The sequence below is a fragment of the Salvelinus sp. IW2-2015 genome, linkage group LG30 (genome assembly GCF_002910315.2).
Source record: "Salvelinus sp. IW2-2015 linkage group LG30, ASM291031v2, whole genome shotgun sequence".
NCBI classification, from domain to species: Eukaryota; Metazoa; Chordata; class Actinopteri; order Salmoniformes; family Salmonidae; genus Salvelinus; species Salvelinus sp. IW2-2015.
Window position 1 is genome coordinate 24,297,585 of NC_036869.1, and position 121,582 is coordinate 24,419,166.

Here is a 121,582-nt window from a genome sequence, read left to right on the forward strand (position 1 = left end):
ATCCCTCTATCCTTAAGAGTCTGGAGGCCCTGTGTCACCGGCTGATGTCGCGGTTGCCCTCCCAGCTCTTCCCCCCCACCGCATCGCCTGCTGTCCCCGATTCGAAGAAAGGGTGTCTGAGGGAGTTGGCCAAAACCAGGCGCTTAGTGGGCTCGTACTCCAGCATGCTCTCAATCAGGTCAAACAGCTGATGGTGCTCCTCAGCCTCCGACAACAGGTATCTCTGAGAGAGAGAGAAAAAAGAGAGAGGGTATACAGAGATGTGATGAGCATAACAATGAAAACCAGGAACCGTTGATACTAGATTCGGGGTTAGGGTTGATTTAACATGTCTAAAGAGAGGATGATTTTAGAAATTCCTGGTTAATCCGATATGAGAGGGTGAATGAGAGGTAGAGGGCAAGGAAGATAAAGTAGTGGGGTGCTACACAAGGAGGGAAAAGGAGCTGCTCTCTTACTCGTAAGGGTTTGCAGTTCTCCCTCACGTATCTYCCAGCCGATGAGCTTTCGTCCCAGTCCAGACGGCCGCGGTAAAAATATTTCTGCTTCCTGAGTTGAGAAATTGCCGCAAAGATTGAGGCGTGGCATACAGAGATAAAAAACACTTAGAAGAACAGTTTGTGTGTGAACGTGCATGCAGGGGCAGCACACTGGAAGAGTTGCCATGGAGGTTCGACACAAGACACAATGACAAACATCACTAACAAAAAAGGCCCTTTAAAATGTGGCATGGACCAACCTTTACTTTGATGCCCTGCGTCAACAACTAGACGCTACGGGGGTGTGTGTTGGATTGCTTTTTGACCTGCAACTAAATACACAAGATGCACCTGGTCGTGTGTATGTGTGTGAGCTCTGACCTTGTCTTGCGTATCATCCTGGAGGGCACTGGCCCCAGTATTCTCTCCATCATAGCCAGATGCTCCCTGTTATCATGAGTCTGAGGGCGGGACGAACAAACAAGATAGCCACGGTGAATCTTAATTTCATCACCATTTCTCATTGAATGTATAAAATAGCCATAAAAGTAGATAGTGGATATCAGCGATGCAAACAGACATTTATCAGAGTGCTCACCTATCTTGAAACAATTTTAATAACGCTGAGTAAAATGTGGCTGAAGGTGAGAGCTTTGAATAGAATGTGTGAGCTGGCATCTATGGTGTTAGAAGCACAGCCAAGCAAAACTCAGAATAYGGAGGACAACCTCAACCAAGGGTTGATCCTCAATAGGATTAGCAGCTGTGTCTCCCTGCTGCTCTCTCCGGCTCAACATGTGCGTGTTTTCTTGCACGTGTGCAAATGTATTTGTGGGTACACATGTTGGTGTGAAACTGGTCCGACTCCGGGCTGACCAATCCGAGTGACCAGGCAGCAAGCTATTCTGGGCTTTGTTCAGTCCTTCCTGACAACCTGAATCGACCAATCTAGGAAGGCAGCTGTCGCCACAGACAGAATTGGGTTGGGAAGTGAAGTGGGGTTTTACCTGGAACAAGGTGAAGCCTAGATAGTACTCGAACAGGATGCAACCGATGCTCCACACGTCACATGGCTGGCTCCAGCCCAGCTCTGCAGGACAAAACACATAATGGGTGGAAAATAACATTTCTCAGGTGGTTTCCCGGAGACAGATTAAGCCTAATGCTGGATTAAAAAGTATTTCGATTGAGATTCTCCATTTAGCTTGTCTTTTAGTCTAGGACTAGGCTTAATCTGTGTCCAGGAAATGGCCCCTTATTATTCAACGCATATTGAATTGGTGTAGGCTGGTGGAACCTAACAAAACAGCAGGAAAAACTCAATTTAAGACACTAGCCTCACTCTTTCTCCAGTGCTTCGATTTATCAAAAGCAACAACCCAAGTCTCAACACAGCAGCTTTCTGCCTAAACATTGTTTATCACTTCAGATCAAGAGGGTGAGTGTGCAGCTTTTGAGTTTCTTTAAATAGAACAAGGGAGGCCTTACCCAAGCCACATWACATGGCCAAGGGTAAGCGTACACCTTGAGCTTTTAAAATGACGTGAAAAGACAAATCAACCCTGCTCAAAGCACACTCAACTAATTATCTCATGCACTACTAAGCGAGGTTAAGCCGATCAACTGCRCTTAGTGTCTGACTGAGTTGTTCAGTGTCTACCTGACTGGAACAGAACTGGCAGGCTATGGCAGTTCAACGCGACTGCCAAGGAACCCCCCCCCTCTGTTTTAGAATAGACCTCCTCGCCCAACTGAAGCAACCAGACAGACTACAGCAGTTCATTGCCAACGTAGCGGCTACACCACCCTTAGTTTAGAATAGTCCTCATTTGGGCTGTGGCGGTCATGAAATTGTCAAGCAAATAACTGCCAGTCACGGTAATTTGACCATTAATTAACAAACACATTTCGCATCTCCTGGCTTCCAAACATTGCCTACAAGCCACTGATGCAGACCTTTAGAACATCTACATTAAACAGTCTAATAAACCCATGTAATATAGCCTACACCTTCCAAATAAATCAATTMTTTTAGACATGTCTAAAGAAGCATGATATRAAGAAAATGTAGTCTTTCAGAAGAACAGAATAGCATACTCTTAGCTGTCCATGTTAAGCCCTGATCTGGCTATGCCATATGGCTGTGGGCTACACTAGTTCATTTAGCAGACAAGATTTGGTTAAAATTCCATGGCATTATTTTATAATRTGAAGAATACAWATTGAACATAACGGAATTAAATAGGATATTTTCTCCAAACAATTTGAGTGCACACATGCGAGTATTCTATGTTGAGCGGTTAACAAAGAAATAGGTACTCCTATATGCTTAATTTAGAGTTATTCATGTAACTTTAGTTGTGATACAAAATGTTGGGCTATATGTTTAGATTTTTAATACACCAAGGCTGCATGAGACTAATGATTTGAAAAAAGTCGCACGAAAAGGCACTAGCTCGGGTTTGTTTATTTGCGCAGGCTGTACACACTTCAGTCTCTCATTCACAATGTGACAAGCACTTGATAATACCTTTAAAACATTACAATACATTCACAGATTTCACAACACACTGTGTGCTCTCAGGCCCCTACTCCACCACATATCTTCAGTACTAAATCCATGTGTATTTATAGTGCGTATGTAATCGTGTGTGTGTGTGTAAATATATATGCATGTGTCTGTGCCAATGTTTGTGTTGCTTCACAGTCCCCGCTGTTCCATAAGGTGTTTTTTACTGCTTGTGTCAGTTACTTGATGTGGAATAGAGTTCCATGTAGTCATGGCTCTATGTAGTACTGTGTGCCTCCATAGTCTGTTCTGGACTTGGGGACTGAAGAGACCTCTTGTGGCATGTCTTGCAGGGTATGCATGGGTGTCCGAGCTGTGTGCCAGTAGTTTAGACAGACAGCTCAGTGCATTCAACATGTCAATACCTCTCATAAATAAAAGTAGTGATGAAGTCAATCTCTCCTCCACTTTGACCCAGGAGAGATTGACATGCATATTATTAATATTMGGTCTCTGTGTACAMCCAAGGGCCAGCCGTACTGCCCTGTTCTGAGCCAACTGCAAAGTCCTTTTTTGTGGCACCTGACCACATGACTGAACAGTAGTCAAGGTGTGACAAAACTAGGGCCTGTAGGACCTGCCTTGTTGATAGTGTTAAGAAGGCAGAGCGTCGCATTACTACAGACAGACTTCTCCCCATCTTAGCTACTACTGCATCAATATGCTTTGACCATGACAGTTAATCATCATCATGTGATGGGTGAATATTAGCCTATTCTTGATTTAATCTTTTCTTTACATACACTAAACCAACAGTGCATTCAGAAATATCAGAACCCTTCACTTTCCACATTTGTGGAAAAAGTGAAGGGCCGGAATACTTTCTGAATGCACTTGTAGTGTGACATTTGTTACGTTTAGAATGACCATTATCATGAATCGGTCTCAAAAAAAAAAAACAAACAAAATCGTCGTCTCTCTGTCCACTTAAAACAATGACCAGGGCGAGCGCTTTTTTCCCGTGGTTTTCATTTTATCATGCACCAGCCAGATAGCTATAACTCCCTGTTGCTCTCTTTTACCAGATCTGCTAAAAATATCTGTATGAGGGGCGCTGTTGTCAACTTTGGAAAAAAAATCGGTGCCCAAAATTACGACTGTCCTCGTACTCTTTCTAGGATCATACAATATGCATAGTATATCTAATTACTATGGATAGAAAACACTCTGACAAGTTTCTAAAACTGTCATTGAATTATATTCTCTGCTTGACGTACAACGAAACTCAATCCTCTCTATCACCTCAACGCCACTCATACGCCTAAAATCCAATCTGGCCAGCAAAAAGCTTACCATACGTACTTCTCCATCTCTTCCTCTGACGTCTTCTCTCTCTCTCTCTCTATTTCTCTCATTCGCCCTCTCTTCTCTCTCTCTCTTCTCTCTCTCTCTTGGTCTCTTTCTTCTCCTTCTTCCTCTTGCATTCTCTCGCTTCTCTCTTTCTTTCTCTGTCTATCGTGCTTTCTTTTTCTTTTCAGTAAATTCTCCTACCAGGAACACTGATGCGCGGAAAATTATGTCCAAGACCCAACCGCAATGCTCCGTTGTTTATGTCCATAAGTTAGCTATCCGTCTCTTTTTTTTTATGTTCAAAAAAACGATCTACTGAGTACAACATAAAACAAACTGGTTTTCCATCCTCTCATGTCTAGTGCCCAGATGTAAACACAAGACCTCGAGCAAGCTGTCTCCTGAGAACATACCATACCATGCATCTCACCGTTGCTGCTTCACTTTGTAAAGTAGGTAGCTGTTTGAAGCCTTATCTGCGTCGTCACTGTTTCATGTTCCAGAGATGAAGGCTTTTAAAGTGAGAGCAAAGGTATTGGTGTCATAAATTTCTGGGGCGGCCCAGTGCCTTCAAATCGACGGCTGCAAAGTAACAGATTGCGTCCCACAATCATCGCTCAATCCGAGCTGAACGCCACTGGGTGTGTGGAGAACACTCCTCTGGGATTTTTCGTTCCCTTTATTTATCGTCCCCTCACCAAGATACATTTCAGGATAGATATTTGGGTGATACTCAATGGGTGTAGACTGTCTGATTATCTTTCATAACTGCCAATCTAGTTATCCACGTACGTTGGTGTTTTTTGGGATCCTCGTCGTAAGTGTATTTGTGGATGGGATGTTTGTTGGTGACTGGGATATTCGTAAGTGTATTTGTGGATGAGAGTTTTGGATACGATTCTGTGTTTTTGTGCGAAAGGGCTTGTGTGTGATTCTGTGTCCCGCGAGTTTTGTGGTTTGGAGGGTTGGTGGTGTGTGTGTTATGTATGTGTTGCAGTGCGCGCATGTGTGTGTGGGGGGGGGGTTTGGGTACATCTGGCGTAAGTGGTCAGGGGGTAATATAGGGGGCAGGGGGCATGGCAGGTGGGGTCTCTGGGTGTCTGGTGTGTTTTTGTTTATGAGTAATGAACATCCCAATTTCAAGAGGAACGGGATCCACACCCCACCGGCAGCAGCCGCACGCCACGCACGCTTTGCAGCACGCCACCCAACACACACACACACCACCACACACACACACACCACACACACACAACACACAGGCACACACCCACAGCCACAGCAAGACCCACACACAGTTCCAGGAGGAGACGGAGTAACTGGTTGTCTTATTTATTTCATTCCGCTTTAAGACACGCACAACAATGTAACTAAGATCGTGTGTGTTCTGGTCTGTGTTGTGTAGTTGCGTTTGGGTGTCGCGGGTGCGCTGCTGTGTGTAGTGTGGAGTGACGTTCGTGTGCGTGTGCGTGTGTTGCTGTGCACTAGAGTCTCGGCTGATGCCAAGGACAGCTGCCGCTGGGAGTGGTTAGCATTAATAATGCTTTCATACTGATATTGACATACCTAAGTAAGACACCTCACTCCACTTCAGAGGCACTGCCGCAAACGGTTGCCGCTTCTTCTTCCCGCGTGTCGACTCTTTATCTTCTCTTGCTTTTCTCATCTACTTCTTTTCCTCTTCCTCTCTCGCTGCTGTTCGGTTCTGTGTCTGTCGGTGCCAAAATGTTACGGTATGAGTTGACAGGCGTCTTTAGAGTGGGACACTATCATGCTTCTCTCTTTATGGGATCAATGCGTGTCAAAGGATTGGCTCTGTTTGCACGTCAATCAGTGCGCCAACACACGTTTCTGCCAAGCTGACTGGAGCATCGAATCTCTTTACGTTTAAATGACACTCCTATGCACTTCCTTCGTACTCAGTGTTTCTGTCTGTGCCTGTTGTCCGAGAGAGCAGTCAGGGGAGTTAACGTCACTCTTGATACTTTGCCATCCGGGCATGTACAGGGTGCTTTGATCTGTGTTTTTAGCAACATACAACGAGCTAAGTTTTTATATTCATGTACTTGGGGAGAAATGGCGACTGTCAACCAACATTCTGGCTTTTACAGTTTGGTTCTCTTCCTCTCTCTCTCTCTCTCTTCATACGTAAACATCTTCGATACACGCAGCTCTGGCTGGTCATCTGTCTGCCTTCTTCTATTTATCTCCAATCTCAGCCTATTTATTCCTCTATCCATTCTTTATCTCTTCACTCTCTCTCTCTCTCTCTACCTTTCCATCTCAACTCTCTCTCTCTCTCTCTCCTCTCTCACTCTCTTCCACATCATCGTTCCTCTCTCTCCTACTCACTCACTCCATGTCTTAGATCTCTATCTCGATGTTACTATGAACTGGTTTTTGGTCCGAAAATTCTGTGACCGGCACAATGCCAGCAATCAGCTACCTAGGGAGAGGCAAGTGGCTTACGTGTGTGATCTGCGTGACTCTAGTGATGGTATAACGTGTTGATGGCTGTGAGCATTGTCATGTGGTCAGCCATCATGGGTAAACTCTTCAGTTAGTTTCCCACGTCATTCGCACGGCTCAATCTCACATAAAAACGGTTGAGGAGGCAACGTGGAAAGCAGGGCTCTTGAATTGACGTCTGTCGCCAATGGCACATAACACACACACAGGATTTACTCACAAATAACCTTGAAAGCTAAGTTCAACATACAACATAGCTCCAACAGCCAGAGTGTTCATAGTAGGTCTATTAACTCGAGAAATATAAGAGCCGACAATTTACGTCAATGTATATTTTCCCAATGTAGCAAGATACACAAGCGATAGCTATTCCATTTCAATCAAACCAAAATGAAACTGGATGAATTCGCTCAGCCAAGCGATATTGCACCATCACAGCACTAGAATAATCAACATTGACACTATAATTTTGCAAGCAAGTCTTAGCACTTTCACAATGGAATTTTACAATTTTCCAATGGGGGTGTGCGCGAAAACCAAAACACACACAACACACATATATTTATGAACGTAATATAATATCTTTATTCACAACACACATATGAGGTGGGCTATCGTTTCTAGCTAGTTTCCGATAATCACCTATGGTGAAGGAGTGAAGAAACTGCATTCATAGCGTCAAAGAAGTGTCCGCGACAAACTCAATTCTAGCTTGATTTAATAAATGCGTTAAAAAGGGATTGACTATCGTCATGACTCTCATGCGTCTGGGACGCGCAACACTTTGAGAAGGAAATGCAAGTATGGTCCGACTTTACAATAAATTAATGTCCAATTATGTCTGGTGAGCCTCTTCTGGTAACTACATAATCCCACTGTCCTATTTTATTATTGACGGCATAACCAGCACAAGCGACCACGGTCATCCCCAAGGCACTTATGTCACAAATAAAGCACGTAAAATGTTAAAGAATGTGTAACGACGGAAGATTTCTGGGTAAAAAGTTTAATTATTGGTTAGTACAGACGTTTCAGACACACGTGGGACAGTTCCAGTACTAATCATCTGCTAGTTCGCCTGCCGACCACTAGAGTGAGAGTAGATGTTGTCATGGTGGTTGCCTCTCATTGTCAGCTCTTGGTGTCGTAGTGCTGTGTGGCTTGCCTCTATCTGGTCTTAATTATGCATTATAGTTAACGCTCCATCTTCTCATCTGACATGCCAAACGGGTGTTCCTTATTCCAACTAGGCAATTGTTTTTGAGGTGCAATGGTGTCATTTTGTCGGTTTTGTTTTTTCATTCGCTTAGTCTAGATAGCTATTGTTTCAGAACTCCAAGGTATGCGAGCGCAAATTCAAATGTATGTTCGACTATAGCTTCTCCAACTTGCATCCACGCTTACGAGGCAAAACACACAATGTTTGGGCAAACATTCACAACACTCTCACAAGCAGCCAATCTAACGACAGAAAAACATTCTTAAACCAAACACAATCTCAGGACCTCTCACACAGCATGAAGAACAGCAAAACAATAATGTACGTATTTCGTGAAATACCAACCGCGCAGAAAGGGACCTCTCACACAACGCATGCTTGTATGTGTCTAAAGTTTTTTTTAAAAATTCCACCCTCGCAGAGCGGTTGCATTAAGAACCAGTTGTAATCTTCTTTGCCATACCACAGTCAACAAGTATTGTTATGTCAACGTTTACTGATGAGAGCCTCTATGGACATCAGAACATTTACCGGGAGCGCGTCCAACCGCAAAATATCTCCGGACATTCTGGTGAATTGTTGCTACGTTATCACAATGATAACCACGATTTGCAGCTCTAAATATGCACAATAAATCAGACAAAACATAAATGTATTGTAAACATGATGTATAAGACTGTCATCTGAGAGTTGTTCAAGGTTAGTGATTATTTTCTCTCTATTTTGTCGGTTTTGTGAAAGCTATTTGCGGGGGAGAAATGGCGTTGTGTGTTTGGCTATTGTAGTGAGCTAATAGAAATATATATGTGTTTCGCTGTAAACACTTTTTATTTTATTTTTATCGGAAATATTGGCTGGATTCCAACAGATGTTTATTTCTCTTGCTGTACACATCTGTATCATAAATGTTTATGATGAGTATTTATGTTTTTCACGTTGCTTCTGCTGTATATCTGGCTGCTTTGGCTATTTGTGATGGTGGCTGCAATGTAAACTATGATTTATACCTCAATATGCACATTTCGAACAAAACATAAATTATGTATAACAATGATGTTAAAAGACTGTCACTGATGAAGTTGTTCAAGGTTAGTGCATTTCTCCTCTATTTCGGGGTTGTGAAAGCTACCTATGCGGTGGAAACATGGTGAAAACATGCCGTTGTGTGTTTGGCTATTGTGGTTAGCTAATATAAATACATATTGTGTTTTCGTTGTAAAACATTTTAAAAATCGGAAATGATGGCTGGATTCAAAAGATGTTTATCTTTCATTTGCTGTATTGGACTTGTGATTTCATGAAATTATATGATATCCCTGTCCCGTTAGGCTAGGCTATGCTAGTCAGCTTTTTTGATGAGGATGCTCCCGAATCAGGGATGGGTATCACTGAAAGGTTAATATTAGGAAAGTTGAATAAGAAAGATAGTAAGCCTAGCCTATAGAAAACTGATGGGACCCTCTTCTTAAGAGGCCATCACTCTTTTCTCCAGCAATTGCATAGCCTATTAAAATGTTGCGCAACATGTGCTCTCATGAAGTGTTTGATTAGATTTTTGATTACATTTGCATTGATGTCAGAGTGATTAGAGGGACAATAGAGTGCTGAATACCAGGCAGTTAGCAARTTTGGTCATTAGTAGCCTACCATCGGCAGCATCAGAGCTTGGAGAAGCCTAATTATTGTGACTAAATGGTCATGTGGAATTTGACTGCCGYCGTGAATCGTGAYCACCGGTGYGGCCGTAATACGGTCACTGTTACAGCCCTAGTCCTCATCCAATTGATCAGCCAACTGGCCTGAAGGAATGGAGTCTGAAGTGGGAGGTCACTCACCTAGTATGACTTCTGGGGCGCGGTAGTGCCGTGTGGAGACKATGGTGCTGTGGTGCTCGTGGTCAAACGTGGCACTGCCAAAGTCCACCACCCGTACATCCGTGCTCTTCACGGTCCGCTCTTCGCGCTTCTGTAGGGAGGAAGGTGAAAAAGGACATGGTTTAAAAACAGAAAACATCCTAAATATATATATATTAAAAAATTAAGTTTCCACTATCAATTAACTAATTTCAAACCTCATGAAACAAGTAAAAGGTAAACTTTTAGAAAGGGGCCAGTGAGTGAAGCCTTGATTACTCAATTTCTGATATCTAGTAACCTTGACATTAACCATACCTGTACCCAAAAAGAAAATGCTTCATTTGTTCTGCTCTGGAACATTTAGGCCAATTCATCATCTGCACTTAAGGCCTGCCTAAGCAGTTGCTATGACACTCAGGTTGCATCCCAAATGGTACCCTTTAACCTATAAAGTAGACTACWTTTGACCAGGCACTGGTTAAAAGTAGTGCACTATTAGGGAATAGGGTGCCATTTGGGATGCAGACTTGGTGAAMACAAAACAGGCTCTGAAGAAAGCCCATTATCCTGAGGCCTGACTCCTCGTCTCACCTTCTCTACGTTATAGGTCATGGTGAAGTCGGAATTGACAAACAGGATGTTTTCTGGCTTCATGTCTGTGTGTGTCAGCTTGGTATCATGAAGAACTGTCAGGAGAAAAATCACAGTTAAAATCCCAACAAACGAGACATCCACATTCGATGGTGGTGAATGAAAAGAGCACTCCTCTTCTGACAGGTGTTTGAACCAACGATGCCCTCATGTGGCTAAAGGCTTCTTATTGTAAACAACGGTGGCCTTTTATTCCAACCTCTGTCTCAAGGGGAGATCTATATAGGGGTTGTTGGAGTGAGACTTACAGTGCATTTGGAAAGTATACAGGCCTCTTCCATTATCCACATTGTTACGTTACAGCCGTATTCTAAAATGTATTAAATAAAACATTTCAAAGTGAACACAGGTTACACATTTTAGCAAATGCATTAAAAATAAAAACAAATACCGTATACAGTACCAGTGAAAAGTTGACACCCACTCATTCCATGGCTTTCCTTTAAATGTACTATTTTCGACATTGTAGAAAAATAGTGTAGACATCAAAACTATGAACMCGTTATGTCTTAACCAAAATATATTTTTTAATCAAAATCGATTTTATATTTGAGATTCCTCAAAGTAGCCACCCTTTGCCTTGATGACAGCTTTGCACACTCTTGGCATTCTCTCAACCAGCCTCACCTGGAATGCCTTTTCCAACAGTCTTGAAGGAGTTCCCACATATGCTGAGCACTTGTTGGCACTTGTTGTTTCCTTCACTCTGCAGTTCAACTCATCCCAAACCATTTCAATTGGGTTGAGGTCAGGTGATTGTGGAGGCCAGGTAATCTGGTGCAGCACTCCATCACTCTCCTCAAATAGCCCTTACACTAACTGGAGGCGTGTTGGGTCATTGTCCTGTTGAAAAACAAATGATAGTCCCACTAAGCCCAAACCAGATGGGATGGCGCATGGCTGCAGAATGCTGTGGTAGCCATCCTGGTTAAGTGTGCCTTGAATTCTAAATAAATCACAGACAGTGTCASCAGCAAAGGACCCCATACACCATCTCCATGCTTCACGGTGGGAACCACACATGCAGAGATCATCCATTCACCTACTCTGAGTCACGGCGATTGGAACCAAAAAATCTCAAATTTGGATTAGTCAGACCAAGGGACAGATTTCCACCGGTCTAATGTCCATTGCTTGCGTTTCTTGGTCCAAGCATCTCTCTTCTTATTGATGTCCTTTAATTAGTGGTTTATTTGCAGCAATCCGACAATGAAGCCATTCTTGCCATAATATGGACTTGGTGTTTTACCAAATAGGGCTACCTTCTGTATACCATGTCACAACACAACTGATTGGCTCAAAACGCATTAAGGAAAGAAATACCACACATTAACAAGGCACGCCTGTGAATTGRAATGCATTTCAGGTGACTAGCTCATGAAGCTGGTTGAGAGAATGCCAAGAGTGTGCAACGCTGTCATCAAGGCGGCTACTTTGAAGAATCTCAAATAAAACATTTGGATTTGTTTAACACTTTTTTGGTTACTACATGATTCCATGTGTCATTTCATAGCTGACGTCACTATTATTCTACAATGTAGAAAAAAGTCAAAATAAAGAAAAATCCTTGAATGAGTATGTGTCCAAACTTTTGAGTGGTACTGTAACTATTCCACTCCTTTGCTATGAGACTTGTAATTGAGCTCAAGTGCATCCTGTTTCCATTGATCATCCTTGAGACGTTTCTACAACTTCATTGGAGTCCACACACCTGTCTAGATAAGGTCCCACAGTTGACAGAGCAAAAACCAAGCCATGAGGTTGAAGGAATTGTCCACAGAGCTACGAGATCGGATTGTGTCGAGGCACAAATCTGGAGTTGCCAACAAAAAAAATGGGTGGCAAAAAATGTCTACAGCATTGAAGGATGCCAAGAACACAGTGGCCTCAATCATTCTTAAATGGAAAAAGTTTGGACCCACCAAGACACTTCCTAGAGCTGGCTGCCCAGCCAAACAGAGGAATCGGGGGAGAAGGGCCTTGGTCAGGGAGGTGACCAAGAATCCGATGGTCACTGAAGGAGCTACAGCGTTCCTCTGTGGAGATGTTCAAACCTTCCAGAAGGTCAACCATCTGTGCAGCACTCCACCAATCAGGCMTTTATGGTAGAGCGGCCAGACGGAAGCCACTCCTCAGTAAAAGGCAMGAGAGCCAACAAGTTTCTCTGGTCTGATGAAACCAAGATTTAACTCTTTGGCCTGAATGCCAAGCATCACRTCTGGATGAAACCTGGCACCATCCCTACGGTGAAGCGTGGTGGGGCAGCATCATGCTGTGGGGATGTTTTTCAGTGGTAGGGACTGGKAGACTAGTCAGGTTCAWGGGAAAAATGAACAGAGCAAAGTACAGCGAGATCCTTGATGAAAACCTGCTCYAGAGTGCTCAGGACCTCAGACTGGGGTGAAGGTTCACCTTCCAACAGGACAACAACCCTAAGCACACAGCCAAGACAATGAAGGCATGGCTTCAGGACAAGTCTCTGAATGTCCTTGAGTGGCCCAGCCAGAGCCCGGACTTGAACCCGATCAAACATCTCTGGTGCAACCTGAAAATAGCTGTGCAGTGACGCTCCCCACCCAACCTGACAGAGCCTGAGAGGATCTGCAGAGAAAAGTGGGAGAAACTCCCCAAATACAGGTGTGTCAAGCTTGTAGCGTCATACCCAAGAAGACGAGACTGAAATCGCAGCCAAAGGGTCTGAATACTTATGCAAATKTAATTGTTTACTAAAAAGTGTAATACATTTGCAAACATTTCTAAATACCTCTTATGCTTTGTCAGTATGTGGGATTGTGTGTAGATTGAGGGGGGAAAAAAACTTTAGAATAAGGCTGTAATGTAACAAAATGTGGAAAAGTAGAGGGGTCTGAATACTTTGCAAATCCACTGTATGACCAGTTGACGGTAGGTCATGTTGAAATTGTTGAAGTGAATGTTTTCTTGATAAGTCATCTGGTTAAATAAAGGCAATACAAACAAGATAGTAGCGTAATATCGGAGTGCAYGTACACTTGACAGCCAGGCTGTGGAGTAAGAATTATGACTAGATGACTGGTAGTATCATAGCATCTGAGTGTACTTATGTCAGGTCATTAATGTGAAAGAGAACATGCCCTCAAYGACTTAGCGGGTTAAATAAAAGTCAATTTAAAATATATATATTATATATATAACTTACACTTGACAGACAGGCATAGCTGGTAGGCCATGTGTCGGACCTGGGCGATGGAGTAAGGCAGGTAGTTGTTCTCCTTGAGGAAGTCAAAGGTGCTGAGGGCCAGCAACTCAAAGGAGATACACATGTGTCCGTGGTAGTCGAACCAGTCATACATCTGCACACACAGGCTGGGAGTAAAGAGGAGTTTCATATTAAATAACACTAAAACGCTAACATAATTCAACAACAACGAAATGATACAGGATCGAGTCAGGCCATTTTTTCTGATCAAAAAGGGGCTTAGATGGTGGGCGTGGAAATGGGCATGTTCAGCACTGYTTGATTTGAGAACATTTTAGAGGCCCCCCATTGTGCATTGTTAAGCTAATTTCCTGCAATTTTACAAACTTCTCCACGGAGTCGAGACACAAGAAAATGTTGTCGTTTTAAAGCAAATTTCCTGCAATTCAAAGCATTTTGCCAYGGCTAATGCTTTGTTMTTTTGCTCACACCTGCTAAATTCATTGATTTGGGAATTTAATTCTCCCCAACTAGCTAGCTTTTATTTTGGTGATCAAAAATTATATTACTTAAAGATAACGGACCTATATATTTTTGACATACTTTATATGTCAAAGAGGGCCCTATGGTGTTTAGGTATTTTTCTTAAAACAGCATTGTTGGTTAAGGGCTTGTAAGTAAGTGTTTCACTGTAAGGCTACACCTGTTATTATTTGGCACATGTGACTATATTTGATTTGAGTCAGTTAAGTTTACAGCCAAAGTGTCTCCATTCCGAAACTGTATTTCTAATACATACACACRAAAAATATAAACTCAACATGTAAAAGGTGTTGGCTGAATGTTTCATGAGCTGAAATGAAAGATTCCAGAAATGTTCCAAGCACAAAAACCTTTAAACAAATTAGTGCACAAAATTTGAGTACATCCCTGTCAGGAAGCATTTTCCCTTTGCCAAGATAATCCATCCACCTGACAGGTGAGGCATATTAACAAGCTGTTAACAGCACGATCATTACACAGGTGCACCTTGTGCTGGGGACAATAAACAACCAATCTAAAAATGTGCAGTTTGGTCACAACACAATGCCACAGATGTCTCAAGTTGAGATGCCATTGGCATGCTGACTGCAGGACTRTCCACCAGAGTTGTTGCCAGAGAATTTAATGTTAATTCCGCTACCATAAGCCACGAACACCGGTTTAGAGAATTTGGCAGTACGTCCAACCGGCCTCACAATCGCAGACCACATGTATGGTCGAGCGGTTTGCGGATGTCAACRTTGTGAACGGAGTGCAGGCATAAGCTACAAACAACGAACACAGTTGCATTTTATCTACGGCAACTTGAATGCACAGATATACCGTGACAAGATCTTGAAGCCCCTTGTTGTGCCATTCATTCGCTGCCATCACCTGTTTGGCAATGACAATGCACAGCCCCATGTTGCAAGGATCTGTACACAATTCCCAGAAGCTGATAATGTCCCAGTTCTTCCATGGCCTGCACTTACCAGACATGTCACCCATTGAGCATGTTTGGGATGCTCTGGATCGATAGCGTGTTCCAGTTCCTGCCAATATCCAACAAGTTCGCGTAGCCATTGAAGGGGAGTGGGACAACATTCCACAGGCCACAATCAACAGCCAGATCAACTCTATGTGAAGGAGATGTGYCGCGCTGCATAAGGCAAATGGTGGTCACACCAGACACTGACTGGKTTTCTGATCCACACTTCTACTTTTTTCCCCTACCAGATGCATATCTGTTTTCCTAGTAATGTGAAATCGATAGTTTAGGGCCTAATGAAATTTAAGTGTACTGATTTCCTTATATGAACTGTATCTCAGTAAAATCTTAAATTGTTGAATTGTATATATATATATATATATATTATTATTATTTATTTTTTCTTCCCTTCACTGGTAATGAACAATACACCAGTGGTCTAAGTAGTAGGTGTACTCACTGTTTGTTTTCCGGGTCTTTCTCATTGATTCTCTCCAGCACATTGATCTCCAGACGAGCTGCTTCCTTGTATTTCTCCACATTTTTTATGATCTTCAGAGCAACAGTGGCTCCTCCCCTGTAAAACACAGAATGAATGAGAAAGATAAACGGTTAAGGTAAGGCTAAGGGGTATGGACGTCCCAAGGATCCCTCATAGCACTAACCKTAGGTATATTCAGACAAAGATTTTTGAATATTCTTCAGGCTTTTCCTCTGATATACACTCCACCACTGGTACCACCCTATATTAGAGCAAAAGTCTGAAGATATACCCTACCTCAGTGGATTTAGCTAGCGATTAGTATTAAAGGCTAGCCTAACAAATGTTTTAGGCACATTGGCAGCTTGCGAAGACCAACTAACTAGCGTGTTGCACAGAGCAAGTTACACAAGCGAATAAAATATCGAAAACTTGGACTTATATTAAGAAGCAAAGTGGAAAGCTGCGTTCTTGTTTGGAAAAATCTGTTGACTGCATGCTGTTCTTTGGTCAATGCATGCAGAGTGAATCTCTAGCACTAGGAACTGCCTGCTTGAGTGACAGGGGGCGGGACTATGTGTGTGTGGGGGATTGAGAAGCGGCAAAAAGGAGAGAGAGAGAACACCGTCAACTGAGCAATAAATCAAAAGTATTGCGCATGTCAATGTCACAATTTAGGTGCAGTCCTAACACACAATACATTAGGGAATACCTTATGGCGTAAAGCTCTTATTACCTAAAGTGAGTCTTGTTAGAGGTTTATCTACATTAACCAAGAGTGCTGTTGCTTGGAAACTTGGTGTCACAGGTTTGGTAGCTAAAATAAGACTGACGGATACACTAAGATTGAAAAAGCAGGTTTCAAAAGCAATCTCTAAACATGATTTGTCCAATTCTATAACTATGAAAGTCCACCTGATTTCATAGAAGAAAACAATTGTGATGAGTAAATTCTTGTCTTTTCATGTTGATTATGCAACATCTTATGTTCCCATAATGACGTTTGGTTAATTATCACATTTAAGTTCAAACTCATATTGTGCTTCAGGGAGCCCAGGCAGGGACATTAGCATGGCACACATTTGCATGGGGTATAATCGCCCAGSCAGCTAAACTCACGGAGCCACGCCACTCTTCCATAATTACATGGGAGGGKGATATAGGCAGAGGCGGTGTCCCAAATGGCACCTAATTTCCTTTATAGTGCACTACTTTTGACCAGGGCCCACAGGGCTATGATCAAAGGTAGTGCACTATATTAGCTAATAGGCTGCCATTTGGGACACACTCRGAGTTTACACAGAGGTCTGTATGTCTAGGACTAAAACCTGTAAATAGTAAACACCTAGTGCAGGGAGAGGGAACACGTCACAGAAAACAAATAGGAATCTGGAGGCTTTAAAAAAGGCCACCAGCTAATGGTCGGAGAGCAGTTGTTTTTAATGCAGATACATACTGGCGATGGTCAATACATTGCATCACCCTCCCAAAGGTGCCTTCCCCCAGAGTGCTGACAATCTCATCTGGAAGACAGAGAGAGAGGGAGAAAGCGGGAAAGAAGGGAAGAGAAGAATTAGACATGTGGACAGGAGCAGGGAAACCAAGGCAAAAAAAGTTAGGCGTTTCAATGCTAGCGCCCATTCCCCTTTTCAGGTTGTGGACAAATGGGATGCTTATAAAAAAAATATGTACTTTTCCACAGTCCTAGATAACCTATGATTATTGGGGTCCACATACTAACAGGGGGAAGAAAAAAAAAAGATGAGGGAGTAAATTTGAGTGCCCCCCAGCAGCTTATAGGAAGGAAAACAAAAGTATATTCCCTACAGATGTGGTGGTCTGCCTATTTTAGGGCAAGGGAGTGTGAGGAATGCGTTTGGTTTTACTGGTTAACCTATGTAATTAAAGAAGACCCACTCAAGCTAAACTTTTCCTGAAATAAGTGTGAATGTGTAGGGGGGGGTTCCAAACATGAATTACTGAAGATAACATACAAGTTATGCCAGGGATATGAGCTAGAAAGTGGTAAAACTATGTTAATTGTGTGGGTGTTATGAGCWCATGATAACTGGTTTTTATCATGCTCTTAATTTACTATGAAGTGTAGCATTAAAAAGATGCAACACTGTCAAAGGAAAAAATTGCAACACTGCAGACAACTTAAGTTGTAGAGGCCCAATGAATGTTTACTAGATACACCTCATGTTAGTTGAGGGAAAGCGCTAGATATGAGGGATTGGAAAAATATTTAAAACTTTCATAATTGCTTTGCCTAATTAAATGCACTACAAAAAAAATATTTGTATATCTGGACTTGAGTTTAAACTAAAGCGCAAGAGACGATTAAGAAGTTAAGGAAATGCGGTGGTAGGGGAAGATATTTTTATGTTGGTTGAATATCTCCGATATAAAAACATACCACAGCTAGATATCTTCAACACAACGAGCAATATTTATCTAAAACCGCTATCCTCAACATTGTGTGCAATCCACCCCGCCTTTTGAGCTAGAGCGAACAACATTCTACCATGGCATCATCATCAGGCACTCCCCTGTCAGTGAATGCTCTATGGTATTAAATACTCATATGGAGAAGGGTTACGATAGAGTAGTGGCAGTGAGTACATCTCTCTTGCAGGACGTCCCCACTCCGACAGATCAGGTGCCCTTCCTCGTCGTCCCTCACACTCAGTGCCCGCGTCCGGCTGTCGCTCCGCTGTTTGCAGCCCCCACGGCATCAGCAGGTCACGACACGACCGACAGGGGGACAGGGGGTTTTCAGGGGCAGCCGTAGCCACGGCGATGGAAGGCGGCACAGGTAGAGGAGGGAGGAGGGTGTTGTAGTTGACGTAGTGGTTGTGGTGGTCATTGGGCGATTCGTATGACACCACGTGAGGAAATATATAACGATAGGGATATAGTGCAAGGGAACAAGTCAAAGATCACATTTCGTCCTCTGCTTCTCTCCCCCTCTACCTTTTAACTCGTGCTGCTTACAAATAAGGAAGCAACCTGCATATCCATTCATGAATAAAAAGCCAATTCATAAAAGAGCAAAAATATCTACAAATTATAATATTGCTCACTTAAAATTAAGCAGAGTACTTCCCAGAAAACAAATAAACTGAGAATGATAAGGAAATKAAGCAGAAATAGTTTGAGATTAAAATCAGTGATACATCCCAACCTATGGTTACCTCTCATTCATGTCTACTTAATGCAGAAGGATAAAATGTGGCTGAAGCTTTATCCACAATGTGTCAAAAAAAACAATCAATGTCTCACTACACAACTCATTTTATGAAAAGACTGTATAAAGTACATTTGGATTTAATTACTAAGACCAAAAAAAAAACTAAAATCCTGCTGACAAAAACAAAACAAAAAAGATTGTACTACTTACCAAGTCCAGGAGCTGTGGACAAGAGAAGGTTAAAGAGAAGTAGAGAGAAAGACATGAGGGAGAGAGAGAAAGACATGAGGGAGAGAGAGAGAAGAGAAAGATAGAAAGGAGTGGGAGGGTTAGAGGACAAGCTCGGGCTGGGCTGTACTCACCGACGAGGATGGGCTATAGGACCTGGTTCTACGCCGCCTTCGTTTGTGCTTACGCCTGCTGCCCTTCCTTCGGTATGACTCCTCCCGTTCCCTCTCACGACCCCGCCGGTAGTCGCACATGCTCGGTGATAAGTCAGGTGCGTAGTAACCGTCGGCTGCTGCTCCTCCATGTTCCCTATCCCTGTTTCCGCGATCTCTGTCTCGTTCGCGGCTCTGGTCCAGGCGCCGATAGCCCTCACAGAAGCGTCTGTCGTACGGCCTRCGGTCTGCCGAGCGATTATTGTAGCTGCAAAAGAGGGCAACACAATGGGTTAGAGCAATGCTGTCTGACCATTTAAGAAGACACATTGCTTAAACTCAGGTTACACATTATTAAATGAATGCCATCGGGCACTGATACAGGTACATACATCTATTGAGATTTCAAGACTATGAAAACATTTCTACCAGATAAACAGTCACACAGTACAAAAGCTACCATACCAATTCATTCAGTACGCAAGTGAACAAATATAATACAACCATACAAACACACCTCCTAGAGCGAGCATAGCTTCCATCCTGTCTGTTTCCCCGTCCCCTTCGGTCTTTGTCCCTTTCCCGGTCACTGCTAGAGGAAAAAGAGGGCGATCTGCGTTGCCTCTGCTTGCGTCCTCTGTCTCGGTCTTGATAGCTGCTCCGGCTGGCCAGTTCTGAGGACGGGTACCGTCTTGAGTGTGGCATCTGTGACAAGACAAGAGTTGTTACTTGGTATTCTCATTGCAGTTGGTGAGTGGTTGGATTGCACTCAGTATGGGAGGGTGGGATACATAACAGCTGCATTGTGGGGGAAAAGGAAGAAAAGTAGCCAAAGCAAACCTGGCGGGGAGGTATACAATTAAACATGACTTACATTTGAAGGCTTTGAAACACAAACTCTATAGTGTGGCGGCGGGTAGCGTTTGGCCAGTAACCGAAAGGTTTCTAGATCAAATCCCCGAGCTGACAAGGTATAAATCTGTCATTCTGCCCCTGAACAAGGCAGTTAACCCACTGTTCCTAGACCGTCATTGTAAATAAGAATTTGTTTTTAACTGGCTTGCCTAGTTAAACAAAGGTTAAATAAATAAATAAATACTGGTGGTTTGGCAGTATTCACGATCACAAGTGTTAAGCCAGTCAAATGTCAAGAGTACAGTAACGTTAGCCTACTGCACTCAATAACAAACTTAGCTAGGTTGGGATGGCCTTATAATAACAACAGTAGCTAAGAAGAACGTTAGCTGACGTACCTAGTTGATGTTACCTGGCTTAATGCAAATGTTAGTTAAGTAACTTAATGACGTGGGTTAATCACTGTGACAGTTTAACTAAATGTGATAACTAAAAAAAGACATGGGACGACCAAAATGTGCAGTTAGACAACTAAGTCAGTTCGCTAGCCATCATGACAACAAATGGCAATTTGTTGACTCAGACTAGTTGGCTAACTACGACGTCAGAATTCAGTCGAGTTGGCTGCATAACGAACGCTATGCTAAATTCGCTACTAAACGATGACCTGATATTTCGCAGAAATGCACCAATGTCACACGAACTGCTTTCGTTAAGAATGGCATAAATTGTCATTTTTTCGAAATAAATAACTGTTTGGCTATTTCTGAAAATATGTCGCTAACGTTAGCAAATAGCTATTTAGATCGGCTACCTAGCTCCCTAATGCTAGCTAATTTTGACCGCCATCTTACCTAGCGTTAGCTAGCTACTTGTTAGCTTTGATTCTAACTGACTGTACTTTGACTCGCATGGATTACCTTGTCATTGAAACCCGAATACAATTACGTGTATTTCCACTTTATTGTTTACCGTTTTAGCAGCCAGGCCTGTGTGTTTATCCCACAGGAAATCCGTGTTGGCAATTGCTCGTTTTCGCTTTTCTTTTCACTGTTGGAATCCTATCTATATCTGTTCCTAGCGATGTAGCCTCATTCCAACCATCACGGTCTCGCGAGCTTACGTCTGTTTTGCGACAGAACGTAAGCTCGCGAGATCRTGATGGTTAGTAAAACGCTACTAGCGCTCATCTTCTGTGCTTGCAACTTTTAAAAACATGTACATGTAAAAATAATGTTTCTTTACAGGACAAGAATWGTTTCAGATCAGATCTACAGGACCGCAAATTGCGAAATTTGCCTCTAAATGGGTAAGGGAAACATATATTTTTTTAATTAAACAGTGATTGTGATTGTTGTGACTTTGCCATTGTGGTTGTTTGTAGGCTTGTGTGGTCTTAAGTGAGTCTATGATCGTATGCTATCCATTTGTATTTATTGTATGCTGCTCTTTCTATGCCATTTTAATATTTGAGAAATTAACCAATGATATTAGGCCACTCTTGGCCATGATTACAGACACCTGTGTGTCTTGACACTATATATAAACGAGTCATCCCGCAGTGTCTGTTATTGTACCCTGATGAAGACAGCTTGCCTGTCGAAACGTTGGTAAATTAAATATTTTTGCATCTGAGCTCCTAGAATGTGCGGCTCTCCTTTATTTTTAATTAAACAGTAACATACAAAACACAAAAAGACAGAACAGCCAGGCGGATTACATAGACATTACAAAGAGGAAAATGAAATAAAAACATCCACATTATATAAAATCAAATACAGACATTTAGCTTAAAATCCTGAGGACAATAAAATATTAAATTGTGATTTACAGTATCGAAAGCTTTCTGAAAATCACCAAATAAGATAACAGGGTAGTCATCCAATACTCAACCAAATCTAACACCAGCCTCAAATTATTATACAGTGCATTCGGAAAGTAATCAGACGTCTTCACTTATTCCAAATTTTGTTACGTTACAGCATTATTCTAAAATGTATTAAATATTTTTTTCCCATCATCTACACACAATACCCCATAATGATAAAGCAAAAACAAGTTCTAACATTATGCACATTTATTACAAATAAAAAAACATTTACATAAGTATTCAGACCCCTTACTCAGTACTTTGTTGAAGCACCTTTGGCAGCGATTACAGCCTCGAGTCTTCTGGGGTATGACGCTACAAGCTTGACACACCTGTATTTGGGGAGTTTCTCCCATTCTTCTCTGTAGATCCTCTCAAGTTCTGTCAGGTTGGATGCRGAGCGTTGCTGCACAGCTATTTTCAGGTCTCTCCAGAGATGTTCGATCGGGTTCAAGTMCGGGCTCTGGCTGGGCCATTCAAGGACATTCAGAGACTTGTCCCGAAGCAACTCCTGCATTGTCTTGACTGTGTGCTTAGGGTYGTTGTCCTGTTGGAAGGTGAACCTTCACCCCAGTCTGAGGTTGTGAGCGATCCGGAGCAGGTTTACRTCAAGGATCTCTCTGTACTTTGCTCCGTTCATCTTTCCCTCGATCCTGACTAGTCTCCCAGTCCCTGCTGCTGAAAAACATCCCCACAGCATGATGCTGCCACCACCATGCTTTACGTAGGGATGGTGCCAGGTTTCATCCAGACGTGATGCTTGGCATTCAGACCAAAAAGTTCAGACCAAAGAATCTTGTTTCTCATGTTCTGAGAGTCCTTCAGGTGCCTTTAGGCAAACTCCAAGTGGGCTGTCATGTGCCTTTTTCTGAGGAGTGGCTTCTGTCTGGTATGCACCATCAACTGTGGGACCTTTATATAGACAGGTGTTTGCCTTTCCAAATCATGTCCAATCAATTGAATTTACCACAGGTGTATTCCAAGTTGTAGAAACATCTCAAGGATGATCAATGGAAACAGGATGCACTTGAGCTCAATTTCGAGTTTCATAGCAAAGGGTCTGAATACTGTTTTTAATTTTTAATACATTTGCAAAAAATGTTTTACCTGTTTTCGCTTTGTCCTTATGGGTTATTGTGTGTAGATTAATGTGGATTTTTTTWAATCCATTTTAGAATAAGGCTGTAATGTAAAGTGAAGGGGTCTGAATAATTTCTGAATGCACTGTATATATGACACTCTTTCATAAACCCTGAATGACATTCATCAATCAGATCATTCAAGCCTGACTTTAACCTTTTCACAAAGATTGAGGCTATACTTTTGTAGTGCGCTTGGACGCCAATTAACAATAATTAAGAAATCCTTGTGTTATTTAGGTATGAGAGTAATAACCCCTTGCTTCAGAGGCAGGTATGACTTAGGTATGAGAGTAATAACCCCATGCTTCAGAGGCAGGTAATTCTCCCTTTTCTAGAGCATCAAAGGTTACAAGTACAAATTGTGCTATTTCTTCAGAGAAGTTTTCGTAAAAATCAGGAGGTTAATCCATCACATGCTGGAGACATGTTATATTTTAATTGAGCAATCCCATATTGGATATTCATAATAGACAAATCTTGACAACAAGTCCGATTGAATTCTTCACTAACCGAGTTAACGTTCTCTATAGAATCAAGGAGTTCCTTAGAGTCACTCAAACTTATCTAAGGAATAAAGATTATCATAAAACGTAGTGGTAAAGTCTGATAACTCTCTATCCTAATCTTACATTTCCGATGTGTGTGTCGAGTTTCTCTCTTCTCTTTTCCAAATAAAATTTTTATTTACTGTTCTTTTCGCCTTTTTCAAGTCATTGTTTTCTGGACTTTATGAAGGCTCCTCTAACCTTTTCCTCAAATTATCTAGTTGGTTCTGTAAATCAGGTATTCCCAAACTGGAGTCTCAATGTCGTCGGGGGTACGCCAAATACAAATGTGATTCACATTTTAAAAAACGGAGAAAAAAAAATGCAATTTTTTTTCACATTTTCAAACAGTACATTTATATTTTCCAACGGGGCTATACAATTGGGTGAGGTTTTTGTCTCGCCTGAGTAGCCTCGTTTCACTACCAAAAATAAAATGAAACCATCTAGTGTTCAGCGAAATAACAACACGATGTCAAATACAGGTAGTCTAGTCAAATAATTAACATCCAATCACATTAACCGTTACTCTCTTGCAGGAAACCTTCACTCTTGCGCAGACATTTAGAAACGAAACATGACAATTTGAAAAATAAGCCACGGGACTTTTTTGAGTAAGAATAAATAAAAATGTCGAGTAGTAAGACATGTATAAAAGCAACAGATACCATTAATAAGAAGGGGCAAGAAGCGTCTTATATGGTGAGCTACCGAGTGGCTAGGACAGGCAAGCCCCATACTATTGTGGATGACTTACTCCTGCTGCCGTGGATATGGCTGGGACAATGCTGGGGGAAAAGGCCCCCCAAAACTAAATCAGGTTAATCCATCACATGCTGGAGACATGTTATTTTTTAATCAAACAACACTGTGTCACGACGCATCAGTGACATGGCAGGGAAAGTTTTGAAACAATTCCTGCTTCGCATACAAGCCAGTGAATTCTATGCGTTACAGCTGGATGAGTCAACAGACGTGGCGGGCCTGGCACAGCTACTGGTATACAGTTGAAGTCAGAAGTTTACATACAGAAGTTTACAGAAGTTTACAGTTTACAGAAGTTTACAATTTGTGGAAATTTGTGGAGTGGTTGAAAAACTAGTTTTAATGACTCCAACCTAAGTGTATGTAAACTTCCGACTTCAACTGTATGTCCGTTACGTTTATGGGGGGTCAATTAAGGAAGACATCCTCTTCTGCAAACCACTGGAAACCAGGACAACATGAGAGGATATTTTTAAAGTACTGGACAGCTTTGTGACATCAAACAGACTTTGGTGGTCAAGATGTGTTGGTATCTGTACTGATGGCGCAAAGCTATGACAGGGAGACATAGTGGAGTGGTAACTCACGTGCAAGCAGTTGCTCCCGACGCCACTTGGGTACACTGCTGCATCCACGAGAGGCTCTTGCTGCCAAGGGAATGCCTGATAGCTTGAAAGACGTTTTGGACACTACAGTGAAAATGGTTAACTTTGTTAAAGCAAGGTCCCTGAACTCTCGTGTATTTTCTGCATTATGCAATGGTATGGGCAGCGACCATGTAACACTTTTACAACATACAGAAGTGCGCTGGTTATCAAAGGGCAAGTATTGACACATTTTTTGGAATTGAGAGACGAGCTTAAAGTTCTCTTTACTGGCCATAATTCTCACTTCTCTGACCGCTTGCATGATGACGAGTTTCTCACACGACTGACCTATCTGGGTGATGTTTTTTCTCGCCTGAATGATCTGAATCTAGGATTGCAGGGACTCTCCGCAACTATATTCGATGTGCAGGACAAAAATTAGGCTATGATTTAAGAAGTTGGAGCTCTTTTCTGTCTGCATTAACAAGGACAGCACACAGGTCTTTCCATCATTGTATGATTTGTTGTGTGCAAATGAACTCAAGCTTACGGACAAAGTCAAATGTTATATAGCGAAGCACCTGAGTGAGCTGGGTGCACAATTACRCAGGTTCTTTCCCAAAACAGACGACACAAACAACTGGATTCGTTATCCCTTTCATGCCCTGCCTCCAGTCCACTTAATCAGAAGCCACTGCCAGATTTCTGGATAGGGCTGTGCCCAGAGTTTCTTGCCTTGGCAAATCGCGCTGTTAAGACACTGATGCCCTTTGCAACCACGTACCTATGTGAGAGTGGATTCTCAGTCCTCACTAGCATGACAACTAAATACAGGCAGCCTGTGTGTGGAAAATGATTTAAGACAGACTCTCTCCAATACAACCCAACATTGCAGAGTTATGTGCATCCTTGCAAGCACACCCTTCTCATTAACCTGTGGTGAGTTATTCACAATTTTTGATGAACAAATAAGGTTTTATATGTAAGATGATTAAATAAAGAGAAAAATGATTGATTATAATCATCTGTGCCCTGGTCCTATAAGAGCTCTTTGTCACTTCCCATGAGCCAGGTTGTGACAAAAGCTCACACTTATGTTTAATAAATGTATTGTATAGTGTGTGTGGCAGGCTTACAATAATGTCAAAAAACAACATTTGAGAGTGTGCTGATCCTGGTGCTACATGGGGTACGCAGCTGGAGGTTGAATGTTTGAAGAGGTACAGGACTATAAAGTTTGGGAACCACTGCTGTATATCATTCAATTTAGCCTTCTCATTGAGATCAAGATGCTCAATCTCCGTGATATCAGAGAGCTCAGTTACCTCACATCTTCTTAAAGGAAGCTGCTCCCCATAAGTAATACAGGCTGAGCAGATTTAAAATGTCAGTTCCCAATATTTCCCATATTCTGCATTAGAGGTATCTAAATTCCAATTAACAGAAATTATATTCTTAAAACATTTTAAATCATGCAATAACAATTATTCAATTTCTAATAACCATCAATGGGAACTTCTCATCACTGCACATTTTTACAGTCAGCGCTATTACTTTATGATCTGTCAGGACTGCAGTACTTTTTACCTCTACCGTGTTGGAAACACATCCTACCAGGCAGTTGTCACATCTATTTTCTATGCAAACTTTCTAAAYGTCGACGACAAAATAACTGGACAAGTTAATGGAAACATAGCTACTGAAACAACCCCACTCTTCCAGCCGCAGCCAGACCAAAGACTTACTGTACTGTGTCGTGGAAATTAATTTATACAGAGACACATTGTCATTTCTTCAAACAATCATCTTTATTTAATATCTATTAATTATTGCAATAATGAAGCAGTCGACCGCACACTCTAAGGTGTGTTGCCGAGAGCTTAACCTTTACAGACAATGCAGAGTTCTTATATAGCTGACACTAAAATTGCTTAGTCATGGCTGGTTCCATCCCTCCCATGCTGATCGGGTGGGGGGCACCACAAGTCACCTTGGGTTCATCTCCTGGTTATCTGCACAGGATGTTGTTTTACTCCCAACCYGGCTTAGTTTCCCAGATGCAAGGATGAAGATGAGACAATGAGGGATGGTTCTAAACACTTCCAGCCTATCTCCATCTCGGGTCACACACACCACATCTTGTCTATGGAATGCCAGCTGTAGGTTTTTATCACCAAGTCACTGTCAGCTCAAGCGATCTCTCGCAAAACCCATTTCTTGACAATACGCCCAGACTAACTGGAGGAACCTAGAGTGGAAACCATCCCTTTACAGAAAGACAGCATTAACAGAACAGAAATGTCTTACTATTTGTTAAGTATATAAATCATTAACTATTAATATCAAACAAAATCAGGTAAATATGTAATTTCTCTCTCACAACTGTCTTTGGCCAGACCCTTCTGCACAACTGCTTGATGGTTTAATACATTTACAAAACATTTTCTTTGGAAACATTTAAGGAAAATGTGAGAATATAGTTTAACTAAATATTATTTGGAGCAGAATAACTTTGCAGAACAAATTTGGAATGCTGAAAAGGACATTTCAATATTTTTTATTTAACTAGGAGACAATACTTCCGAATGAACTTATTCGAGCACAATTTAAGAATCGTAATATGAACAAAAACCTCAGGCACTGCATGGTTTAAAATACAAAAACTAGACCACCTACTACAATATATTCATAAATGTACTTCAGGGGTGAAGCTGGAAGAAGACGTAAGGGCATTCATAACTTTTCCCTACACTCTGGATCACAGCGACAATTTAGGATTCTTGACGACCTTTTCACACCGAGCTCACATTTAKAATCCCACGCCAGTTCTGTACCAGCTCTGATGCGCCTGAAAAACACAGAGACAATATTATGATCAATATCCAGAAGTGCATATTAGAATGCACATGCTTTAGTCCCCCTAGGCATTTGCTATAGAGCCAAAAACATGAGCAGAACCCGTATTAATCCTGGCTTCGCCTCTCAAAAGACCAACCATTAGCACAAGCAATAGATAATATCCCATGAGTCATAACAGAAGGTCACTAACTTGCTGGTGAAGAAAGCCACCCAGGGGAATCGAAGGTCATGTGTGTCCACAAAAACATTCTGCGCAAACAGGTTTGGGTGGCAGCTATGCTGTAGGGAGAGAGACACAGCGGATGTGAGCTTTATGACAATTTCTATCCCCATTCATGACGAGTAGGAGGATGACATTCGTTGTTTACTCCTGCCCTTTATTGTAGCCTGGGTAAGATGCTGAGTTGACGGATCTCTGAGAAGTATGGATATAGGTCAAATCATACAGTCGGCATACTATCCGACACATGATACCCTCTGATTTTCCCTCCTCATGACTCACATTGAGGTAGCGACCCACATTCCCCTCCAGCTTTGCATCGATGATGTAGCATGACTCCTCGCCGTCAAAGTAAACGCCTTGTGGCGTTTGAGGCCTGCTTGTCATTTCCCTCTGCTGTACCGTCCTGCTGGTCAGAAGACTTGGCGTCAGAGCCCGATTTCTTCGCTGGGTCTATGAGAGAGTCATTTTGTGAGTCATTTGATGAGTCTGGGAACCAAAGTCCTATAACTTCTTTTAAAATTCATGAACACGTTTCCGTCTATATTTGTGTCTGTGCTTTATTTTTCCTTTACCTTCCTACAGTATTTTGAGAAACCAACATTTATCAAACCAAAAATAATGAATACTCTACTAAACCTCAGTAACCTTTTTCATTTCCTTACCCTCCTGTAGTATTTTGGCATGCCTGCGTGTGACAATGTCTCCTCTCCATAGAGGAGACATTGTGCCTGAAGTCAGAGTCGCCATCATCTTCACTGACATCGTAGTCCTTGTCCTCATAATTTTCATCATCATCGGGTTGTTCTTCATCTTCGTCATCCGAGTTCTTCTTCATCATACGTCGCTGCTCTCTCTCGTGGTTTCCCTCTTCCTCATCCTTGCCCTCGTCATCACCTCCATCACAGTCATCATGCTCACTGTTGACTCACTGTCTTCTATGGGCTCTTCTTCTGAACCTGATGGGGAACAGAGGCCGCAACATTAGAGATGGTCAGTTCTGTTGCTTCTCTTCGCACTCCCTGTGTGTTCATCTTTTTTTTGCATTYGAATAAAGATAATACACAGATAACATCAAATCTATCCTATAGTTGCCGGTGAGTCCAGGCTCTCTGCGCGTCTGTACCGGACTCATTGTCGGAGCAGCGTGTCTCACTCTCATAACCCTCCTTGCTCTCAGCTCCCTCTTATGTGGTTCAGGTTGACCACGTACATGTTGCCCTCTGTCCCCAAACTCTTCTTGTTCATGATTATCCCTAAGGGGAGAAACGGCAAATGGGAAAGTTGTGAGCATTGTGTGCAGTACAACCGGAAAAAAGACATTGCAACAGTAGAAGGAGTGAATGGAAGAGAGTAACACTAGGAGAGATCTTGGGGATTGAGCACTAAAAGGATGCCCAAAAGATAAAGACTAGTAGTGTATGTAATCAACAGAAGTCATACTTAACAGCAGTCTGTCTGTCGGGTTAGGTTAGATTGGGTTCCTAGCTCAGTTTCACCAGTTTAAGTGCAGATGAAGGTGCCCTTGGCAACGTCATCCAGGCAGCGGATTCCCCAGCTCTTCCCCGCGGTCATGAAGAGCTGTAGCCGCAGCTGAAGGCCATGCTGAACCACCCGGTTAGAGCACACCCGTGGGTCACAGCGGCACAGTGCGTTACACTCATATATACTGCAGACAGAGGGAGGTGGAGAGGGTTGATATAATAATAATAATATTATCTATAAGAGCTTTTCAGACATTGCTCTCAAAGCATGTCACAGATGACACAAATGCATAGAAAGAGCTGAGAGCTAGAGGAGAACGATGACCAGTAAAAAGCCAAAGACTAACCAGAAAAAATACCAAAGACCAAGAGTCAAAGCGATGTTGCGACTGATGGATAATTGAAAGATGTTCATGAAGCCACATTGACAGCCTCACCCTGCGGAGAGCCGTTTCTCCAGCCTCTTGTGTTCGTAGCCAACGTTGAYGTCCTCGGGGCCGCCCGGTGACAGGGCTGGGGCCTGGATGGTCAGCTGGTGACAGGAGCATGACGACCTACCGCAACACAATACACATGTCCATAAATACACGTCAATACAACCTCCACATACCATGTAAAAAAAGTCATGACCGTTTATGCTTTTAGGGAAAAAGGATCATTTGCTAAATGTATTAAACTGTACGTCCTTTAAATACATTTAAGGAAATACGTTGCAGTAACAGAACTTTAACCCCTGTGACACACACACGCACACACCTGTTCCTGCAGCCGTCGGTGCAGTTGCAGCCCACCAGAAAGTCTGAGCTGGTGTTGAGGGAGACAGCGCTGGCCGCCACGCGCTGCTTGTTGTAGATCACTGAGATTGGCCGGATGTTGCTGAGTTCATTGATGCAGGACATCGGCTGGTTCTCCCTGCCAAGCGTCAGGTCTAGGATGTTGATCTTGTATGGCCCGGGGTTGGTGGGTTGTAGTCACAGACACACGTTAGAGAGGAAACTGCTAAACTGACCTCAGATCAACATCTAGGGGAAACTTCACCCCACCCCGACCTTGTTATTGACCCGGCGGGGGCACTCTGCGGCGGAACTCGCAGGGCTCGCAGAGCAGCGGGTTGAGTCCACGGTGCTTGGCCTCGACCTTTGACCGGATGCATTCCAGGCAGGCAGGGGCAGCAACGGTGGAGTGTGAAGGTGACCGAACCTTTAGCTGTGATAACAGATGACTCGCCGGTTGAACGGTTCTGGCCATAGGGCCTCCTGACGTGATCAGGGAGAAGATGACATGGGTTCGAGGGAGAATGAACGAACTAGGAAATGTTGCCATTCTGAAACAAGGATCCAAAGGAGTAACGGTCAAATAGGGGGTGCTTATATTTGTCCTGTTTCACACATGTACAAGTGTGTAACCTATACAAGCATGTGGTGTGAAACGGAAATATTGTTTTCTGCATTGTGGATAGTATTAGCAGTCTAAACTGGTTCCACTGGGTGGTGGACAAAGAGAGAGTGCGCTCGCGAAATAAACACGTTGTCCACTACATGAATCCAAATACAGGAATGATTCAAAGTACTGTGCACACCATGTAAGGAAACAGACGGCTGACTTCGATGCTCATTCAGTCAGACAGACAAGGCGGTAGATGTGTTCATATTTATCTACAGGACACAGTAACACAGAGACAGAGGGATAAGGAGAGACAGACATTTACCAGCGTTGGGCCGTGTCACTGTTGGTTTATCCTTTGACTCCTCAACACGTTTCTTCATGTTGGCCATATGCTCCAGGCGCAAAGAGCCTCGATACAACCATCCCTTATGTTCGTCATCCTGAGAACACACACACACACAACAGGAAAAAAGGATTGGCATTATGTGCGTCAGTGAAGAACTAGACTTTAGTTAGGTAAGCATAACCAGAACACCAAGCACAATATACTGCAAGTCAATCACTATCACTTCAATAAATGGTTACAGCGTAAGCAGTTGTAGATTCTCACCTTGTAGACGACACAGCTGCAGTCGATCTGCTCTACTTCTGTCCTCCTCTGGACGCCCTCAAACTCCACGTTGATGGGCTGGCCTGGTCTGTACTGGACCATGGGCGGGTTGGGGGTACACCTTGATGAACTCCCTGTTGGCCTCATCCTGTATGTCCTCCCACACCTCCGGCACTTAAGACGATAGAGCGAGACAGTAGGCTTAGTTTGTGTGGGTATGTATGTGTGTTTCCCTGCATCTCACCAACACCTACATTTGCAGATTAAACTTGTTGTATGACAACAGCCACAGTATGATTTTTGTTGCTCCATACAAGCCAATGAATTGAAAAATGTATAGCTCAAAAGAGTATTACAATGGAATATATACATGTATTGTCACACAGGTGGATCTGAATTAGACATCTTTCATTTGGTAGGAGGATCAAACAGAATTGAGCCAAGAAGTATTGAGTAAATGTTAAAGATAGAAAATAATTGGTGGTCTGCAAACAATGTGAAGATCCGGCAAGCCTACATAGGAAGATGAGCCGTCATCAAAAAAAGATCAGGAACCTGAAACACAAGGGGAAGCGCAACAGAGCTTTACTAAGGCATTGATGAATCATATTTAGCATTATGTTTCCATATATAATCATCCAACCACACCCACAATAGCTATCACACACACAAACATAGGGCCRGTCCTTGCCGTTCTGCCGGTCTAGGCAAGACCAAAAAAAATTACGTTAAAAAGACAACTAAAATACTTATTTTTCCAGACTTTGAAATCATTTTYGGTTCTGAATGAAAGTTGAAAMGACGTAATTTAGAGACATCTATGTATGGTCCAAATCAAGGCTGTTCCAGACCGGACAAAATTCATTGTCGGTGAACATCAAAAAAAGACACACAGAGGGGGTCAGCGTCGGTCCATCCTTACTGAGGTATATCCTACAGTGTCGGGGGCCCCTATCCTAGCCTGGTAGGGGCCCCTAAATCTTTAGAAAATTATTTAGCATTTAAAAAATGTTAGACAAAAATAATTTAAAAAACAATTCTTAATTATTTTTTTAAATAAATTAAAACGTATAACCATATATAACGTATAACGGACCTCGGAGGTGAGGAAGTTGTTTTGTAGCAGCAGCAGCATAACTAGACCATTTATTTTATTGTAAAGTTAGGCACATGATGACTTAGACGCACTTAAATACATATTCTATTTGATATGTATACTATTATTAAAACATTTTTTCTTTCAGTAGTAGATTTTTTGTATTGTAACCTTTGTAGGAGCGAACATTAAACCTAACATTCCCTATGTTTACTCACTTCCTAGTSCCTAGAGAGCCCCAGGTTGGCAGAATCTCAGCAGAAAGCTGTCAGACAGACTGATGCACAGGAGAGCAGGGAGGAGGAAGAGTTAAAGAGTAGCAGCAGTGCCAGTGAAGGACTGACAGAAGAGATTGAACAAGCATTTCCCAATAAGGGAAATGAAGAGTATGGACTGATTTGAAGTGAGGAAGATGAGGTTTTAGATGATCCAGCACTGTGGTAAGAGAAAGTACGGGACCATGAAAGAGAAGCTATTGTTCGCAGACTAGCCAACAGGTGTGGTGAGAAGACAGAACTATATAAAATCCTGCCCCTAGACTCAGAAGGCAAGTCATTCCCCAACTATTTACAGTACAGTAAGTCAGCAAACGGAAGAGAAAAGATGCAGAGAGACTAGCTTATTTATAGTAAGAGTGTAAAGGAATTATATTGCATTCCATGTGTTATTTTTTCTCACGAGCAAAGTAAACCATCACCCAGTTCTCTGAATAGTAAGGATTGCTATAAGATATCATCAGTGAAATGGCGGAGACTGTATGACAAACTACCAGAGCATGAGGATGCTGTGTATCACAAGAACTGTTACTGGAAATTGAAAAATCTGCAGCGTACCGTAACAGCTACAGGTATAGACAGTCAGCTGCAGAAACAAATCCAGACAGAAATGTATAAAAACAGAGCACTTCTTGAAAGGATTTTGGATGGGACACTGTACTAAGCATCTAGGAATCTGCCATTCTGGGGGAAATCACTCAATCTTGATGATGCGCATAATGGACATTACCTAGGTTTACGTGAACTGTTGTCAAATTATGACCAGCTATTACGCGAGCACTTACAGAAAGTCAGGGACAAAAAGAAAGGAGCACGACTGACTCATAACCTCAGTACTGAGAGCCAAAACGAGTTTATAGGAATATGTGGTCAAATGGTTTTGAAAACAATACTTTATGAAAGAGAAGATGCAATCTATTACTCGCTTATATGTGACGCAACTCCAGACATTTCCCGTACTGAGCTAAATGTATTATTGGTGAGATATGTACACAAAGATAAAGTTCAGGGAACAGATGAATGGGAAATAATTGAACGTTTTCTTGAATTTAAAGACTTTGCTAGAAAGACAGGCTGTGACATTTCTAAAATGATTGAGTGCAAGCACACATACTAAATAATCCACTGGCCACATACCTTGTGTTTACCATACTCCTAATCTTGTGGGTGTACATGCAGCTCAGTCGTGCCCAGAAGTATCAACCTTTTTTGGCTGTGTGAAACGTCTTTACAATCTGTTCAGTGTCAGCCCAGAGCGATGGGCCATTCAAGGAAAAGACTGGCTGCTGTCTTAACCCCCTTTCAGACATGTGATGGAGAGCRCTGCGGTCCAGCTGCAACTCATTTACCGGTCTATCATTAAGGCCCTAGACATGCTTCCTGCTACCTGCAGCCTGCAGCCTGACAAACRAAGCCAAATCAGAGGCAAAAGGTCTGAAAAGCTACTTCGTGTCTTTCAAGGCAATCTTCCTGCTCACTTTCTGGGTAAAAGTTTTGCAGTGTATTGACAATAAAAGCCTAATWCTTCAGTCAGGAAATATTTATCTGGACACTGAAGCAGCTCACATCAGGGCACTACAGGAAGAAATTCAGGCTCTGCGTAATCAATGGGACGCTCTTCTGGCAGAAGCCTCCACGGTGTCAAATGAAATGGATGTAAATAGTTTCACAGTGAACAGAGGAGCTGCCAGGAAAAAAAAGAAAACTGTTTCCCTGATGAGACCGAAGATGACATACCAAAGGAACAGAAGTCAGACAATGGATTTCGCAACACAGTGTTTTATATGGCTCTGGATAGTATAATCAGTCGTTTAACCGTTGCTGAAGGTGAACGTGCCWTCAGTAAGCTGAAACTTAAAGAACTATCTAAGATCTTTTTTTATTTTACCTTTATTTAACCAGGTAGGCTAGTTGAGAACAAGTTCACATTTACAACTGCGACCTGGCCAAGATCTACATTGTAGATCTAAGATCTACCATTTGCCATAACAGGTTGAACAGCCTTGCCAAACAGCCGCAAAATCCTGGCAATGACCCTGGGCCCACCGTTTGACAAAAACAGGCTTTATTGGCTTTATTAGTCCTGAATCCTGTGATGAATCCATTTGGCTATTTTAGCTCTGAATATCAGCTACCCAACTTTGTCAGGAGTTATCCTGAGACTATTTGCAATGTGTTTACACAGCGGGAAATGCAGAAGTATTTAATTTTTCGCTATGACCAGCTCATACATTTTTTTTATGGCTACAAACTTGAACCCACTGATCATGACAATTTAACCTTATTGTCCATTTTACTTTCACCTGTCCTGTTTTTAAGGCTACGTTTGTTAACATGTCAGCACATGTTTTATTCGCTTTGGTGTCATTTAGGTTAGGCTATTTGATCGGAGAAACATGCATGATGTAAAAAGTTTCTGTCTCATTACATTGCCGTACATTTGATCTCCAGCCTGTGGGCTACAGAAAAAGGTCAAATACTCTATCACATGCTATATATCACATGCTATAAACGGATACACAATATGTTTTTTCACAGAATGTTGGTGGAGCACTGTAGCGATGCGTTTCTCCAACAGCACCCTGGAGAGGCGCACTGCGAACAGACAAGATAACTATTGTGTGTCCCTGCCATCTACAATAAATGCAGCCTCAGGATATGTGGTTTCCAGTTTACATAGAGTCAAATGAAGTTCTTTCAGGGCCGTCGATGTGTCTGATTGGGGCGGGATATACACGACTGTGATTATGATCGAAGAGAATTCTCTTGGTAGATAATGCGGTCGGCATTTGATTGTAAGGAATTCTAGGTCAGGTGAACTAAAGGACTTGAGTTCCTGTATGTTGTTATGATCACACCACAACTCGTTAATCAGAAGGCATATGAACGCTGTCACGTTCCTGACCTTATTTTCGTTGTTCAGTCTTTGTTTAGTTGGTCAGGACGTGAGCTGGGTGGGCATTCTATGTTATGTGTTTCTATGTTGGGTTTATTGTTTGGCCTAATATGGTTCTCAATCAGAGGCAGGTGTTTGTCATTGTCTCTGATTGGGAACCATATTAAGGTTGCCTGTTTTCACTGTTTGTTTGTGGGTGATTGTTGCCGTGTCTGTGTTTGTTCGCCACACGGTACTGTTTTCGTTCGTTTGTTCACGTYGTTTATTGTTTTGTATTTTGTCAGTGTTCTGTTTGTTGGATCATCATTAAAATTCATCATCATGAACATTTACCACGCTGCGCCTTGGTCCTCCTCTCTTCCACCTAACGACGAGCGTGACAGAATCACCCACCACAAAAGGACCAAGCAGCGTGGTAACGGGCAGCAGCAGCAGCAGCGGCCAAAATCTCAGGACTCCTGGACATGGGAGGAGATTTTAAACGGAGAGGGACCCTGGGCACAAGCTGGGGAATATCGTCGCCCCAAAGCTGAGCTGGAGGGAGCGAAAGCTGAGCGGCGGCAATATGAGGAGGCAGCATGGCAGCGCAACAGGTACGAGAGGCAGCCCCAGAATTTTTTTTGGGGGGGGGGGAGCACACGGGGAGTGTGGCACACGGGGAGTGTGGCTAAGCCAGGTAGCAGACCTGAGCTCACTCCTCGTGCTTATTATAAGCAGCTCGTTACTGGTCAGGCACCGTGTTATGCGGTTAAGCGCACGGTGTCGCCAGTGCGTGCCCATAGCCCGGTGCGCTATAGCGCAGCCCCCCGAAAGTGTCATGTGAGTGTGGGCATCCAGCCAGGGCGTAGGGTGCCTGCTCAGCGTGTCTGGTCTCCAGTACGCCGTTTCGGTCCAGGATATCCTGCGCCGGCTCTGCGTGCTGGGTCTCCGGGGCGCTGGGAGGGTGCAGTGCGTCCTATGCCTGCGCTCCGCTCGTGCCGGGCAAATGTGGGAGTGGAGTCTAAGGGAGAGGTGCATGGAGTAGGCACTAGATCTCCAGTGCTCACCCACAGCCCGGTTCAACCTGTGCCTGCACTCTGGAGGGTCCGGGCTAGAGTAGTATTCCAGCCTGGAGGAGTGGTGCCAAGGCTGCGCACCAGAGCTCCAGTGCTCCCCCACAGCCCGGTCCTTCAGGTGCCCACACACCAGGCTGTCTCTCCGTCTCCTCCCTACAGGTGTGCCCGTCTGCCCAGCGCCGCCTGCGCTGCCCGTCTGCCCAGCGCCGTCTGAGCTGCCCGTCTGCCCAGCGCCGTCTGAGCTGCCCGTCTGCCCAGCGCCATCTGAGCTGCCCGTCTGTCCTGAGCCTTCAAAGCCGCCCGTCTGTCCTGAGCCTTCAGAGCCGTCCGTCAGTCAGGAGCCGCTAGAGCCGTCCGTCAGTCGGGAGCCGCTAGAGCCGTCAGTCGGGAGCCGCCAGAGCCCGCAGACAGGAGCTGCCAGAGCCGCCTGACAGCCAGGGGCTGCCAGAGCGCCCGCCAGCCAGGAGCTGCAGACCGCCCGCCAGCCAGGAGCTGCCAGAGCGCCCCCAGCCATGATGCCAGAGCCGTCAGTCAGCCATGACCTTGCCAGAGCCGCCAGTCAGCCATGACCTGCCAGAGCCGTCAGTCAGCCATGACCTGCCAGAGCCGCCAGCGCAGCATGACCTGCAGAGGCCGTCAGTCAGCCATGACCTGCCAGAGCACCAGCCAGCCCGGAGCTGCCAAGAGCCGCCAGTCAGCCATGACCTGCCAGAGCCGTCAGTCAGCCATGACCTGCCAGAGCCGTCAGTCAGCCATGACCTGCCAGAGCCGTCAGTCAGTCCGGAGCTGCTCCTCAGTCCGGAGCTGCCCCTCAGTCCGGAGCTGCCCCTCAGTCCGGTGCTGCCCCTTAGTCCAGTGGGGTTAATATGGAGGGTCGCCATTAAGAGGAGGCCACGGAAGCGGGGATTAACTATGGTGGGGTACTGTCACGTTCCTGACCTTATTTCCTTTGTTCAGTCTTTGTTTAGTTGGTCAGGACGTGAGCTGGGTGGGCATTCTATGTTATGTGTTTCTATGTTGGGTTTATTGTTTGGCCTAATATGGTTCTCAATCAGAGGCAGGTGTTTGTCATTGTCTCTGATTGGGAACCATATTAAGGTTGCCTGTTTTCACTGTTTGTGAAACATCGTTTATTGTTTTGTATTTTGTCAGTGTTCTGTTTGTTGGATCATCATTGAAATTCATCATCATGAACATTTACCACGCTGCGCCTTGGTCCTCCTCTCTTCCACCTAACGACGAGCGTGACACCCGCCCTTCTTCTTACCAGAGAGATGTTTGTTTCTGTTGGCGCGATGCGTGAAGAAGCCGGGTGGCTGTACCGACTCGGATGACGTATCCCGAGTGAGCCGTGTTTCCGTGAAACAAAGAACGTTACAATCTCTGATGTCTCTCTGGAAGGCAACCCTTGCCCGGATTTCGTCTACCTTGTTGTCAAGAGACTGGACATTGGCGAGTAGTATACTCGGGAGCGGTGCGTGATGTGCCCGTCTACGTAGCCTGACCAGAAGACCGCTCCGTCTGCCCCTTCTGTGGCGCCGTTGTTTTGGGTCGCCGGCTGGGATCCGATCCATTGTCCTGGGTGGTGGACCAAACAGAGGATCCGCTTCGGGAAAGTCGTATTCCTGGTCGTAATGTTGGTGAGTTGACATTGCTCTTATATCCAATAGTTCCTCCTGACTGTATAAAACCTCATATTTCCTGGGGTAACAATGTAAGAAATAACACAAAAAAACAAAATACTGCAGTTTCCTAGGAATGCAAAGCGAGGCGGCCATCTCTGTCGGCGCCGGAACAGTAGGCAGTGTTCCTAGGCCATCATTGAAAATAAGAATTTGTTCTTAACTGACTTGCCTAGTTAAATAAAAGGTAATTTTATTTTTATTTTTATAAATAAAATAAAAACTCATCCCAAACCATCTCAATTGGGTTGAGATCGGGTGATTGTGGGGGTCAGGTCATCTGATGGATCACTCCATCCCTCTCCTTCTTGGTCAAATAGCCCTTACACAGCCTGGAGGTGTGCGCAAACCAGATGGGATGGCGTATCGCTGCATAAATGCTGTGGTAGCCATGCTGGTTAAGATTGCCTTGAATTCAAATTAAATCACAGACACTGTCACCAGCAAACACCCCCACAACTCCTCCTCCATGCTTCACGGTGATAACCACACATGCAGAGATCATCCGTTCACTTACGTCTGCGTCTCACAGACATGGCGGTTGGAACCAAAAATCTCACATTTGCACTCATCAGACCAAAGTACAGATTTCCACCGGTCTAATATCCATTGCTTGTGTTTCTTTGCCTAAGCAAGTCTCTTCTTATTGGTGTCCTTTAGTAGTGGTTTCTTTGCAGAAATTCGACCATGAATGCCTGATTCACGCTTTCTCCTCTGATCAGTTGATGTTGAGATGTGTCTGTTACTTGAACTCTGTGAAGCATTTATGTGGGCTGCAATCTAAGGTGCAGTTAACTCTAATGAACGTATCCTCTGCAGCAGAGGTAACTCTTCCTTTCCTGTGGCGGTCCTCATGAGAGCCCGTTTCATCATAGTGCCTGATGGTTCTTGCCACGATGTTTACATGTTGCGTTTATGTTTTTGTTCAGTGTATTTAGTAAACAAGTTGTTAGCCAATCCAAATGTATTAGGTAGCTATGTAAACTAGTATAGTTAGCTAGGTACATGTATAACTAGCTAGTTAGTTTTTTCTAGGCTGAATACTACGTTTCTTCGGTTAACCAAATTTATTTGCAAAAAAAAAGATTCTCGCCTGAAGCTTCACCCAAAAGCATTTACTGTCCACTTCCACTAACGACGTTAACTCAGTCAGCTAGCTAAGCTAACGTTAGCACCCAAGGCAAAGGGAAGGGTATGTCGTTGACTTCTGTTTCGGCTCTTTTTTCAACATGCTGCGGTTCGTTTTAAACGCAGGTAACTTATCGGTTTGTCCAATTTCCCATGCATAATCTTTAGTCAACTTAAAAGCGTGCAGGCTAGTTTACTATTGATACCCTCAGCGCTGGGACTCTTCCAACCAGGGCAGTGGGCAGTAACGTTAAGGCAACATATCAATTGAATAACTCTTGCATCCTCTCTCATAGTTTCCTCAAAACTCATTGGATGGAAAAACCCCGCCCCTATAACCCTCTCTAATTGGTTTTGAGAAGGAGGCGATGAGAGAGGATGCAAGGAGAACGCAATCGAGGTTCTGCCTATGTAAATTGAAGTTTCAAAGCTAATGGCTTTATTCTTGAGTCAGCACACACTTTTTGTTACGTGTTTCAGGGTTAATTGATAGCTATGTTGACAGTTATCTGACATGACCCTTTCAATACGTTTCTACGCTGAGTGTACAAAACATTAGGGACACCTTCCTAATATTGAGTTGCACCCCATTTAACCCGCAGAACCTCCTCAATTCGTCAGGGTATTGACTCTACAAGGTGTCAGAAAGCATTCCACAGGGCTGTTGACTCTGATGCTTCCCACAGTTGTGTCAAGTTGGCTGGATGTCCTTTGGGTGGTGGACCATTCTTGATACACACGGGAAACTGTTGTGTGAAAAACCCAGCAGCGTTGCAGTTCTCGACACACTCAAACCGGTACGCCTGGCACCTACTACCACACCCTGTCCAAAGGCACTTCAATCTTTTGTCTTGCCCGTTCGCCCTCTGAATGGCACGTATACCCAATCCATGTCTAAAGGCTTCAGAAATTCTTCTTGAACCTGTCTCCTCCCCTTCATTTACACTGATTTGAAGTGGATTTAACAAGTGACATGAATAAGGGATCATAGCTTTCACCTAAATTCACCTGGTCAGTCTATGTCATGGAAATGTTTTGTACACTCAATGTATATAGGACAGTGTAGAGGGGTCTCTGCCTACATTGTGACAATTCCACATGTTCTGATTCCCAAATGTTTGGTAAACCAAAATAAGAGTATCAACCCACTCTAAATACAGTAAACATTGATCTGATAAGGTTGTCTGGTATTAAACCCTATACAGTCAATGCATTAAACATTCATCACTTATCAAGGAATGTACAGACGAGAGAAATAGATACAGTACAAGTCATGCAAAAACTTTATTTACAAAAGGATAGAAAGGAACAGTGCAACTCTGCTGCCATTGTGGAAATTATCCCCAGTGATAATCTTGGATTATACACTGGCCTGCGTAGGTTTAGCCTACAGGATTAGCTATTTCTGCTGCATCTCCCAAATAAAGGTTGTTGCTAAGTCAAATGACATCCCTCATTTAGGCTATCTTTTCTGAAAGCTTAGGGATGCCTGCTGTATATCTTCAGCATGGTGAGTAGCAGAATGTCAACTCTCTCCAGCACATGACTTGTAAGTGCCTCTTTTTTGGTGTGGTACTCTCGTCTTAATTGGTGATCTGTTCCTCTTGATAGGTGGAGGTTGAGATGGCACCATAAGGGTCCACCACTGTCTGAGCGCAGCGCACCACCGTCAGCAGCAGGAAGAAGCAGAGGAGGGCGTCAAAAAAGAGAGCAAAGCCCAGGTCCACGTCCACCTCCAGCTTGGACAGAGAAGGAGCTGGCTGGTGCTGGTCCATGTGGCTGATCAAGGTATGGGTCAGTAGTAGCTTGAGAGATGCTTGTAAGCTTGTGTTGCAGATCCTGGATGAACAGGATAAATGAARACAACAGAGACTTAGCTGCTTTTCCAATGGCTTGTCTTCCAATGTATGAGATCGGTTGCCAGGTAAGTTAAAGTCTTCTCAGGTAGGTAATGTCTTGTCATGAAATTGCAATGTAAATCATATGATTATACGATATCTCATTAAAGATCCAAGTTAAGTCTTGTACGGTGGGTCACTTGCAGCATAAGTGAACGCCACATTGGGGGCCCCAGCCCAGCGTGTGTCCTCCTGTGAGAGAGGAAATATCATCATCAGCCTAAACTTAATCAAACACACTCATTGGCTCTGAGGTGTACATGTACCCTTGCTAATGTATTGCTCAGAGAAAAAACAAAGAAGACATACATACACTCATACAAAAATGTTGCTCTGACAGAGAAGAAATAGACAAAAAAATAAAACTGGCCAATGTATTGTATTGTGGAGCACCCCTTGGTATTTCCAAAATCCCAATAATGCTTAAATGTGTTTCTCTTTTCAATATTTTGCATACACGTGTCAGAAAAGTATTGTTTATTTTAGCATATTGGGGCTGCAGGTTAGTGGTTAGAGCGTTGGCCCAGTAACCGAAAGTTTGCTAGATCGAATCCCCGAGCTGACAAGGTACAAATCTGTCGTTCTGCCCCTGAACAAGGCAGTTAACCCACTGTTCCTAGGCTGTCATTGTAAATAAGAATTTGTTCTTAACTGACTTGCCTAGTTAAATAAAGGTTAAATAATCAAATAAAAATAAATATTTGTGGGTTATACATCACACAATTTGAATACAGTTCATATGAAAGTTCATAGCTGTTAATACGTTTAGTTTGTGTTTTCACCAGTGCTTGACATGGACTGAAATAGGTGCCGGTACTGTTTATATTTAGGTGCAGGAGCTCCACAATACTTTTGAGCTAATATTCTTTAACAGGGGTTCCCAAACTTTTTCACTTGGGACCTCCCTTCCAGCATTGGGGAACATCCTGTATTTTGCCGTTTTAAAGCACATTTTCTTGCAACTCTATAAATTTTTTAATGTCTAATGTATTCATGTGATATTTGAGTGACAAAAAAATTACAACTATCTACGGGCTAAAAAAACGAAATAAATAAACATTAACTGACATGGGCTATATGATCTGGACATTTCTGACAAGTTATAAATAACTCTCTGAGGTATGCAATGACTATCATGACAAGAGGAACTGATGTTGCACTACCCAATTCCGAAATTGCACCTTGTGCATTCTACTATTACAACATTCAGGAGTAAGTTTAAAGCCGGACTAAGTTCTTTCATTTTTTTTAATACAAAATAAAATAAATGGTGGGGGGGGGTGCACCCCACAGTTTGGGAACTACTGTTCTATAAGAGGAACAGGAGCTCAAGCAGTAGAACATTTGAGGTGACGGTACTCAGCTCCAGTGAGCTTTAACCCATGTCAAGCACTGATTTACACAAAACAGTAAAAGTACTTAGCAGTAGTCTTAGAACAAAAATGCACACATATGAAAAGCTATAACTGTGGCAAAAGAGTACTCGAATGGACTCAATTAAACAACAAACTAAGCTTCGCACATACACCATATATACAAAAGTATGTGGACACCCCTACAAATGAGTGGATGCGGCTATTTCAGCCACACCCGTTGCTGAGAGGTTTATAAAATCGAGTACAGTCATGCAATCTCTATAGACAAACATTGGCAGTAGAATGGCCTCACTGAAGAGCTCAGTGACTTTCCATGTGGCACCGTCATAGGATGCCACCTTTCCAACAGTTCGTCAGTTCGTCAAATTTCAGCCCTGCTTGAACTGGCCGGTCAACCTTAAGTGCTATTATTGTGAAGTAGAAACGTCTAGGAGCAACAACGGCTCAGCCGCGAAGTGGTAGGCCACACAAGCTCACAGAACGGAACCACCAAGTGTTGAAGCGCTTAGCAAGTAAAAATCGTCTGTCCTCGGTTGCAACACTCACTATCGAGTTCCAAACTGCCTCTGGAAGCAACGTCAGCACCAGAACTGCAATAACTGTTTGTCGGGAGCTTCATGAAATGGGTTTCCATCGCCGAGCAGCCGCACACAAGCCCAAGATCACCATGTGCAATGCCAAGCGTCAGCTGGAGTGGTGTAAACTTGCCGCCATTGGACTCTGGAGCAGTGGAAACACATTCTCTGGAATTATGAATCCTGCTTCACCATCGGACGAATCTGTGTTTGGCGGATGCCAGGAGAACGCTACCTGCCCCAATGCATAGTGCCMACTGTAAAGTTTGGTGGAGGAGGAGTAATGGTCTGGGGGCTGTTTTTCATGGTTCAGGCTAAACCCCTTAGTTCCAGTTGATTAGCGTTAATGGAAATCTTAACGCTACAGCATACAATGACATTCTAGACGATTTTGTCCTTCCAACTTTGTGGCAATAGTTTAGGGAAGGCACTTTCCTGTTTCAGCATGACAATGCCCCCGTGCACAAAGCGAGTGAATTGGAATGCCGACTGCGACCCAGGCCTAATCGCTCGTATCAGTGCCCGACCTCACTAGTGCTCTTGTGGCTGAATGAAAGCAAGTCCCCGCAGCAGTGTTCATCTAGTGGAAAGCCTTCCCAGAAGAGTGGAGGCTGTTATAGCAGCAAAGTGGGGACCAACTCCATATTAATGCCCATGATTTTGGAATGTGTCCACATACTTTTGACAAAACAATAAATACAATCTCCCAATTAAATGAAAATGAAAGAGCATAACTCCCTATGAATCTGAATAACATAAAACATTGATTATTACGTACATATTGTTCACTACTGTATGAGTATTTCAAACAGCTAATGATTTAAAACTCACCGTCCTTGCTTGTCTTTCACATGTAGGAAGAAATTACAGTTTTATTGATCTCTCTGTTGTTTCACAGAACTTTTCCCTACCTGCCTGCACCCCTTTTAACACGAACCCCTCATGTATCGCTCCCCTCTTAAGTTCTCTTATTGCTTTTTCTTACATAACGCAGTCCTGAGTCCTCTATTACAGATCTCTTCATCCCACCCATCCTGTCACGATCAGAGGAAAAATGAGCACCCCACAAAATACTTCTCTACACATACACATGCAGACACACACACACATCCGTGGGCACATGCGACCTCCCCTTGGCGCTAAAGTCTTCATAAATAGTTTAAGAGGAGTTGAATAACAGTCGCTGCAGTTCACATGTGAATCAAACACCCCCGTCCTTTGTTCACCTGTCAGAAAGACCTTAAGCCTGGTTACCTGCTAGACTCGACACCTCAATAACTCCAGCCACATCAAGAGTCAATGCATGTGCCTTCATCGTGGAAGACTGAAGGGTTACTAATGAGGCAGGGAAAGCTTGACTTGGATGAAGGCAAAGGTTGAGGAGGAGCAAGAGACAGAGGCCTGACGTTGGGAATGCGCTAGAGAGAAAGACGATACACATGAGCAATTAAATTCTGTAGCCGGGGGCATGACCAGGATGAAATTGAGATTGCTTCAGGGGAAGCAATGGAGATTGTTTCAGTTAGGCTGCCAGTCAAGAGGAACGATATAAAGTAGAGGCTGAGGGTGCAGGCGTAAAGTGATCCCGATCATATGCAATTAACTGAGGAGGCCTTTAGGCTGCAGCCAAACAGAGGGAGAGAGAGGAAAGAGACAGAGTATGGTATCTACATTGAACAAAGATATAAACGCAACTTGTAAAGGGTTGGTCCCATGTTTTGGGGCGGCTGGCAGCCTAATAGTTAGAGCGTTGGGCCAGTAACCGAAAGGTTGCTGGATCGAATCCTCCAGGTGACAAGGTAAAAATCAGTCCTTCTGCCCCTGAACAAGGCAGTTAACCCACTGTTCCCCAGTAGGCTGTCATTGTAAATAAGAATTTGTTCTTAACTGAATTGCCTAGTTAAATAAAAGTTCAATAAATAAAACATGTTTTAAAAAAAATCCATGAGCTGAAATAAAAGATCCCAGAATGTTTCCATATGCACAAAAAGCTTATTTCTCTCAAATTTTTGGCACAAATGTGTTTATATCCCTGTTGGTCAGGTGTGGCATATCAAGAAGCTGATTAAACAGCATGATTATTACACAGGTGCAGCTTGTGCTGGGGACAATAAAAGGCCACTCTAAAATGTGCCGTTTTGTCACACAACACAATGCCACAGATGTCTCAAGTTTTGGGGGAGCGTGCAATTGGCATGCTGACTGCAGGATGTTCACCAGATCTGTTGCCAGAGAATTTAATTTTTATTTCTCTACCATAAGCAGCCTTTCAACGTCATTTTAGAGAATTGTCAGTATGTCCAACCTGACTCACAACCGCAGATCACGTGTATGGCGTCGTGTGGGCAAGCGGTTTGCTGATGTCAATGTTGTTAACAGAGTGCCCCATGGTGTCACGCCCTGGCCATAGAGAGGGTTTTTATTCTCTATTTTGGTTAGGCCAGGGTGTGACTAGGGTGAGCATTCTAGTTTCTTGTGGTTCCCAATCAGAGGCAGCTGTCTATCGTTGTCTCTGATTGGGAATCATACTTAGGCAGTCCTTTTTCCCTCTTTCATTTGTGGGTAGTTATTTTCTGTTTAGTATCTGTTTACCTGACAGAACTGTTCACTTTCGTTTTTGTTACTTTGTTCGAGTGTTTTCGATATGAAATAAAATCATGAACACTTACCACGCTGCGCTTTGGTCCACTATTCCTTACGACGACGAGCGTTACAGAACTACCCACCAAAAAAGGACCAAGCAGTGTGTTCAGGAGGAGCAGGGATCCTGGGCCCGGGAGAAAAAAGAGTGGAGGACATCCTGGACCTGGGAGGAGGTAATGGCAAGACCCTGCCATGGAAACAGGTGGAGACAGCGAAAGAGGAACGGCGACGATACGAAACCCGAGAGGCAGCTCCAAAAATATTTGGGGGGGGGCACACGAGGAGAGTGGCAGAGTCAGGGTTCAGACCTGAGCCAACTCCTCGTGCTTACCGTGGGGAACAAGTGACCGGTCAAGCACCAGGCTATCCAGTTCTGTGCACCATGCCTTCAGTGCGCATCCACAGCCCGGTGCGCTCTGTGCAAGCTCCCCGCAGTGGCCRTGCTAGAGTGGGCACTCAGCCAGGACGGATTGTAACGGCTCAGTGTTCCTGGTCTCTGGTGCGTCTCTTCGGCCCAGGTTATCCTGCGCCAGCTCTACGCACGGTGTACCCGGTTCGCCAGCAAAGCCCAGTCCGGCCTGTTCCAGCTCCCCGCACTTGCCGAGCTAAGGGGGGTATCCAGCCAGGACGAGTGGTGCCAGCTCTGCGCTCTAGACCTCCAGTACGCCTCCACAGTCCAGTACGTCCTGTGCCTCCTCTCCGCACTCGCCCTGAAGTGCATGTCATCAGCCCGGTGCCACCTGTACCGGTCCCACGCATCAGGCCTCCAGTGCGCATCCACAGTCCAGTACGTCCTGTGCCTCTTCCCCGCAGTCACCCTGAGGTGTGTGTCATCAGCCCGGTGCCACCGGTACCGGTCCCACGCATCAAGCCTCCAGTGCGCCTCCACAGTCCAGAGCTTCCGGGGACAGTTCCCAGTCCAGAGCTTCCGGCGACAGTTCCCAGTCCGGAGCTTCCGGCGACAGTTCCCAGTCCGGAGCTTCCGGCGACAGTTCCCAGTCCGGAGCTTCCGCGGACGGTCCCCAGTCGCGAGCGGTCCCCAGTCCGGGGCCTGCGGCGACGGTCCCCAGTCCGGGCTCGCGGCGACGGTCCCCAGTCCGGGGCCTGCGGCACGGTCCCCAGTCCGGAGTCCGCACCTTTGGGGGCGTACGGTTCACGCCCTGGCCATAGAGAGGTTTTTATTCTCTATTTTGGTTAGGCCAGGGTGTGACTAGGGTGGGCATTCTAGTTTCTTTATTTCTATGTTTTCTATTTCTTTGTTTTTGGCCGAGTGTGGTTCCCAATCAGAGGCAGCTGTCTATCGTTGTCTCTGATTGGGAATAATACTTAGGCAGTCCTTTTTCCCTCCACTTACCACGCTGCGCTTTGGTCCACTATTCCTTACGACGACGAGCGTTACACATGGTGGCGGTGGGGCTATGGTATGGGTAGGTATAAGCTACGGACAACAAACGCAATTGCATTTTATCGATGGCAATTTGAATGCACAAAAATACCGTGACGAGATCCTGAGGCCCATCTTTGACCAACAGCTGCATATACAGTACCAGTTAAAAATTTGGACACACCTGTTCATTCCAGAGTTTCTTTATTTTGACTATTTTCAACATTGTAGAATAATAGTGAAGACATCAAAACTATGAAATAGTCAGGCAATCCGGAACATTTCAAGAACTTTGAAAGTTTCTTCAAGAGCAGTCGCAAAAATCATCAAGCGCTATGATGAAACTGGCTCTCACGAGGACCACCACAGTAAAGGAAGACCCAGAGTTAACTCTGCTGCAGAGGAGAAGTTCATTAGAGTTAACTGCACCTCAGATTTCAGCCCAAATAAATGTTTCAGAGAGTTCAAGTAACACACATCTCAACATCAAACTGTTGAGAGGAGACAGTGTGAATCAGGCCTTAATGTTCGAATTGCTGCAACGAAACCACTACAAAAGGACACCAATAATAAGAAGAGACTTGCTTGGGCCAATAAACAAGAGCAATGGACATTAGACCAGTGGAAGTCTGTCCTTTGGTCTGATAAGTCCAAATTTGAGATTTTTGGTTCCAACCGCTGTGTCTTTGTGAGACGCAGAGTAGTGGGTCTGACTCTGTACCGGCACCCCCCTGTATATATTGCTATTTTTTTACTGCTGCTCTTTAWTTACTTGTTACTTTTATCTCTTATTCATATTTTTTGGAAACTGCACTGTTGGTTAGGKRCTCGTAAGTAAGCATTTCACTGTAAGGTTGTATTCTAAGTAAGCATGTCCCGATTTTCAGGAAAAAGTTTGACATTTCACCTAGATAACCCTAATATGATGACTGAGGTGTACAACATAGAAGCTTATCGGGTTTTGATCATCTTACTATGCTTCTTCACCTGAGATAGGCCCCAGATTGCTAATCAATAAGTTCTTTATTCTCCAGGCTCCGGCTTTGTCATCAACATGGGCAACCTTGCAATGAGTAACATTTATCCATTGTGATTTTCCCTAGACTTTTACTGCTGACCTCGTTATGAGCAAAATTGATAAGGACCTTCCCATTTTGGCCCTAACGTGTCTGTTACATATTTTTGTTACCATCATGGGTAACACCGAAAGCATACCTTGAGTCTGTGTAGATATTAGCTGTTTTTCCTTCATTCTTCTGTCAAAGCCACCAATTCCTCCACCTGTGCTGATGTTCCTGCAGGTTATGGTAGAAATTACAAGATTATGTACCACCCTGCATACCACTGCTGGCTTGCTTCTGAAGCTAAGCAGGGTTGGTCCTGGTCAGTCCCTGGATGGGAGACCAGATGCTGCTGGAAGTGGTGTTGGAGGGCCAGTAGGAGGCACTCTTTCCTCTGGTCTAAACAAAGATCCCAATGCCCCAGGGCAGTGATTGGGGACACTGCTCTGTGTAGGGTGCTGTCTTTCGGATGGGATGTTAAACGGGTGTCCTAACTCTCTGAGGTCATTAAAGATCCCATGGCACTTGTCGTAAGAGTAGGGGTGTTAACCCCGGTGTCCTGGCTAAATTCCCATCTGGCCCTCAACCATCACGGTCACCTAATAATCCCCAGTTTACAATTGGCTCATTCATCCCCCTCCTCTCCCCTGTAACTATTCCCCAGGTCGTTGCTGCAAATGAGAACATGTTCTCAGTCAACTTACCTGGTAAAATAATGGATAAATAMAAATGTTGAAATACTATTATTGCATCAAATGGTTGTTTTATGCAACAGAATAAGGGGTTGTTAGAACGCTCATCTGTGTGCGTTCTACTGTGTGCGTTCTACTGCCTCTGGGAGATAACACAGACAGGAGATTTACGATTTATTTTGGGTGATAAAACCTAAAGAGACCGCATTCCAGAGCATGATTTAATGTTTCTGTTCTATATGGTACCAGGGAGAGATGACCCCAGGGCCACACCTTGGTCTCTACACAAAGAGTACTGTTTTTACAGCACATACTGTCATTTCATACAAATCTTAACCTATTTTTCATACAAATCTTAACCTTGTGACCCATTCTATACATCCGTTGTTCGTCATGTAGGTTGAAAGGGGTGTATCTTGGCGATAAAAGACCTATGTACTTTTGTCTCGGGGCTSTCAACGAATCATCTGTGGGTGATTCGTCGACCAGCCATCGTTATCGTAGAGCACTCAATCGATTCCCTTTATATGTGTGCGTTGTCTTGACCTGCTCCCTTATTATTAAGTGAATAAAGATTTAGTTTAAGTATAACTCTGACTTGTGTGATAAGTTTGTCTCTCTTCATTTGATAGTAAAGAAATTACCAGAAATTGACCAGAAATCCTGCAATAATGACATACACCAGGTTTCTCTTCTGCTGAACGAATCATGTTGTTGGTTTCACTCGGAACCTGCACAACTCTGATGACAGCCAGTTTATTATGWTGATTGATGTCTCTGTCCAGTCCTGACAGCCTGTCGATGATGTCACCGTAGTTGTGTCTCTCCCAATCAGTAGTTGCGGAAACAAATCGTCGTGTATGGATTGTATCAACTGATGGGTGATTGCCCCATTTTGGGAGGAATTGAGTGCATCTTTATCTTCCATGTCGAGTAACCCACTGTGTCTAACCACGTCTGCTCTAAACCTTTCTTCAAATTCAACAAACAGTTATTTTGGTTATTGGACACATTTGGTTATCTCTCCCCAATTGGTGGTTGCATTGGTCAGACCCTTAAGGAAAACAGGTATGGCTCTCCATCCATCGGCCACATCTTGCTCTTCACCACCCCACAGCTCTATAAACCTTTTCTTCAAGTACGCCATGTTCACGGTTGTTCAAAACAAAGGCTAATACCTGTAACCCATCATAAGGATGTAGATTGTAGAGTTTCTTATATCGCTTCAAATGGTCCTGTGTCTTTATACCCACGTCTCRTGGATACTTCAAAGTCTTTGACCGTTCATCCAACTGTTTTGGAGATGCTGATTTGTGTGTGATTACTGTCACTGGAGGTTTGTCTTTACTTCCTTTAACAACCTGTGTTCTGGTTGGCCTAAGACATCGTTCGTCACCGCTGTCAGAATCTGTTGACTCAAAGCCAGGCAGTGCTGACCAGATGCTTGAAACCTGATCTGCCTTGCACAATTCAGTGTGAGGATAGATGGAAGGAACAGAGAGCCAACAGGTGGGGGTCAAGTCTGACTTTTTCACCTGTCTCCTGCAATAGTTGAATTTCTTATTTTAAGGATTTTATCTGTTCACTAAGAGCTCTCGAGCTCTCTTTATCTCTCTGCAATGTCAATGAGTTAGACATTCTTTGTATTTTCCCCCAAGCTTTTTGTATATCAGACAGATTCCAAATTTGTCAACAATGACAGAATATTTMTTTATTATCTCTTGCCTACACTCCTCTACTTTGTAATGGTTCTTCACATCACKAGACAGTGAATTTAAAATATWTTTTATTTTCACATACGGAGCAGCCGTTATGCCCTTTTCCAGTTTGGTTTTCTCACTTAAAAATGGCATTAYATTAACTTCAAAAGTTGTATAATACAGTATATATCTATATGTTTATTTAACCCCAATATATRTATATATGTATAACCCCTTGAGGTCTCTAACCTCTTCTTCTAGAACACAAATTGTTTCTGTAAGGCCTGGTTACCCATAAAACTTGTGTTCACTTCAAAAGCTTGTACAATGCTCACAAGGCTTACATTTCCCACACATGTAAAAATCACTACTCAACTAGCAACTCACTTCTATGCAACAGTAAGGTTTCACACCCTTAATCAATTATAGCTTATTGAACTGATAGGGCTTTAACAAAAAGGACTCAAACCTTTAATAGAGGACTCAAACCTTTAATAGAGGACTCAAACCCCTATACATCACAGATACAGTTGAAGTCGGAAGTTTACATACACCTTAGCCAAATACATTTAAACTCAGTTTTTCGCAATTCCTGACATTTAATCCTAGTAAGAATTCCCTGTCTTAGGTCAGTTAGGATCACCACTTTATTTTAAGAATGTGAAATGTCAGAATAATAGTTGAGAAATAAATAAAAGCTGAAATAAATCAATCATCACATTCCCAATGGGTCAGAAGTTTACATACACTCAAATAGTATTTGGAAGTATTGCCTTAAATTGTTTAACTTGGGTCAAACGTTTCRGGTAGCCTTCCACAAGCTTCCCACARTAAGTTGGGTGAATTTTGGCCCATTCCTCCTGACAGAGCTGGTGTTACTGAGTCAGGTTTGTAGGCCTCCTTGCTCGCACACGCTTTTTCAGTTCTGCCCACAAATTTTCTATAGGGTTGAGGTCAGGGCTTTGTGATGGCCACTCCAATACCTTGACTTTGTTGTCCTTAAGCCATTTTGCCACAACTTTGGAGTATGCTTGGGGTCATTGTCATTTGGAAGACTCATTTGCGCCAAGCTTTAACTTCCTGACGGATGTCTTGAGATGTTGCTTCAATATATCCACATCATTTTCCCGCCCATGATGCCATCTATTTTGTGAAGTGCACCTGTCCCTCCTGACGCAAAGCACCCCCAAACATGTTGCTGCACCCCCGTGCTTCACGATTGGGATGGCGTTCTTTGGCTTGCAAGCCTCCCCCTTTTTCCTCCAAACATAACAATGGTCATTATGGCCAAACAGTTCTATTTTTGTTTCATCAGACCAGAAGACATTTCTCCAAAAAATGTACGATCTTTGTCCCCATGTGCAGTTGCAAACCGTAGTCTGGCTTTTTTATGGTGGTTTTGGAGCAGTGGCTTCTTCCTTGCTGAGCAGCCTTCAGGTTATGTCGATATAGGACTCATTTTCCTGTGGATATAGATACTTTTGTACCTGTTTCCTCCAGCATCTTCACAAGGTCCTTTTGTTCTGGGATTGATTTGCACTTTTCGCACCAAAGTACGTTCATCTCTAGGAGACAGAACGCGTCTCCCTTCCTAAGCGTATGACAGTTGCGTGTCCCATGGTGTTTATACTTGCGTACTATTGTTTGTACAGATGAATGTGGTACCTTCAGGCATTTGGAAATTGCTCAAGGATGAACCAGACTTGTGGAGGTCTACAATTCTTTTTTCGAGGTCTTGGCTGATTTCTTTTGATTTTCCCATGATGTCAAGCAAAGAGGCGCTGAGTTTGAAGGTAGGCCATGAAATACATCCACAGGTACACCTCCAATTGACTCAAAATTGTCAATTAGCCTATCAGAAGCTTCTAAGGGCATGGACATCCTTTTTCTGGAATTTTACAAGCTGTTTAAAGGCACAGTCAACTTAGTGTATGTAAACTTCTGACCCAATGGAATTGTGATATAGTGAATGATWAGCGAAATAATCTGTAATCAATTGTTGGGAAAATGACTTGTGTCATGCACAAAGTAGATGTCCTAACCGACAAAACTATAGTTTGTTAACAATAAATTTGTGGAGTGGTTGAAAAAGAGAGTTTTAATGACTTCAACCTAAGTGTATGTAAACTTCCGACTTCAACTATACGTATCACTCATTGCATGSACTAATTTTAACTTGATTTGGTTCTTTTAAATGACATAGGTCTAGACTCGCCCAGGAATATGATATGCCATCAATCATGAGATTAAGAGTTGACTCCCGGTGGTGGGTTGCGCTCAGCCCTCTCTCTTTCCCCTGGATCAACACACAGTTGATGAGTTTTTCCCCAAAGGGACAGGATTTAATTTATAACCCCCAACTCTAGCCTGTGGTTGACTAATTAGAATTCCTTGCAGTAAAATTGGGCAAAAGGCCAAATAACAAGTATACTGTTTCAGGCCCAATGTAGACCATTCGAACCAATGAAAACTTGCCACATGTAGCTATGAGTCCAGGACTGAAACTCCTACACATATTCTAAACAGATGTTGAACTGAAAAACAACTATTTCCATTGATCGTCAATTCCCTATTGACCTCTAGTCCTCTGCGTTGTGTATTATCTTCAAATATTCTTACACTACTTTGAAGAATCTGAAATATAATACATTTTGATTTGTTTAACACTTTTTTGGTTTCTACATGATTCCATATTTGTTATTTCTTAGTTGTGATGTCTTCACTATTATTATACAATGTAGAAAATAGTACAAATAAWGAAAAACCCTAAAATGAGTTTGTGTGTCAACTTTTGACTGGTACTGTACGTATTCCCAGTCATGAGTCCATAGATTAGTGCTTAATGAATTTATTTAAATTGACAGATTTCTGGATATGAACTGCTACTCAGTAAAATCAATGAAGTTATTGCATATTGTGTTTTTTTTTTGTTCAGTATAGTTTCATTGACGCATGGATAAGAAAATAATTGAAAAACGATATTCTTCAATAGTTCAACCACTATCTCTTGGCGGGATCGGCATCTACTCAATCTGCCACTCAAATGCTGACAAGCTTTTCAAACTTGACTGTATCATTGTTAGGCAAGCCTAAGGATCCAAAACGTATCTTATCTGCCCAACAGCTTATCTTTACACCATTTATGTGCATACTTAAACCAAAGACTGCTGGAGCCACCACCATCAGAGACCCATTACTCTTATCCTCCTTAAAGGAAAAGTAACATTTGGTCATGTAAACAAACCATGAATAACATGGCCAAAGGCATATTCATTCATTTTCATTAAAATGCCTGAAATATCAAAAGTACAAATATAGTAGGTAGGAAAGGGACAAGCCCCAAAAGTGGCAGCAATGTTGGAGAATAAGTGACCTCGTCCCCAGGCTCAATTGCTACCGCACGCAAGTTCGACAGAAAAAGAGAGCTGGCTGGAGGACGAAATTAGTGAAAAAGATACTTTCATCCACAAAGCTGTATGGAGGATGAGTAAAAGAAGATGGGGATGCTAGATGCAGCAGTAATCGTTCACTAAGAGCCAATTTATGCTTGATCCGAAAATGTGGTCGGAAGTGCCGTATGGATGGTGTGATGCAAGTGCGGCGCCTCCAGAAGTGCGCAAAGGCCAAATTGAGCTCCGTACAGCACCGCTTGGAGGACGACGTTAGGTCCGCATTAACATGATTGGTTGACGGTGAGGGCAGAAGGTCCTGTATAAACACAAACTCACTTCCTTGACAACTTCCTTTCACAACAGCTCTGCTCCACGAAGCGCAAGAAGTATGAATGCCCTACCACTGTAAATTCTTCTTGCGCTTCGCCGAGCAGCGCAAAGCTGTTGTGAAGGAAATGGTCAAGGCAGTGTGTGTTTATACAGGACCTCCCGCCCTCACCTACTGTCAACAAATCATGTCAATGCGGAGCTATATGGCGCCCTCCACATTGTTACAACATTTGAGGCACACAGCAATGCGTGCCTCCTGAGGCGCCACAATTGCGTCACACCATCCATACGGCGCCTCAGACAACATTTTTGGATGAAGCATAAATTAGCTCTTAAAGATCATTGTGTCTTTTACTGCCAACAGACTCTGGGGAATATCAATTGCATACTCTTCACATACCCTCTCTTTCTCAAAACCCATTGGATGAGAAAGCCAGAGGTCCCGCTCCTCTGATCTTTCCTCCAATGGGTTTTGGGGAGGCGAGGAGAGAGGACCCGAGTAGTATGCTATTGAGATTCTCCCATTGAGACTGCCACGGTATAATTAGCATTAGGAATGGAACACGGATGGGCGCATTCAGTCATCTGCCATTTAAAAAAATACTTTTCATGGTTTGTACTTTGAACCAGGCAGCACACAAAGCATATTCATCAATAAATAATCACAGGAGACAACCATTTAAATCAACAATAACCTTTATCTTATATCTTTGCAACATGACAAAATAAAAACACTACAGTAGGAGAAAAGCAGGTTTTGGGGAAGGGGGACCATATGCAACACACAAGATCATTATAGGGAGTGGTGGTCTTTAAGTTGAGACATGAAGAAGTGAAGGGGAACAAAGGCCATGTTACAGCACTGTAGGTAGGTCAAGTTGCATGCCAAATGGCACACCATTTCCTATATAGTGCACCACCTTAGACCAGGGTCAAGTAGTTGGAGAGTTTGACAAAAGAGAGCTGAAGAAATTTTAAAAAGTGCAAGATGGTAGACAGAAAATGAAAAAGACATGGATTATTATTWTWTATTTTTTTTCAAGTAACAGATAACTAAGGCACTTGCGAAACTAAAACATGCAAAACATACTTTGGTGTCCCATTTTATTAAAGCTTCAATAAACTTAAATAAATTGAATTAGAAGCGTTACAAAGAAATTGAAAAGGACTCCTTTGCGCTTGTGGACATAATGAAATAAATAGGAAATTAACTGTAGTGTAATTGTAAACCCCAATCATAACCCAATTCACTCAAATAAACACAGTATGACCTGGACGTTCATCTTTCTTTATATCTTTCTTTATATAAAGTGCATCTTTGGACGAACGGGCAGAAAAATACTGATTTGAATGAATGAATTCTCCTCCAGTCCGGTTGAATTAAGGGTTGGACTGGTTTGGGTAGGTTTCTGCCTGTCTGGATTAGTGTCTGGACTTAAAAAAATGTAACAAAATAAAATCCGATAACTAAAAAGTAATTTTGAAAACATTTTTAAAAAGTATTAATTAAAGCCATGTGATTTCTGCTCCCCAAAATCCATTGCATTTGGAGACCGGCATAAACGAAAACAAAATATTTCACACAATGCAAACCGAACTCTCCAGCTTTTCTTTAGACAGTTAAAACTTAATTAACCACCATATATGGTTAGTTTTGCACTACAAAATATCTCAAAAGTTACATGTAAACTTTACCAAAACATTTCAAACTACTTTTATAATACAACGTTAGGTATTTTTAAACGTTAATAATCGATCAAATTGAAGACGGGATGATCTGTGTTCAATACAAAAACAAACTGACGCAACTTTTCTCGTAATGTGCCTCTCTCAAACAATTCACTTCAAGTGACTGTCATTCAAGATGGCCGTACTTCTTCATTACACAAAGGAAAAACCTCAACCAATTTCTAAGGACTGGTGACATCCAGTGGAAGCGGTAGGAACTGCAAACAAGTCCCTTAGAAATCTGGTTTCCCAATGAAACCTCATTGAAAAGACAGTGACCTCAAAAAAAAAAATCTGAATGGTTTGTTCTCAGGGTTTTGCCTGCTACATAAGTTCTGTTATACTCACAGACATGATTCACTACTACTAATAATAATATGCATATCTTATATTCTGGGGATGAGTAGCAGGCAGTTGAATTTGGGNCAACATTTAAACCAAGGACATTAACAACACTAGCACATTCCAGGTTGAATAGGAATGCCATGGCAATAATTGTAGCGACTGCTCCACTCCAATAACAAAATGGCAGGTGCAAAAAAAAACGATAMATTTTCCGTTATCACTACTGTATGCTTTAGTGGTCTGACATGGTGATTTGAACACTTACACAGACCTGCACCAAGCTGTGGTCATTAAGAGAACCTCATCTCTCTTGGCAGTGTTAAGTGGTGGCGCGCTTATTATTTGGGACGGGAGTCAGCGTACTGAGACGGCAACGTTTGAACGTTTGAACAGTCTAGCAATACTCCGAGCGTTAACCAAAGCATGCAGGAAAGGAATGCCCCGTGAACAACAATTAGTAATTGCGCTATCCATAACGCAGGATGGGAAGCCGCGAGTAGGGCTAGGCACCTTATTTGAATGATTAGCAATATAAGGACTAGAGGGATGGATAGAAATAAAAATGGGGAATAACAGTTTGTTGCTAAGGCACAGTTTTACCAAGCGTTTGGCTCTATTGCCGTCTTTCCTGTACTCCCCATCCTCTCCCTCCAACTAGTGTGATCTACAGAGCAGTGAAACCCATCCGGCCCATGTAAGGAGTGTGTCCGTGTGATCTTTAGCATTATTTGTGTATATATTATTCAGCGGTGTGTGTGTGTGTGTTTGTGGCCTTTCCACCAGCAATTCTGCCTTACTGTGGCCTCTTGGACTAGGCCACCATTGCAGACATATCCTCCTTGGTGTCTCYGTAACAAATCAATTCGTTTTGCTGTGGTGGTGGTTGTTGTTAAGCGCTGTGTGGCCATTGCCATTCTGTACAAAGCCATTTTTCGTTTTCTCATGGTCTTCTTCCGCCTCGTCTGAATCAGTCTCCTCCCTGTCGCTCCTCTCATCTTCAACGATATCCTGATGGGAGAGAGTACATTTAAATGTATAATTTAGCAGACRCTCTCATCCAGAGCAAATCAGTGAATTTAAGTTGAGGTCGAGGATCAGACTTTTCTGGACCCCGCTTCCCGGACATGGAGGTCCCGGGGGTTCTGCGCATGTGTGGGATTCTTTACTTCGCGCACACTCCGCTCTATTCGTTTGGGTCAAATTGGAGGGTCTGTTGTCCGGACTCTTTTCTCTGTATATATCAATGATGTCACTCTTGCTGCTGGTGATTCTCTGATCCACCTCTACGCAGACGACACCATTCTGTACACTTCTGGCCCTTCTTTGGAAACTGTGCTAACAAACCTCCAAACGAGCTTCAACGCCATACAACACTCCTTCCGTGGCCTGCAACTGCTTATAAAATGGTAGTAAAACTAAGTGTATGCTCTTCAACCGATTGCTGCCCGCACCCTCCCGCCCGACTAGCATCACTACTCTGGACGGTTCTGACCTAGAATATGTGGACAACTACAAATACCTAGGTGTCTGGTTAGACTGTAAACTCTTCTTCCAGACTCACATTAAGCATCTCCAATCCAAAATTAAATCTAGAATTGGCTTCCTAATTCGCAACAAAGCCTCCTTTACTCATGGCACCAAACATACCCTCGTAAAACTGACTATCCTACCGATCCTTGACTTCAGCAATGTCATTTACAAAATAGCCCCCAACACTCTACTCAGCAAACTGGATGTAGTCTATCACAATGCCATCCATTTTATCACCAAAGCCCCATATACTACCCTCCACTGCGACCTGTATGCTCTYGTTGGCTGGCCCTCACTACATATCCGTCGCCAAACCCTCCGGCTCTAGGTCATCTATAAAAGTCTTTGCTAGGTAAAGCCCCGCCATATCTCAGCTCACTGGTCACAATAGCAACACCCACCCGTAGCACGCGCTCCAGCAGGTATATTTCACTGGTCATACCCAAAGCCAACACTTCCTTTGGCCGCCTTTCCTTCCAGTTCTCTGCTGCCAATGACTGGAACAAACTGCAAAAATCACTGAAGCTGGAGACTCATATCTCCCTCACTAGCTTTAAGCACCAGCTGTCAGAGCAGCTCACAGATCACTGCACCTGTAAATAGCCCATCCAACTACCTCATCCCCATACTGTTATTTATTTTGCTCCTTTGCACCCCAGTATCTCTACTTGCACCCTCATCTTCTGCACATCATTCACTCCAGTGTTAATTGGTATATTGTAATTATTTTGCCACTATGGCCTATTTATTGCCTTACGTCCCTTATCCTACCTCATTTGCACACATTGTATATATACTTTTTATATTGTATTATTGACTGTATGTTTGTTTATTCCATGTGTGTTGTTTGTGTTGCACTGCTATGCTTTATCTTGCCCAGGTCGCAGTTGTAAATGAGAACTTGTTCTCAACTAGCCTACCTGGTTAAATAAAGGTGAAAAAAATTAAAATGCTGTTCATTGACTACAGCTCAGCGTTCAACTCCATAGTGCCCACAAAGCTCATCACTAAGCTAAGGACCCCGGGACTAAACACCACCCTCTGCAACTAGATCCTGGACTTCCTGACGGGCCGCCCCAGGTGGTAAAGGAAGGCAACAACACGTCTGCCACGCTGATCCTCAACACTGGGGACCCTCAGGGGTGCGTGCTTAGTCCCCTCCTGTACTCACTGTTCACCCACGACTGCGTGGCCAAGCACGACTCCAACACCAGTGGTAGACCAGATCACCGACAAAGATGAGACAGCCATTGAGGAGGTCAGAGATCTGGCAGTGTGGTGCCAGGACAACAACCTCTCCCTCAATGTGAGCAAAACAAAGGAGCTGATCGTGGACTATAGGAAAAGGAGGGCCGAACAGGCCCCCATTAACATTGACGGGGTTGAATTGGAGCGGGTCGAGAGGTTCAAGTTCCTTGGTGTTCACATCACCAATAAACTATCACGGTCCAAACACACCAAGACAGTTGTGAAGAGGGCATGACAACACTTTTCCCCCCCTCAGGAGACTGAAAAGATTTGGCATGGGTCCCCAGATCATCAAAAAGTTCTACAGCTGCACCATCGAGAGCATCCTGACCGGTTGCATCACCGCCTGGTATGGCAAGTGCTCGACATCTGATCGTAATGCGCTACAGAGGGTAGTACGTACGGCCCAGTACATCACTGGGGCCAAGCTTCCTGCCATCCAGAACCTCTATACCAGGCGGCGTCAGAGGAAGGCCCCAAAAAAATAGTCAAAGACTCCAGTCACCCAAGCCATAGACTGTTCTCTCTGCTACCGCACGGCAAGCGGTACCAGAGTGCCAAGTCTAGAACCAAAAGGCTCCTTAACAGCTTCTACCCCCCAAGCCATAAGACCGCTGAACAATTCATCAAAATGGCCACCCAGACAATTTACATTAACCCCCTTTGTTTTTGACACTGGTGCTACTCGCTGTTATTATCTATGCATAGTCACTTTACAAATGACCTCGACTAACCTGTACCCCCCCCACATTTACTCTGTACCCTCTGTGTATAGCATCGTTATTGTTGCCATTTTCTTGTGTTACCTTTTGATTGTATACTTACATTTTTTTTAAACTTGAGTTTATTTAGTAAATATTTTCTTAACTCTATTTCTTGAACTGCATTGTTGGTTAACGGCTTGTAAGTAAGCATTTCATGGTAAGGTCTACACCTGTTGTATTTGGCGCATGTGACAAATGAAATTGGATGGCAAGGAATAAGTTTGTCCTAAATATTTAAAAAACAAAAAGCACTGTATTTGGGACAAGTCATTCACTAAACCCTAAACCTCAACTGAATCTTGTAATGAAAAATGTGGAAATTGAGCAAGTTGAGGTGACTAAACTGCTTGGAGTAACCCTGGATTGTAAACTGTCAGGGTCAAAACATGTTGATACAACAGTAGCTAAGATGGGGAGAAGTCTGTCCATAATAAAAGTTCTGCCTTCTTAACACTATCAACAAGGCAGGTCCTACGGCCCTAGTTCTGTCGCACCTGGACTACTGTTCAGTCGTGTGTTCAGGTACCACAAAGATGGATTTAGGAAAATTGCAATTGGCTCAGAACAGGGCAGCACGACTGGTACTTAGACAGCACGGAGAGCTAACATTAATAATATGCATGTCAATCTCTCATGGTTCAAAGTGGAGGAGTGATTGACTTCATCACTACTTGTTTTTGTAAGAAGTGTTGACAAGCTGAATGTACCCGAGATGTTTGTTTAAACTACTAGCACACAGCTCGGACACCCATGCATACCCCACAAGACATGCCACCAGAGATCTCTTCACAACCCTCCAATTCCAGAACAGACTATAGGAAGCATACAGTACTACATGGAATTCTATTCCACATCAGGTAACTGATGTAAGCAGTAGAATCAGATTTAAAAAACATTAAAAAAGAAATATTGTGGCACAGCAGGGACTGTGAAGAGAGACACAGGTACAGACACACACGTACATTGTAATATTGTTGCATCGTGGTATTATACATTGTAGTAATAAACGTTATATGATGTACTGTTTTATCTTTTGTTTCGTGTGTGATATAAGTGTCTTAATGTGCTTGGACCCCAGGAAGAGTAACTGCTGCCTTGGTGATCCCAAATAAATACACAACCGTGTGCTTACTCCATATGAATTATATTGTATTTTATAGAAAGGATTAGGGAGGGGTCCAAAACAGACAGAGAATGCAACATAATTGGAAAATTAAAAAAAACTCACAGGGCTGAGCTTGCTTTATGCAGATGTGCATAGTGTAGTCCTAATTAAATATGTACTCAGTCTGTCAGCTATTGTGTTTATTGAATAATTCCAGTTAATCATTTTGTATTGAAAAAGTGTAGGTAGCCTATATAAATACATAAACTAAATTTCATCCCATTCACACAAACAAATGGCCTATAAATACACAACGTTAATGCTTCGTTTAACCTGCCCAGAGSGACAGGGYGCATAGTAGKCTAGACTATGCAGATGCTGTTGTTAGTAGCCTACAGTTGATCAGACAGAATCATTTTCTTGTTGTTTCCATGCAATACAGCATGTCAGATTGCTGATGTTTAGGTGTGTAGGCTGCTACCAGGGCTCTAAATTAAACATTTTCATTGGTAACACTGGTTCTCCCGACATGAAATAGTTGGAAGCACCAGAAAAAGTTTTTTTTAAAGAGCGACTGCCGCTAAAAAACAACTAATCCCTTTGAAAACGGCCCATGGCTTCGATATGAGTCAAACATTTAATCTGGTGTCAAAATGTACTACAACAAAGTGTAAATACRATAATTTTGGTCATAAAGTGGAACCACAACGAGTAAATTAAGGTTGGGTTTGGATTACAATGTCAACAAATCATGCCACCTTATGCCAAGCTCTACGTGCAAATCGCCCCAAAGCCCACTTTGCTTCCCTTCATTGAATGGGACTCCGTGGTTTCAACGCCCCCCAACGCATTCAAAGGAGCAAGGCCATGAAACTGAAAAGACCTTTACAGAATGACCATGCAATGTATACTTCCAGCAGGTTGCACAGCCAACAACTATGGTTTGCATGCCCTGCCGAAGGACCCGATCATGCGGAATAGGTGGTTAGAGTTTGTTGGTCCCCAATGGTGGTGAGTATACCAGTAGCTAGACCATAGACTGCTGGTTATGCATATTTCTTATAATCATTATCTCGATCGCTAGCATAGCTGACTTTAGCTAGCTAGCTACCAACTAGTTAGCTAGCCAGGCTACCTCAATACAACTTGGATTTGGCTTGGAAACACGATAACATTTCAAAAGGTGGCAAATAATGAGTAGAACAACCTTTTGTCATGATTGTGATGTCGCCAGGTTGACTTTAGACRCAGTAACTCTTTCGCTAACATGAACTAGTAACAGTAACGGCAACAATGGCATCGCTAAAGTAAAATTGATGACATCATAAGGCAAAGATGTTTCCTACTAATTATTTGCAAACTTTAGCAATGTCATCATATTTCCATGCCACTATAAAATGTGTAATTTAGACAAAACATTCACATTAGCCTCCGAGGTGAGGTGCAACCCATGTCTAGGGCATAAATAAATGTTGGATGCAGCTATGATGTTACTAGCTAACATTTCTGACTACAACAGTCCACTAACTATCAGCAACAAACTCAAACCAACCCAGRACCATAGCAAAACATGTCACAGTTGGTTGCATAGTCGGCGTCACCGGCCTGAATATTCCAAACAAGATTACGCTATTTCTCAAGCTATGTTTATAGTTKAGGGATGATGACAAWCGTTGACCCTGATTTTCTGTTCAGTAAAGTGCACAGTTTGGTGCTAGACTGATCCCCTTGGTCATGAACGGATGCCAGGACCTACCAGAAAGGCGCAAAGGTGGGTATCATAACATGTCCAGCAATGTGATTSCAATGGTTTAACAACCTCGAAAAATCATTCCATTCACTGTTCACTTGCTATTTTCAGAGCTTGGCAGGCAAGATCTCAGAWTTTAAGTGTAATGCGACAAAGTACACTTGTGACACCTCCTCTGTTGTTGACAGTCTCCCTTGACTCTAATGAAAAGGACACGCCATCATGAGGCCTCTGATAGTGACCCGAGTTACTGCCCTGATGACACAGACGGCTTCATCAAGAACGACAGGTAATGTGTGTTCTGAAAAGTTGTATTAAAAAAATACCTGGCTGACAAACTAGTAGGCTAATTCCCTAGCCAAGCAGATATATCAAGTAGAGTCATTTTTGTTGTTTAGTGCATTAGCAAAAAGCGTTGTCCTTTCTTTAGAACAAAACACAATTTACCACTTGTGTGGTAAAGGCCCTCCTAGTAAACACCACCTCATAGAATTGCGTGATGCAGTCGTTCTAGAAATATCCAGTTTGTAGCCGAACACGCAGCATACAGAAGACCAGCAAGTGGGCACTCATTAGAAMCCTCAGTAGTCAATGTTGCGCTGGTAATATGGGTCAGATCCTTTGACCTAGCTGGGCTAGAAACAATCAGTTTTCGCTGTAGTAATGGTGCAGSCATGACTATTGAATCTGCACACTCTTGTTTCTCTAGGGCWCTCAGAAACAACAGTACTAAGTGAAGCCTTATCACAATAATTATTATCTGGGAGATTTTTTTCCTAGTCGCACAGTGGTTCCAAAATAAAACTTGTGGTCGAATTTACCAAAGTTACCAAGCTAACTCCTCAAACCACGTACATAGTATAGGGCTCTGGACTAGGCTCAATCTGTGTCCAGGAAACCACCCTATTTGTATTTATTATGAATCCCCATTGCTACTCTTCCTGGGATCCAGCTAAATTAAGGCAGTTTATACAATTTTAAAAACATTACAATATATTCACAACACACTGTGTGCCCTCAGGGCCCTACTCCACCACTACCACATATCTACAGTACTAAATCCATGTGTATGTAAAGTGTGTATCGTGTGTGTGTGTGTGTGTCTGTGCCAATGTTTGTGTTGCTTCACAGTCCCCGCTGTTCCATAAGGTGTTTTTTAAATCTAATTTTACTGCTTGCCTCAGTTACTTGAATTGGAATAGAGTTCCATGTAGTCATGGCTCTATGTAGTACTGTGTGCCTCCCATAGGACTTGGCGACTGTGAAGAGACCTCTTGTGGCATGTCTTGCGGGGTATGCATGGGTGTCCGAGCTGTGTGCCAGTAGTTTAAACAGACAGCTCAGTGCATTCAACATGTCAATACCTCTCATAAATAAAAGTAGTGATGAAGTCAATCTCTCCTCCACTTTGAGGCAGGAGAGAWTGACATGCATATTATTAATATTAGCTTTCTGTGTACATCCAAGGGCCAGCCGTGCTGCGCTGTTCTGAGCCAATTGCAATTTTCTAAAGTCCTTTTTTGTGGCACCTGACCACACGACTGAACAGTAGTCAAGGTGTGACAAAACCAGGGCCTGTAGGACCTGCCTTGTTGATAGTGTTGTTAAGAAGGTAGAGCATCGCTTTATTATAGACAGACTTCTCCCCATCTTAGCTACTACTGCATCAATATGTTTTGACCAGGACAGTTTACAATCTAGGGTTACTCCAAGCAGTTTAGTCATCTCAACTTGCTCAATTTCCACATTATTTATTACAAGATTTAGTTGAGGTTTAGGGCTTCGTGAGTGTTTAGGTTTGTGAATACGTACGTTTCCAGGCAGGAACTTGATGGCCATGCGCAGGATGAGGACAGCCCAGAAGACATGCAGACACTGCAGCACAAACAACAACCCGTTGAAGAAGTAGAACCCAAAGAAAGGGGGATAGATGGTCAATGGGTACACCCACGTAGTATGTATGATCCTGGGGGAAGAAACAGACAGATCCAGTCAATACCGATCTGCATGGGCAGTCAAAAGCATTTTGGCAAAGRCTTAAGTAAATCCCTAGAATGCATTGCATCCTGTACAATTGATCATTGAAAAATGCCAGAAAATAACACTTTACACTAAGTTATGGGCGCTTCAGACATATGGAGGCAGTTCCCCCAGACACAGATTCAGCCTACTACTGGACTAAAAAGCAAGCTCAATGGAAAAGCTCAGTTGAAAATGTTTTTTAGTCCAGGATTCGGCTTAATGTGTGTCCGGGAAACCCTCCCCTGGGATGCAGAGAAGTGTCATCCAAGATCCCGAGCATCTTACCAGAAAGGGAGTATGACGAGGCGTGTAAGGATGAACACAGCTGCAAACAGAATGAAGATGTAGTTGCAGGTCTTTCTCCATCCTGCATAGTTGAACATCTTTGCTGACTAAAAGGAACAACAGAAAGGGAGAAAGAAAATTAAGTATTCGGTTGCCGTTTCCTATATTCTCCTCTGGATGGCAGGCTCAACACTATGACCAGTTCTGTGCGAGTAGAAATGATGTAAGCACCATTTCTGACTAGAATACAAATGTAATGGCCTTGACTGTCCATATAGTAATAAGATTCCTCTATACTTATTATGGAATGGATATCGTTTCTTTAGGTTTGTAATGGTGACATTGTATTGTAGGAGTAATACGTTGGGGTATGGGGGGGGGGCTGTACCTCCAGTAGGTAGTCTGAGGCATCGTGCACCAGCATGATCAAAGTCCCGGCACGGATGTAGTTGACCAACCACGAGAAACTGATCAGCAGAATAGTGGCCACATGGTGAACAATCTGCTCCTTAAAATCCTGGAAGAGAGGAAGGGGGAGTTTGTCAGTTATGCAAATGTTGTGTTTACTTTGTGCACTGAACATCAGCTTCAGTCATAACAGAGGGGGTAGTTGTTGACTTTAAAATCTTGATGAAATGTGTTCTAGTTCTGATGGATATGGCATCAGGGTCATGACATTCCTCACTCGCAACTTGATTATCAAGTTTATTTTGGATGCGTTGTTCTGAACTACAGTTATATTAAATTAGAGTTTTAACACCGCTGAATATCAGAAAAACTTTCATAGCTTCAAATGTCTGTAGGGACACCTCTAAGCCTGTCTCTTATACACATCTAGATGTGTATAAGAGACAGTATCTATAAAGCTCCACTCCACATTTAATTCTAAATGCCTATTTTTATCATAAATAAATAAATAAATTCCAACGACAAAACTCAGTCAGGACAAGGATTGTCGTGACTTCCAAGAACTCCTGTATTGCTTCGCCTTGCTTTTCTAGTTGGCTGGAAGCAAGTTTCACCAGCCAATTATTYCAGATCTAAAAAGGAGTGCGAGTTTCATCATGGCATGGACCGTGTTGGTACGTTTGCACATGAGAATTATTTGAATATAGCAAAATTGCATTCTAGCAATGCTGGCTTTTGCGGGCTACCTGAAACATGAAACGGATAGGTGGGAAGGCATACAGGCTGTGGCCAATTTATTAATGTGCAATTTGCCTAAATTGATAATGGAAACACTTCAACAACTTAATTTTGATTCAACAAATATTTTTTTTTTGGGGGGGGGTGACGACATTACATCCAGCTGTTTTTATTGACACAAGAGACGGTTCAATGAAAACGAACCGTAGCAGGCAATTGTAGAATGTATTTTCTACGAAACCTTTTTAAATGTCGACAACAACAAAAATCCCTGGACAACTTAATGGAAACATAGCTAATGCGTGCATGTATCCATGTGTACACTCCCACTTACAACTGAACTAAAGCGTCACCCTAGCCATAAGCTTGARGCGAGCAAAAAAACTAACAAGCCCAATTTGGAGTTCCACAGCAATTACAGCTAACGTAACGACACAAAAGTTCTGCCAACCAAGTCTCTAAAACCATTGTTTTGGATCAGCCCTATTCATCCCTTGTGTCGGTCAAATCAACCGACAAAACAGGWCTGGATTTCAGTCTTGTCTGCTGACTGTTTGAAGAGTTGCCACTTTCCATTTGGGCTCACCARCTGGAAAATAAATAAGTCCGGAGAACATGATCAATCAGTCTCCACTGTGAAACCTTTCCACAATGTGCCGGTCACACATTAACCCACAGATGCCCGAGACCAGCGTTACAAAAACTCGGTCCTCGGGACCCAAATAGGTTTTGGTTTTTGCCCTAACACTACATAGATTATTCAAAGCTTAATGACTAGTTGATTATTTGAAWCAGCTGTGTAGTRCTAGGGCAAAAAAACTAAACGTGCACAGAGTTTGGGAAACCCTGTCCTAGACACATTAACACCCCTCCCTGCCTGAGACATGYACACAACAGGGAAGAGGAGAAATTGCTTGCAACTGAAACTACAATCATTTTTGTGGTGAACCAACAGTCATATAACTTGGTTGTGATACCCAAACTGACATCTGCCGAGATGTGGTTAGYTCTGTCGCTTATCTCTCTCTCTGGCCTCCTCGCAAAGAAAAGGTCTATCCTGTTGCCATTCTAAATGGTACGTATGTAAAATTGTCATTGGAGACAAATTCAGAAACACTTACTTTACGCTTGACATCCGTTGCCACACTGAAGAGCAGCGATATGTAGAATCCCAGCTCAATCATGTAGTACCAGTACTGAGAAGGCAGCAGTGGCTATAAGAGGGAAGAACAAACATTTGATTAAAAAAATATATATATTCTATTTAGCAGATACTTCTATCCAAAGCAACTTAAAGTAGTGCATGCATACATTTGTTACATTTATTTAAAAAAAGGTGTCTAAAAATGTCAAGCTGTAATTATGTACTGGAAACCTTTGAAAAACCCTTTATGTTGGGGATTGTCCCAAAATATGTCAGACACTGACTTCGTAAAGATTTTAGACCAGCTAAACATTTAAAACCAACTATGATTTAGAGAACAACAGTCTTACAGTGTACATACCAGCGTGGGGAAGCCATTCCACATCTCCTCCATGTCATAGAACCATGGTTTCTGGGGAGAGATTCACATAGTGAGGATTTCAGTCTCAAACCAAACACAAGCACAAAATGGTACACGCCAGAGCAAAGATATAAAAAAAAAAAGAGGCAAAGCATTGCTAGAGAAAATATATACCAACAATAAATCATGGTACTCACATCAATTAGGGCACCCAGGCCAGCAATGAAAGCAAGAAGGTAAAAGGTAAATCTCCAACTGTAAGAGAACGAACAGCAACCTCAGAAACCCCATATGAACAGAACACAATTTCACACAGCTTACAACATTGTCACATATACACACACACACACACAACGGAGACACAATAAAAACAAGGGCTCCATCACAAAGTAAAGCATAAGCTACAACCACCTGTAAACTATAGGTGGTTGTATTTTGATCAGGTGAATAAGAAAATAACAGGCAGATACAAGAATCTTTTACAGAAGGCACACGACACCTAACATGTTACACAGTAGAAATATGCCCACGTCGGAAATAAAGGGTTGTTTYGACACTCATTAATTACATGTAGGCAAGTGCAAGTTCCATTCAACCATGTTCATCTGTTCCTATTTGCTGTTGCTARCTGCTCTGCTACTATTCATTGCAGTTCGCAGTACTGTACTTTCTTTGCTAAAACAATTTATTTCAACAATATTCAATACAGAAATGAGTGTAGCCTACATCTCGGATTATAAAAGTTCAAAAATAAGTATTGTTGGTTTCCACTTGGCTGCTGTGGGTACCTTGCTTCCCGGAACTTCTTGATCTGGCTGGGCAGTTCCTGGTTCCTCCGCCGCCGGAACCACCTCTGGACCTGCCGCACCGAGCAACCTGACTGTTTAGTTAACTCCTCCACTGAACTCTGACAGAGAGAGACAGGGGTTATAGGGCAATTTAGTGCTAATGTATCTTTAATTGTATTGTTTTACTGTAAAACGTGTTGCGGTTTTAAATAATGGTTGATTTAATGTAGCAGGGATTTGACTTAGGAGTTGTGGGAACTATTGAACTGAGTGGTCACTTGGATTTGGTCAATGGAATTGTAAGGTAGTTTCCAACATGGAGGATTAGGAAGGAGTTGACGTTAAACATCGTTATGTAGCATTATAGCTATGCTGTGCAATTTACCTGTGAGGGGAACTTCGATGCATTGCAGAAATACAATTCCAGTGTGGTGTTGGAAGCAGCTCTGACACGAGGTTTCTCCCTCACTCGAAGTAAAGAGGCGAGTTTAACGGACACGGTCCTGGATAGTCATAGAGGAGGCAAAGGAGGAGAGGAAATTGTGGTTAGGGACTGTAAATCAGTTCTGGTTGTTGTTGTTGCAGTGAACACAAGTCAACAAGGCTAGATGAACAGCAAATGAGATTTGAGCAATACAGGTAAAAAAAACAACAGCAAGTTAATGAAACATAGCGAGACCACTGCAATGTGAAGAGGGAGAGGTATTGGTTTTGTCCTCACTGTCACCCTATTCGCTATATAGTGCTCTACTTCTGAACAGGGCCAATAGGATTGTGGTCAAAAGTAGTGCACTATGTAGGGAATAGGGTGACATTTCGGGACGCACATATGCCTGGAGTACTGACCTCTCAAATATCTGTCGGATAATCAGGAAGCATATTGCAATAGGGAAGATGACCCAGAGATCACTTCCTTTAGCGAAGACTAGGCCATCCCGGTCCTTGAGGTCGGCCCAACCCAGGCCCGGAGGGAACCACAGCCGGTCCTGCCAGACCCAGTCACTGAGCTCCCTGAGCCAGGTCAACATTCTGAGAAAAAAGAAAAGGAAAAGGAGAGATAAACATGTAAGAGACATTCAGACAAAGGGGTGAAGGCCAAAGCCTTGTACAGTCTGACAGGACATTTCTTTGGTAGATCCCATACCAAAATGAAAATGATAATGATGTCAAATTATTCAATGAAAGAAACGCTGSCGCAAATATTTGTAGGGAATGTATTGTTGCGTTTGTGAATTTGAAGTTGCACTATGCAGAAATCGCTCTGCCATTTACTGGTTGCTAAAATTCTAATACTTCACCTCATTTCAGTTTGTGTGACAAAATAAGGTAGTATAGTGTAGACAATTATTGTACCATCTAAACCACTGTGAAATAGATTTTCCATAACCAAAAATATTGTATTTTCAGCTGTTTGAAGCTGGTGTACAAAACAGAAAGTAAAAGACAAAAAAACAAAACTTAAGAACTGGAACTATAGAAGTAGCTCACATAGAACAGATCTACAGCTTCTTAGACTTGCTTTCAAATCGCTATGTGAACTTGGCCGGGTTGGCGAAAAAAAATGACATATTGCTACTTTAAATTGCGGAAGATAAATATCATTAGACAATAGGTCAAAGAGGACTACTATTTGCATCCATAATTTGTATGTGATGTGATTATTATGTCATGTTGATCTTGGTGTGCAGGTGCGTCCATCCATATTTACATAGCCATGAAAACATGAGCATCAACATATCCAACAATGCGATGGCCTGGTGTGTAAGAACTTCGAACACAAAGAAGAATATATTAGGTGCTTCAAACACCTACTGCAGGACTTCCTGACATTCCCCAGATGAATCCATTAGCTAGCTGAATACAAGCTTTGACAGTGCAAAGCAGCTCTTGTGGCATAGATGCAGCCATTGATACTAGTTGAGTGGGCAACATGCGGTGTAGGCTTAATTACAACACGGGCAATGAGATCTGCTGTGAAAGGCTCTGAGCCACTATGACATCACTGCTACTCATTACTGGCAGGTTTTGAATGTGTTTTCTTTAGTCACCTGTGGATGCTAGTTTTGTTAGAGACGGCATGTGAACAAGAAGGCCTGATTCTCAATTTACTGAGGCACCTTTGTATTGTTCACTTACGATAATAGTTCTTGGTACAAAATGGTTACAGAGTATTCGCACAGGGAAGTATTCGCACAGGGAAGTATTCGCACAGGGAAGTATTCGCACAGGGAAGTATTCGCAAAGGGAAGTATTCGCACAGGGAAGTATTCGCACAGGGAAGCTTCAGTGCCAGCTACACTAGAGTTACTCCAAACAAACCAGTCACAGCACCCCTCTTTGCGGCCCGCAATTCGGGGCGTTCCTGCAGCCCCCCTTCGAGCGTCCCATTGGTTCCTGCATGTGGGCATCTTCATGCTTGTGTTGTGATGCACCGATATGACATTTTTGGCAGAAACCGATATTTTCCTTGCCAAAAAAACGATACCGATAACCGATATTTAAAATATTAGCAGCCTTAAGCATTCTAGTACAGTTAAATAGTACTAGAATAAACACACACACGCACACACAGACGCAGTGGTCTAAGGCACTGCATCTCAGTTCAAGAGGCATCACTACAGTCCCCGGTTCGAATCCAGGCTGTATCACATCTGGCCGTGATTGGGAGTCCCATAGGGCGGCGCACAATTGGCCCAGCGTCGTCCGGGTTTGGCCATAATTGTAAATAAGAATTTGTTCATAACTGACTTTGCTAGTTAAATAAAGGTTACACACACACACACCAAAAAGTTATTTTGCTGGCATTTACGTACGTCCCGATTACCAGTAAAACATAATCAAAACCTATTTCTTTCACTTACTTGCTGTGCTGTTTCGTTATTAATTTGTTCAGTCGTTTCATTCTCAACCAGGATTTCATCATACTGTACATGTCAAGCAGTGAAGTTTCCGCTCTGTCTGTCCGTGGCCTCTCTTCCTCGGTGCACACTGTCACTGTGTCCATTTCCATCTTGCCCAGCTGTGTATGTAACATTTCACGTAAACCGTGTCTTCATCGAAGTAGCGGTCCTTGTACATAGCATGAAGAATGGTGGCGATACAGTAAAGAGAGAATGCCATTGAAATGGCAGCAGCGGTATGACAACCAGCATTCATGAGCATGCAATATGACTTTCCTCAGAACTAAATCCTCGACAACCCACTGTGCGGTCAGACTCGGCATGCTCATGGGGCTGACGTCGCTGGTCCAAATGTCAGTCGAAGCTAATAGCAGTGACACCATTWCTGTATAACTTCGGTAGGGCAACATCTGAAAAATAGCRCACTTGGTAGTGTGTACCGRTGCTCGATCAATTGCTGAAAGCCAACATCACCCACGACAGAGAACGGTTGATTGTCAAGGGCAATGAATTCCATTATCTTGGCGTTAATGGATTTCKCCTTTGAGTTGTCTCGCTGAAATTCKCTTACTCTTTCAAATGACTGCTGSACTTGTTGACTGCTCGATCCACACAGCAGACATTGTGGGCTAGGTTAGGAATGCTGTGTTGCGCAAAATTTTACGTGGCATCACTACGTTATGTACATACGTTATATAAGTATGCACGTCAGCTTTGACATCGGTTTTGCACATCGACGTTAAACTAGACATCAGGCCGATGTTGGCATTTTTAGCTAATATCGGACGATTCTGATATGTTTACCGATATATCGTGCATCCCTAGTTTAATAAAGTAACTGCCCAGTGAAACTTTCACTTTTAAAAGTTCATATTGTTTAACTCATATCCAAATTATGTTGTTGACTTGTCCTATATTTGTTTGTGGCCAACGCATAAATTGGAAGGGGGGGGGAAAAACACGTAAAAAAACACGTAAAAAAACAACAACCTCAAAACTTGTATCTTATCTCCTTGAGAAGGATCAGCTGGCCGATCAGTGGTCTATTTACATGAACATTTTTATTGACTGGTATACACCCACACCATTCTGTTGTTGTGGTACACACACATCTTTCAACACAGAAAAGCAGCTTTAAAAAAATATATATAACAATTCAGTCATATTGTTAGTAATTATAGGTCATATTTCATAGAAATCTGGAAACACTGGGTAGTTATTTTATGTGACACTCGATATTCTGGATTTCCTCTGTTTATGCAATTAAATGTGGGTTAAAGGGGAAATAGAAGTATTATTTGTTGTTTTTCCATTTAGGCCATGCATTTTATCATTGTAGTATAATTAATGTACAATGTTTTAGCTAAAAAATGTATGTGTAATCTGTTGATGCGTTGGATAGCAAACATAAACCAGCCATCCCACCCCTCTCTTTATCAAAGCTGTGAGGAACTGAYGTAATAGATAGACACAGAACTGCCCTCGCCGTAACGTTAACAGAACTGCAGTAAAGCAGTGCTTGGCAGGCGGGGGCAAAGGACACTGCCTACCGGTGTCCTTGCTAGCTATCTACCGGTGTCACCGCCACCTCTAACATTATCGGAGTACTAGCTAGCAAGCAGTGTCCTTCGCCCCCACCTGCTGAGCACCTGCCCTCACCGTAACATGCTGAACACACTGCTCGCGTTACGTACGCTGCAAAATAAATGTACACATGTTATTCAATCATTGTAGCCAGACGCTAAACTAGAACTTGGTTCTATTTGTGACACTTGATGCGCTGCAAGTCCCACATTTCCCATCTCCTCATTGGTTTTTAGAAGCATATACCCACGTGGGTGATTGAAAGATGAACTGAGATCCACACTCCAGTCCAGTTGGTGGTGGTAATGCACCTTAAAGTTGGTTGCCAACCGCCATATAAAGTCAGAAGAAGCCAGAAGGAGGAGAGATTACTAGAAACAAACTCGGTTTACCCTTTTATCTGTGGATTAATTGTCGGAGGAGAGGACCTTGAGGTAAAATAACAACCCAATGTTTATATTCCAGGAAATATTTGATAGTAACAGCAAGCTAGCTAAATTTCCATGAATGTTTAATGCTTTTCGACCTGTCCCCAAATTAAAGTAGTTGGTTCAGAGTTCGTTTTGATATTACAACCTGCATGTCCTTATTTCCAAGATTTTCACATTGCTACCAACTTTGTTATCAGTGGTGTGTATTCATGGATGCCACGGGAAGCCAGGCTTCCCCCAAAAATGTATGAATAATAAATAAAATGTATCTTTCGTCTCTCTGTGTTTCATAATTTTCCTTCAATTCGCATGAGGATAAAAGTATCTCACAGGACAAAGCATCCGAGCRAGCGCCCCTCTGTCTCTCTACGTGTAGACCATCTATCTGATGCTGTCTGGTCCAAACAAGTATGACATTGTTGCCACCTGTAGCATTGAAGGCAAGGGAAGCCGCTGAGCTTGACAAAAAAAGTATAAAAATGTTTGCCAATCAACGTTGAGCTAAACTGAGCGAGCTCAAATGTGAATGGTCCTGGTGCAGAAAAAAGTGCCAAGGGAAGCCAGCTTTGATTTGCTGTCMCTTCTATCAAATGCCATTGAGAGCATACATCAGACAGAAAAACTTGAATTGTTGCATCTCGCTGTGTTGTTGTCCTCCGGTGGCTAGCTAGGCAGCTAGCTAAAATGGTCCCTTTCCTAAATTAGCCATGGATGGAGATAGGGATTTGGACTTGTGGTTTTACTTAATTCTCCGTATTGGTCCATGATTATAACGCCGATTCTGATCCAACCATTAATTCATACATTGTTGTGCACCTGGCCTGAAAGGATGGAAGTTCAATATGTAGCTAGATGTAAAAGGCTAATGTTAACTAGCTAACGCTGCCCATGAAAGGAATATTAGATGGCGCCGGAGATGGCTAGACCAACTTTACTCCACACACAGAGACGCATACAACGCTTTCCCTCATCCTCTATTTGGCAAAGCTGACCATAATTCTATCCTCCTGATTCCAAGCAAAAATTAAAGCAGTTCAACCGTGATCTTGCAGAGTTACACCACCTCAAGAATTGCATTTGGCGAAAAGCTCGGCACACGAATACTCAGGCTGACTGGCTCTCATTCAGGCAAATGAGAAATAAGTGCACTCAGGCTATCCAGAAGGCCAAAGTTAGTTACTTTAAGGAGCAGTTCTCTCTCTGTGGGTCTAACCCCAAGAAGTTCTGGATAACAGTTAAAGACCTGGAGAATAAACCCTTCTCCTCACAGCTGCCCATGTCCCTTAAAGTTGATGTGGTTGTTATTGACAAGAAGCACACGGCTGAGCTTTTTAAAAATCACCACTTCATTAAGTCAGGATTCCTATTTGACTCAGCCATGCCTCCTTGCCCGTCCAACATCTTATCTCCCACCCTTCCTAATGCGACTAGCCCCGAAGCTCCTCCCACTTTCCCCCCTTCCCTGCTACAAAGTTTCTCCCTGCAGGCGGTCACTGAGTCTGAGGTGCTAAATGAGCTCCTTAAACTTGACCCCCCAAAAAACATCTGGGTCAGATGGTTTAGACCCTTTCTTCTTTAAAAGGTTGCTGCCCCTATAAAATCACCAAGCCTATCTCTGACCTTTTTAACCTGTCTCTCCTCTCTGGGGAGGTTCCCATTGCTTGGAAGGAAACCACGGTTTGTCCTTTATTTAAAAGGGGGRGATCAAGCTGATCCTAACTGTTACAGGCCTATTTCTATTTTGGCCTGGTTATCAAAAGTGTTGGAAGAACTTGTCAATAATCAACTGACTGGCTTTCTTGATGTCTATAGTATTCTCTCTGGTAGGCAATCTGGTTTCCGCTCGGGTTATGGATGCGTCACTGCAACCTTAAAAGGTCCTCAATGATGCCAGCATTGCCCTTGATTCTATGCAATATTGTGCTGCTATTTTTATTGACTTGGCCAAAKCTTTTGATACGGTAGACCATTCCATTCTTGTGGGCCGGCTAAGGAGTATTGCTGTCTCTGAGGAGTCTTTGGCCTGGTTTGCTAACTACCTCTCTCAAAGAGTGCAGTGTATAAAGTCAGAACATCTGCTGTCTCAGCCACTGCCTGTCACCAAGGGTGTACCCCAAGGCTCAAACCTAGGCCCCACGCACTTCTCAATTTACGTCAACATAGCTCAGGCAGTAGGAAGCTCTCTCATCCATTTATATGCAGATGATACAGTCTAATAAATCAGCTGGCCCCTCCCGGATTGTGTTAAATTCTCTACAACAAAGCTTTCAGTGTCAACAAGCTTTCTCTGCCCTTAACCTGATGAGGACAGAGGGCGCTGTTTTCACTTTGGGGGAAATTCGTGCCCAATTTAAACGGCCTCGTACTCAATTCTTGCTCGTACATATGCATATTATTAATACTATTGGATAGAAAACCTCTCTAGTTCTAAAAACCGTTTGAATTTTGTCTGTGAGTAAAACAGAACTCATTTGGCAGCACACTTTCTGACCAGGGAAGTAGAAAGTCTGAAAATTATGCTCTGTTCAAGGGCCTGCCTATAAATGGCGATGATACGTATGAGTATACATGCACGTCATACACCTTCCCCTAGATGGCAGAGAGGAAGTGAGAGAAGAAAATTGAAGTGTTTATCTTGTGTCTGAGGTGGAATAAATTCTCTTGGCACGACGAGTCATCCATTTTCTGTTTTCTGGGAAAGCGCGAAGATGGACCTGGAATTGCTTCTGAAAAGCTGTCGTTATAGGCGACTACTATCTCGGCTTTGATTTTATTTGATACATGTCACAATATCATGTAAAGTTGTTTTTTCAATATAGTTTTATTAGATTATTGAATTTTTTTTCGGGACGTTAGGCGTGTTGCGTTGTCTGTGTTTGTTGATGATGGAGAGCTTCGGCCACTTGACCAGTGTGCTTGCTAATTCAAGAGGGAAAAACGATGTTCTAAATCCAAACAACGACTGTTCTGGACAAAGGACCTCTTGTACAACATTCTGATGGAAGATCACCAAAAGTAGGACCCTTTTTGTGATGCTATTTCAGCAAACTGTATAACCACTGATTTCAGCTCTAAATATGCACATTTTCGAAACAAAACATAAGTGTATGTATAACCTGATGTTATAGGACTGTCATCTGAGGAAGGTTTATGAAGGTTAGTGAAAATTAATATATTTTGCTGGTTTATTCCGCTAACGCTAACGGCTATTGTATCGCTAACGTGCCTTGATGAATGAATGCGGTTGTGTGGTAGGTCATTGTAGTTAGCTAATATAATGCTATATTGTGTTTTCGCTGTAAAACACTTTTTTTTATTTTAAAATCGAAATATTGGCTGGATTCACAAGATGTTTTGTCTTTAATTTGCTGTACACCATGTATTTTTCAGAAATGTTTTATGATGAGTATTTAGGTATTTCACGTTGGTCTCTAAATTACTCTGGCTGCTTCGGTGCTATTTCTGACGGTAGCTGTGATGGTAGCAGCAATGTAAAACTGATTTATACGCTTCAAATATGCACATTTTTCGAACAAAAATAGATTTATTGTGTAACAGTTTATAGGACTCATTGATGAAGTTGTTTCTTGGTTAGTTTGGTTGGTTCTTGGTTAGTTTGGTTGGTTTCGTTGCATGCTACTGTGCTGTGAAAAATGTCTGTCCTTTTTTGTATTTGGTGGTGAGCTAACATAAATATGTGTGTTTTCGCTGTTAAATTTAAAAATCGGACATGTTGACTGGATTCACAAGATGTGTATCTTTCATTTGCTGTTTTGGACTTGTTAAAACCTCTTGAGAATACAGGGGGTGCTATTTTCGCATTAGCATAATTTGCTCTACAGATTAAATGCCTCTTATTCAATTATTGCTCTTACTATATGCATATGAATCATACCATTGGAAAGAAAACAATCCCTAGTTTCTAAATCCGTTTCAATTTTGTCTCTGAGTGATACAGAAGTCATTCAACAGCACTTTCCATGACCAAGAACATAAAATCAAGATGTTTATGCTGGCTTCAAAGCTCTGCCTATATATGGTCGTGCCTCCTATGACCCGAAACACAACTCACTGGCCTTCCTCTGGGTGTCTAGGGACGTCAGAGGAAAAATTCTTGTCTATCTGGGACTGACGTGAAATGAGAGCAAAATCTTTGGCATGACCCGCCAACTTCCGGTTCTTTGTTGCATGGAAATTGGAGCTACGTTTGTCTTCTGTTGTGCGGCCATTATTATCTCCGTGTCGAGTTTGTTTGATACATGTGACCAGATCATCGTAATGTATGTTTTTCAATATAGTTTAATCAGATTATTTGAATTTTTTAGGGAGTTTTTCGGTGTTCCGTTGTAGATTTAGTATCGTTTGAGAAATCCGTGCCACTCGACCGTGTACCTGTGCTAAATGGAGTGGGAAAGGAACGACTCTGAACGGAACCAACAACTCATCTTGACAAAGGACACTTTGATCAACATTCTGATGAAAGATCAGCCATAGTAAGACCAATTTACGATGTTATATCATATCTGTTGTGCATGTGATCTTGCCGTGGGCGCCCAGCCGAATCTGCCTGGTATAGCTATGCTAATTTAGCGCTACATTTTGTTTTCGTTATAAAACATTTAAGAAATCTGAAATATTGTTTGGATTCACCAGATGTTGGGCTTTCAAATATCTGTACGTGTGTATTTTTCTGAAATGTTTTAAAATGAGTAATTAGTTATATGACGTTGTCTCTGTAATTGTTCTGGCTTGGTCGGCACCTTTTCAGATTGCAGCTGCAATGTAGAACTGTGATTTATACTGAAAAATGCACATTTAAAAAAAAAAACTATGGTATACCATAATATGTTATCAGACTGTCATCTTATGAATTTGTTTCTTGGTTAGTGGCTATATATATTTTTATTTAGTCGAATTAGTGATAGCTACTGACGCAGGGAAAACTGTTGGGAGTGAAAAATCTCTCCTTTGCTAACGTGGTTAGCTATAGATTTACATATTGTGTCTTCCCTGTAAACATTTTAAAAATCTGAATGGTGGCTTTATTCACAAGACCTGTATCTTTCATCTGGTGTCTTGGACTTGTGATTTAATGATATTTAGATGCTACAAGTTACTTGTGACGCTATGCTAGCTATGCTAATCAGTGGGGGGTGGGGGGGGGGGGTGCTACCGGATCAGGGTTGGTGACTCGTGAGAAGTTAATGTGTGAAAGTTAAATATTTCAAAAAATATTTTTTGAATTTCGCGCTCTGCCTTTTCAGTGGAATGTGGGAGGAGTTCGGAAGCGGAACGCCGGGGGCTAGAAAGGTTAACCTTGTTCTGAACACCTCCAAAACAAAAGGTAGTTTGGTAAGAAGAATTCCCCTCCTCCCACAGGTATTATTACTACTTTGAGGGTTTAGAGCTTGAGGTAGTCACTTCATACAATTACTTGGGAGTATGGCTAGACGGTACACTGTTCTTCTCTCAGCACATATCAAAACTGCAGGCTAAAGTTAAATCTAGACTTGGTTTCCTCTAAAATAATCACTCCTTTCACCCCAGCTGCCAAATTAACCCTGATTCAGATGACCATCCTACCCATGCTAGATTACGGAGACACAATTTATAGATCGGCAGTTAAGGGTGCTCTCGAGCGGCTAGATGTTCTTTGCCAGTCGGCCATCAGATTTGCCACCTTGCTCCTTATAGGACGCATCACTGCACTCTATACTCCTCTGTAAACTGGTAATCTCTGTATACCCGTAGCAAGACCCACTGGTTGATGCTCATGTTATTGTAAAACCCTCTTAGGCCTCACTCCCCCCTATCTGAGATATCTACTGCAGCCCTCATTCTCCACATACAACACCCATTCTGCCAGTCACATTCTGTTAAAGGTCCCAAAGCGCACACATCCCTGGTTCGCTCATCTTTTCAGTTCGCTGCAGCTAGCGACTGGAACGGGCTGCAACAAACACTCAAACTGGACAGTTTTATCTCGATCTCTTCATTCAAAGACTCAATCATGTACACTCTTACTGACAGTTGTGGCAGCTTTGCATGATGTATTGTTGTCTCTACCTTCTTGTCCTCTGTGCTGTTGTCTGTGCCCAATAATGTTTGTACCATGTTTTGTGCTGCTGCCATGTTGTGCTGCTAACATGCTGCTGTTGTCGTCGTAGGTCTCTATGTAGTGTTGTCTCTCTTATCGTGATATGTGTTTTGTCCTATATTTTTATTTCATGTATTTTTAATCCCAGCCCCCGTCCCCGCAGGAGGTCATTTGCCTTTTGGTAGGCTGTCATCGTAAATAAGAATTTGCTCTTAAAGAATATGTTCTTAACTGACTTGCCTAGTTAAAAGTTCAAATAAAAATAAACCAGTGACATGCTCAATATATATATTTGTAACAATGACAATTACAACAATACTGAGTGAACACTTATTTTAACTTAATACATAAATAAAATCAATTTAGTCTCAAATAAATAATTAAACATGTTAAATTTGGTTTAAATAATGCAAAAACAGTGTTGGAGAAGAAAGTGAAATATGTGCCGTGTAAGAAAGCTAACGTTTAAGTTCCTCGCTCAGAACATGAGAACATATGAAAGCTGGTGGTTCCTTTTAACACGAGTCTTCAATATTCCCAGTTAAGAAGTATTAGGTTGTAGTTATTATAGGACTATTTATCTCTATACCATTTGTATTTCATATACCTTTGACTATTGGATATTCTTATAGGCACTATAGTATTGCCAGCCTAATCTCAGAAGTGGCACAATTTCCGAGTTAAAATAAATGCATGAGAGCAGGCAATATTAACTAAATAAACAGGTTTAAAAAAGATTTACTTGTGTATTGATTTTAAGAAAGGCATTGATGTTTATGGTTAGGTACATTTGCAACGATTGTGCAATTTGACAAATGCGCTTTTGTTAAATCATCACCCGTTTGGCGAAGTAGGCTGTGATTCGATGATAAATTAACAGGCACCGCATTGATTATATGCAACGCAGGACAAGCTTGTTAAACTAGTAATATCATYAACCATGTGTAGTTAACTAGTGATTATGTGAAGATTGATTGTTTTTTTGTAAGTTTAATGCTAGCTAGCAACTTCCCTTGGCTCCTTGTTGCATTCGCGCAACAGGTGGTCAGCCTGCCACGCAGTCTCCTTGTCCAAAAATACCAATTACCGATTGTTATGAAACCTTGAAATCGGCCCTAATTAAAATCGGCCATGCCGATTTATTGGTACACCGCATCAGTCACTGGCTGTGTGTCGATGACGTCGTCCCCACAGTGACCTTGCATACATACCATGGGATGCACGATATAGTCGGTGAGAATATCAGAATCGGCCGATATTAGCGAAAAATGACATCAGGCATCGGCCCGATGTCTAGTTTAACGTTGATGTGCAAAACAGATGTCAAAGCTGACGTGCATACCTATATAACGCAGGTAGATGACGTAATGACGCCACACGTGCAACACAGCATTCCTAACCTAGCCCACAATGTCTGCTGTGTGGATCTATTTTGAAGTTTCAAAGGAAGATWACAAGAAGGTCATATGCAACATTTGTGCTGCKATTATTTCCCGAGGGGAGAAAGTGATATCTTTCAATACCATAAACCTAAATACTCATTTGAAAGTGCATCACCCCCAGACGTTCAGCGACTACTTAGAACAAAAKAAGAAAAAAAACTARGCGCACACTTCCAACAACTAAACAAGTTCAAGTCGAGCAGTCCTTTGAAAGAGTAAGAAAATTTAAGCGAGACAACTCAAAGGCGAAATCCATTAACGCCAAGATAATGGAATTCATTGGCCTTGACAATCAACCATTCTCTGTTCTGGATGATGTTGGCTTTCGCTGACTGGTTGAGCCACGGTACACACTACCAAGTAGGTGCTATTTTTCAGATGTTGCTCTACCGTACTGAAGAAAGCCACATTGCATGCTCAAGAATGTGCTGGTTCTCATACCGCTGCTGCCATTTTAATGGCATTTGAGAATTTTTTTAACTTGGAAAATCACCAAGAACAAAGTACACGCTGTGCTACGTGATAATGCACGTAACATGACAAAGGCTTTGGAAGAATGCAGAGTCTCCAGTTTGCCATGCATGGCACACACGCTGCAACTGGCTGTGAACGAAGGTGTTTGGCCCAACGCAGCACATCTGACACAGTGGCAACAGGTAGGAGGATAGAGGGTCACTTTAAACACTCACAGCTAGCATACAGCCGCCTGCAAGCAATACAGGAGCAGCTTGGAGTGAAGACGAAAAGGCTTAAGCAAGACGTTTCCACCAGATGGAACAGCACTTTTTACATGATGGAGAGCCTGCTGGAACAAAAATGAGTGCTTTAAAACATGAACACACTCCTAGCTCCATTCGAACAACTGACTCGAGAAATAAGCTCATCAACTGCGTCTGCAGCAGATGTGATATCCTCCGTCATGGCACTGAAATGCCTGCTCAACAAAACTGCAGACAAACCGTGCGGTTAAAACTTGCAAAAGTACTCTTTACTGTGTCGCCACCATGCTCTAGGTACAAGGACCGCTACTTTGATGCAGACAAGAAACATGGTTTACGTGAAATGTTACTCAGCTGGACAAGATAAACAGACACTGTGACAGTGCGCACCGAAGAAGAGTACCCACGACAAGAGGTCACGGACRGACAGGGCTGAAACTTCACTGATGAAATCCTGGTTGAGAATGAAATGACTGAACAAATTAACAACGAACCAGCACAGCAAGTGAAAGAAATAGGTTTTGTAATGGGGACATACACTACTGTTCAAAAGTGTGGGGGTCACTTAGAAATGTCCTTGTTTTTGAAACAAAAGCACATTTTTTGTCCATCAAATTGATCAGAAATACAGTGTAGACATGTTGTTAATTACTATTGTAGTAACTGTTGATTTTTTAATGAAAATTCTACATAGGTGTACAGAGGCCCATTATCAGCAACCATTACTTCTGTGTTCGAATGACACGTTACGATAGCTTAACCCAAGTTTATAATTTTAAAAGGCTAATTGATCATTAGAAACCCCTTTTGCACTTATGTTAGTACAGCTGAAAACTGTTGTTCTGATTAAAGAAGCAATAAAACTGGCCTTCTTCATACTAGTTGAGTATCTGGAGCATCAGCATTTGTGGGTTCAATTACAGGCTCAAAATGGCCAGAAACAGAACACTTTCTTCTGAAACTCATCAGTCTATTCTTGTTCTGAGAAATTAAGGCTATTCCATGCGAGAAATTGCCAAGAAACTGAAGATCTCGTACAATGCTGTGTACTACTCCCTTCCCAGAACAGCGCAAACTGGCTCTAACCAGAATAGAAGGAGGAGTGGGAGGCCCTGGTGCACAACTGAGAAAGAGGACAAGTACATTAGTGTCTAGTTTGAGAAACAGACGCCTCACAAGTTCTCAACAGGCAGCTTCATTAAATAATACCCGCAAAACACCAGTCTCAACKTCAACAGTGAAGAAGTGACTCCGGGATGCTGTTCTTCTTCCTGTTGTATTCGGCGCATGTGTCAAATAAAATTTGAGTAGGATTTGAAGTTAGGCTAGCRAGCAAGCACTTTAACCAGGTAGCCCATGACAAAAAAATAAAACCGTGTACTGTATGACAGTGATTTTACCCACGCACTGCTACTGCTTGTTATAAAGACAAAATGACACGTCCCAAAAAAATATTGTTTTCACATATTATTGGTATTTAACACGGTAAATCATATGAATTAGTGGTTTGGGTGGAACGCCCCACAATCACATCCATCTCAACAAGATTTCCGTAAACTTTCTCTGGGGGTGTGGAACTTTTTGCGTTTCATCATCAGTATGCTATTTACTCCGAAACCATGTAAGCTCAAACGAAGGACATCAAAACATTCGTTTGGACGACTTCTTGTTTTCAACTGGTGTTATTGTGCGATTGTTCATGGTTGTTTTTCAAACCATGACCTTCATGTATTGCCGTATTCCTAAACAAACGTCATCGCCGCGAGATCAGACAAGAGGACCCTACACCTATTCGGGCAAACTCGAGTTGATAGGAGTTTCTGTCGTCATCCTGAATAATTTGTGAAAACGTTCAAATATATATGCTTCACAAGCCGAGCCAGTTGGACCACATCTCTGATTTCACTTATTAATTTAGCCTACATCCGCTTTACTCCGCTTGAGGATGGGTGAATATAGGCGCGCGCATCTTCCGTGACCACTAGCTATCCAAGGTTGAGTGAATCTTTAAATACTAACAAGGCGAAGTGAGAACATAGCCTGTTTTGAAATGTCAATTACAAAACTGAAACAAAACCTGTATCACATCTAGTTAAATATAACGGTGGGCAATTTACCTTCTGATCTTTCACACAGGTAGGCCTGTTCACCGCGGTGTGAAAAGGTGGAAACTCCTACCGTCACTGGAATATTGAAGAGTTCTGTATGTCCCCTGTAGAATAATCACTTGTGCTCTATACCGAAGACGCCACCGGAGAGAATCCAATATGTTGATGAAAATGGGCTGCAGTGTGCTTTGAATATTATTATCCGGCCTCTCGATCTCCACCAATTCTCTGCATTTTCGAGGGAAATGTAATGCTTCCCCTTGTAGCACTTACTCCGGTCTGAAAGACTTACTTTTCGTTGGGATGAGGGCCCGCATACAACACAACCAGTAATTTTACTTTTCCGTTTGCTCAGAGCAATATGACAGATGTTTGCCGGGAATAGGCGTCGGTTATTCTGGTTTCTTGGTTGGCCAAACCGAATGGAAGTAGAAGATGGTAGAGTGGGAGGGGATCAAACTGTTAAGTGACGTTTTACGCCGTGTGAAAAGGCTTGAACGTGTTGGAACCAATGTGTATAAACCCTGGATGGCCGTTTTGAAGCTAACCGCAGCCATCTTTGTACTCCTCCATTGTAAAAAAATATTATTACAGACACCTTAATGCATACTTTTACATGATATTATGTGAGCAAAACATTTTTTTTTAATTAAGATAAAAAAAAAAAAAATCCTTAAAGGGCCAATCAGCAGTTGAAACAAGAACAAATTGCCTCCCTGCCACTGTTTAAGTAAAAAGCTGAGGGATGCGGCTGGAGAAATCTAATCATTCTGAAATTCATAGACAGAGCTATGGATGCAAGGTCTGACCACACATGATGTTACTGTCCCCACTGAAACATTAAATTGAAATACTATCAACGGCCAATACATAGCGTTTTAGGGTTATATACATCCCAACCCTGGATGCTGATGCTATTGGCCATTGAGAGCTTTGAAGCCACCGGTTGGTCATATTGGATCAGTCATTCACAGGAATGAATGGAATTCTACAGTATTTCAATTAAATGTTTTAAGGTCATAATTACATGTATTTAAGTATTTGCGTTGTAGTGGGGACAGTACATTTTTTATTGAACCTTTATTTAACTAAGCAAGTCAATTAAGAACAAATTCTTATTTAGAAATGACACCCTACCTAGAGGCAAAAGGCCTCCTGCGGGGACGGGGAATGGGATTCAAAATAAAAATGTAGGACAAAACATACATCATGACAAGAGACACACCACACCACTACATAAAGAGAGACCTAAGACAACACAACATGGCAGCAACACAACATGGTAGAAGCATTAACATGGTACAAACATTGTTAGGCACAGACAACAGCACGAAGGGTAAAAAGGTAGAGACAATAATACATCAGAATATATCACATTAGTAATAATTTTTAAAAAGACTAAGGAAACATTTTTCATATTTTTTCATTTATTTTTTTTGCTAAGCTCACATAATATCATTTCAAAGTATGCATTAAGGTGTCTGTAATATAATAAATGTGGCAAAACGAATGTAGACATGAATACATTCATTTCTGTAGCTTCCAAAATATGTTTTAGAATATTGGGGGAGTGCCACGACGGAGACACACCAAGATGGAGGCACAACGGCTTCAACACAGTGCCCCCTATCARTCATCTGGTGTTTATATAAATTATTGGTTGGGATGCATCTGACAAGCACTAGCTCAGTGAGTGATGGTGGTTGAAATAGTCCCAGTTCACTGAACTGTGTTAACGTTATCTGCAGATCTGCTGAGAGTCTATGGGGCTGACCTGAAAGAAATCACTATAGAACAAATTGTTGGGGTTAGAGCTAAAATGAATCACATTTTCAAACAAAATTGTAGCCTATTATCGAGGCTGCATTAGRAGTGAAAAAGTTAGTTCGATCCCCGTAGGCCTGCTATGTACAGGGTTTTAGCTTAGGATGGGTTATGGATAGGGGGAAAATGTTCAACTTTACTTGACGATACTTCCTTATTCCTCAACTTGGAAGGCACCGGTATCTTATAAACGTCTTTTTCCAGTTGCAGGTGGAACTCTGATAACAAGGARATATACTAAATCCACTTTTTGTACTGACTGAGAAATGCCTCCTGCATGTGTGTAGATCTTGTTTGTATTGTTTGGGTCACACTGTGTGACTAGCTGTCATCTTCTCCTACACGTAACCGAGTTGCTTAGAAACAACTAGTTCCAGCAAAGATGTTGGGAAATGCAAGATGTCTAGGAGCTAAGATGGTGAGGAACCTCCTCACACAGTGCAAAAAGTTGATTTCATATTTTATTAAAAATTTTTTGGGGGGAGTTCCACCTGGAACGAGAAACAAATGTTTATAAGACACCGGTGCCTTCCAAATCAAGAATGAAGTATTGCCAGGTAATGGTTGGTTGAAAATAAGTTTACCATGCTTTCATTGGACCAGCAGATCGACCTCTAATACAAACTACACTGAACAAAAATATAAACGCAACATGTAAAGTGTTGGTACCATGTTCCATGAGTTGAAATAAAAGATATCCAAAATGTTTCCAAATGCACAAAAAACGTAATTCTCTAAAATGTTGTGCACAAATTTGTTTCCACCCGTTAGTGAGCATTTCTCCTTTTCCAATATAATCCGTCCACCTGGCAGCATGATCATTACACAGGTGCACCTTGTACTGGGGACAATAAAAGGCCACTCCACCCAGCACCTTGTACTGGGGTTATGGTATGGACAGACATAAGCTACAGACAATGAACACAATTGCATTTTATTGATGGCAATTTGAATGAACAAAAATACTGTGACAAGCTCCCATTGTGAGGCCCATTTTTTAAAGGTATCTGTGACCAACAGATGCATATCTGTATTCCCAGTCATGTGAAATCCATAGATTAGTGCCTAATGAATTTATATAAAGTGACTGATTTCCTCATATGAACTGTAACTCAGTATGATAATTGAAATTGTTGCATGTTGCGTTTATATTTTTGTTCAGTATAGTTTAGCTATACCGCTGGAGGTTCAATATGGATAGGCTAGGTCTAGGGGCAATGGAAATCTCAGTGTTGTATACCCCCCCCCACCCCCCCATTACAATAATCCTTAAATTGTGTCTTGCGTCGTTCCACCTCCAAAAAGCACAAAAAATAGGATTGCGACACCCACCATCTCAGATTATTCTGGAATCGTTTCTGTTGTTAGAAACATATAAGATTAGCATTCCTGCAACGTTATTTTATTGGAATATAATTTGATCTCTGAAAAACTAAGGTAATTGATTGCATCCAAATTGGCCATTTTCATTTCTAGGATTCATAGAATATTCAATAAATATAGTATCTAACATCCGATTTGGACCAAATGTTTTTTCTAACAATAAGAAAGACACGAGGAATCCATAGGAATGGTGAAAAGCCCCCAAAGGAACCCCCCACGCCAATCCCAGGTCAACAACAAGTATACAGTATCAGTTCTCTGTGTCTGACAAGTAGTATGGAGCTTYAGTTCTAAAGGATTGTTTCTTCATCCTGTGTAGTGTATTCCCAAAGAATTGGGTGATGTTTTCTTTTTTCCTGTTCAGAGAAATTAGTCATTGAAGTTTATGTCCCATCCTACATCCCAATGTTACCAGGTGCTGTTCCTGCTATTAGGTAAAAAAAAAAAAAATTGACGAATCCCCCCTCCCCTCGATGTTAAAGGGATAGTTCATACAAATTACAAAATTCAATTGGTTTCTTTAGTAAGCAGTCTATTGACAAGGTATGACAGCAACCTATGCATTGGTTTTGTTGGCCACGGCTTCAWATGCTAACTTTTTATAATTTGTGGCACAAATMTAATGCAAGTCAATGGTGTCTACAGTGCCTTCCGAAAGTATTCATACTTAACTTATTCCACTTTGTCGTGTCTTTGGCATCTTTAAACTGAAGATTAAACTTTATCAACAATTCTCTGTAATTATTATTTACGTGATTAAACTACTTACAAAGAAATGATTGGGGGATGTACCCTAGTGGGCTAAACCGGTATGGCGGCTTGTTAGACAGAGTGATAATTATAACAATTGAAATGCTAATCCTTTGCACATGAATGCTCACTCATTCGGGAATAATTGCAATCAATATATATATTTACGCTCAGTGTGTCGTCGGGATCTCTGTTGAAAAGTTTGTTTCTGTTGGAGAGTTTGTCCACTCTCTCTCTCTGTCGTGGTTAGATGGATAGTTCAGAGTGACATTCATTCATGTCGTTATAGGATAGATGTGTCGGCGGTTGTCGGTCTTCGCGTTCAATGATACTGAATTCCTAGCACACTAGTAATTAATATCAAAGACTTGTTCTTATTCTGTCGGTATCGATAGTCTAAGAGTTTAACCACGTGGGATGGTTAAAAGATTCAGCAATCTACTTTAACCTTATTTCCCTCTATGATAGAGGTACTGGTCTCGTCTCAACCCTTAGCCCCCTCGAAATTGAGGTAAGCTCGGTCTCCTCTCAAACCTTGGCCCTCTTGTTATCGAGGTACGCTGGTCTGGTGATAGAAAATCCAGGTGGGGGTTTTATTCGGAAGAGCAGAAAAGGGCCTGTCCCAGGACGCCAGACCATAACTGTGCTCATGGGCGGTCCTCTCATTTAGTTAAACTCCAAAGTGAATTGGAGTTTCCTTCATTAAACAGTCCAAAATCACATTACACAATTTCACAAACAGTATCATCCTCACTCATTCATCTTATACAACAATTAGATGTAAGCCTCATATCTGAGGCTATTGTATAAACAGCGTTATGGTAATGTGGCCGTATTGTCTCCCATGAGTTTCACAAAATTRTACCAAACGGACCCGTTCGTAGCTGGATTCTTCACCGATCTTTTATACCTTCTCCAGAAAATAAATGTTGTTCGGTTCTCCAGTTCTGTGAGGTGGAAGAAATTCCTTTGTTCTCTCTATGAAACTCACTCTCTCTCTATACTGTCTGGCTATGGATCTTCCCTAGGAATTTATGACCTCCGACCACAGCAGCCTGGGTGTGGGAGAAAGAGGTAGGGGGATTGTGCAGAGGTAGGGGGATGGTGCAGAGCTGTGTCCAAAGAGGGCAACGTCATGACATTGGTGTGCAACTTCGTTGTCGATTTGGCCTTGTGTTTTAGGTTATTGTCTTACTGAAAGGTGAATTCATCTCCCAGTGTCTGGTGGAAAGCAGATGTAACCAGGTTTTCCATTCCGTTTCTTTTTTATCCTGAAAACCTCCACAGTCCTGATAGGAGATAAGCATTCCCACAATATGATGCAGCCACCACTATGCTTGAATATATGGAGAGTGGTACTCAGGAATGTGTTGTATTGGATTTGCCCCAAACATAACACTTAGTACTCAGGACAAAAAGTTAATTGCTTTGCCACATTTTTTGCAGTATTACTTTAGTGCCTTGTTGTAAACAGGATGCATGTTTTGGAATATGTTTTATTCTGTACAGGCTTCCTTTTCACTCTGTCAATTAGGTTAGTATTGTGGAGTAACTACAATGTTGTTGATCCATCCTCAGTTTTCTCCTATCACAAACATTAAACTCTGTGACTGTTTCAAAGTCACCATTGGCCTCATGGTGAAATTCCTGAGCGATTTCCTTCCTCTCCGGCAACGAAGTTAGGAAGGACGCCTGTATCTTTGTAGTGACTGGGTGTGTTGATACACTATCCAAAGTATAATTAATAATTAATAACTTCACCAAAGGGATTTTCAATGTCTTCTTTTTACCATCTACCAATAGAGTGGGTACCCTTCTTTGTGAGGCATTGGAAAATCTCATTTTTTGAGGTTGAATCTGTACTTGAAATTGACTGCTCAATGGAGGGCCCTTACATTTAATTGTATGTGTGGGATACAGAGATGAGGTAGTAATTTAAAAAATCATGTTAAACTCTATTATTACACAAAGACTGAGTCCATGCAGCTTATTATGTGACTTGTTAAGCACAATTTTACTCCTGAACTTATTTAGGCTTGCCATAATAAAGGGCTTAAATACTTATTGACTCAAAACATTTCAGCTTAATTTTTAATTTGTAAAAATTTCAAAAAACATTATTCCACTTTGACATTATGGGGTATTTATTATGTGTAGGCCAGTGAACAAAACAATTATAAATAATAATTAGCACTTTAGTCATTTTTAAATTCTTGCTGGAACAAAATGTGGAAAACTCGAGGTGTGAATTTCTGAAGGCACTGTATATTAGCTCTTTCCCTCTTCATGTTCAAAACATACTAAAAGTATCTAGAGTGCCTTCGGGAAAGTATTCAGACCCCTTGACTTTTCCCACATTTTGTTATGATACAGCCTAATCCAAAAAAGTATTAATTTTTTTTTTAATCCTCAGMAATCTACACACAATACCCCATCATGACAAAGCAAAAAAAATTGAACATTTTGCACATTTATAAAAATAAAATAAAAATACTACAGAAATACCATATATTTACGTAAGTATTCAGACCCTTTGCTATGAGACTCGAAATTGAGCTCAGGTGCATCTTGTTTGCAATGATCATCCTTGAGATATTTCTACAACTTGGAGTCCACCTGTGGTAAATTATATTGATTGGAAAGGCACACGCCCCTGTCTTTTGGTCCCACAGTTGACAGTGCATGTCAGAGCAAACACCAAGCCATGAGGTCAAAGGAATTGTCCGTAGAGCACCGAGACAGGATTGTGTCGAGGCACCGATCTGGGGAAGGCTACCAAAACATTTCTGCAGCATTGAAGGTCCAAGAACAGTGGCCTCCATCATTCTTAAATGGAAGAAGTTTGTAACCACCAAGACTCTTCCTAGAGCTGGCCGCCCAGCCAAACTGAGCAATCAGGGGAGAAGGGCCTTGGTCAGGGAGGTGACCAAGAACCCGATGGTCACTCTGACAGAGATCCAGAGTTCCTCTGTGGAAATGGGAGGACCTTCCAGAAGGACAACCATCTTTGTAACAGTCTACCAATCAGGCCTTTATGGTAGAGTGTCCAGACAGAAGCCACTTCTCAGTAAAAGGCACATGACAGCCCGCTTGAAGTTTGCCAAACGGCACCTAAAGACTCTCAGACCATGAGAAACAAGATTATTTGGTTTGATGAAATCAAAATTGAACTCTTTGGCCTGAATGCCAAGAGTCACATATGGAAGAAACCTGGCACCATCCCTATGGTAAAGCATGGTGGTGGCAGCATCATGCTATGCTGTGGGGATGTTTTTCAGTGGTAGGGACTGGGAGACAAATCAGGAATTGAGGCAAAGATGAAGAGCAAAGTACAAAGACAGATCCTTGATGAAAGCCTGCTCCAGATCGCTCAGGACCTCAGAYTGGGGCGAAGGTTCACTTTCCAACAGGACAACAACCCTAAGCACACAGCCAAGAAAACGCAAGAGTGGCTTCGGGAACATGTCTCTGAATGTCTTTGAGTGGCTCAGCCAGAGCCCGGACTTGAACCCGATCGAACATCTCTGGAGATACCTGAAAATAGCTGGGCGCGTTGCTGCACCTGACAACCTGACAGAGCGTGAGAGGATCTGCAGAGAAGAATGGGAGAATTTCCCCAAATACAGATGTGCCAAGCTTGTAGTGTCATACCCAAGAAGACTTGATGCTGTAATCGCTGCCAAAGGTGCATCAACAAAGTACTGAGTAAAGGGTCTGAATACTTATGTAAATATATCATTTATTTATTTATTATAAATTAGCAAACATTTCTAAAAACCTGTTTTTGCTTTGTCATTGTGATATCGTGTGTAGCTTGTTTCYCCCCCCCCCCCCCCCMAATTCAATTTAATCAATTTTAGAATAAGGCTGTAACATAACAAAATGTGGAAAAAGCCAAGGGGTCTGAATACTTTCCGAAGGCACTGTAAAAATGGATTGTGACACTCAATGTTACTTATAGATGATTTGGATATAAAATGCTAATATAGGTACCATTGACTAAAAAGTAAACATCTGAAACCAAAGCATGGGTAGCTGTCTTAACTTGTTCAGACTGTTTCCAGGGTAAGGAAACCAGTGTCATTTTGTAATTTGAGCGAACTATCCCTATAACATTGAGCTTTAAATAAATTATATTATAGCAGGAACAGCACTATCTAGTGGTCAGAACCTGGTAACATCAGGATGAAGGATGGGACATAAACCTAACAACTTTAATGACTTTCTCTGAACAGGTAAAAAAAAAAAAAATGTGGGGTTGATTGTTTATGCTTTCATATGACAAGCAGGCTTMAAATATTTACTAACAGTGTAGTTTCCTACAGTAGAGTGAAAGCCAGAAAAAAAAATATTTTGGGGTATGTATTAAAAAAATAAAAAAAATAAAAAAAAAACACTGCTCTCTGTTGCACATCCACATACGCACACATCCTTTTCTAAATTTTACTTTATTTTTCTTAAAGACATGTTTTAAAACAGCAATTGTAGGGAATAAATAATTAAACAATGATTTTTTGATAATTACATTTATGTAATTAAACATTCTACAATAAGTTTACCCATAGTCTTGTAGACCACAGGAATCTTCTATTTTCTAAAATAAAATAAAACAAATCGCCATTAACAAATAAATTAAATGTAAAAAATGTAGATACAAAAATTCCACCCAATTACCCTCCCTCCAACCATTATGCCAATACCAGTAGTAGTGGTTATAATAACACATTTTCATTATTTGACTCCATTTAAAACAAAGATATGTACAGTGAGAAGAAGTTGATTTTCTTCCTGTTGCAAGGATAGAAACCCCTTCTTTCATTTACTTTTAAATAATAAACTAAATCTACATACTAATTCGACCAATGGTAATCATACAGAATATTATTTCCCCCCCCCGATAAGGTTACCGTCCCACTTCTTCAACCCCATACATTGCCCTTCCCCCTTACGTTATGGACCACAAACCACACTATACAGTAAAACCCTGTTCATTAGAATAAGTGATATGCTTTTTCATGTAGACCTTGTAGCTGACAATACAGTATGTACATAATATGACTGAATCCAGCTGTGGAATGGTATGTGTACTCAACCACCCACCACACGTTTGTTATTTTGTTGTTACAGATTTTTTGTTATTGTTGCAGATACATATATTTATCATATTTTCTGAGAAGTGTTGTTGCTCCTGTGCTATACGGTTGGCGAAACAACCAAAAGGCTGGAACGTCCCAAGCAGTTTCTTGATAGAACTCTTATATCTTCCCTGGGAAAGAGAGAGACAGAAAGAGAGGATGAATACAAAGAAAACAAATATTAAMATCTTTTAGATGAGCATATATATGGAGTATGTTGACACTCTTTGGAAGTATGGGAAAAACATCTGCAAACACGTTGGTTACACACATGGATGTCCTCATTTATAACTACACAAGCACGCCTAGTGTCCATGCAACTCATACAGTGACAACCATACTGCTGCATTGGTGTGCATTTCTTAAATATTTTTTTGTATCGTTTTGGCAGGCAAATAAATTTCAAACATGCACAATAGGAATTCTGGGCGGTATTGTTTTTGTATCTCTTCTTAATACTCTAGTCTAATGTTACATCGCATTGACCAAACAATTGAGTCAAAGGAGATTCAAAATTCTTCTTAAATCATTTGAGATAAGAGAACKTWWAAAAAAAAAAAGCTGTTATATCGAAGGTTCCACATGAGACCGTAGCCTATGGCTTTAAGTTTGATTGGAGAATAGAAGTAACCCAGAATTCCTACAGAGGAATGCTGTTCCTCAGTCAGCAGCACGTGTGACGTGTCACAATGACAACCATACAGTTTTACCCAAAACCCTCACATGAACGGTATCTCACTTGGTACACACAAAACCACACACACTACTTTATTTATTAATTAATTAATACACACAAGTACTTCATGTGGATCCGTACACGTACACGCACACAGCATCGTTATGTCACTAACTTGTACTGTAGGTGGGCAACACATAGTTATTTTCACAATCAGTCATACCAAAAACAAACAAAGTTCAGGCACTAAGTCACTTGGATTCAATTACGACCTCACAAAAGCCCTGCACTCACCAAAACAACGACCAACTAAACATGGGGGATATGTAAGAATGATAATCATGACAAACAACAAAAAGGAAACTAATCAGAAATAAAATCCAAAGAAAATATTTAGATACATGTTTGATTTACGGTTAATGCTTAATATTGCTCTGTGCAATTTAAGAGATATTACAAAAAAATATAATAGCCTGTCATGATAATCAATTGCTTACAAAATCTAAGGTACAGTGACAGTAATTTATCAGTGTTTGCAAGGATAGAAACAGTACAAAATAATAGAGGAAACTCACAACGCACCAAACACAATTCATGGTCGCCACAGCAACTCGCCATGCAGTTGAGCATGGTGAATAAAGGCAACGGCCAAAAATAAAATAGCTAATGGCAACCATCACAGGCAATATCGCCACAGCAACCAACACAGGCCAATTAACTTACAACGCTGTGAGAGGAAGGGGTTTTTAGCGGTTGCTAGGCAACCATAGCGACGTAGTCTCCACGATATATGTATGGACAGGACAGTCTTGAGTGTGGTATGATGGTTTTTTTTTCAGGAAAATGACATATGACACAGCACAAAAACAATAAATAAAAAGTAAAAAATAAATTAATGACGTATAATAGTTATTGTCTTCAACCTAATCATACAACACTGGTTAATGAAACATTTGTCTGGACTATATAAAATCTGCTTTTGAATAATGAAACATGTTGTCAATCCATTTGTCACGGCAGTGGTATGGCCTTATCTCAACAAACCAAGTAGTCCTATGATTTTGTCTAAATGTAATGTTTTAAACAATTACTGCTTTTAGTAGACTGTCACCTTACTCATGTGTGGATCTGGTTCACTTATTTTATCCCTGTTGATAAGTAATTATTTTAATACTGAGCTTCCACAAAATTTGAACTAATTATCCCATAACCTACCTTTCACAGTTTCTCACTGCCTGTCAGTCCCCCTGACCCGCCATCTCACACCTCATTCTCATCCCCCCTTGCTCACCTTCTCATCTCCCTTGCTCATTTAGTAGGGTCGGTTGGCATCCTTGGGCCTCTTGAGCTGCACCTTGAGCCTCTTCATGCCAATCTGGAAACCATTCATGGCCTGAATTGCCGTCTGAGCACTGGACGGGTTGTCAAAACTCACAAAACCTGAGGCGAAGCAAACAGAAGCAAAACCTTATGGCCAACTCTGTGAAAGTATTAAACTACGAGAAGGGAGTATAACCCTTCCCAGCACTTCCTCCTCCTCATCATTGACCATGTTCTCAACGTGGCACACTATTCCCTATGGGCCCTGGTCAAAAGTAGTGCACTGCCTACGGTATGGGGTGCCATTTGGGACGCAGCCGTTGTCATCACCGTCACTCACCAAAGCACTTGCTCTGATTGGTGGCGCGGTCAACAAAGACCTTCGCTGAGATGACGTTGCCGAAGGGGACGAACATTTGCAGCATCTCAGAGTCAGAGAACTCCTGAGGCAGGTGATAGATGAAGATGTTACACCCCTCGGGCCCTGCGGAGAAGAATAAGAAGAATACAGGGGAAGGTTAGACCATCAAGGCTCCCTGAGGGGTTCTAACGTGACTTGAGATGATCAGGATGGAGGTAGTGATCGAGGCAGTCTAAACTCTGTGGGACACCAACATTGAAAATAGTCAAGAGAGAGAACGCATGGAAGGGAGGACAAGTAGGTAGGAATCACCTTCTCGTTGCTGCAGTTGCTGAGGCTGCTGATGTTGCTGCGCAACCATTGTGTGTTGGTGTGGGAATGGCTGCCCCACCATTCCATAGGCAGAAGGGTAAGTTGCTGTGGGTGTGTTCGCATAAGTAAACATTAAGGACTGTTGCGAGGGCATTTCAAACCTAAAATTCCCTCCAGGAAATTTTAAGGACTCAAATGGACTCACTACTGTCCCACCTGTGTAGTGCTGCATCCCTGCGTACGCTTGCTGAAGAGGATCCAAAACTGGAGTTTGAGCTGAGAGAGAGAGAATCAAAGAAAAATAACAGCCCGATTTATCAACTGCTATACAAACATGCTTTTTGGCGGATGCTTACATGCTCTAAATGGCATTTGGTGCCGTGCAACAGCTTACATTCTTAGTAAACAAACCAACATGCTAGATAAGGTTAATTTGCTTACATTTTCATAATGATACTCTGATGGAAGCAAAGTCAGAGTAAGTGAGATACCTTGGTAAGAATGAACTCCATTGGTGTACAGGGTTTCAGACGCTGACTGTCCATTGGGTGGAGCTGGGACTGGAGGGTAGCTGAGTGGTGGAGGCAGAGCAGGCACCGGTGTGGCTGCCATGGTGGGCGGAGTGCTGGTACCTGCACAGGACGACCATTCAGGGGACAGGCAGAAATGGTTAAACAAAACGCAGTAACAAATGCAATAAAATGGAATCAAAAGCAGACAAAAATGGGGCCAAGACTTTAGAAAAACAAAATATATATAAAGAGAAACTGAGCCGAGCAGAGAATCCTGTGGGAGGGGATGAAGTGGCAGAGGACGGCAGCTTGTTATTAAGTACCTGAGGATGTAGTGAGTGATGTGATGGGCGTGGCAATGAGGCTGCTCGGGTTGAGGGCAGCCAACTGCTGCATGGTGATGGTGGACACAGGTGACAAGTACGCCGACTGGGCCACCAGAGCCTGCTGCTGCACCAGCTACAAAGACGAAAAAGCGAGGGCGTCTCATTCACTGTCAGGATCACATCCCAAATGGCACCCTATTCCCTATAGTAGTGCACTACTTATGACCCGTTTAAGAAATAGGGTGCCATTTGGGGCGTAGCCATTCACTACCAGTGTGTTGGCTCGAGTATTACAATCTCTGCATAATGCTTGGGGTTCAGTACTACTAGTACTCACTGCCTGTGTGTAGGCATTGTAAGCCCCGAGGTGCAAGGTCATGGGACTGATGACCCCCAGCTGGGACGCCACCTGCTGCATGCGCCTTATCCCTCGCTCCTTCTCAGAGTCGGCGAACTTCACCACCAGGCTGGAAGAGGCACCCTGCAGGGAGAAAGGGGGATATTACACAGTGAAAAGGAAGGACTGAGAAGCATACATTTTCTCCACTCCTATAAACTACAGTAGGCTGTTTGTATAGGAGGTCTGACAGAAGGAGCGTTTAACTGTTGGATGAGTCTCTATGTCTAAATGACTGCTTTGGAGAGAGTGTGTGTGTGTGTGTGTGTGTGTGTGTGTGTGTGTGTGACTGACCGGTAGAGTGCGGCTCCCATGCAGAGTGCTGATGGCTGCCGCAGCCTCTGCGTTGTTCTGGTACTTCACAAAGGCACAGCCTACAAAACATGACACATCGTCAAACCCTGGCCTCCCCGCACGTGACACGACATATCGCAGGCTACGGCCTAAAAAACGCATCTCACAAATCGCCACTTCATCAATTGTAGCCACGTCATTAACCGTGGTCCACAAAACATTCATTGCGTCAATAATCATAACCCATAAACTGCGTTGCGCATCATTACCGATGATCTATAAAACATATTGCATCATCGGTCATGCCTCATACAACAAACACAGGTAATCAAGCATCTATGTAAAGCCACGAGTTTAGATGTGACCGATTCCTGACCTTAAGGGTAATATTAGTGCTGTTGATGTGGTGGCGTCGATGGAAGGCTAAATGCTGTAGGGGTCAGTGTTGCAGTAATGGTGTTAGCTACCTTTGCTAGTGCCGTCAGGGCCGCGGAGCACAGTGCACTCTTCAATGTTCCCAAACGCCTCAAACATCTTCCTCACGTCCGCATCAGACTGCTGCTTCCCCAGCATGCCCACAAACAGCTTCCTGTCTTCTAAGGGGAAGATGAGGTGAGGGGCCAAGATAGGAACGCAGAGAAAGGAATGGACAGAGAGTGATGGGGGGGGGGGGAGAAGAGCAGAGAGAGTGGTTGGTTGAGGGCAAGAATAGGCAGAGGCATAGATTATAATTGAATGATTTAATTGTTTACATTGCTTTATAAACCCAATATGTGTTCATCGATCAGCTAAATTGTTAGGCATTCATGTGGGATGTTACAACATGCAGTATGTTGACGTCTGTGACTATTGTGCTAGAACCCTGCCATATACAGAAAAGGCCACCAGAGGGCAGTATCAAGGAAATCTGCTGCATAAAGAGCATGATCTGGCTGTGACTGGAATGCTCCTTCGTCATCCACTGTTCTGTACGCTAGGTGACATAATGAAATACGCAGTTGGTTGAAATCCTTATTTTAATTACTTTCTCTAGTCAGGCACTTAAGAATGCTACTACTTTAATATTTGAGTTACTAATATTTCTAGAGGTATTGTTTAGAAGCAGGAGTTGCTTAGAAGCAGTGACGAGTGGGTATTTTTGTTGAAGCTGGGCTGGAGCCGTTTCAGGGTTTTGTCTTGAAACGTTGTCGTTAGTTTGAAACAGAGTGTTGTTTCAAAAAGGTAATATGTTAGACAGGTGTTTGAGAGGTGTTGTTTGAACAGGTGTTGCTATGGACGGATGCCTCTTACCCCCTCTGCCCTCGCTGTCTGCTGGCTTCACTTGAATGGGCCGGTTCATCTGAAATAGAAAGCCCACATTACATGGTCAGTAAGTAAGTTGCTCTTATCCCAAGGCACATCCATAATTAAGCAGATGCTTGTTTAGTTGCATATGTACTGTACATACATGCATGCATATTGTGCATATGTAAGTAGAACACAAGAAAAGAGCTGGAATGTGTGCTGGCCACTCCCTGGGCTTCTGATGAAGCCCTACCCTGCCTCAACCCATCACCCTCCTGGTTTACTGCTCTCCTTTTCCTCTCCTCTCATTCCCTATCAAGTATATTCCCTCCCAGAGTCTGTCAGTGATACTGTTCAAGATCTCATTCACTTTTCTTGTCCCCCCTCCCTCTCAAACGCCCTTATCTAATCCTGTCCTCTATCGTTTCTTCTCTCCCTATCAGGCATTAAAAAAAAAAAACAGGAAAAGCACACACCCACGCGGGATTGGGCAAGTGATAAGATTAAGACTGCTCGCCGGCTAATCTGGATTACCAAAGCATGCTGGATTAGAATGGCGAAAGATTCTGAGCAGAGAGAGAGGGGGAAGGAGCTGTAGAGGAGTGGATCGAATCAGAATCAGACCAGAATGAGGAGAGCGCAACCAAAACTAAGTAAGAAACAGACAACCTTTCACGCGTCATCAAAACCCAATCCACAAAAAATGACTTCACAACAGTTGTGGACCACTAACACAATCCTTATAATGATCTAGGCATAGCTAGGCACTTCAAAGCTCTCTCTTAAATGTTTGGCGGTGCAGTGAGAAGGAGAGCGGGTGGAGGGTGCAGAGAGGAAAGGGATTGGCGAGCAGAAAGGAGCTGGGCAGAGTGACAGTGTGTTACCGCTGGCTTAATGAAGGTCTTAATTATGGAGCTGGTGACATTTGAGCTAGTCACTGATCCCCGTCTCTGATTGATCAGCTGTGATCGGTCACTGGGAGACAGTATTGATCAGTGCTGGCCGGGCCCTTGCCACCTGCATGCACAAACACCATCACCAGCAGGCCTGGTGTTTTCTGATGGAGAACGAGCCATTGATTACGACAATGAATTCGATGACCATGTGGATTGAGAAGCATCTGTTTACCGGGAAGGAACGAAAGCAGTAATTCAAACGCATGTGAACGTGGTGAATGTTTCCGGAAGTCAGTAAATAGAATTTAATTTTCTTCTCAGAGGTGATGTTGTTCTCCACGCCTCAAAATGTTCGACAAAGTCACCTTGGATAAAGTCACCTGCTAAATGAGTTAATTTAACTTGCATCGGGTTAAAGATTACTGTATTAAAACACGCAAAACCAAAATATCCCGTCTTAGCCAACACTTGGACTTTACTGACAACCTCATCATGACGCAACAATTGTTTGATAGATTGCTCGTATAAACCTGGTCTCAAATCGAATTTCAGGATATAAAACGCCCTGAATAAAACAGAGTATATTTCATATAAACGCTCGGTTAGTCAATCTATGACTTGAGTGCTTCCACGGGTACGATAAGGAGTAGAAGCAGAGCAGATGGCACAAGAGACTGGAATTAGAGTATACAAGAGCAAGGCTTGGAGAAGGGGGAGGCCATCAAGGCAGTGGCACTCGACATCGGCACGGCAACCAGCCCTGCTCCTCTGACAAAGTCTCCACCTCACATTGCGGTCACCATGACACCCTTGTGATGAGATCCACAGCAGGTAAACAAGGTTGCCCCGAACAACGTGCGTAGGAGAGAGAAAAAAAAGAGGGATGAAGGAGAGAAAAAAAACRAATGACTAAAAGGGTGGTACTAGGTTGAGAGACATTGGGATTATGAGGATGTGCATGTCGTGAGGGAGAAAGGATGCTTGGGGGAGAACTGTGATTTTAGGGACAAAGGGACATGGGGATGGTGCCTGTTGCATTTAACTGCTGCCACAAGGGCAGATACTGTGGGGACCAAGAAAATGTCTCCATCTATTCCACTGTGCGAGCCGAGCCACTTCATATTTTTCTCTTCTTATATTTTCTCTGCAAATCAACAGGCTCATTTAAAAAAAAACACAGCACAAATAAAATACAGCCAAAGGCCAAACCGGCCGTATCTGTGACCCATTTTATCTCTCAATGTTCATGTTGCCGTTTTTTAAAATCCAAAATCTACAGTGACATTATGATTATTTCTCAAACTCTACAAACACAGTGGCACAAACACACATGTCCACACAGGCAGTCTGTAGACACATGCGCCGTCTGTTCATGGCAGCCTCATATGTATAAACACTCTTGCTCACATTGATGTGAGCACACACACACACACAGTTAATTTTTCCCCCTGTGATGCCAAAAGGGATTTCGCTAGGATTAGAGTATGAGATATTAAATCCATAGATCATCCAACCAAATCACAGCAAGACCCCTCCCCCACACCTGACCACATCCCCTCAATGCACACACACGTCATACTTACAGATGCTTGTGTGCACACACACACACACACGCTCATATTTATAGAGGAGCCTAAATGTGGGATGGGAGATGATAGCAGAGACAGGGTGTGTATATCCCTGTTAATCACATTCTTCATCACATTTCTCTCCTCTCTTGCCCTCTTCCAAACCAGAGGACAGCTCATAATCTCTGTCCCCTCCACTCACTCACTGTATCAATAAGCCCCAAACAGGCTGCAGTAAAGAGGGTGACACATTTCTCTCTAATTCAAGTCCATTCTGCCCGTCTGCCAGAAAAGCAGTGACTGAAAGGTAAATATATCAGCGGAGACCATCTCTGTCTCTTTCAAGAGTGTTTACAGGGAGGGTGGGAGTGAGGGAAGGGGGGGGGGGCACAAAGACAATTTTCCCTTTCGCCTCCCTCCGCTCCATCACACAGCGCTGGTCATTGCATCGCGCCGGTTACCTAGCAACCTGGCATCCCTCGTCCCCGCCGTCTCCTGGCAACGAGACCTGCGACTATAATCAACCCCCCCCCCCCCCATATCTCCCTCCACATCACACACACACACACACACACACACACACACACACACACACACACAGAGCACACATCTGAACATGTACAGAGATAATTACAGAGCACAGAAAACACACAGGTGGAGGCATAGGCTATATCTCTATTCGCAGATGCAAACAAAGAGATAAATCACAGACATAGAAAAACACTCAGGCACACAAAGAGATAAACAAAGCAACAAAGGCAGGCACAGAAAAAGAGGTACAATCGCAAACACAGATGGGAAATCTCCCTGCGCACGCACGCACRCACACACACACACGTTAACAATCTGTAATCAATGAGCAAGCCTGTCTTCAGTATGTCACTGCTAGTCATGCTCGGCCTGTTTACACATTCAACGCTCTCTAGGGTGGGGTCATACGTTGAAATACAACCTCGCTGCTTTTCTTCGTCCGAAGATGCAGAGTATATCTCTAAAAGTAGAGATATACGGAAGTAGGTACAGTATAGAATCGTTGACCATTTTCTCTGTGCATAATGTTGGAAGTATGTGTTAACCATATGTTATGTTTGTCCATATTGCACAGGGGTAAAAAAACTAAAATTGTGGGAGCTGGACTTGTTTTCATAGAGCTGCGTCCTAGTTTTTTTTATTTTTAAGGTTCAGTCAGTTTAATTCCACCTAAGTGCGATATATATATAGATGCATGTCCATCAGATTAAACGCTGGCCCTGCTCTGTGTGCCCGAGTTCACAGAATCTGATGAGTTTCATCATAAGAGCCCCTTTACACTCCACATACACGCACACACACTCGTACCCCCACCCCCCCGACAAAACACCATCGTTCTCTGTAACAGATGTCTGTATTTAAGCTGATAAACGTACTGCCTCAAAGCACCCTCGTCCCACAACCCCCACTGACCCACCCCCACCCGCTGCTCATGTCAAACTTTCATTAATTTCTTACCCCCTTTCCCACCCTCCTCCCCACCCCCCGCCATTCATCCAATTTCTCTTCAATTCACACCCATTTACCCTCCTCGTAAATTGAATCTATTCTACATTCATCCCTACAGTCTCCCCAAGTGACAGCTGTTGAGTCTTTCTACAGTGAGGTGAGTGTGCATGACATCTGTACTATCCCTTGGCTTGCACACATTGATATCAGCCCGTAATTATATGCATACATATGCAAATGTACACACACACACACACACTTTAATAGATCAATCAGATACGTGTGCTCAGATATGAACTCGTTATAATAAATCATCCCTGGTCAGACTACTCACTGCTTTTAATGCTTACACACAGCACATATAACAAATAGGCTACCCCACAGGCATACTGTGTATATATACATATGTGTATATATACATACACACACACAGTTGAAGTCAGAAGTTTACATACACTTATGTTGGAGTCATTAAAATTCGTTTTTCAACCACTCCACAAATTTCTTGTTAACAAACTATAGTTTTGGCAAGTCGGTTAGGACATCTACTTTGTGCATGACAAGCAATTTTTCCAACAATTGTTTACAGACAGATTATTTCAGCGTATCACAATTCTAGTGGGTCAGAAGTTTACATACACTAAGTTGACTGTGCCTTTAAACAGCTTGGAAAATTCCAGAAAATTATATCATGGCTTTAGAAGCTTCGATGCATAGGCTAATTGACATCATTTGAGTCAATTGGAAGTGTACCTGTGGATGTATTTCAAGGCCTACCTTCAAGCTCAGTGCCTCTTTGCTTGACATCATGGGAAAATCAAAATAAATCAGCCAAGACCTCAGATTTTTTTTTTTAACCTCCAAGGTTCATCCGTGGGAGCAATTTCCAAACGCCTGAAGGTACCACGTTCATCTGTACAAACAATAATACGCAAGTATAAACACCATGGGACCACGCAGCCATCATACCGCTCAGGAAGGAGACGGATTCTGTCTCCTAGAGATGAACGTACTACATTGGTGCGAAAAGTGCAAATCAATCCTGAAACGACAGCAAAGAGACCTTGTGAAGATGCTGAGGAAAAAGATACAAAAGTATCTATATCCACAGTAAAACAGATCCTCTATCGACATAACCTGAAAGGCCGCTCAGCAAGGAAGAAGCCACTGCTCCAAAACCGCCAATAAAAAGCCAGACTATGGTTTGCAACTGCACATGGGGACAAAGATCGTACTTTTTGGAGAAATGACAGCAAGCATACTTCCAAAGTGTGTCAAAATGGCTTAAGGACAACAAAAGTCAAGGTATTGGAGTGGCCATCACAAAGCCCTGACCTCAATCGCATAGAAAATGTGTGTGCAGACTGAAAAAGAGTGTGCGAGCAAGGAACCTACAAACCTGACTCAGTTACACCATCTCTGTCAGGAGGAATGGGCCAAAATTCACCCAACTTATTGTGGAAGCTTGTGGAAGGCTACCCGAAACATTTGACCCAAGTTACACAACTTAAAGGCAACCCTACCAAATACTAATTGAGTGTATGTAAACTTCTGATCCACTGGGAATGTGATGAAGAAAGAAATCATTCTCTCTACTATTATTCTGACATTTCAAATTTTTTAAATAAAGTGTTGATCCTAATTGACCTAAAGCAGGGATTTCTTACCAGGATTAAATGTCAGGAATTGTGAAAAACGGAGTTTAAATGTATTTGGCTAAGCTGTATGTAAACTTTCGACTTCAACTGTATGTATGTATGTACACACACACACACACACACACACACACACACACACACACAGTGTGTATGCTCAATTGTTAGTCATAAATTCATTCATTTTCAGACTATTCACAAAATAATGTGTCTGACTCATGGCTGAGTAAATGCCAAGCTTAGTCAGATGTTACATTTTTTTTTTTTTAGGGAGAGCGTCTATTCTTTTATGAAGATCAAAAAAAATAAAAAGAAGCTCTGACGAAGCTAAATAAACTATTGATGCTGACAAGAGCGGTGTGTACGTTCTTATTTCCTTTATGAAGACGTCAACATCTCCAATCCACATCTCTGGATGTTTTCTTCCCGAGCATACACGCTCCATCCCCCCTTCAGCAAACCATGTCAGTCTGAACACCTGCCCYCCCCCTCCCCCACAACACACACAGTCTTATGTCGTCTCATTCCATCTCTGGAGACATGCCCCAGCAATCTGCACGCAAAAAAAATGTATGTACATTTCATTATTCAAAATGAGTCCTAAAATATTGGAATTTCATTCACAGGCCGACTTTACTAAATCCATCGTCACCTGGTTATTTCTTGCTAATGAAGGGCAATGTCCGGTTCTGATTTCAGTGTAACATTATCATAATAAATCAACGAAACAAGCATTTGACCCTTACCAGTGGGGATGACCATTGTGAAAGCACATACAATCTAGATCCAAAACGTAGATAAAGGGGGATAGAGGAAAAGGGATATATATATAGGTTATATTCAATTTGTGAGTTGGTCATGTTTATCTGCCCAGAGTTTCTCCGTCTCCAGCAGCTGTAGTAGTGAAGTTGACCAGACACACTGGGATGGCAACAAAACAGAATTCAGACAGCAAGAGATCGCAGCGGGGAGATGGAGAAACAGAGGCGACGGGAGGACATGAGTACAAGACGGGAGGAGAGAGAGACCAGCAGATTCTCCTTTCGACACTATCCTCTGCCTCCATGTCAGTGAGACGGAGTGTCTCTCACCTGAAATTAAACACAAGGCCAGGTGCCACTCAGATCAGACCATATGTTCATCCCGCCGTCCCTTCATCCCCCCCCCCCTCTCCTTACTCCTTTTATATCTACTTTTCGGCCGTAGTTGAGTATTGTGAGGACAATTAAAAGCACCGACATTTTCCACCATGGCAGGCAGCATATAGCTCACTACAGACAGAGGGATGTTGAATATAAATGCAGAAAGAGGAGAGAGATAATGACATGCTTCAGCTTTCTGTATTCAGAAGCACATTGGTGTATTCGTGTCTTACAATTACTTTCATGTTTTTTCTTTATAGCGTCCCTGACAAGGGGATGGTGAAGTTAATTATTCTCTGGCAGTGCAGGTGCTATTAGATAACGATTACACCACAGCTGGTAGTGGGGGTAGGGATACTACTTGTCCGGGGGTGGGGGGGGAGGTAGTCAGTGTCTAGCTAATAAGGTGGTTTTCATCATTGCGGGGGTTGGGATGGGGGACACGAGGGGGAGGTTGTTCTTAGACGGTTGTACATGGCTTAGGTGAGAAGGTCTGGGAAGCGAGTCACTGGGGAGATAGACGAGGGAGACAGGGTTTAGCGACGGGGAACCTGCCTGCTGATCCCCTCTGAGAGGTCAGGAAGGCCAGACTACTGTCATGCTAATAATAGGATTTACAGTATATTGCTGCTAGTGCTAACTCTACCTCTCTGGCTCCCAAATGCTCCTCACTGTCTCAGCTTGCGAGTAAGCATTTCATTGTACTGAGTACACTACGCTGTGTCCTGGGCGAATGACAAATACACTTTGATTTGGCCCACTACCATCTTAAAATGGAAATACTGGTAATAAAACCCAATAAAGAATACAACTCAGTAAACCTCAATAAAAAGAAGAGGGAGATATTGAGAGGAGGCAGAGTGAGTGGAGGAGGAAAGCAGGTTTGTCCAATAATAATTCCTAGCCGTGTTGCATATAGCCTATTTAGAGTCCCAAAGGGTGGCCCCTATTCCCTGCAAAGTGCACTACTTTTGACCAGAACCCAATGGGCCCTGGTCAAAAGTAGTGCAGTAAATACTGTACCTACATAAAGTATTCATAATAACCCTTGACACATTGTTGTGTTACAGCCTGAATTCAAAATGGATTAAAAACATGTTTTTAGAAATGTTTGCTATGTTTATTTAAAATTAAATACAGAAATCTCTAATTTAAATAAGTATTCATACCCCTTTGCTATGACACTCCAAATTGAGCTTCGGCGCATACAATCTCCTTCGAACGTCCTTGAGATGTCACTACAACTGGTAGTCCACGTGTGGCCAAATCAATTGTTTGGACATGTTTTAGAAAGAAACACCTGTCTATACAAGGTTCCACAGTTGACAGTGCATGTCAGAGTAGAAACTACACCATATAGAGTCCAAGGAACTGTCCATAGAGCTCCAAGGTATATTGTGATAAGGCATATATCTGGGGAAGGGTATAAAACTATTTATACAGTGTTGAACGTTTCTAAGAGCACAGCGGTGTCAATCATTGGGAAATGAAAAAAAATATGGAATTACCCAGACTGCCTGGAGCTGGCCGTCCAATCAAACTGAGCAACCGAGCAAGAAGGACCTTGGTCTGGGAGGTGACCAAGAACCCAATAACCACTCTGACAGAACTACAGAGTTCATTGGCTGAGATGGGAGAACCTTCCAGAAGGACAGTCTCTACAGCACTTTACCAACCTGGGCTTATGGTAGATGGGCCAAATGACATGTCAGCACACCTGGAGTTTACCAAAAGGCACATAAAAAGACATAAGGCAAAGGATTCTGTGGTCTGATGAGACAAACATTTAACTCTGGTCTGAATGCAAAGCGTTATGTATGGCGAAAACCATGCAGAGCTCATCACCCATCTAACACCATCCCTACCGTAAAGTATGGTGGTGGCAGCATCATGCTATGGGGATGCTTTTCAGCGGCAGGGACTGGGAGACTAAGGATAGAAGGAACAATGAATGGAGCCAAATACAGGCAAATCCTTGATAAGAACCAGCTTCAGAGAGCAAACGACCTTAGACTAGGGGGAAGATTTACGTTCTAACAGGACAATGACCCCAAGCATACAGCCAACGCAACACTGGAATGGCTTCAGAACAAGAATATTAAAGTCCTTGAGTGGCCCAGACAATCCCATTGAAAATCTGTGGAAAGGCTTGAAGATTGCTTTTCACCGCCGCTCCTCATCTAAACTTTTTATTTATTTATTTTATTTCACCTTTATTTAACCAGGTAGGCAAATTGAGAACACGTTCTCATTTACAATTGCGACCTGGCCAAGATAAAGCAAAGCAGTTCGACACATACAACACATAGTTACACATGGAGTAAAACAAACATACAGTCAATAAACAGTGAAAAATAAGTCTATATACAATGTGAGCAAGTGAGGTGAGATAAGGGAGTGAAGGCAAACAAAATAAATATATAAAATAAATCAAAATATAAAAAGGCCATGGTGGCGAAGTAAATACAATATAGCAAGTAAAAAAAAAACTAAAAAAAAAACACTGGAATGGGTGGTTTGCAGTGGAAGAAAGTGTAAAGTAAGATAGAAATAATGGGTGCAAAGGAGCAAAAAAAATAAATAAATACAGTAGGTAAAAAGGTAGTTGTTGGGCTAAATTATAGATGGGCTATGTACAGGTCAGTAATCTAACAGAGATTGAGAAAATCTGCAAGAAAGAACGGAGAAAATCCCCAAATCCAGATGTGCAAAGCTGATACAGACACACCCAGGACGACTCAAAGCTGTAATCACCGCCAAAGGTACTTCTACAAAGTATTGACTCAGGGTCTGAACACTTACAGAACCAGTCAAAAGTTTGGACACACCTACTCATTCAAGGGTTTTTATTTTTTACATTGTAGAATAATAGTGAAGACACAAAAACTATTGAATAACACATATAGAATCATGTAGAAACCCCAAAAAGTGTTACCTGTAAAATAATTTTATATTTGAGATTCTTCAAAGTAGCCACCCTGCCTTGATGACAGCTTTGCCACCTCTTGTGCATTCTCTCAACTAGCTTCAGGGGAATGCTTTTCCAACAGTCTTGATGGAGTTCCCATATATGCTGAGCATTTGTTGGCTGCTTCTCCTTCACTCTGCGGTCCGACTCATCCCAAACCATCTCAATTTGGTTTAGGTCGGGTGATTGTGGAGGCCAGGTCATCTGATGCAGCACCATCACTCTCCTTCTTGGTCAAATAGCCCTTACACAGCCTGGAGGTGTGTTTTGGGTCATTGTCCTGTTGAAAAAACAAATGGTAGTCCCACTAAACCCAAATCATAAGGGATGACGTATCATTGCAGAATGCTGTGGTTGCCATGCGGATTAAGTGTGCCTTGAATTCTAAATAAATAACAGACAGTGTCACCAGCAAAGCACCCCCACACCATCTCCTCCATGCCTCACGGTGGGAACCACACATGCGGAGATCATCCGTTCACCTACTCTGCGTCTCACAAGACACAGCATTTGGAACAAAAAAATGTCAAATCTGGACTCATCAGACCAAAGAGCAGATTACCACCGGTCTATTGTCTATTGCTCATGCTTCTTGGCCAAGCAAGTCTCTTCATATTGGTGTCCTGCAGTAGTGGTTTCTTTGCAGCAATTCGACCATGAAGGCCTGATTCACGCAGTCTCCTCTGATCAGTTGATGTTGAGATGTGTCTGTTACTTGAACTTGAAGCATTTATTCCAAAGACTGACCTTCATGTCTTAAAGTAATGATGGACTGTGTTTCTCCTTGCTTATTTGAGCTGTTCTTGCCATAATATGGACTTGGTCTTTTACCAAATAGGGCTATCTTCTGTATACACGGTCCCGTGTGGCTCAGTTTGGTAGAGCATGGCGCTTGCAACGCCAGGGTTGTGGGTTCATTCCCCACGGGGGGACCAGGATGAATATGTATGAACTTTCCAATTTGTAAGTCGCTCTGGATAAGAGCGTCTGCCAAATGACTTAAAATGTAAATGTAAAGTATACCATCCCTCCTTGTCACAACGCAACTGATTGACTCAAACGCATAAGGAAAGAAATTCCAGAAATTAACGTTTAACAAAGCCCACCTGTTAATTGAAATGCATTCCAGGAGACTACCTCATGAAGCTGGTTGAGAGAATGCCAAGAGTGTGCAAAGCTGTCATCAAGGCAAAGGGTGGCTACTTTGAAGAATCTCAAATATAAAATATATTTTGATTTGTTTAACACTTTTTTGGTTACTACATGTGTTATTTCATTGTTTTTATGTCTTCACTATTATTCTACAATGTAGAAAATAGTCAAAATAAAGAAAAACCCTTGAATGAGCAAGTGTGTCAACTTTTGACTGGTACTGTATATAAATGAGATCTATTTCATTTTCAATAAATTTGTTTAAAAATTTTTTTTTAACATGTTTTCACTTTGTCATTATGGGATATTGTGTGTAGATGGGTAACAACAAAATGTGGAATATGTCAAGGGGTATGAATACTTTCTGAAGGCACCGTAGGCAATAGCATTCGGAATGCAATACTAGTCTGTTTCTATAGAGACTGCCGAGAGAGAACGCCTGTCATGTCACATTCTGCTCCATAAATGTCACTTGGCAGCACACCTGCTGCCTGGTTATGCTAAACAAGCTGCTCTAACTTTGATTCAAATGTGCGGGACGCGAGAGAGGGCAAAGTAACTCCGGCATGCCCCTAAGCTGTCACTCCCAACCCACCAAGACGCAGGATGATGACTAAGACGCTGACTGGATGCGTCATGTATAGGGAAATATAGGAAAGCCGCCTCTGACCTTCCTCTTGGGCAAATCAACTCAAAGGGAAGTGGAGCTCACATGTCAGAGTGAGTTATTTTTTCTGTGGCACACTGTTGTGTCTGTGTGTGTGTAGTGCAGTGAGGTAGACTGCCACTTGTTCCGCCTTGTGCTCATGGAAGTGGTTGCGTCCCAAATGGGACCCGATTTTCCTACGTAGTACTAGTGCACTAATTTTGACCAGGGCCCATAAGGCTCTAGCCAATAGTGCACTACATAGGGAATAGGATGCCATTTGGGACTCAGCCAGTGTGTGCTGTTGAATGTCAGAGAGAGCACTCACCCCTGGTAGCGTCTTCTGCTCGTGCAGTGCATTCTGGGCCTTGAGGGCAGACTCTCGTTCGCAGTATGTCAGGAAGGCACAGCCTGGTGGGAGGATTGAGGGTTCATTATACCATTAAACAAAGATGGGTGCATAACACTAGGTCTATATGTGGAATGTATTAGTATTCCGTGACTCAACAATGGGCAGAGAGAAAATGCAGCAGGTTGCAGTGTGACTTTTAATATTCTGTTGTAGAAAATACATGTATATAGGCTACTGAGCCTATGGAGGGGAGAAGTGACATTTTCTACAATGATACCCATTCCCTATTTAGAGCACTACTTTAACCAGATCCCTATGGGCCCTTGTCAAAAGTAGTGCACTACATACAGAATAGGGTGCCATTTGAGATGCTAACCATTGCTTCAGCTGGTACAACCACAAAGACAAGCTGGAAGGTGCACTGATGAACTACATTTATTGCTGGCCAGAAAAGACTTAACTGCCAGTGGCCATGCACCTGTTACATAGGTCTCGGAGCCTAAATATGCTCAGTCATATAGCCTAAACAATGTCTAATGCCTGACAGCAGGAATATGTATTGTAACTAAGTATTTCCGTGCGCTCTACAGCCTAGCCTATACAGTGTAGTCTCCTCTCCCCTTACCTTTGTGCATCCCCGTGTATTTGTCCTTTATCACTGTCAACTCATAGATTTTCCCGAACTGTTCGAAGATCGGTTTCAAGTCCTTCTCCTCAAGATTCCGGGGTATCTGCCCAATGAAGAGCTTGATTGCGTCGGCCTCCTTCATTGAGACGGTGTGGATGCGGGGATGTGCGCACCGAGGATGGACACTGGAATTACGGTCAGAAGGAGCGGGGAGGACCTATAGATCTTCGGACGATGTGGAGATGACGGGCAAAGGTTTCAACTCGGTCCTGGAGACGAGGAGAGCGAGGGAAGGTGTTTAGAACACAACGACAGAGGAACAGATGAGAAGAAGAGGTCTAGTCTATTCATTTATTCTTCAAATGTATAACTACTTTCATTTTCTTTCAATGTTTTGAATAGCAGGAGCTATCACGGTCATCAGTTGGTATAGCCATGCAAAACATCTTGGAATGTTGCAATTGTGATGATTTGCAATGGTTTTCCCTGTAATTGTTTGTAATCTGTCCCCGCACCAAAAAAATATATATATATCGGGAAATTGATGAGCTAATAACCTATTATTAGGTTCTGACTAACACCGTTGTTTACATGGGTACATGAATGTAAATAAAACAGACATCGAAGTACTCCTTTGTTCAAACCTCTATGGGTCTAAATTGCTTGTTTAAACCCATAGGCTATACTGTCACGTTGTGTCAACGTATAGCCTGTTTGGTCCCTTTGTCAAGATGGGGTGACGATAACAATGAATTGAACATAATTGTACATACGTTAAGAGAACAAAATCATCACCTACTATTCCTCCGTGATCCTCTCTCCTTCGTCTCGCGGTTAGTTGAGAGCAGAATCACCCGTTCTCCTCTGTCCCTTGTCAAATAGGGTTTATTTTCGGTTTCTGTCTATTCTCCTGTTCAATTAATTTGTCTAATGCAGGACCCCTCTGAATCCGTGCCTTGACAAGTTACCCCCAAAAGAGCGCACCTAACAAATCCAAGCGGCGACGTCCTTTATCCATAAACATGAGCGTGTGATGCTTTATCTCGTAGTTTTGTTTGTGTTATTTGTATACAAATCCGGTTTCCCACTCTAAATACACACAAATTTGGATTTTCGAAAAAAATGACAACCGCTTCTGGATTTTTCAAGCGGTTTGTGGTTATAATAAACGGCTCCCTATGATCCAACACAGGAAATGGTAGACTATTGCTGCCGCTCGCTCCCGCGTTGGCTGGCTCTCCGTCTGTGTATTCCGTTGCCTTTGACGTCGTAAACCGGTGTCTCCCTCCCTGTCGATCTATATGCTTGCTCCCTTAGGTTGTAACAAGCCGTGATGTCTGCCGTTAGGAAGCGTCTAAGAATTCTACCAGGACTGGTCTTAAGACGACATTTCCTCCATTCTCAATTTTTCTTGACTGTGCAGAATAAGACAACATAATGATACAATATCGATTACTTAATCGTATAATACTTAACATTGGACGTAAATTATAGATTGTGAGAGGGATTTTTGGTTTTGACATGTTTTCGTCCTTCATTTTAGCCATGCACTTTTTGACGGTGCCTGACATCAAGGGATGCAAGCAAATCTGTCTTTTGTTCTAGTAGTGAGAGCTGACCGCGGTGCTGAAATGGTTGTAGATGCGGTCGCTGACAAACTTCGATTGACAAAAAGAAAATGAAAACAAAATCTCTTTAAATTTGACATATTTCGTAATAAAAGTCATTTGAATGGTTCTGCTGCACACACCCACTTTACCCTCAATGAGCGAACATGTAAATAGGCCCACATGACAGTATTCACTTATTCGCACATACCTAATCATGGCACTTCAAATAAACACGTACAGTACAAGATTTTCTCACAATGAAAAACAGATACTTGTATGAGCTCGAAAACCACATTGGGTTTATCCCAGTTTTAAATAGCCAGTGGTGTTTTAATCTTTTTTTTCCTCAAATATTGTACCCAACCCAAACCATTTCTTAAATTTGCCATCTATCATCCCTCCTTAAATCATATCCCCACTTCCATCCCAACGCACATGCATGGATAACGCACATGCATGGACTAAGATCTTTAGACTAAACTTTAGAGTTGATCTTCCTCATCTTGATGATACAATACAATGGTTGACATTTAGAAAATAGATGAAATTGGCAGGTGATTATTTCAGATGGTGCATGTCAATAGACAAGAAGAAAAAGAAAAGTTAGGCTTAGTGCTTGACTTGAGCTGAGTACCTGCACCTCACATTTTCTACTGCTTGAGCTCCTGTTCCTCTTATAAAATATAAGCTCAAAAGTATTGTGGAGCTCCTGCACCTACATATAAACAGTACCAGCATCCAAAATGAGTACCGGAACCTATTTCAGTCCAAGTCAAGCACTGGTTAGACTAGCTGACCAACGACATTTGGCAACCATTTCCAGAAAGCCACTACGATGGCATGTTATGTACATAATTATTATCTCTTTGTCAATTGTATTATTTCACTGTTGATGAAAGAGAAACCTGAGAGCACTACGGATTGTAGTTTTTCATTATATTACAATCACAATAAAAAGGTATATTTTACTCCGGGAAAACGTATTTTGCTCATTTGTCTGCTGCTAATACGCTCCAAAAAATAGAGCATGTCAGCGATTACATTTTCAAGATAGAACACTTTCTGTAAAAGTGTGAGCTATCCAACGAATACTTAGACTGTCACTCACTGTGCCTCATAATGCATCAACAATGGACATGTCAGTTTAAAGTTTATGCAAAAGATACAAGTAACTGAGCAATAAAAAGAGTTATAATAATAATTGTATTGTGTAAAGAGAAGCATACATGTTATTATTGCTTTTATTGTAATCAAATCTGTTAATTAACTTCTTTGGGTACACCCCCTTCTTCTCAATTTCCGCCTAAAGACATACCCTAATCTAACTGCCTGTAGCTCAGGCCCAGAAGCAAGGATATGCATATTCTTGGTATCATTTGAAAGGAAACACTCTGAATTTTGTGGAAATGTGAATTGAATGAAGGAGAATATAACACAATAGATCTGGTAGAAGAAAATACAAGGAAATAAACATACGTTTTCTGTTTTTTATTGTTGCTACATCATCTTTCAAATGACCAAGAACAGCCAAACATACAGATAGGATGCTGTGGATGATTTGAATGAAGAACATAAGATGGCAACAATAGCTGAGCAAAGTTTTAGACAGATAACTTCAAAAATGAGCGAGCTACATAACATTGAGCATGAAGTCACCCAGGTGTCCCACACAAATGTACCCAAGTGGCCGAATTGGTACAGTGATACATTTTGAAGGAAATAACTATATACAAAATACATAAATGCTATTCTAACACACCCCCAAAAAATAAATATGGAAAAAAATATAAACAAATAATAAACAAACAAACAACAAGGGTAACTATTTACACATTTTCTATTTACAATATTGTGAAGACCCTCAGTCCTCTACACAATATTGTGCTGCTGGTGCCATGGCCCATAGCAGTCTCTTTCTGCTGTAAAGCAGAGGCTTACTGAACAGGTGGTGCAGGTGATGGGGCATTTCCTGTGACAAAGGGCACAACGACGTCTCCCTACTGTGCCATTTTTGCCCTGAGGCACATTCATGCCTGCAGAGATGAATCTGGGCAGGTGAACACCACTGGTTGGAGCAGAAGGTGTTCCAGTGGACTTGCTGTAGCTAGCAAGCTCCTGGATGAGCAGCTCCCTGAAGGCTAGCTGTGAGATGGGGGGCTGTCTCTATCAATTTCCTCTATAATTTGGGTTAAATCTGTATACCTAGACTTTGTTTTAGCTTTTCCTGATTTATTCGCCATAGTTTAAATATATAAACTTGTTGAAAATGCTATTGAATATGTACTGCTATGCGTAACACTCGTGGCTCCGTCAAGTAGGATTTGCAATGGCGAATGAACCTCTTTTACGCCAGAGTTTACAACAAAGGCTGGTCTTCGAACGTATAACCATTACATATTGCCGTTTACCTCAGCTCATTGGCTATCTTCCAAGCTAGATTTCAAGATGATTAGTGGTCATTGGGCCAAAATACAGTCAATCAACGATAGACCGGTCCTACCATTGGTGCGCAATGAGGTCATTGATTGGTGTCTTCAAATCGTTTTGTTCAATACGTCCCGGGAAAAGAACCATCATGTATGGTTGTGTTAGTAACAACCAGAGAATTGCAATGAAACCAACCATGACTGTAATTACAACGAACGCTTCGTCCAAAGTTGAATGAGACGGAAATCACGACGCAACCGGTTTACAAATGTTTCATGTTAGGCTATAAAAATGTATTTTATCAAACAAAACGAACATTCACTGTGTAGTTAGGACACTTGGCATTGCCACCAGAGGAAAATCTTCAATGGTAAGCGATTTATTTTATTGTTATTTCTGACTTTCGTGACGTTAATGCTTGGTTGGAAAATGCTAGTAATACTTGTGTGTGTGGGGCGCCGTCCTCAGAAAATCGCATATTTGCTTTTGCAGTAAATCTTTTTGAAATCTGACACAGCGGCTGGATTAATAAGACGTTCATCTTTTAAATGATGTAAGATACATGTATTTACAAGAATGTTGTATTTAAAATGTTAGCTCTCTGCAGTTTCACCGGATCTTGGCCTGGTGGGACGTTAGCGTCTCACCTACCCTAGAGAAGTTAAAATACATGGTTTAAAATGTACAGAATCTTCCAAAGTAGAATACTGTGTGTGTGTGTGTGTGTGTGTGTGTGTGTGTGTGTGTGTGTGTGAAACAGAGAGCCTAACCTGTCTGGCCTCGTGTTTGCGGCACCACGCTCACTCATTCTGGCTGTACTTACTGTCCCTGGCTAAGTGGCATGTCCTTTAGCCGTCTCTCAACCACTCTGCTCCCCTCTGGTTCTCCTCCTCACGCTCACAGCCCTCACCTCTCTCCTCAAGAGACATTCAAAGAGATGGGACAAGGTTACACACAGCAAATCAGTCATAACAATACATCCAGTTGAGCTTAGTAGGTATACATTAGGCTGTGTCCCCAATGGGACCCTATTCCATTTATAGTAACCTCATTCCAAGGCTATTGCGCACATCGCATATGAGCCTGGGATATCAACGATGCAAAGTGGGCCTAGTGTGAATGATCATACAATTCTATAGGAGTGACTTATTGAGTAAAGTATTTGTCATCATTTAACTTTAGCGAATCACACGACCGCGAGGCGTTGCTCCAAATGGAGGCATGACCCGGGCAGGAACTTGTGCCAGTGTGCTAGCAAAGACAGAACTTCCAGCTCGCTAATTAGCAAAGAACATAGCTAGCTAGCCAGCCAATGGCTTCACAGAGAAGAAAGCCTACACCATTAAAATCTGTGGTCGATGTGTGTCGCGTGGGGGGGACTATCCCAATAAGAGTTACAATCTCTTTATTGCCAAGACATCAGACCGATACAACCAAAGATTGTCTATTATATTGACAAGATAGTAGATATACCACTCCAACAATGGAAATACATGGAAGGCAGGGGGGGGGGGGGGCCACATCAGGTGGGATCATTCTAGCCAATGAAAAAGGAGATAAGTGTGTGAAGAGGCCATAGAGCTAGATAGAGGACTCATCTTTGTAGCTGTGCTATTATAGCGCCATTGAGGCGATCTTTATTGGCTCAGAGGATTCCCCACCCATGGTGGAATTGTGGAAGCCTTCAATGGCTGTGTCCATGTTAAAACGGTGAGGGCAGTGTCCATGTTAAAACGGGTTAAGTCCATGATGACTCCACTAGCTCTATGACAACAGGCACTACTCCGATATAAAAAGTAATTTTTTTCAAAGTTGCCGAAATGCCATTCGCAACAACCTAACCATTACTAGACTTATATTAGATCAAATAAGCCTCATGTAGCAAATTAGCAATACAAATTGTTGTTGTTGACCAAATTCGACACTCATTTACCTCCATACAAAAATTACTCAATTTGTGGGCTTATTTTTCATGGACAGATTTTGGGAGGATTAAAACCTTTCGATGCGCCTCTTCCTCTCTGATACGACAGAGGTGCACAAGACACATGGGGGAAACTGTAGTGGGAGATGATTGGTTGGTAGATTAAGCCAATGCCTATCACGCCGGGAGTTTCACGTCTTTCTTATTGGCTAACTAAGGCCTAGTTTGACATATTGGTCCACTAGACCTTCCATGCATTTGGGCAGAAGTGTCTGGGAACGAGATTACCTATATAGTGCACTACTTTTGACCAGGGTGCCATTTGGGAAGCAGCCTTAGTCAATCATACCACCACCCTGACAATAACATTGTGGTTCTTCTCAAATAAGACATTGCACCACTAGAGGGTGCTTGAATAACAACGTACAGTATGTTGACTTAAATTGTTTCACAAACCTGAGGAAATAAAATTACTTTCCTCAACTAAATTATGGCCAACACAAGGCCAGTCATACATGGGAGATTTCCCAGACACAGATTATGCCTAATCCTGGACTCACAAGCATCTTCAATAGAGATTCTCACTTGAGCTAGAATTTTAGACCATTAGGATGAATCTGTGTCAGAGAAACTTCCCTGTATTTAGTACTTCTTTGGCGGTGTTAAAGGTTTTATTACCCTGGTTTAGTGGACGTTGAGATAATATCAGTCCTTGTTGTCTTGTCACTCATGCCAGCAGTTTCCCACTCCTTACACAGGTCCCCATATCAGTCATCCCGGTTACTGTGAACAGGAGAAAGGAAAGATGGAAAGAAAAGAGGTATTAGAACAGAGTAAGGTGAGGGAAAAATCAATAAAGCACCTAAAAATAGAACAATTCCCAAGAAATTAAGATAACCATTATCATAGTAAGGGCAAATGCACAGATCAGAGCTGGACATCACTTCACAGTTGTTTTATGAAAACAAAATCCCACAGGTTTTACACCTTTTAGCAATCTGTAGGGCTACCTACAGATGAAAATGTCAGAGGGATGCATTTAATTTAGTTAAATAAAATGTTAAATAAAATATACAAAATGTTTTTTTTTTTTTTTTTTTTACATTTTTGTTCTTTGATGGTATGCACACTTAGTGTGGCTATAACATTCAAATATAAATTTCTTTACTCTATCGTTTTCCATTCAACATTAGTAACAACGTCACTATTTTGTCGGGTATTATCCTATACCTATATTTGTGCTATATCTTTCATCTTCGTGCGTCAATCCCTTTCCTGGACGTGCCAGCACCTGGGCCACGTTCAGTTGCAAAACGTTCTTGAACGTTGCACATAGAAATTCAATGAATAGGGCCGACTTGATTCCTTAAATCTACATGTCGGAGTGTAGCCATGTCTGTCCAACATAGAAATTTGCTATCTGAACGTTACAAAACGTTGCGTCCTGCTGAACACGCCCCTGACCTGCACAGTTCGAAAACGCCACATGAAAAGCATTTTTTTGTTGCAAGGTTCTGCGCACTGATTGTATACAACTTAAAACATTCGTCAATACCTTAAAATTACAATGCGGGGCTCTAACGATGAGCGGGGAAACGTCCCATGCTCTCGTCAGATAATGAGGCACTTATGAATAGGCAACAATCGGTAAGGTACACGTAAACCAATACCGTAACAAACGCGGTGTGCTTTTTATAACACCTCACTTTTACATTTAAAACACTATGCTGCGTGTCTCAAATTGCTCAGATGTTATCCGACCGTTCTTTCGATTAGACTATGTTCTTACTGCGAGACAAATGCCTATGAGAACCTTTACTGACATCTAGCGCCCGAGTACCGAACATTGCCCACGTTTGTATGTATACAACATACACATTTACATTTACATTTAAGTCATTTAGCAGACGCTCTTATCCAGAGCGACTTACAAATTCTACAGTATGTCTAATATTACCCTAAACTAAAATTTTGATTACCATTTTATATAGGCCTACGTGATCCCGATTATTACTTATAGCAAAACGGAAAAAAACGTTTTCACATAGTGGTCAGGGACGACACACTGGGATGCATTTTGCAATATGTAAAAGGATCACATAGTTTGGTTGTTTTTTTATGTATAGATCCCCTTACTGAAAAAATCCTCAAAATGATACAATGATCTTGTCTATTTTCAATTAACTTTTTAAAAAATACTTCAATTACATTTCAATAAATGTCTTCATTACATATTATTCAGTGGTGTAAAGTACTTAAGTAGTATTTGGGGGTATCTGTACTTTACTACTTATATTTTTGACAACTTGTACTTTTACTACATTCCTAAAGAAATTAATGTACTTTTTATTCCCTACATTTCCCCGACACCCAAAAGTACTAACCATTTTGAATACTTAGCAGGACAAGAAAATTGTCAAATTCATCACATTTATCAAGAGGTCATCCCTACTGCCTCTGATCTGGCGGACTCACTAGACACACATGCTTAATTTGTAAATTATTTGAGTGATTGAGTGTGGCCCTGGCTATCCGTAAATAAAATTTTAAAAACAAGAATGATGGTCTGGTTTGCTTAATATAAGACATTTGAAATGATTTACACTTTCACTTTTGATAAAATATGTTTTAGCAATTAGCTACTTTTGACACAAGTATATTTAAAACCAAATACTTTTGACTTTTACTCAAGTAGAATTTTACTGGGTGGCTCACTACCTTGAGTCCTTTTCTATTAAAAAATGTCTTTACTTTTACTGAAGTATGAAAATTGAGTACTTTTTAAACCACAGATGATTCCCGCATTATTTATTCAAAGCCTACTCAGACATATTAGCTCCGACACAATTTCAGTGTTTAGTTTATTTTGGTATTGTAAAGAATCATGTCATAGATAATGTATTCTATTGAAGTCATGGTCAAGGCCAGAATTGAAACCAGCACTGCAGAACTGGCTGCAAGTAATTTAAATGACAAAACTGATCAAAGCTCATCTTTCTAGTAAAGCATAAGAGCACTGCAACATTACTGAGGATCTGCAAGACTCATAAAGCGTGTCAGAGTAGTGGTGCTAATCTAGGATCAGTTTCCCCAGGTCCATTCTTGTGATCTAAACTGATTCTAAGCACTCCTACATATGACCCCAGGCCTATAAGTATTATTTTCAAGGAAGCATAGTGATGCAGGCCATGGGTGATGGCCGTTCTCTAATAGTGAGCACAGGCAGCGAAAACTTAAATCGAAGGCAGGGCATTGTCTAGTCCTGTTTAGGTAACCTTAATTAAGGTCCTTCACTAACCATTCATTATTTAACATAAGTTACGGTTCACAAACATCTAGGAACAGCAGATCCAGCTGTTTTTGGATGTACTTTTAATTTCTAAATTGACTGACAATTCAATCTGGGTCCATGTGTATCAAGTGTCTCAGAGTAGGAGTACTGATCTAGGATCAGGTCAACTGTCCATAAAATCTTTCTTATTGTGATCAAAAATGGCAAAACCTATCCTAAATCCACACTCCTACTCTGAGATGCTTTATGAATAAAGCCCCTGATCTAAATGCCAATCAACAGGTCAATCTAACCAACCATGTATTAACATTCTGTATCACTTGTTTTACATTGCCCTCCGTAATCAGCATTTTTTCCTTCTTTCGGCTCTATACTCAAAAAGTTTGGATTGGAAATCAAACAATGACTATGAGGTTAAAGTGCATACTGTCAGCTTTAGTTTGAGGTTTCATCCCTATCGGGTGAACCGTTTAGAAATTACAGCACTTTTTGTACATAGTCCCCCCCATTTTAGGGTACCAAAAGTATTTGGACAAATTCACCTATGCGTATTTAAAGTAGTCAAAAGTTCACTATTTGGCCCCATATTCCTAGCAAGCAATGATTACACCAAGCTGGAATCAAATTGTTGGATGATATTTGTGCGTCTAACTATCCATAATCATGGTAGCATCCACAATGTATTAGTGTTTACAAACATATTCTATTCTTATTTACCATTAATTACTATTGGGCAGAAAATAAATCTGAAACAACCATAACAATAATCTAATTCATCCAACACGTTTGTAGGGTCACACATTTGATGTAATCATTGTGTGCTTGGAATATGTGACCAAATACTAAAATTGACTACTTTAACACACGTGAATTTGTCCCAATAATTTTGGCCCCCTATAATGGGAGTGGACTATGTACAAAAAGTGCTGTAATTTCTAAATGGTTCATCTGATATGGATAAAAATAACCTCAAATTAAAGCTGACAGTCTA

General features: G+C 42.2%; 4 protein-coding genes and 1 pseudogene across 9 annotated transcripts in view; all 5 read right to left on the reverse strand.

Moving 5' to 3' along the window:
• The window catches only part of clk2a (CDC-like kinase 2a), a 21,802-nt gene extending 574 nt beyond the window's left edge, over window positions 1-21,228 (reverse strand). Inside the window, exons 1-13 of one of the 2 annotated variants that reach the window (XM_023974830.2) lie at window positions 21,103-21,228; window positions 19,793-19,980; window positions 19,258-19,543; window positions 18,328-18,418; window positions 17,159-17,225; window positions 15,682-15,798; window positions 13,712-13,878; window positions 10,474-10,568; window positions 9,862-9,991; window positions 1,487-1,569; window positions 861-940; window positions 459-549; window positions 1-223 (exon numbers count right to left, since the gene is read on the reverse strand). The exon at window positions 1-223 is cut by the window's left edge and continues 574 nt beyond it. In XM_023974830.2, coding sequence (XP_023830598.1) covers window positions 35-223; window positions 459-549; window positions 861-940; window positions 1,487-1,569; window positions 9,862-9,991; window positions 10,474-10,568; window positions 13,712-13,878; window positions 15,682-15,798; window positions 17,159-17,225; window positions 18,328-18,418; window positions 19,258-19,543; window positions 19,793-19,980 — 1,584 coding nt within the window. In that variant the 5' untranslated portion in view covers window positions 21,103-21,228 and the 3' untranslated portion in view covers window positions 1-34. Of the gene's footprint in view, window positions 224-458; window positions 550-860; window positions 941-1,486; window positions 1,570-9,861; window positions 9,992-10,473; window positions 10,569-13,711; window positions 13,879-15,681; window positions 15,799-17,158; window positions 17,226-18,327; window positions 18,419-19,257; window positions 19,544-19,792; window positions 19,981-21,102 lie in introns of those variants that run through there. The other variant, XM_023974831.2, reaches the window with a different exon arrangement.
• A 5,723-nt stretch (window positions 21,229-26,951) lies between these two features.
• Window positions 26,952-32,139, reverse strand: LOC111955380 (histone-lysine N-methyltransferase SETDB1-B-like; annotated as a pseudogene).
• An 8,932-nt stretch (window positions 32,140-41,071) lies between these two features.
• LOC139023308 (cortexin domain-containing 1 protein) lies at window positions 41,072-41,796 on the reverse strand. Its single transcript, XM_070436194.1, has one exon. It carries the CDS (start codon window positions 41,503-41,505, stop codon window positions 41,314-41,316), a length of 192 nt encoding a protein of 63 aa, XP_070292295.1. The 5' UTR covers window positions 41,506-41,796; the 3' UTR covers window positions 41,072-41,313.
• Window positions 41,797-56,941: 15,145 nt separating this feature from the next.
• On the reverse strand, window positions 56,942-84,738 carry cers2a (ceramide synthase 2a). 2 transcript variants are annotated; one of them, XM_023975352.2, is made up of 11 exons: window positions 84,571-84,738; window positions 69,844-70,026; window positions 69,383-69,500; window positions 68,998-69,116; window positions 68,407-68,464; window positions 68,210-68,260; window positions 67,826-67,918; window positions 65,947-66,075; window positions 65,559-65,665; window positions 65,064-65,217; window positions 56,942-57,862 (listed from the first exon to the last, which is right to left on the reverse strand). In XM_023975352.2, the coding sequence occupies exons 2-11, from the start codon at window positions 70,023-70,025 to the stop codon at window positions 57,713-57,715; spliced, it is 1,161 nt and encodes a 386-aa protein (XP_023831120.1). In that variant the 5' UTR covers window position 70,026; window positions 84,571-84,738; the 3' UTR covers window positions 56,942-57,712. The 2 variants fall into 2 exon arrangements, with proteins under 2 accessions (XP_023831120.1, XP_023831119.1); XM_023975351.2 differs by having other exon boundaries at window positions 84,288-84,738.
• A 7,928-nt stretch (window positions 84,739-92,666) lies between these two features.
• celf3a (cugbp, Elav-like family member 3a) lies at window positions 92,667-113,188 on the reverse strand. 4 transcript variants are annotated; one of them, XM_023975307.2, is made up of 14 exons: window positions 112,138-113,188; window positions 111,336-111,607; window positions 110,687-110,769; window positions 98,859-98,907; window positions 98,036-98,161; window positions 97,569-97,648; window positions 97,215-97,358; window positions 96,875-97,010; window positions 96,531-96,671; window positions 96,256-96,315; window positions 96,040-96,144; window positions 95,707-95,850; window positions 95,338-95,486; window positions 92,667-93,501 (listed from the first exon to the last, which is right to left on the reverse strand). In XM_023975307.2, exons 2-13 carry the CDS (start codon window positions 111,478-111,480, stop codon window positions 95,359-95,361), a joined length of 1,341 nt encoding a protein of 446 aa, XP_023831075.1. In that variant the 5' UTR covers window positions 111,481-111,607; window positions 112,138-113,188; the 3' UTR covers window positions 92,667-93,501; window positions 95,338-95,358. The 4 variants fall into 4 exon arrangements, with proteins under 4 accessions (XP_023831075.1, XP_023831074.1, XP_023831073.1 ...); XM_023975306.2 differs by having other exon boundaries at window positions 98,036-98,164; window positions 112,138-113,186; XM_023975305.2 differs by having other exon boundaries at window positions 96,040-96,315.
• Between the last annotated feature and the right edge of the window lie 8,394 nt (window positions 113,189-121,582).

What these genes read in the sequence shown, in the direction of transcription:
- celf3a (XM_023975302.2), bottom strand. Translation starts at nt 111,480, where the DNA reads ATGAAGGAGGCCGACGCAATCAAGCTCTTCATTGGGCAGATACCCCGG. An exon ending in ACAATGCCTACACACAGGCA is followed by an intron (nt 97,011 to 97,214) that starts GTGAGTACTAGT and finishes TCGTCTTTGTAG; the next exon opens with CTGGTGCAGCAGCAGGCTCT. An exon ending in GCAACTGCAGCAACGAGAAG is followed by an intron (nt 95,851 to 96,039) that starts GTGATTCCTACC and finishes TCTTCTCCGCAG; the next exon opens with GGCCCGAGGGGTGTAACATC.
- LOC139023308 (XM_070436194.1), bottom strand. Translation starts at nt 41,505, where the DNA reads ATGGACCAGCACCAGCCAGCTCCTTCTCTGTCCAAGCTGGAGGTGGAC.
- cers2a (XM_023975352.2), bottom strand. Translation starts at nt 70,025, where the DNA reads ATGTTGACCTGGCTCAGGGAGCTCAGTGACTGGGTCTGGCAGGACCGG. An exon ending in ATCCGACAGATATTTGAGAG is followed by an intron (nt 69,501 to 69,843) that starts GTCAGTACTCCA and finishes ATGACTATCCAG; the next exon opens with GACCGTGTCCGTTAAACTCG. An exon ending in AAGAAGTTCCGGGAAGCAAG is followed by an intron (nt 68,465 to 68,997) that starts GTACCCACAGCA and finishes GTTCTCTTACAG; the next exon opens with TTGGAGATTTACCTTTTACC.